At 35.5% G+C, this 126,559-nt stretch overlaps 11 protein-coding genes and 1 non-coding gene across 14 annotated transcripts; 8 read left to right on the top strand and 4 right to left on the bottom strand.

Moving 5' to 3' along the window:
- The first annotated feature begins 15,128 nt into the window (after positions 1-15,128).
- LOC133283880 (uncharacterized) lies at positions 15,129-18,367 on the top strand. Its single transcript, XM_061480805.1, has 3 exons — positions 15,129-15,366; positions 15,471-17,042; positions 17,352-18,367. The coding sequence occupies exons 1-3, from the start codon at positions 15,129-15,131 to the stop codon at positions 18,365-18,367; spliced, it is 2,826 nt and encodes a 941-aa protein (XP_061336789.1).
- An 8,149-nt stretch (positions 18,368-26,516) lies between these two features.
- Positions 26,517-35,438, top strand: LOC133283901 (diacylglycerol kinase 5-like). The gene is made up of 12 exons (XM_061480827.1): positions 26,517-26,714; positions 26,838-26,960; positions 27,384-27,512; positions 27,892-27,977; positions 29,258-29,381; positions 31,176-31,224; positions 31,648-31,730; positions 31,949-32,016; positions 33,926-34,000; positions 34,378-34,465; positions 34,634-34,750; positions 34,963-35,438. The coding sequence occupies exons 1-12, from the start codon at positions 26,517-26,519 to the stop codon at positions 35,281-35,283; spliced, it is 1,461 nt and encodes a 486-aa protein (XP_061336811.1). The 3' UTR covers positions 35,284-35,438.
- Positions 35,439-36,214: 776 nt separating this feature from the next.
- LOC133283895 (protein THYLAKOID FORMATION1, chloroplastic-like) lies at positions 36,215-40,366 on the bottom strand. Its single transcript, XM_061480820.1, has 5 exons — positions 40,001-40,366; positions 38,836-39,103; positions 37,922-38,138; positions 37,214-37,329; positions 36,215-36,619 (listed from the first exon to the last, which is right to left on the bottom strand). The coding sequence occupies exons 1-5, from the start codon at positions 40,188-40,190 to the stop codon at positions 36,535-36,537; spliced, it is 876 nt and encodes a 291-aa protein (XP_061336804.1). The 5' UTR covers positions 40,191-40,366; the 3' UTR covers positions 36,215-36,534.
- Positions 40,367-44,510: 4,144 nt separating this feature from the next.
- Positions 44,511-44,617, bottom strand: LOC133283908 (small nucleolar RNA R71). Its single transcript, XR_009747843.1, has one exon. It is a non-coding gene; the product is annotated as a small nucleolar RNA R71 (small nucleolar RNA).
- A 9,422-nt stretch (positions 44,618-54,039) lies between these two features.
- Positions 54,040-54,816, top strand: LOC133283879 (uncharacterized). The gene has a single exon (XM_061480804.1). The coding sequence runs from the start codon at positions 54,040-54,042 to the stop codon at positions 54,814-54,816; it is 777 nt and encodes a 258-aa protein (XP_061336788.1).
- Positions 54,817-61,945: 7,129 nt separating this feature from the next.
- LOC133283905 (uncharacterized) lies at positions 61,946-62,215 on the top strand. The gene has a single exon (XM_061480831.1). It carries the CDS (start codon positions 61,946-61,948, stop codon positions 62,213-62,215), a length of 270 nt encoding a protein of 89 aa, XP_061336815.1.
- Positions 62,216-63,799: 1,584 nt separating this feature from the next.
- LOC133283904 (uncharacterized) lies at positions 63,800-64,207 on the top strand. The gene has a single exon (XM_061480830.1). It carries the CDS (start codon positions 63,878-63,880, stop codon positions 64,142-64,144), a length of 267 nt encoding a protein of 88 aa, XP_061336814.1. The 5' UTR covers positions 63,800-63,877; the 3' UTR covers positions 64,145-64,207.
- A 10,819-nt stretch (positions 64,208-75,026) lies between these two features.
- On the top strand, positions 75,027-77,376 carry LOC133283894 (vesicle-associated protein 4-2-like). 2 transcript variants are annotated; one of them, XM_061480818.1, is made up of 7 exons: positions 75,027-75,558; positions 75,862-75,932; positions 76,501-76,582; positions 76,672-76,790; positions 76,901-76,978; positions 77,063-77,182; positions 77,291-77,376. In XM_061480818.1, the coding sequence occupies exons 1-7, from the start codon at positions 75,294-75,296 to the stop codon at positions 77,348-77,350; spliced, it is 795 nt and encodes a 264-aa protein (XP_061336802.1). In that variant the 5' UTR covers positions 75,027-75,293; the 3' UTR covers positions 77,351-77,376. The 2 variants fall into 2 exon arrangements, with proteins under 2 accessions (XP_061336802.1, XP_061336803.1); XM_061480819.1 differs by lacking the exon at positions 75,862-75,932.
- Positions 77,377-101,383: 24,007 nt separating this feature from the next.
- Positions 101,384-101,918, top strand: LOC133283897 (uncharacterized). The gene has a single exon (XM_061480822.1). It carries the CDS (start codon positions 101,435-101,437, stop codon positions 101,702-101,704), a length of 270 nt encoding a protein of 89 aa, XP_061336806.1. The 5' UTR covers positions 101,384-101,434; the 3' UTR covers positions 101,705-101,918.
- Positions 101,828-107,483, bottom strand: LOC133283896 (external alternative NAD(P)H-ubiquinone oxidoreductase B3, mitochondrial-like). The gene is made up of 10 exons (XM_061480821.1): positions 107,392-107,483; positions 106,978-107,239; positions 105,604-105,810; positions 105,055-105,305; positions 104,398-104,617; positions 104,194-104,298; positions 103,669-103,929; positions 103,441-103,562; positions 102,453-102,572; positions 101,828-102,359 (listed from the first exon to the last, which is right to left on the bottom strand). Exons 1-10 carry the CDS (start codon positions 107,481-107,483, stop codon positions 102,272-102,274), a joined length of 1,728 nt encoding a protein of 575 aa, XP_061336805.1. The 3' UTR covers positions 101,828-102,271.
- Positions 107,484-109,069: 1,586 nt separating this feature from the next.
- Positions 109,070-114,937, bottom strand: LOC133283898 (external alternative NAD(P)H-ubiquinone oxidoreductase B1, mitochondrial-like). 2 transcript variants are annotated; one of them, XM_061480823.1, is made up of 10 exons: positions 114,724-114,937; positions 113,454-113,724; positions 112,966-113,169; positions 112,524-112,774; positions 111,493-111,712; positions 111,166-111,270; positions 110,602-110,865; positions 110,378-110,499; positions 109,411-109,530; positions 109,070-109,305 (listed from the first exon to the last, which is right to left on the bottom strand). In XM_061480823.1, exons 1-10 carry the CDS (start codon positions 114,810-114,812, stop codon positions 109,218-109,220), a joined length of 1,734 nt encoding a protein of 577 aa, XP_061336807.1. In that variant the 5' UTR covers positions 114,813-114,937; the 3' UTR covers positions 109,070-109,217. The 2 variants fall into 2 exon arrangements, with proteins under 2 accessions (XP_061336807.1, XP_061336808.1); XM_061480824.1 differs by having other exon boundaries at positions 114,767-114,937.
- Positions 114,938-120,597: 5,660 nt separating this feature from the next.
- LOC133283878 (uncharacterized) lies at positions 120,598-121,511 on the top strand. Its single transcript, XM_061480802.1, has 2 exons — positions 120,598-121,008; positions 121,128-121,511. Exons 1-2 carry the CDS (start codon positions 120,598-120,600, stop codon positions 121,509-121,511), a joined length of 795 nt encoding a protein of 264 aa, XP_061336786.1.
- Positions 121,512-126,559: the final 5,048 nt, after the last annotated feature.

Raw genomic sequence — 126,559 nt, 5'->3', positions numbered from 1 at the left:
AGAAGGATGAAGACATGAAAGGGAGCTGACTTTTTTTCATTGGATGTACACACAATATACCATCTTCCTGTGGGACAATGGCATGTGTACCATGGCACGTGACATTAGAAGGACAGGGCATGGCAATTAAAATTTAAAACTGATAAAGACATGAAAGGGAGCTGACATTTTTCTTTTTCATTGTAAAATCGTTGAAGGGATCACATTGAGAAAATGAATATGATTGAACTTTTGAGATTTGACATTTGTTTTGATGTGTTGTGGCCTGTGGGGAATAATGGACGGTACGGTTGTTAAGTCTCCTCATCAACATTTGTAGAAAATATGCTCCACTGTTTCATTTTCATTATATTGCTTCATTTTGGGTTTTCATTTTTCTTCCTTTTGTTCTGATATATGCGTGACGGAATTATGGCGCATTTGTTTCACAAATACTGTATTTATCCTCTCTCTTAAAAAAACAAAGTTACGTACAAACCATTATATATTCCTCTTTGGCCACATCTTGTTGCTCTTAAAAAAAGATATATATATATATATATATATATATATATATATATATATATATATATAGGGGGATTTTTTTGACTCCTATTTAAAATTAAAGAGTCTTACTTCTCATTTCATCTGTTGATTTTTGTCAATGATTATAATTTATTGAGTTATATATATTAATTAATTATTGATTTTTAAAATAATTAAAAGATATGAGAATTGTAATTAAATTGTTATTTTATTCTCATTAATAAAAATTCTTATATTTTATAGTAATTTTCAGCTCAATAAAGAGATAAATTGGAGATGAATGCATTCTTGGGGAGGGGGCTGAACCTTTAGTCATCAATGTTCCCCCGCACTCCGGATTAGTCCCATAGCCGGCTCAAAGAGTCGAAGCTCGTGGGGATACCGGAGGGAGCCAACTCGTCTCAAAGAGATAATTAGGGTTGGGTAACTCCAAAAAAAAAAGAGATAAATTGGAGAGCTCAAGTGGATTTGCTTTGTATTTCTGAATCATATAATTAATTGAAGATGTTATTGAAGATTCTCTTGAATATTTTTAAGGAAAATTTTCCTTTAAAATATAAAAGGGGAGATTTTAAGGATTTGATTAAAGATATGATTGGAGATTCTAGTGAAGATTCCATTGAAGATATTATGGAAAATTAAAAGATATGATTTCATCACTATAAAAAGACAACTCTTGAAAACAGAAATGAGACTAGCACATTCAGAGTACAGAGAAGCTTTTGCTAGAGATTGGAGAAGCTTAGAGAGAGAGGAACTGGAAGAATTTGAGCACCATTGATTTCTTCGTCTTCTTCTTCTTCTTTCTTTTATTTCTTTATTGTGTTTAAACCAGCTATGTTTGGTTAAGTGTCTTTTGTAGTTAGGAATATGGATCCGATGTGAATTCTTATTTTGGTTTAATTCTTTTCATTAATAAATTGTCTCAAATTATTTGTATTTACCTTAATTTGCATGTTTAAATTCTTGTATGATCTGGCCAATTATATAGGGATAAAGAGGGTTAGGGTTCACAATAGACATATTGGAATCTTGATCTAGACAAGGGTAGAACACCAATTCTTGCATGGTCTAAACATAGGCTTGTAGGAATTGCAAACTTTTATAATTCATCGCGCTTAAGGCTTAATCAAAAAGGGGTTTCTAAGACATTAGGATTTCGATTGGGTTAAAGGGTTAAAGAACTAAGATATTAGGATTTAACTAATTAATTTTTAGATAATGAATTGTTTGAAATAATTGAGATAGAATATTATTGAATTGTAATTAAACCAATTAAGGGGGATAGGAGGTGAAGTAAACATAACTGCATTTTTATTCATAATTTCAATTTAATCTTTTTAATTAATTTCTTTTATTGTCATCTATATTTAAATTTTAATTAAATATTGGTTACATGTGAAATCACCTTTGGAATTGTCTAACTTAGATAAAAATGGCGAAACTATTGCTTGTAATTAGTCCTCATGGGAACGATACTCTACTCATTCACTTTATTAATTGTACGATCGTCATATTTGTTGTGTTCACAACAATATGAGATAGGATCCTTTGACACTAATGTCAAATTTAAAGTTTGACACCTCATCTGAGAGCTATTAGAACAAAAAATATCAACGATTCTGATTTGTAAGCATGTGACGCCATTGATCTTTTTTTATCTAACGGCTCTCAGATGAGGTGTCAAACTTTAAATTTTAAATTTGACACCAGTGTAAAAGATCCTACCCATATATATATACATATAGGGGTTATCAAGTCTCGTGTTGAATGAGAGAAAGAATCTTATGTCATAGACACATAGTGATAGGGCCCACCCCTTAAAAAATAAAAAATAAAAAGGTTGCATGGTTATCGAAGGATGTGTAGGAAGAATATATATATATAGGGTCAACTCATTTTACACCAGTGTAAGTTATACTTTTAACATTGACCGGAAGTACATTAGGTTACACTATGTACTTTCATGTAATTTGCAAAAATTTGTAAAAAAAAGTTTGTAAGAAGTACATAGTGTAAGTTAATGTACTTCCGGGAGTACATAGTTTAGTTTGTAAATATAACTCACCCCATATATATATATAACATATATATATATATATATAACATATATAACTACATAGTTATAACGTTAAAGTTGCATCTTTTTTTCTCCACCCAGTTACTTTTCAGAACTTGTCTGCTGCCGTGAAAAGAGAAAAAAAATAGATTTAACATTATAATTATATACTACATGTAGTACATAGTTTAAAGAGGTAACTTGAGATAAACTTATCTCAAGTGGCTGAAGAAATATTTTTTTACATTTATATATATATAGAAAAATATTTCTGCAGTTTCTACAGATAAGTTATCTGCATTTACTCCCAAAACGACGTCGTTTTGAGATTGAAAGATTTAAAAATTATAATTATAAAGACTATAATAACCCTGAAATAAATTAAAATTACAAAAATACCATGATTTTTGTTCCAAAATGACGTCGTATTGGGCTTATTGCAGATAACTTATCTGCATTAACTGCAGAGTAATAAACATATATATATATATATATATATATATATGTAAAATCATTTCTGCAGCCGCTTTACGTACAATAACGACAGGTGCATGGTTATGATTACCCACATTTAATGCTTTCATCCTTTGTATGATTATGATTCCCCGCATTTAATTTTTTCAAGTATATATATGGCAAATATTTGATTGTTGCACGTACAGCAGCTGCAGAAATATAAACCCCCCCCCCCACACACACACACACATATATATAGGGTCAGGATCATTTTACACCAGTGTAAGTTACACTCTCATTCTTATCCGTTAATTCCATTTATATCTAACGGCTCAAATTTTTTAGTAATGTGAGCCATTGGAGACAAGTGGATCAATGGTCAAGATTGAGTGTAAGACTTCTAACTCTTACACCGGTGTAAGAATATCCTGCCCCATATATATATATATAGGACATGTTCCATTTACAACTTTTTTTTTAACAACTCTTATAACTGGAGGTGGCAATATGGGTTGAACCGGACAGGTCAACCAGTCAAAATAGGGTGGGTTGGGTTACACATCTCAACCCACCAACCCACCCCGCTGGGTTGTGTGTCAAAATGGGTTAGCTGCGGGTCCCGATCTGATTTTTTTTTACTATTAGGTAGTATTTTTTTGTTATTAAGCTTTTGTGATATCCAATTTTTTTATCTTAGTACTCCCCTAAAAAAATAAAGAAGAAGTTTTTTATTTATAACAAAGATTATCCATATATAAAGGTAAAAATGAGTTCCTAAAGAATATCTGATTGAATACTAACATACATTTACAATTGAGATTGAAAAAAATTAAGGAGAGTGTGAAATGAAATTAAGTAATATTAAAAATATGTAAAATATAATTTATTTTTGAATTTTAATTATTTTTTATTTTTTAAATGGTGGGTTGACCCGCCAACCCACCATAAAACGGGGCGAATTAAATATTTGAACGCACATTCAAAGGCGGGCTAACCTGCCCAGCCCCATTTTTGGCAGGTTGGTGGCGGGTCGAGGTGGGCCAACCTATATTGCCACCTCTACTTACATCCTCAACTATATACTCCGCTACGCTCTCAAGTATTTATACTCCCCGAAATATATAGTTGAGGTTATAAACAAACAAAAAAATTGTAAACATAACCATTCCCTACACACACATATGTATATATATATATATATATATGAGCTTATCATTTCTCAAGCTGCTTGAGATAATGTTATCTCCGGCTACTAAATCATAACCATAAAAAGATGGATCAACGGTGATAAAGGAAGAGAGAGAAAAAGAGAATCATAATCATTCAAAGGTAAATCAATTAATACAAGAAAATAAATAAACAAAACGACATAGTTTTGGGGTGGCCGGAGATAAACTTATCTCAAGCAACTTAAGAAATGTTTTTCCCTATATATATATATATATATATATATATATATATATATATATATATATATATATATATATATATATATATATATGGCAAAATGATTGTAATGTGACTGTATATAAGCATTGGTGCAGTTACCTAAAAACTACGTCATTTTGGGTGGGATAAAGGAAGTTCGCGTTTAAAATTAATTGTAGAAAATAGAAATATTATATTTATTTCCACTTTTGTATGGTTATAATTTCTGATATTTAATGCTTTATATTTATTTTCACTTTTGTATGGTTATGATTCCCCATATTTAATGCTTTCACAGTATAAAACGACATAGTTTTATATAACTGCACCAATCTTTAGGTGCAGTCACTGTACATCCGATAAACCCTATATATATATATGGGCTTAACGTTTCTCAAGCTGCTTGAGATAATTTTATCTCCAGCTACCAAATCATAACCGTACAAAGATGTATCAATGGTGATAAAGCAAGAAAGAGAAAAAGGAAATCATAACCATTCAAAGGTGAATCAATTAATATAAGGAAATAAATAAATAAAATGACGTAATTTTGGGGTGGTCGGAGATAAACTTATCTGAAGTTGCCAGAGAAATATTTTTCTATATATATAGGGTCATGATCATTTTACACCAGTGCAACTTACACTCTCAATCTTGTCTGTTGATCCCATTTATATCTAGGGGCTCAAATTTTTTAGTAATGTAAGCCATTAGATACAAGTGGATCAATGATCAAGATTGAGTGTAAGACTTCTAACTCTTACACCGGTGTAAGAATATCCTGCCCCATATATATATATATATATATATATATATATATATATATATATATATATATATATATATATATATTAATGATTATATAATTTTTACTATTATCAGTAAATAAAATAAAATGTAGAATATTATGTGAAATTGTTTACATTTAAATGTAATTTAAATACATAAGTTTAATTCAATTCATATCAACATTTTTGTGTAAAGTAATATTTGTATTAGTTTAAGATTAAAATTTATGTCATGGTTGGAGCCATAGAAATCGAAAAAATAATTTTAGGAGAGTTGCTATCTAAATGGGTCTAAGGGAGTTTCAATTGCATTAGTACGGATAATCAATAAACCGATAAAATTGTTTTTAAAAAAAAATATAATGCAATACATATCTCATGTTTTGAATTGACTTTCAAAATGATGTGGTTACACTCTCGGGGTTTAATTATGAGGCAAAACAGATTAATCTATACATTAACAATGCCTTTATCATAAACTAGTTGGGCCGACCGTCAATTAACTCAAATGAAAAAAATGAGGGATAAGAAAGAAAGAAATAAATAAATATAATGAAATGAAAAGAAAATAGTTTTAAAATTTAAAAAAGAAAAATACAAAGAATAGAATAAAAATTAAAATTAAATAAGAGAGAAAAATAAATAAAATTATTAGAAGGGGAAATAAATTAGAGATAAATAACTAAATAAATAGATTAAGTAAAATATAGGAAAGGAATACATAGGAAAAAATGAGTAGATATGAATAGCATGGAGCATAATAAGAAAAATGAGTAAAATAAATCTCTTTTAAGAATTTATTTGACTTGACACATAAAACAATTATAAGGGTTTCTAGATGAAAATCCATTGCTATTTGACCTACATGGCACATTACTTAACTAGCTAGTATTTCTGTTAATTAATTCTCAGACTATTGGGTTTTTTGACCTTTATTTAAATGGATGATGTGTCACCTTCTTGAACACATGTCTACCAATAAGCGACCAATTATCCATGACAGGTGTCCTTCTCTCCCTTTTCATTTGTCCATTGCAGCAAGCAACTGCAGGTTGCTTCTTCTGCTTTCGCATCCATAGCCATGCGTTCCAAAGTCTTTGAAAATCAGGTGTCAAAATTCATCAACCTCTATCTAACACTGTTTAATTTATAAGTCAAATGCTATTTTACTTAATTCTTTTTTTTTTCTCTCTCTCTCTCTTTTATAAAATAAAAATAAAAATCTACTATATTCGCATTTAGAGATCGTAGACGATTGTTTGCTCCAGTTTTGTAAGTTATACACTCCAGGAGAAAAAACTAATGTGTCACTTTACATAATATTGCTTGGTGACTGGACACATGGTGGCCCTTTTTCTACGCCATTAATAGTCTATTAATTTGTAAAATGTACATACATACCGAAAGAATTTCCTAAGAGCTTACCAATAAATATTAAAGAAAATTGTATAACAATAACACAAATAACTTATTATGTTGTCTACTTGTTTGGCGTCTAGAGGACATGAATATCCAACTCTATCTGTATTCAATGGAATTGAAAAAGTTTAGAAAAGATTGCTATTGTGAGAGAGGCACCAGCATATATAAAATATGGATGTTGTTTTAAAAAGCTAATTAATTATATGGGACATGATCAATTTATACAAATGTAAAAATAATAAATATCAAGCTTAATTTTAGTCATTGATTTTCGTATATTTAACTATTGTAATTTATTAAAAATTAAAAATTAATTTATTAGTGTATTCTAATAAATTATAACCGGGTGATGTACAAAAATTAACGATTAAAATTGCATTCTAATAAAGTGTAAGTTGATCACGTTATTTATGCATGGTCTTGCATTGCGTTTCTTGGCTGATAGATATTATCAACAACTAGATCGATGCTATAAGTTCTCAATTTTAGTTGCATTTTTGGGAGCTGGATAACAACAGTGCGTCATCGTATCTACACAAATCTTTTTATTTAAAAAATATTTGGCCTAAAAATATTTGAATTAAAAATATTCGTATCTATACAAATGTTTTTAGTCATAGACATTGATGATGATCACATAACCTACTCTTGGTAATTACTTGGCGCAAAATGAAAAGCAAGATGGCGATTGACTTCCCTTAAAAAGTGATCTACAATCTCTCTGATGTTGACTAAATTATGTTTGTTATGTGAATGCGTTGTTCTATTATTGTTGTACGGCGTCCAAAACTCCAACAAACTTTGAATCTTTCATGGTTTCGTTTTGTTAATATGTTCCAAGCATTTCTTTTTGTTTACTATTATATCAAGCCTTCATATATGTGTGTGTTAATTTATTATAAGGTTTCAAGCTAATGCAAGAGACTGCAAGCATGTGTTTTTAATTAATACACAGTTAACGAGAGGTCCTAAATAACTATATTTGAAGACGAACGTCAAATTCTTCACTTGTGTTTATTTATTAATTTTTTTCACTATTGTTGGTGGTTGTTGAGATTTGCAACACGTGGCTGATTTGATCTTGTGTTGCAGGTGTATGTGTGGTGCATGGCAGAGCTACACGTAGAGGATCACGTTTGTTGTGAGTAGGTGTTTGTTTCGTCCACTGGATTTCCTGGTATATAGAGCTGCATGCATTGCATGGGAGCGCAATGATGTTTGCTAATTGAAAATTAACTATGGAACTTAATATAATCAAATTGTATAACATGAAATTAGATAACAACCTTTTTATAATAAATTTAATTTAATATGTTATGTTATATTAGTCTTTTTAAAATATATACTACACCAAATTGATTTCTTAATATTCCATTTTGTTTATTAAACTAATATTCCAATAACATTAATTATAATTAAAAATTACTTCACTTTCATTCATATACAAAAAGCTAATATAATGTTGTATGTATTTTAAAACAAGAAAGGTTATATTTACAATTTTTTTGTTTACAATACACTATGTCTGATCGGTAATACACTCTTAAGTAAAGTATTACCTAAAAAAAATTATCAATATGATAAGGGAGCATGTTGCTTCCAGTAAATGGACTGTACTGTGTTTTAACGCATGGCCTTTAGGTAATAGGTTAGTAGGATTATACCTCAAGGACTGGACTTAAAAGAAATGGATGTTGGGTTATGTGACAATTACAACCCAACCCACATAACCCATTTTATGTGGGTTTAGAATTTTATTTCTCATAAACTCGAACAAACTTTATGGGTTGGGTTGAACCAAATCGCATAATTTCTTCATTTCTTGACCCAACCTAACAATCACCCCTATTTATTTCTCTCTCTTGAAATACGTTTATCACACTCTGATACCCTTTTGACATTGTGTACGCTAGTAGGGGGAAGATAAATGTTTCTTCCAATAACTTAAGACAGTTTCTTCAATCCAAGGGACCCGCATATGGAAGATACGTTGAGGTTAAATGTAATGCAATTAACAAAATTGGGAAGGGGGGGGGGGGTTCACTTACTAAGAGTCGCAGTTTATGAGAAGGGTGAAAAGACTCAAATCCGAAATCGAATTATTCAGTCTTATTAGAATTTCAGACACTAGTTGATAGTTTTTACAATTTTAAAGTTCTTAATCGGATAATTTGCTGTGTAATTCCCCACTAATCCATTCACTTTCCTTGTCGCTCTCCACTGAGATCTCGAGTGGAGAGAAGATATTTTGCATACATTAACTAGAGTTTCTACACTTTTGAGTCTTTGCCCTCGTACATGGATGTAATTTACCAAATAAATTTTTAAAAAATAAGTTTTAAAAATTGTCTTCTATAATAACCATAACTTGTGAATTGTGAGTTTGTAAGTTGATTAAGAGTTAAATCATGATTTAGAGGGTTAATTTAGTGAAAAATACTATCAGGGATAAAATGATAATTTGACATAAACTGCCCAAATTTGGACCAACTTTGTGAAATGCACTTCACCTAAGCCTATAAAATTAGAGAATCATATTGGAAAGAGAAAAATTAGAGAAAATTTTAATTATGTGCATAAAGTCATTTTTCGGGATAAAAGTGCAGTTAGTGAAGATACCGGATAAAATGCAACTGTGCAAAAGTTATCTGAAACTTTATAATATTGTAGTAACATACCATTAAATAATTTTGATAAATATCAAAATAAATATTAAATGGTATAAATCATGAATTGGTAGAGGATTAGCAGGGTTAATTAAGAGTAAGTTGGTCATTTCTCTCGCAAAATCACTTAACTGACCATACCACTCACTAGGGGTGGCAATACGGGTCAACCCGACACGACACGTTTTCGACCCGTACACTATTTGACACGACCCTGACACGACCCGTTTTGTAAACGGGTCACAAAACACAAACCCTGACATGACCCGTTGCGGGTCACGGGTCGACACGACACGACCCGCAAAATTCAAAATTTAAAAAAAAAGTGGTATTTTTTGAAAAATAAATAAATTAAAAACAATAAAAAATAAAAAATAAAAAAAAAAGATTAGCTTCTATTTTTTGAGATTTTTAGTTCCTTCTATTCTTTTCTATACTAAACAATGACTATATATATCAATATATAAATGAATAAAAATAATAATATAATAAAATATTTAATTAAAAAATAAAAAATGACACTGTGCGGGTTGACACGCGAACCCGCGGGTTGACACGTGACCCGACACAAAAAAAAACGGGTCACATTTACACAACCCTGACACGACACGCCTTGACCCGCGGGTTGACACGACACGTGATTTGGCGGGTCGGGTCACAGGTCAACCCGCGGGTCAATACCTGTATTGCCACCCCTACCACTCACCCTCCCTCATTTTTCTCTTCTTCTTGTGCGCACAGTAGCACTCCATCCTCTGCAAACCGTGACAGCCCTTTCAGCCAAAATTAGATATTTTTTAAAAAAGTGACCTTCCTTATACGATAACAGCGTTCAAAAAATGACAGACAATGTCCTTGAAGAAGCTAGAAAAGCTAGAAAAAAAAGAGAGTCTATGAGATATCACCATAAAGTTTATCATAACAATGAAGAGTCAATGAAAGACTAAAGGGTTCGCGTGAAAGATCTCCGGAAGATTCTCCGGCACTGTTTTGGAGTTAGATGTGATGTTTCCTTTCAAGAAGGCAACTACATCCGCCAAGGAGAGGGAACGGGAAAAGCCAGAGACGGAAGAATCAGACCAACTGGAACACAGTGTCAAGAAACCTAAGGGGAACGAGGGACCTGATGATGCCAACATGGATGATGATATGGGAGAGAAAGACCCACTTACGGACGATATAGTCGCTGGAGGCAATAACAGTAGGGCGAACAAAGGGGTGTGCGCAGGAAAAAGTAGGAAGTTGGTTTCTTATTTGGATAAGGTCTTGTGCTTGAACGGAGGAAGCAATGAATATGACAGTGAAGAGGAGGACTGGATATCAAAACAGAGAAAGGAGGAGGAAGAAGAAGATTTGCCTGATGAGGTTGGGAGTGGGGGGAGGATGACCCATTGTGCCCAATATATGTTTTCTCCAGGAAGCAGCATCAGGACCGCAAGAAGTGGCGGAACGCTCTCATCATCAAACTCATGGGCAAGAAGGTAGCACCGAGGTTTTTGATAGCGAGACTACAGTAAGAACCCGCACCGTTAATTAAGGAATTTAATTAATAAATTATGAGAAAATAGGAAATGATTCCATAATTGACCCTAATAATTATTATGAGGCTTTAATAATTATAGTAAGTGAGTAATAATGCTGAAAGTCGTTTTTCGGAAGAAAAGTGCAGATATCGGTTCTGCTAGTCGGTATAAATGCGTACCAAAAAAGTATCCCGGAAAATTATAATAAGTATATGATAATTACTAGAATGATATGTAGGACTTGTAAAACGAGTTTCAAGTCCAGATAATGAGAACTGGTGCTGGAAATCGGCACTGGCTTGGAAAAGCGCGTACCGGAAAGGTGCTCAGAAAATTATAAGAAAAATATGATAAATCTTAGAAAATTGTGTAGTTTCAGATTTCAAAGTTTGGGATTAAAATGCTAAGCGTAGCAATTAAAGTTAATATTGTGTGTTTAAGTGCGTTTGGGCTATAAATACCCTTATTAAGGGCACATTGCCCTAGATACCAGATTTTGCTACGTGAGTTGTGTTGGTGGCTGACCAGAAACACAGCCTTTGGGTTTTCTCCTTCCTTTTCTTGAGGTTCAAGGGCTTTTCTTCCTTGATTCTTCACTTTTCTCTTGTAAACACATTGGGTGAGTGTGAACAATCCTGGTGAGTGAGAAAGAGACTTCATTTCTGAGTTTGGCTTCTGTCTTGAGAGGGTGAGCTTGCTGTTTTCACGTTTTGGGAAGGAGGGAGCTTTCCTTAGGTGTTTTGAAGCTTCAAGGAGCTTCCTTGTTGTGTAAAAGAACCACCTTTGTGCACCATTTTCGTGTGCAGAGAGAGACAGAACCTTGGAGTGACCTTTTGAGCTCCAAGAGCACCTCTTGTTGGCTGATTGAGCTTTGGTAAGCCTTGTCACCTTTGGTCTTGAGTCTTTGAACTTAAAAATGAAAGCTTGATGCATGTTAAGGCTTAAAGATGATAACTTGTTGTTGAGTAATGTTGAACACACCTAGAAATGCATGTTTAGGTGCTTTAAATCGTTAAAAACCCAACCTTGGATGGATATCTTCACGAAATGCATTTTCTGCATTCTGTCGTGAAATATCCGGATATGTGCCCGATGAATATCCGGATATATGATATCCGGATATGGGTTTTGAGTATCCGGATATTAGATATCCGGATATGAGATTCTGGATATCCGGATATGTCCAGTGAGATATCCGGATATTGCATATCCGGATATGGTCCCGAGGAATAACTGGATATTCTGGGATTTCGTAGAACAGTAGTTGTGTTGTGTGTACAGTAGGCTATTGGGGGTTTGGGGACCCTAGATTGATGAAGTTGAACTTCTGTTTTAATTAAACTAAGTCAGAATCAAGTGATTAAGGACTTATGGTTTGGTATGGAGCCTTAAGACGTTAAACGTATGGAAAGGCGTTGTCTTAATTTGTATGCTTGTGGTGCATGTTGTTGATGTATTGTTGGTCCATAACAGATTGTGAATCTGCTGTGTTTGGACTTTGAGCTGTGGACTCTTGGCTTTTGGAGTTAGCTTGCAAGGTAAGCTTTCGTGTCCTCGGTTTAGCCATGTTGTGGTTCCACCATGTCCCATGGGGGTATGGTTTATGCATGCTGTGTACATGCTTTTGGATATTTGATATGTTAATTGAACTTTACATGTAATGGCTTTTAATATGCATGTGTTGTTTCATCTTGACGGGAAGCCTGAGTATGTAGCGCCATACAAGACGGTGTACCGGGGTGAATGCAAGTGGTACTTGCACGGTGTGTAGGTGATAGACGTATACCTGCACTGTCTCTGGCCAGTAGATTAGTATTGACACACATGGCATGATTATCTGCTGCATTGCATTGTTTTAGAAATGATAAATGATAAACTGCTTTTGAACTTATATTGCACATGTAAGTGAGGTTGGGGTGGAAGATCCTTGAGGACTCACTGACTTACTGAGATTTCTAGATTAGAGATCTTACCCCACGTTTGGGGAATGCTTATTTCAGGATCAGGTAATATGGGTACTGATGCCTCAGGCGGCAGGAGGCCGGAGCTTAGCTGATTATGTTTTACTGCCTTATGTTAGCATGACTGGATTTGGATGCTGTTTATGTTTTCCGCTATTTATGATATGTTGTTGTTGAGACTGATGTTGGGCATGTTGCCTTATTTGAGTGAGCATGGGGATTGTCCATGACACTCTCTGTTAGTACTTTTTAGATTGGAGCTATATAAACTGTTAGATGGTCCGGTCTACATTGTTGTAGTTCCGTGACTAGAGCCACACTTATATTATCTATGTTATGAGGTTTTTCAGTTAGCTGTTTTATTGCAATTACATACAGGCGATGTTTTATTAATTGATTATTAAGCAAGTTGGTAATGTTAATGGCATCATAATTGAAAAGAAAAAGTAATTCCGCATTTTTAATTAAGCGCAGCTTAATACGATATTATGATAACATTGCCGGATATATACGGGGTGTTACAACTACAGAGATTATGGAACCTCAACGGGACGTACGAACTCACAGTCCTAGACAATGGCCACCTGCTACTGAAGTTTAAGGAAAACGCGATTATGTCTATGTTATACAGGAAGGCCCATGGATCGTTTTGGATCATTATGTTATTGTCCAAAGGTGGAGACCGTTTTTCGACCCTTATGATGAAAGGGTAAAGAGAATGGCGGTTTGGTTAAGGATCCCAGGTCTCCCAACGGAGTTCTATACTGCACAACACCTATGGAGGATATGGAACATGCTAGGAAGAACACTGAAGGTAGACAAGGCTTCACTTAGAAGAGCAGAGGGGATTGAGGGGGAGATTACAGATAAAGCCCGTTTTGCTAGAATATGTGTAGAGGTAGATTTACGTCGAAGTTTCGTTTCGAGATTTAGGTTATGGGATTTTATCCAACAAAAGTTTGTATACCTGAATGTGGGGTAAGAAGGGTTGCACTTAATATGTTTTTCCTGTGGACGTTATGGGCACAAAAAGGAAGCGTGCAACGGGGGACTGGATTATAGAAAGGAGGACGCTGCCGCTGAGAAAAAGAGGAGCCCCATACAGAATAAGGAGGCAGTGGGAGCTGAAGCGAACATAGGAGTGAATGGGAACATGGGGGATGTCGAGATGCAGACAGAAGGGAACTCTAATGACACTGATGCCTTTGGGGCATGGATGGTGGTGAAGAGAGGACCTAGGGGAAGGAGATATGTCACCGCGCCGGAGGGGAGTACCAGGGAGACGACGACGAAGGAGAAATGAAGAGGGAGAGATTTCCCACCAAAAATCTCGAGAAGAGTGTTCTGACCGCGTCTGACACTGCAAAGGGAGACCAGCCAACTGCTATCATCCCAGGTTTGGAGGTGGGAAAAGGGAAGACAAAGGAGGTCACAAACCTCATGAAACCTAAAGGGAGGCCAGAAACGTTACGACAAAGAGGAAATTCCTCGAACAATGTTAAGCAGGTAGGAGGAAAGTTGACAGGGAACAACCAGAAAGCAAGCGGTACCACGTCTAGTACGAGTGAGACAGGTACAAAGGTGGTTGTAAGTTCAGAGAATGGGAAACCGGGTAATGTAAAGCTGAAAGTGACGTGTCATTATGATAGCATGGCCAAAGTCAACGGACATAACACACAGGACGGTGAGAAGACAGTTGGGTAAGGACCACCGGACGCTTTGGAGCTAATGCGTAGATACCAACAGAATAATCCAGAGGCAGCTAGATTAGTTGACGAAGCCATACTGGATAACTGTTTCCTTTCCTAGTTAAAGACTCTTGTCCTTCGTTCTCGGTCCTTTTCTTTGTTTTTTGATGAGTATCTTTTGCTGGAATTGTCGTGGTGCCAAGAAGAAGGGTTTTGGTCTCCTGATGAGAGACATGGTGAAAAAATATGACGTTAAGGTCTTGGTCCTCCTGGAAGTCCGCATTAGTGGGCTTGCTGCTAACAGGAAGATTAAGTCGCTAGGTTTCAACAGTTTCCTTAAGAGTGATGCCATTGGCTTTTCAGGTGGGATATGGGTCCTATGGGATAGGAGTTGTGTAGAGGTTGAGCTACTAGCTTCTCATTTCCAATTTATTCACGCTAACTTAAAGTGGGTTAGTACTGGCAAAGAGGAAGTTGCCACGTTCGTGTACGGGAGCCATAGAAGGACTGCGCAAGATGTTGTGGGAGGAACTTAGAAATCGGAGTACAAGTATCACAAAGTCGTGGATTGTTTTGGGAGACTTCAACGCGATCTTGCAAAATCAGGAAAAGATGGAAGGAAGGGACGCATGCTGTGGGAGTATGCAGGAATTCGCCTCCTGTCTCCACGATTGCGAACTAGGAAATATTGGGTTCAAGGGTCCGTCCTTCACCTGGAAACGAGGTCAGGTTTTTGAGCGTTTGGATAAAGCAGCTGCCAATTCGACTTGGGTTTCAGCTTTCCCAGATAGATACATTATGCATCTTTCTTACTTTAGCTCTGACCATAGACCTCTCTTGCTTTGGGGAGGTGCCAGACGGAGGGTTGCTGGGGGGAACAAGCCTTTTCGCTTCCTCGTGTCATGGCTTTCTTGTGAGGCTTTGAGACTATAGTCAGCAATTGTTGGAACGAAGGAGTCAGGTGGGTGGAAGCTTCTGCGCGTTTTCGAGTTGAGGCATCCTTCTGGCATGAGCACTCTTTCAAGGAGATTATTCGCAAGAAGTTTAGACTCCATGCTAGGCTGTTGGGTATTGATGTTGAACTTCAAAGGCAGCCTAGTAGTACCCTTGAATTCCTATATAGACAATTGTGGGATGAGTTGAATGGGATCTATATTAAGGAGGAGTTAGTGTGGTTTCAAAGATCGAGGCAGAAGTGGTTGGTGGATGGGGATAGGAACACTAGGTTCTATCATTCAACAACCCTAACCTGTAAAAGACGCAACAAGATACTGTCTCTAAAGAATGAGATGGGGGAATGGATTACTAAGCCTGGGGAGTTGAAGAATATGGTGCTGGACTTCTATAGGAAACTGTACACTGAGGATAACTATAACGTGACCCATTTTCCTCTGTTGGGAGGTTTTCCCAAGGTCACCAGCTCCTCGTTTAGTCATGTCCAGAGGGTTCCTGGTCCCGCGGAGATTAGAGAGGTGTGTATGAGCATGGATGGGTTCAAGGCTCCTGGGCCCGATGGAATGCAAGTGTGTTTCCTGCAAGCTCAATGGAATGTAATTAAAGAATCCCTGGTCAATATAATAAGAGACATTTTTATAGACCCTAGAAGAATGGGGAATATTAACCGATCTTCAAATTGCCTGATACCCAAAGAAGACAACCCTGATTCCCTAAATAAATTGCGACCAATTAGCCTTTGTAACGTGGTGTTCAAGGTGGTCACAAAGATCCTTGCTAATAGGTTAAAATTGTATCTGAATGTATTGATCCTACCTAATCAATGCAGCTTCATTAAGGGGCGGCATAGCAGCGATAATATTATCATTGCGCAAGAAATCTTCCATTCCACGAGACTCAAGAAGGGTGGGGTGGGGTGGATGGCTATTAAGGTTGACCTGGAAAAAGCTTACGATAAGGTTAACTGGGATTACCTTCGCCAAACTCTTCAGGCTGTAGGGCTTAATGATGAGACGGTTAATCTGATTATGGAAGGGGTAACTTCCACGGTCATGAATATTTTGTGGGAGAGAGAAACCATTGACGACTTCATGCCCACCAGAGGAATCAGGCAAGGAGACCCTTTGTCTCCATATCTATTCGTGCTATGTATCGATAGACTGGCTCATCTGATTCTGGAGGCTACCTCGCATAAGCTATGGAAACCTGTAGTGCTGAAAAAGAATGACCCTCCTATTTCGCATTTGTTCTTTACAGACGATTTGCTGCTCTTCGCAGAAGCATCTGTCCAGCAAGCAACGATCATCAGTAAAATCCTGAAGTGTTTTTGCGATTCATCAGGTCAAAGAGTTAGCAAAGAGAAGACCAGAGTGATTTTCTCTAGGAACGTGAACCATAATAGAGTCATGCAGATTGCCCGGGAGATGGATTTTCCTATCGCGGCAGATCTTGGTAAATACTTGGGCATACCTATTCTGAGTGAGAGAGTCAGGGCCTCAACCTTTGCTTTTATCTTAGACAGAATGGATAAAAGATTAAACAAATGGAACAGGTCCTCACTATCTCTTGCAGGTAGATCCACTCTTGTCCAGTCGGTTCTGTCCACGATTCCATCATACTCCATGCAGACGTGTTTTCTTCCCTGATCAATATGCAATAAAGTCGAACAAAGATCCAGGGCATTCCTATGGGGCTCCACGCTAGATAGGAGGAAGGTTCACTCTGTGGCTTGGGAGAAGGATTGCCAACCGAAGAGATGCAGAGGGATGAGGAATAGGAGGATGAGGGAAAATAACCAATCCTTTCTCATGAAAGTGGGGCATGGTATTCTCACTCAACGTTCGAGCCTATAGACCTGTGTGCTAAAATACGGATTGAGAGATGATCTTATACCGGAGCTGAAGGCGAGCTGTCAGGTCTCAAATCTTTGGAGGGGAGTTATGCGCATATGGTCAAAAGTGGTGGCAGGTTCCAGGATCCTCATCGGGAACGGGTGTGAAACTAATTTCTTGAGGGACAGGTGGCTGCCTCTGAATGAGAGGGTGATCATTAAGGATGCTATTCATATACCGGAGGAGGTGCACGACTGGACGGTAGACAGGTTGGTTAGCACACATGGTAACTGGAATTGGGATTTATTATACAGTTTATTGTCTCCTGCATCGTGTGCGAGTATTGCTAGTGTTATGCCCCCTAGCCATGACAGAAGGGAGGATTATGTCATCTGGGGCTTGTCAGGGGATGGGATGTTTTCTGTTAAATCTGCATATCACATGTTAACAGATAGGGATGAGAACGATGGAAGGGATATTAGAGAGAAAGCTTGGCTTTGGAAGGAGCCAAAAAGGGTGCAATCTTTCCTTTGGCTAGCGCTAGGAAACAACCTGTTGACAAATGAGAGGAGAGTTCATAGACATCTCACAGAGGATAATGTGTGCCCTAAATGTAATGAGGGAGTTGAAGATTTAACACACGTGCTACGAGAGTGCAAATGGAGCAAGGCACTGTGGGGGTATTTTGACATGGAGAGACGATGGCCTGATTTCTTCTCCTCATCGGGCCAACAATGGATTATCAGGAATCTGGAAAGTAAATCCAGGGTTCTCAATTATGAATGGAGAGAGTTATTTGGAGTGCTCTGCTGGCTTATGTGGAGAGATAGGAACAGCCTGGTTTTTGAGAAGAAAACCGCTCTGCAGGATGCCATTATTAGGAAAGCCAAAGTCTTCGTCTCGCAGACGGAAATAGCCTACAAAGAGTTACGCAAGCATGCTTTGAACGTTCGGGTGGTTGAGGAGAGGCTTATTTTTTGGAAGTTCCCACAGGAAGGGTGGTGTAAACTCAATTTTGATGGCTCTTGTTTAGAAAGGGGGAGGAAGTCTAGCTGTGGGGAGTAATTAGGGATGCGGCTGGAGGTTGGATGAAAGGTGTTTGCAGGAATATCGGGTCGGGTAACTCGACCAGAGCGGAGCTGTGGGGTATGCTTCACGGATTAGAGATTGCTTGGGAGATGGGCATTCCGAGACTGTGGGTTGAAGGGGACTCCCAAGTGGTGATTCAGATGGTGTCTAACCAGTGCCATATACATCATTCTTTAGCCCCACTGCTAAATAAGATTAGAGAGATGATAGGCAGAGTGTGGGTCCTTAAGATCAGTCACGCTTACAGGGAGTGCAATACGCTCGCTGATGGGGTGGCTAGGTTTGGGTACACTTTCCATGATTAGGACATACATATCCTTGAGCATCCACCAGTGGATTGTTTTGACTTGTTTGAGAGTGATTTGAGGGGCATCTCTCATAAGAGAGTGTGTCCTGTTGTGTAGTTCTTTTATTTTCCCTTATATTAAAAAAAGGACAGACAAGAATCATAGAAAGATGGGTTATGTTTATCTCATTTTACATAAGATAAACAACTTTCCTACACACACAAAAAGGGATTGGGTCCTACCACTCTTTTTTCTCTCTCCTATTACCTGTGGGTCTCATTATACTTTTATTTCTACAACATGAGATAATTTTTTCTTACAACATAAGAAAAATATATTCCTATAAAGATATATAATTGCTCAAATGCTATAGAACTGTGCAAAAGCATATGATCAAATTTCGAAATTGCTTCTCCCACTAAAATTTATCATGTTTACAATTATCATCAGATTTCATTAATTTCAAAATAAATTAATAAAAAATGTTAATTCAAAATAAACGGAAACGAACTTTAATTCCAAAACTATATTTTATCCTGTAATATATAATTGGGTTCGAAATCATATAATCAAGGTTTTGATACCAATGTAAGAAATCACAAAATAGTATTATATGAAATTAGAACACAAAAGGGGTTCAGGCTTACCCGTTGATAACATAATTTCTGATATCTCAATTGTAGTATTTGCTTCGGTATTCTTGCAAAGGTTGAAAGACTAGGATTTTCTTTCTGCAAGTCACACCACTCCATGTTCACAACCTTTGATGGGGCACGTTGTGGAGTGATTGTTTTTCAACATATTGTGAATACATTGGTCAAACTTATTAACCATAATCCCCTTACCATCATAAGCTTATGAATTAGGCCTATATTATTACCTATACTAATCAATGATATAGATATCGAAGTCCAAACCAAATGTCACTTAATTAATAGGCTTTATACTGCATCCCGTAGCCCATTTTTATTAAAACAAGAAAAAAATTGCAATTGAATGAAGCCCAAAATAATAATTAAAATTTCTAACAATATATTTAAAGTTTGAATTCTGTATATCAGAATCCTCCTCAACCGCTTCAGCAGCTTCTCTATTTTGATAACAGTGGCATAGGCCATTGTGCTACTTTGCATGTGTAACTTTTGTTTTTTTGGGCTTTAGGCCCACTTTATGTAAAAAAAAAAAAGTTTGAATTCTGTAAAAATAATTATCATGAAGGCCTTTTAATAAGTGTTTATTAAATTTATATGAGATTGCTATTTACAAATATCATGTGAGGACGTATTATTGGTATCATAATTATATTTTTCGTACCATAAACCCTTAAACTCTAAAGTTTCAAATCATTTTTGGAGAATTATATCTCATTCGACTTCTAGAAATAGGCAATTTATTTTAGGTAAAAGAGTTAAATTATTTAAATGACGACACGATAAAAGTTTAACATGAACATGATATGAATTTAAAAAAAGGTTAAAATCTTTGAACCAAGCATGATCCACTTAGTTTGTCGGTTGTTACGACACAACAATAATAACTTGCCAACTTAATAGTGTGTCATTTATTATACGGGTTAACACAATATAATAAGACACGAATAATTTATACACGACACATGACATGAATAACTTATTTATTGAAAGACACGAATAACCTATATGCGAGTAAATTTTGTGTGAGTCGACTGATACGGCATGAATTTTTTTGTGCCAATTTTTCCAGCATTAACATGTCACAAATTTGAAGACGGATTTATCTAAATACAAATTTTTCCTGTCGTGTCAATGAGTTGTGTTAAAAATTGTCACTCATAAATATTAGTTTTAGTAATTTTTTAAAAGATAAAAATAATAATCTTACTTTTGTCTTCTAATTAAATTAAATGTAATTTAAAATATCTAAAGTTAAAAATAGAGAGTTGATTTAGTCACATATTAAAAGTTAAGTCAGACTGAGAAATTAGAATCTTTCAAATCACAGTACAACATTCAACCGGAGAAAAAGTATTTTAAAAAAATAACAGTTAAATGATTATAGATATTTATATGGGTTTTATAATTCTCATTTAACATGAGAATTACAATTTTCTTACACACCCTTCGATTTCCGTGCTGACATGGGTCCTACATATAATTTTTTCTAACACATGGGTCCCACATGCTTTTTATCTCTACAACGTGAGATCTCAATTCTCCTTCAACATGAGAATTATAAAACCCTATTTATATTTTAAATATGAAAGAATTATGTTTACTATTATTTTGGAGTTATCATTTTTATTACCTGTTATATCAATTTAAAATTAAAGGTTGAAAAAAAAAATAACTATTATTAATTTAAAATTTATTTAATAATAACTAAACAACTAATAAGAGTGATAAATCTATTATAATAATAATAATAACTATAACCTCTCCTTTAAATATAATCTTACATAAGTTGTTGAAATAAAATTATGATATATTGTAATACATTCTTACGTAAGTTATGAAATAAATCGTGACTCACTATAATTTTTTTTAAACGGTTAATATTCTTTCGACCAATGTTATTAAAATTAGCCCGACCCGACCGATTGAATCAGTTGAACCAGGAATCAAAAACATAATTGGTCCGATTCAATTAATTAACCTGTTATGTATGCGGAACAGTGACCATTTTGTCACTGTTGGCAAAAAAAATTACCAGACTGCCACGCAAACAGTAAATTTTGCCAAAATGCCACGTGGCATTGATGCTCACCGGCAAGTATACCGATCGCACAAGTAATATAATGAGTAAGTAGAGTATCGTCTCTACAGGGATTGTAAACCAAGTACCACAATAACCAGTCCCCTTAAGTTGGAAAACTCAGTTGTTTTTGGAAAATAGTGAATTGATGGTAAAATAAAGACAGAAATTTAAAATACAAAATTTCAATTTAAATAGCAATGGTCAACTTTGGATTTTTGAGAGAATAATAAAAAACATTGCAGCTAAGGTACACGCACCATGTGATTCCCACTTTAAACTTTTGATTGATGGACAACGTTCATTCAATTTAATAACTCAATCCCTTGGCAATCTAACCCTTTAATTCAATTGGAATCCTAATCCCTTAGCAACCCTGCATGAAATTAAGCATTAATCACGATAAATCAAACGACTGCAACTCACACAAGTCTATCCCTAGAGCATGCATAAATTGTTACCTTACCCCCTTTCAGAATAAAAAACCCCAATATTCCTATTGCGAGCCCTAATTCCCGAATTATTATCTCCTAATATAATGAGTAAGTAGAGTATCGTCTTCACAGGGATTGTAAACCAAGTACCACAATAACCAGTCCCCTTAAGTTGGAAAACTCAGTTGTTTTTGGAAAATAGTGAATTGATGGTAAAATAAAGACAGAAATTTAAAATACAAAATTTCAATTTAAATAACAATGGTCAACTTTGGATTTTTGAGAGAATAATAAAAAACATTGCAGCTAAGGTACACGCACCATGTGATTCCCACTTTAAACTTTGGATTGATGGACAACGTTCATTCAATTTAATAACTCAATCCCTTGGCAATCTAACCCTTTAATTCAATTGGAATCCTAATCCCTTAGCAACCCTGCATGAAATTAAGCATTAATCACGATAAATCAAACGACTGCAACTCACACAAGTCTATCCCTAGAGCATGCATAAATTGTTACCTTACCCCCTTTCAGAATCAAAAACCCCAATATTCCTATTGCGAGCCCTAATTCCCGAATTATTATCTCCTAATATAATGAGTAAGTAGAGTATCATCTTCACAGGGATTGTAAACCAAGTACCACAATAACCAGTCCCCTTAAGTTGGAAAACTCATTTGTTTTTGGAAAATAGTGAATTGATGGTAAAATAAAGACAGAAATTTAAAATACAAAATTTCAATTTAAATAGAAATGGTCAACTTTGGATTTTTGAGAGAATAATAAAAAACATTGCAGCTAAGGTACACGCACCATGTGATTCCCACTTTAAACTTTGGATTGATGGACAACGTTCATTCAATTTAATAACTCAATCCCTTGGCAATCTAACCCTTTAATTCAATTAGAATCCTAATCCCTTAGCAACCCTGCATGAAATTAAGCATTAATCACGATAAATCAAACGACTGCAACTCACACAAGTCTATCCCTAGAGCATGCATAAATTGTTACCTTACCCCCTTTCAGAATCAAAAACCCCAATATTCCTATTTCGAGCCCTAATTCCCGAATTATTATCTCCTAATATAATGAGTAAGTAGAGTATCGTCTTCACAGGGATTGTAAACCAAGTACCACAATAACCAGTCCCCTTAAGTTGGAAAACTCAGTTGTTTTTGGAAAATAGTGAATTGATGGTAAAATAAAGACAGAAATTTAAAATACAAAATTTCAATTTAAATAGCAATGGTCAACTTTGGATTTTTGAGAGAATAATAAAAAACATTGCAGCTAAGGTACACGCACCATGTGATTCCCACTTTAAACTTTGGATTGATTGACAACGTTCATTCAATTTAATAACTCAGACAAATTATCATCTCAAATAATTAGTTAAATCTCAATCCCTTGGCAATCTAACCCTTTAATTCAATTGGAATCCTAATCCCTTAGCAACCCTGCATGAAATTAAGCATTAATCACGATAAATCAAACGACTGCAACTCACACAAGTCTATCCCTAGAGCATGCATAAATTGTTACCTTACCCCTTTCAGAATCAAAAACCCCAATATTCCTATTGCGAGCCCTAATTCCCGAATTATTATCTCCTATTAGGTTGATCAAGTCTAACAGAAATAATATCAATACGCACAGGGTAAAAATAAAATATATTAAAATAAATGAGCGAAAATAATCAATCCAGCGTAAAAAGGGTTCACATAGGATTTGTGACCCTAACTACAATAAAAGAAATTAGCCAGCCATAAACATAGCTGACATAAAATTATAAAATAGAATTCAAAATAAAATTACTAGGAGGAACGGAGAATGATCCTCTACTTTTCTCTTCCTCACGAATCCTTGTTCTGCTCCGTCGTCAAAAAGTCTTCCAAAACAGCCCTCACAGCGTCCTTTTAAGTTCGAAATTGCCTCCACGCTGAAGTCCGCGCGGGTAGCGCCATTCTGGCGCGGGTCTAGCGCCACTTTTTGCACTGGTTCAGATTCCCGCGCGGGTAGCGTCATTCTGGTGCGGGTCTAGCGCCACTTTTTGCACTGGTTCGCACTGGTAGCGCCATTCTAGCGCGGGTCTCGCGCCAAATCTCTGTTTTCTTTTTCTTTTTCGGCGCTGCAACAGCGCCAAAGTGGCGCGGGTAGCACCATATTCCTTTTTCAGTTTTTCTCAATTTCCTATTCTTCTTGCTTTAACCTGTAAAAATGATATAAAAGATGAAAAATAAACTGAAATAGGAAAACTAACTAATAAAAGTAATTAATATACAGAAAATGCTCTTTTATGATTAAATTCTTATTATTTTTGACTTGGAAAATATAACTTGCCAGAGGCACATCAGGCATATTTCGCTACACTGTGTAGCGAAATATGTGTGCAACTAATTCGCTACACAATGTAGCGAAATATGCCACGTCAGAACCAAAAATGCCATGTGTCAAAATTGGAGAAATTTGCTACATAGTGTAGCGAAATATGCCACGTGGCATTTGGCAAAATTTACTGTTTGCGTGGCAGTCTGATAATTTTTTTGCCAATAGTGATGTCACTGTTCCCATGTATACAACCTGGTCAAGAAGTGGTGGACAAGTCAAAAATCGAGTTCAATCGATACTAATTAGTACTGATTTTTTCGGTGGAATCAATTTTTAAAAATTGTAGCAAAATATTACACTTGAACTTGCCATCTAAAGGAAGGGGAGTGACATGCTAATAAATAAGGCAAACTACTTTCATAGTCATATTACTTCTATTTATGTATTTATTATATTTTTTTATGGGAAAAATGTTTCTGCAGTTAATGCAGATAACTTATCTGTATTTATTCCCAAAACGACGTCGTTTTGGTATTGAAATCTTAAAAAATTATAAATATAAAGACTATTATAACTTTGAAATAAATTAAAATTACAAAAATACCATGATTTCCGCTCCAAAACGACATCGTACTGGGCTTACTGTAGATAGCTTATCTGCAGTAACTGCAGAAAAAGCGAACCTTTTTTTATATAAGTTCAATTTAAATAATTCAACTAATGAGCTATTGGAATTTGGAACCACTAATTCATTGATCAAGCACCCCAATCGAGTCCATAATTAGTTCGAGCTTAATAATATGGGATAGGATATTGTGACACCCAAGTTATGTTACACCCATGTGACACCCATGTGACACCCAGTCAATCTCACCGTTAGATCGCTTATGTTGATCCAACGGTTATATTTATTTCCATCTTTGTATGGTCATGATTTTCCAAATTTAATATTTAATATTTATTTCTACCTTTGTATGGTTATGATTTCCCATATTTAATGCTTTCACTTTAAATTTGGAAAATCATGACCATACAAAGATGAAAATAAATATAACCGTTGGATCAACATAAGCGATCTAACGGTGAGATTGACTGGGTGTCACATGAGTAAAACATAACTTGGGTGTCACAATATCCTATCCCTAATAATATTGCTTCCAACATTTGATAAGTGTAAAAGTAATTCTATGTATTAATTTTTGTTTATATTTTTCTAATTATTTAATCATAAAATTAAATAAAGTAATTTAATATCATTCAATGTCTTAAAAGCTTATCATTCAATATTTTATTCTTGAATTAATTAAAAAAATGTGACCATGTGCTGTGCAATTGCAGAGAAAATACAATGGTCAATTTGCAAGTTTTTTTTTTAATGAAGATGTAAGATCATTTAATGTGTTAAAAGCTACTCATTCAATACTTTCTTCTTGAATTAATTAAAAAAGAATGTCATGCCATGTGTAATGAAGAGAACAAAAAATGGCGTTTTTTATTTTTTGTGTGAAAGCTCCGTTTTGCATGCACGTGAGGTGTACCTATGCCTTTTGGATTCTTTTTCACAGCATTGTTTTTTCCATCGTTTTTTCCTTTTTTTTTTAATCAGGGATACCAACCTCTTTTTTGTCCCACTCCATTTTGTATTTGTCTACCATTCTTCATCATCTAACAACTCTTTTTTATTATTTTTAAATAATATAGACAAAAATTAAATATTGACTATTTTCTTCTTGAATTAATTAAAAAAACAATGAATTTAACTTTTTATTTTTATTGTAAAAAACTTATTTGACCCTAATTACACAAAATTGAATGAGTCCGTTATAATAAAAAGGAAAAAAATTAGTGAAACCCATTTATTTTTTATATGAGTGAGTTAAAAAAATTGTTTGAAGTAAAAGAAAAAAAATATTATTTTTCAAAAATTATTAAATGGTAATAATATTTACATTTTAAAATATATTTTCAAAGATCATCGAATGTGTTAAAATCTCATCATTTAATATTTTCTTGTTTTTATATATTAATAAAAAATCAACTAAAAAATGTATAATAAACATACAAATTCACACTGAAATTAAAAAAAAAGATGCAAAGCAACGTTGAGAATTGACGTTTCGGAAATTCGGATCCCAAAGGGACCCGCCGGTCGCAGCTAAGAGAAGATCCCTCCTAACTCTCAACGCCGGTCGCTTTCCGTTTCATTCGCGTGATCTAATCTCTGCATTTTCCGATTCATTTTGCACTTTTTTTTGTCTTCTTCTGTTATCCTCTTCCATTGTTGAATTATTCGTGAACGTGGTACATTACTATTTGCATCTCGCTGCGCATTTTCACCAAATGGCTTCATCTGATTCTTCTCACTTCTTGAACAACTTTAAGATTCCCGATTACATTCTTGTATCTGAGTCCAAGGTTGATGATGCTGGTGATCGTGATCCTCAGTGTCCGGTGTTGGTTTTTGTTAACTCCAAGAGTGGTGGTCAGCTTGGAGGGGACCTCTTGAAAACGTACCGTGCTGTTCTTAATGAAAAACAGGTATATATATATTTATATATTTATATATAATTGTTAATCTTATCAATGTGGAGCGTGTTTTTCATTTTTGTGATATCTTATATGAAGTTGTTGTGATTATGACACTCGCAATGTGATTTTCAGGTCTTTGATTTGGGGGAACAGTCTCCTGATAAGGCGCTGATATCAATCTATGCTAATTTGGAAAGCCTCAAGCTTCGGGGTGATCAATTTGCTGCAAAGATTATGAAGAGGTTGAAGTTGATTGTGAGTTCTCATCATAATATTTCATGGCTTGATGTTTCCATGTTTTTTTATTTTTTATTTTATTTTAATATATTTGGTAAAAGGGAGCGAGCCAGAGCAGTGGTAAAACTGTTCTTTCATGACCGAAAGATATGGACTCATGGGTTCGAATCCAGGAAACAGCTTCTTTGCAATTATGCAAAGGTAAGGCTGCGTACAAGGATTACCTCCATCCCACACTCGCTAGTCGAGTTTAACGGGAGTGGTTTTTTTTATTTTAATATATTTGGTAAGCAATTTTATATGGTTATGTTCTTATATTGAATCCAATCATGTTCAATTCATGTAATCAGGCTCTTGCAAATGCAATTAGCCGAGCTTTATAGCATCACACTGTCTTTTATGTTTTTTATATTGAGCTTCTGATTTGTACCTTGCCTTTAGGTTGCAGGGGGTGATGGAACAGCAGGGTGGCTGCTTGGAGTTGTTTGTGATCTCAGATTATCTCATCCTCCACCGATAGCCACGGTTCCCTTGGGCACAGGGAATAATCTACCTTTTGCGTTTGGCTGGGTAGGAAATTCAACTTATATTTTGGTGCTTTTAGTGAAACTTTATGTGTAAAACATTATACTTACTCTGCCAACTGTCTTGATAGTATCAGATCTATGGTTTTCACATGAAAAGCTTTAATTGTTAAATGTTTGACTGGATTCACTTTATGAGGAAGCATTGTACTATGCTAGTTTATTTGCATGTTTACCATTTACTAGGTATCAAATAGCTATCTTTTTTTCTTTCTTTTTTCTAACGTGTGTATATGAAGATTTTCTGCTAAAAGTTGAGAAAGTTTACTTTTCAGTAGTAGCTATATGAGTGTGATGATAAAGAATTTATCAGAAAAGTAAAAAAGAAAATATTGATGAAGCATATAATTTTTGCTGCTTTACAGGGGAAGAGGAACCCGGGGACAGATCAACGCTCAGTTGAGGCATTTTTAGACCAAGTCATGAAAGCTAAGGAAATGAAAATAGACAAGTAATTAGTTTTAAGCCTATCTTTAATTTTATAATTACGATTATTTTCTTTTTCTTCTACCTAGATGGGTTACATTTAGTCTATGATGTCGTTTCCTTGCTACATTTAGTCTTCTTCCTAGATGGCTTACAAAGTACTTCTGGACCTCTGGTGTCCTATAGTTGAATGAAATAAATCTATAAGTGAGGAGGTTATGATTGCAGTCCTGATTTGTTTTTCGGAGGTGGGGGGCTAAATGAGATTGCACTTGGGAATGGGATAGCCGCATTACCAGTTACTGTAAACGTGTTGATATTTTGTTAACACCACTTTAATCTGGTTTTCTTTTATGGTGTGTTCAGGTACATTTTTTGTTATTTTGTGTGTGGAGCATTTTTGGTGGGTTCACTAGTTTACTGGTTGTACCTTTTTCTTGGGGTTACAAAGGTGGTCTAAAGACCTGGTGTGGGGAAAGGGATGGTAGCCTAAAGGGTGTGTTTGGTACAGGAGAAATTTTTTGGTGACCGGGAATCATGATTAATGGGAATTCAGTAGAAATTGAGTTTACTTGGAATCTTACGAAAGATGTGTTTGGTTCCCAAAATATTACCGGGAATACTGGGTAAAAATTACTGATTCCATATTTGGTTTAGAACGAAATATGACTTGGAATATGAGGTTATTTTACAAAAATAACCCCAAACTATTTTTACTTTTGTAATTGATAGATTGGGTCTAGATTTTTATGTGTATTGGGGTATTTTTGTCTCAAAATTTATTGTTGTGCTTTCCCTTTACTTGGTATTCTGATTGGTATTCCGAATTACCATATTATTTTTGGTAATCTGAATAGTGACTTTTCTTTATAAATCAAATTACCGGTAATCCTTGGATATCCGGGAATCGTAATTTATTCCTTCTACCAAACGTGGTAATTACATTTACCAAAGAAGGATTACCGGTAATCCTCTCCAAAAACTTGAACCAAACACCCCCAAAGTGTGAGCAAAGCAGCTTGCGCAGGGTTTGATCCCAGTATATAGCAGCCCTCAAAGGGACTTGGCGCCACTTGAGCTACAGCTCTTGTGCCACTGCTAGTACTTTGTTTATTGTTTGAACTTTGTTGTTTTGATTTTACCCCTTATATACTTCCCCGGTCCAGTCCTTAATGCCCCTTGATCCAAAGCAAATATATTAAAGTATAAAAGCTGCTTGTTCACATCTGTATTCAGTTTCTGCATATATTTCTTCTATAAAATGCTGTTTGCTGATAATTATTGTTTGTTTTTCTAACCCTTCAGCTGGCACATTCTCATGAGGATGCGAGCTCCAAAAGACGGTCCCTGTGATCCAATTCCACCACTTGAGCTACCTCATTCTTTGCATGCCTTCCATCGTGTATCTGAAGGAGATGAACTTAATATGGTAAGAGATTATATCATTTGCTATTTTGCAATCTTATATTACATCCAGTTCACGAAAATATCTTCAATACTCTCTTAGTATTGAAGATTCAGTACATCATTTACTAAATTTGGAAAAAAGTTATACAATTGATTTTACCCATTTTACCCACCATTTTATGGTTAGTGTCACATATATCCAACTTTTTTCTTTTTTAGTAAAGAAGTACTTGCTCCTGTAGCACCAACTATTTGAATCTGGCTCACGGAGTAACTTTAGGAACTTAAAGGAAAAAAGACCTCTTCTTTTTCGTTTTTTGTTTTGTTACAAACTTTAATTTGATAATGCCATGTGAATCGCTAGAAACATGTGAAGTGTATGGCTAACCCAATAACGAAGCCAAAATAAATGATCTTTTAGCCCCTCTAAGTTAAAAAAACGAGAACTTGTTCAGAAATACTGTAATGAAAGGAACATAGGAGTTTGTCGCTAGGTATTTGACCAAATAGGATCGTCCAACTCTTTTTTGATTACAAACTCTTACAAACTATACTATGTACTAGGGGTAGTACATTCCAGCACATAGTGTACTACCCCTAGTACATAGTGTAGTTTGTAAAATAAAAGTTTATAATGTCTTAGAACGGAATGGAGAAAAGCTATAAGTATGGTGGAGGGTTAGACCCGCTGTTATTCCTATGTTCCAGATGGTCCCTTTTTAGTCATTTTTTCCTTCATTTCCCCCACTTCTTCTTGTCCCTTTCTTTTTTACTTTTATTTATTTATATATACATATATTGTTATTTTATTTTATCTTATTTTATATTTTTATTTTATTTGTTTATTTTTATTTATTTATTTATTTTTTGCTTTTTTACTTTTTTACTTTTTTTTTATTTTTTTATTTTTTTTAACTTTTTTTTCAACCGTTTTGTATCTTTCATGTGGGTTCATCTACCACCGACCCCAATTAATTTGGGATAAAGGTGTTGTTGATGTTGATGATAAATATAATCCTCCCCTATTTTAAATATGAAATAGATTGCAGTATAGTTTGTCTTAAAGACAAGTGGGGGAAAGCTATGCCTATTGTGGAGGGGTAGATTCGTTGTTTCCTATCTTCCAAATGACTTTTTTAATCCCTTTTCTCGATATTTTATATATTTATTTCTTGTCTATTATTTATTTTACTTTTACCTTAATCTTTTCATGTTTTTTTGTTGGCATTTCTTTTCTTGCTTTTTACTTGGGTTCATTGACCGCCAACTCCAACTAATTTGGAATAAAGATAATATTGATATTGATTTTGATATCTTTAGTTTTCTATTATATTTTCAAATTTGACATAGGCACATAGGCCATAGCTATCAATCGGTTGTAAATATTTGTTTGAACCATCAAGGAATTGAGACTAATTGCTAGTGGGACACTGCAAACGAGGAGAACAAAATCTTCGGCATATTTTATCCACTTTTTTCACTTGATTTTAAATATTTTTGAGTTTATAATAATTAGAACTATAGGGCAAGTTGGAGCACTGATAAGGTTCCTCCTTGTAATGGATTCGAGTTTGGGAATCAGTCTCTTTGCAAAAATGCAAGAGTAAGGCTGCATCGACTCTCACCCCTACCCTCGCAAGTCGGAAGCCTTATGCACCGGAGTTTGTCACTTTTTTTTACAATAATTAGAACTGAGGGACGACGGCAGTTCTTTTCTATGATCTGTTTTATCTTAATTTTGAATTTTTAGAAGGTTGTCTTCGTTTCCACTCACCATACTTCCTCTTGTGGTTGTTTCTTTCTAACTGCTTACCAGGTAGGTTGCCACACTTTTCGTGGGGGATTTTGGAATTACTTCAGCATGGGTGAGTAAGAATTTATTCCTGGGTTCTTCTGTACCTGAACTTTATGTTGTGGAGTATATAAATCCATTTTCCACTTATGGAAGAATTAATTGATTTATTTGGCACTTTGTGACGTTTTTAAGTTTGGTCTGTTTCCAATCCTTTGATCTCCAATAAGTTAGGTAATATCAAATGATGACAATAGAAATAAATTTTAGCAATAAAAACTGCACATTTTATATGAAATGATGTAAACAATTTATGTTACAGAAGTCTTCCTATTGAATAAAATTCAATGATTACCAACATCATTACTTTTCTCTTTTTAACTTGATAACTTTTATCTTCTAAAATGTTTTAGATCTTAGATTATATCGGCTGAATTTTGTTTTACAGTTCACCCTATTTCAATCCTTGTTAAATATCTGTGACTGCTGACTGTAGGAATGGATGCTCAAGTGTCTTATGCATTTCATTCTGAACGAAAGTTGAATCCTGAAAAATTCAAAAACCAGTTGGTTAATCAGGTATGCAGTTGTTTCTTCAGAGTAATGCCTAAATAATGTGTAGTCGGTTGACAAGAGTGCTTGTTTGACTTTCTCACTTTTGATTGGAAAGCCGAGATAATTTTGGACAAGAGAGATGTATTCTCATCATCATCTTCTTCTTCTTCTTCTCATTCTCTTTTTTTTTTTTTTAATTTAAAAAGCTGATATTGTGGTCCTGATTTCGATCTACATATTAGAGTACTTATGCTAAGCTTGGATGCACACAAGGATGGTTTATGGCTTCTCTATTCCATCCTGCTTCTAGGTAAGTTCGTTAAGATCTGTCATTGATTGGACAAAGGACTTGCATGCTTTTCCTTTATAAGTTTGGGGTTACTTTTTACCCACCGCAAATTTCATTAATAGGTCTATATAAATTCATAAAAATCGACACATGTAACATGTTCTAGTGGAGTTGAATATTTTAAATCTACTTACTAATAGTTGACCTGGCTCCATATAACTGGTGCTCTGACTAAATATTAGGCTATCTTGATTTGATTTTAGTTTTTATGATTTTGGCTCATAGATCTTCAGTATGCTGATTTTTTCTCTATTGCTGGGTTTCTTTCTATCCAAGTATGGATTTGATAATTTATTAGTGGATTTCTTTAAGGCAATCAAATGAAATATGATTTATTGAAGTTATTTTCATAAATACCACATAATTCATCCATATGTCCAGTAGTGTTAATTGGGATTTATATTTGTATTAAAAAATGCTTTTATTCTTCTGTTTCTTTTCCTAGACTTATCCTCATATAGGTACCTTATAACTTCGATTTTAATCAGGTATAATGATTTTGTGCACAATCCTATGAGCCCACAAACAAGAATTGAAGAATAGTACGAGAGATAGAAAGAAAAAGAATGAATCTATTGCTGGTGAATGAAATCCGAACAGAAAAAGGAGGAATTCTCCTTCCAAGGGTTTCCCCTTTCTACAATTGAGCTACTGCTCAATTCCCTAAAGTTAATAATTATGAATGAATTACCCTTGTAAATACCTACTATAACCACCTATCACCCATCCAGCACATTATTATCTCTTCTAGAAACCTTTAAAGCTCAAGCACTACTAAGTGCAGCTTCGCCACCAAGAACCTACAATTGTTAATGAGTTATGCGGAAAAGATTATCAACATTTGGAAATTTCAAAAGCTGGAAAGATAGCAGTATTTATTTCTATCTCAAAAGCACTTAACATCGTTGTAGGTTCCTGAATTTCGTCCCCATATCAACTTCCCATGGATATAACATCATGCTGGAAGCAACACCAAATGATCTCCCAGGGTCAAATTGAGCTTACTTTTTTGATATTACTGAACTTTTTTCCAGACAGCCTCCTGACCTGTTCAAAGTTGGTACTTGGTTCGGGTTTTGGTAATGCTGGTCATAGTGGCCAGTGATCGGAATTAGGAAGCATTAGAAGTAGTCATTGTCACTACATCAGGCTAAGAGCATTCTCTGTATTCTTCAAAACGACTAACTTTATTCGGTTGTAGCCATTGAGATCATAAAAAAACCAAAAAACGAAACTTGATGATTTTTTTGTATAACGTTATCTGAGTCATGTTTAACTTGGTCCATAGACCAGAAAGGAGCATGGACAATGATGATGCATGTGGAAACATATTTTCTTTTAAATTCATAATAAGAGAGTTCTTTTAGATTTTTTTCCTTATTCTGTTTAATTGTGAAATTCAAATATATGATGGGTTGTAAACAGTGTTTGGTATAGGAGACTGAAAGTTCTAGCAATTTGACTGTTATGTTTTGTATGCTAGTTTAGATAGGCATGCATTTGTACTTACTTCATGTAAAATGCCAATTTATAATTCAACCTTAAAGTTTAAATTATTAGGTAAAGGCAACATTAATAGTTTTATATTATATTTTTCAAACACGTCCCCTTGCGCTAGAGTCTATTGGGCTTGAACAGTCCATGCATAGAGTCACCTACATATGCTAAGAAACTTCATAATATTTAATTATCATTTCTTGATCAGAGAGGCTCTAGTATCTTATAAAGAACCATTTCAACCAAAAAACTCTTGAGTTTTTAGGTAAAGACTGCATTAATAGTTTTACATTATATTTCTCTAGCACTACACAAAAGTTATTATGCTGTCATTTGTCTACTTAAGTAAATATAATTTGATTTTTTAATGCAGGAACATAGCACAACTTGCAAAAGTAAAAATCATGAAGAGACATGGTCAATGGCAAGACCTATACATACCTCCCAGGTAAACCATTTTATCTACTATCTATATCTTTAGCAAAACATACAAAAGCGAAGATAATAAAAAATTCAGGTTAATTGAAAAATCCCTGCTCTACTTCAACTTGCCAAAGATCAAAGTTTTTAAGTGACAATTATTTATTTCTTATAACCATTTCTCAGAACTACTTTGATTTTATCATTGTTGCTCTTGTTGATTATTGAATGATTGATGTCTCTCACATTGGCACCTTTGTGTATGGATGTTTTTTAAAAGGGCAATATAAGATATAAATCAACTTACTTTTTATTTCTTTGCTCTGCTGTCTGCTGTCGGTTGCCTTCTGCCTCTGTTTACTGCTTGAATAACGCCTACTATGACTCTTTCCATTTTATGTACAGCATCCGGTCAATTGTATGCCTTAACTTGCCCAGCTTTTCTGGTGGATTGAATCCATGGGGTACGCCGAACACGAAGAAGCAGCGTGATGTAAATTTCATTACTAATTCCGAAACTTTTTATTTTGCGAATTATTTTTTCCTGTAAGTTTTGGGGTTAAGTACTAGACCACAAGTAAATATCTAATACTTTATGAAAAATATTTTTCTTTTATTTTTAACCCTAGAAAACTAAGTAAGATTTCTTGATGGAATACAGAGAGATTTGACACCACCATATGTAGATGATGGCCTTCTGGAGGTTGTTGGTTTTAGAGATGCGTGGCATGGGCTTGTTTTGCTTGCTCCAAAGGGACATGGAACTCGTCTTGCTCAGGTATGCATGATATGATAAAATATTGAGTACACGTTTGCTTTTGTAGTTTTTTTATTCTTAGCCTGCAGCATTTTCCTTTATCTAAATCAAATTTTCCTTTCGAAATATTTCCCAAAAATTACTCGCATGAATTTATACAAAAGAAGTTAAATATACCATAGTAATTATTTGCCCTTTTCCATTGTTTTCTGCCCCTTTTATCTTGGCATTAGGCACACAGAATCCAGTTTGAGTTTCGCAAAGGTGCAGCTGATCATACATTCATGAGGATCGATGGGGAACCTTGGAAGCAACCTCTTCCAGTTGATGATGATACTGTTGTGGTAGAGATTTCTCACCTTGGCCAGGTTAACATGCTTGCCACTCTTAATTGCAAGTCAAAAAGTGTGTATGATCCGTCATCACCACACCGCCATGACGATGAGGAAGATGACAGTGATGAAGAAGACTCTATAGCAGAGGAATTTCGGAAGTTTGGTGCAGCAGATACATTTAGAATCCCAGATGAGGTCGATCTTTCTCATCTTAGTTAGGTCCTTCACTAGTAAGCCATTCTTTAATGTTATGCGGTTTACATTTCCTACACCAGTTAACCCCTTACAAATATTTGTTTTTGTTTCTACCAATATTACAACGGATTTGCTCAATTCTATCAGCGAACGGGATACTTGTATTGAGATACAATAATTGTTTCATCCTCAACAATTTTTTGCAGTTAAAATACATAAATTCCAAGTAACTCTTTCGACCTTTGCATTCTGCTTCATGTGTGCTAGAGTTGAAGCTTGAGTGTTAAGTTTGTTTGGGTAGATTGTAAAAGAATTGAGAGTAAAAGGTCAGCCATGCGTGAGGAGGATAGCAGCATATACATACACTTTCATGTAACCAAGTGATTAATCAGAGAAAATTTTAAAAATGGAATTTATATGTTAAAGGTATGAAGGTGTGTGAAAAATGATGTTGACTAGAATGAAATACAATCTCAGCACAGTCCTCATACTTCGCACAGGTTACCATCGTCATGTAATTGTACTGGAACAAATGTGAAAAAATTATATACACATCCAATGGCTACCTTGCAAGGTGTGAGGAGTCTGAGTGTTAATGATAGTTAAGTACCATTATAATTTACCAAATCGGTTACAGAAGTGCATCGTGAGCACTATCATGCGAATATTGGTGTTCAAAATTCAAATAAACCCTTTTGCATGTTCTAAAGTTGTAAAAACATGCTGATAGAGTCCATGCCAATGTGTTCGTATTTTTCAGTCAAGTTTTAATAGATAGAATCCAATAAAGTAGAAGGGAATAAGGCCTTATCAACGAATGAAAAAAGTATGCTTTGCATACCATAAAATGTATACTCTCTGTACACGATTATATCCTTTTCAAGGATGCACAATGCACACCTTTCCTCAGTCGTTACTCACTAAGCAAAAGGTAAACATCAACCGCAGAAAATGTCAGATGAACTGAAATATGAAGAATTTCAGTTACCATAATATATGCCTTCAGGCATGCATTTGAGAACTACAAAATACATCTTCAACTGTGTGAGGGAGGAAAAATACATGCAAGAAAATGTCACATAAGATTGTGCAGGACGGGTGAATTAATTGTGGTTGAACTGAAACAAGGATTTAGCTGGATCACCATGACAGAAGATATACTAAATACAGTATGAAAACCAAGATGATAAAAGTGCCCGACCCTGATTTTCAACAAAAAGCAAGTCAAGAATACAAAATCTTCACTGGGTGATCGTTTCAGAAGAACCCCCATAATTACAGGCCAGAAAATTGCAGTTGTTTCGTAATGGCCTCGTTAGCCTTTTGTGGTTCAGCCCTTTCTTCTCTTTTCTTCTTCTCTCTGAATCAAAATATTAATTCCAAGAATCAAAATCTTGCTGAGGAAAACAAGAAATTATAACTATAACTTCTACTAGACCAACAATTTAGGTTCAGGAATCCAAAGACTTTTGACTGCTGAAAAGATAAGGGTATCAAATGCAGGCTGCTGGAAACATTATTGAGCAGATGGGGTATCAGACTATTTAGTATAATATATTTTTACCGCAAAGATGAAATGTCAGCTTGATATTAATGTTCTCAGAAAATTACTAGAAAGTTTGTAATTTTATCTTTTCTGAAAAGGATATTTAGAATAGAATGCTGAATCTGTGTCTTAAAACTAAAGAACTTAGTAAATAGGCCATGCAAAACCACCTCAAATTTCAATCAGAAGTTAATACATTAATAAATTGCTTGGAAGTTTGTGATCTCATTTTTATAAGAAAGAACATTTAGAATAAAGCGTCAATCTTGAACTTAATGAGCTATTAGCAGATTTACAACTGCAGACTAAAGGTAGTGTATGGAAAAAAATATTCAATAAATTTTAGATTCATAGATTATACCATAGAAGGGAGAGAAACTTAATAGCATTGCAAGGTCTGATGTTTACCTGTCAACATATTCCTTTAGCAGCTCTTTAGCTTGAACCAACTTAGAGAGCAGATTACGATACACGTCCAGGTCACGATCCACACTTCTTTTGTTGACATTCAAAGCCGCACAAAGCTGTTGGATTCACAACAGAAGTTAATTGATTAATAATCCTACACACAGTTATTAAGCGGTAGAAAATAGATAGTTTTCTAATCTTGACATTCAAAGCTTCCTCCGCAATGCCATTGTCATATCATTTCCTATGCTCAACACTATTAGTTTTATCTGTGATTTTGGTGCCTATAATGTTAACACCATAAATTTTTATTCCAAAACAATGGAGTATTCTCCTTCAAAAGTCATAGAGTAATGCAATCATTTTAGTAAAAGCAAAATCGTGAAATCAATTTTCTATATAGATAAAGGAAAACAAAGGGAGTAATCCCGCCAATGAGGCCTGAACTTGGTGGAGGAGAGATCAGGATGCCAAGCCCATTTAATCACTTCAGCTAAACCAGGTTGTCGGCAAGAGGACATCTAAATAAGTTGGACTGTCTTGAATGTGTAGTTTTCTAGGACTGGTGTGAATGAGAACTAGACTAGGTAGTTTAAAGTTTAAACTTCAAAGTGTAAAAGCTATATATATATATATATATATAAAGAATTTGAATAGGTTCCAATCAATATATCATTATATCATGACGCCTTAAATGAATTGGGTAACCTTTTCCAATATTGTTGGTTCCATTGCATTTGCCAACTCAAGAAGACGAAAGAGGCCTATTGCAAAAAAACGACTATAACTGAAATCACCCTTTCCTCCTGCTCTTTCTGCAATATCCTTTAAAATCCCCTCAAGTTCTCCTTCTCTGGATGAAAACTCAACCAGGGAAGTTGGATTTTGAGCCCGAGCCCACTCTTCCAACTTCTGTGCATCTACTCTGCAGAGGGCAATATAAAAGATCAATTGATGTAAGATAAAGAATTCACAATTGCAATTTATTCAAATCTAGTGGATATAACAAAAAAGTCCACGGATAATCCTACTTGCATTTCTGCTAAAAGATTTCCTGAGATGCAACTAAGTATTCGACTTGTCTTTAGGAAAAATAATTTATTCTACGACAGATTAAAATTCATAATTTCTTTTTTTCATTTCAAAACAATCATCAAGGACATTAATGATGCGTGATAGTTAGTTAGCACTATACCTCCCAATTGCAATAAAATTCCAAATGTAAAAGAATCTATCACAATTAATTATTGAAGCAGGGAGTCATTTGATTGTACCATCTTCCTCTTCAAATAATATTTAAGAAACTAGTACAAGTATCAACTGGGTACTGGGTAGTAAAACAAACCAAATTTGTCACAAAATCATGTTGTAGGTAGAATCTACAATTTGCAGTTTATGCCTAAACGTGATTTTGGGTGCCAAAATCATGTTTAGAAATTCCGAAGTGTCCCTAAAGCACATGATTAGATTCTTGGTGAGCTGATTTAACACAGTCTCCAGGGCCTTACAGTCATTAGTTCTCAATCATTGAGTTGAAGTTTTGCAGTAGGAATTGCAAAGAAAAAGAACAAAATAAAAAAAGAAGGCAATAAAGAAAAAGTCAAATTACTCATTCTTCTAACCTGTATTTGTTTGGATCTTCATTCAATGCTTTAATATATGCTTGGAAGATGGCATCTCGGTCCTCATCACTAGGATAACCTTCCATGAGTTGCTCATATACAGTGACGAAGCCAAGAGCAAAAACTGGGTCATAACGGTATGAACTCTTGTACCTCATCAAATGTTGCTGAACAATCAGCTCCTGCAGCACCGTGTTATAGATACTAGGGATTGGTCGTTTATATGCCTTGAGAAAATTTAACTTTGTCTCAGAAACAGTTGGAGGGTCTGCAGATCAAGTATGTAGACAACCCATGACCAACTATTGATAACAAGGTTCATTTTCTGCTTTTATTTCTTTTGCCCTTTTGGCAGTGTGAATCTTGGAATGGTGAAGAAACCTAATGTGGAACTATTCACACCATTTGACACACAAGGTAACTTAAGCAAATTCCCAAGCACAAAGAAATAGATTCTCAAATAGTATGATCACGCCTCACGGATTCAGATGTCTAAAGGAGATGCTTCACTAACAGAATGAAGCCCTCAATATGTAGTTCTAAGAACATCTTCATTTTTAAAACCAAATCATATGCTGATTAGTGATTATATTAAAACCGCATTCAGTTTAGCAAGAAAGAGCTACAGAGAATTTCAGTACGATATTTACAATTTACACAAATTCCTCTGGAACACAAAAAGGTGGCATCAATCCAGAAAATTTTCCAGTCAAATAATATTTTGCCCATATTGTACATAAGGCCACAAGCAATTACATTCATTGAATACAGTGAAACTGTAAAAATAAGGTTAAAAATTTTGCAGTAGTTCATTTACTTAAATGTCTCAGTCACCAACAACACCAATGATATCAATTGCAATTATCCTCACAAAATAAATTCTCTTCAATAATCAAGTTGCAATACTAACTCTTACTAAAAGCCAACCCTTTGACACTAAATTCCAAAACCCATACACCAAATCTCAAAAAACGGAGACAAAAGTTCCATAATCATATACTTCCAATCAAAATATCAATTTTGAATTAAAAAAAAAAAAAAAAACTCAGTTCCAAAGCTATACAAAATATGAACGACTACCCAATTCATAGAAAACTGAAACGAGTTCAGAACTGCTAGAAAGTTGTTCCCTTTTTCCCCACATTTTCTCGAAAACCAAACAAACCTGTCACGGAAGAGGAGCACCGAACAACCATTTTGGAAGCTGAATTCGAAGCTCGAACTCCAACATAGTGGTACGAGAAACTCAGGGGGAAGCGAAAAGCATCTGAAGTGGAAGAGACGGTTAGTTTCCTCTGCGAAGATTGAGTGAGTGTCGATAAAGAGAAAAAGAAAGAAGAAGTAACAGTGGCCATTGGAAATTAGAGAGAGAGAGAGAGAGAGAGAGAGAGAGAGAGAGAGAGAGAGAGTAGTGGTGGCCGGAATCAGAAGTTTTCCGGCATAGCAGTGGGGATTGGGATTTTGGGAAGAGAAGAATATTCAGAGGCAGAAAAGTGTTTGCATCTGCAATAGTGTTTGTCTGTGTGGGAAAGTGAGGCTTTTGTGAATTACAGCAAAAACAAGCTTATCCATTGTGTTACATTGAAATTTTTGTGCATTTTTCCAAGGAGCCAATGGTATAATGACACATGGAAAATATGTTACTCGGACGTTAATTAACCGATAATAACGATGTTATGTTACAACGATTTCACGTGTTATAATTTATCATGAGCTTATTAGGTTAAAATTTTGTATTCATAAATTTTAATAACATCCACCTATTAATATAATATCTATGAAATTTATGTTAAGATTAGAGAATCCATTTCTCTTCATTGATAACGTCACAATTAGTTAACATAAAGATTTCAGTTATAGAAAATAAAGTGTTGATTTTGATTCAGCTGATAATGTTACACAGTAATCATTCACTAATTAGTAATTAAGAGTAGGGTTTGCTTTAAGCATGGTGCGATTTATCCATTTCTTTATTTATTTAGAAAATTAAAAAAAGAATCCTTAACATGTGCATTTAAGTAAAAAAATAATAGCTAAAATGAATCATATTAATATTGAGACTTATTTCAGAGATAAAATTTAAAAATTATGTGTACTTTCATTAAAGTTGAATTAAGAACGGACCATGAAAAAAACTCATAAATTTATTGAGCAGGGTTATATATATATATACATATATATATATATATATATATATATATATATATATATATATATATATATATTTCAAGCTATGTTGCACCAACACCAACTCAGAACACGAGACATGACACAATACGACACTTCGACACGTTAATTTTAAAAAATATTAAATTTTGACATAAGGACAAGTTTTGATATTAAATAATATTTTTAATTTATATAGTATATATAATATTTAATATTCAATAATTTAACAAACTTATAATACACATCAATTTTGCAAAGAAACAAAAGATATCACAAATATTTATATTAAACTCAATAAAATAGTAATTGTAATTCAGCAAATCTAATAGTTGGAATTAAAAACGTAACGCAACGCAACTTTTGAATCCTTTTTGAGTCTCTGCAACGCGTGTTGGAGTGTCAGACATGACAAGAATATTTATCATTAAATCATTTTAAATATTCTAAAAAATTTCAAATATGCAATATTTTAATTTTCATTTAATTTTTTATTTTAATTCGTGTTACCTAAAAACACATGCCTTTAACAAAACCTAAAAACAATATATAACTATTGGAACTCGTAACTTGTTAGAGTAAGTTTCTTGTGCTTCTCTTTAGGTGTGTAAATGAATCAGACAGCCAAACAGGAATTTACGGCCTAGCCTAAATCAAGTTAGATTTAGTCTATTACATACAGTCAAATAGATTAGGTACGAGGCTTTAAAAAAATCCATTTAGAAAACATGTCATATGATTTCTTTTATATGCTGGGCTTATAAGCCTATAGATCGCCTATATCATATTATTTATTTTAAATAAAATTATTATTTTAATAATTTTGAACAATAAAGTAATATTTTTTTAATTATTAAATGCCAAATAGGTTTAAACAGATTAAGAGGCCTAAGTCAAGGCTTTTGTTTTTTATATATAGATCATGTCAGACTTATAATTGGTGTCTACACAAGACTAAAAGACCACGCTAAGCCTAAAGTATTTTACACAAATTTGACCTATTCAAAACAAAGACTAGCTCAACCTAACCAATTTACACCCCCTTAATTCTCTTCTACGATATCCGATATATTTACTCTCTCTAAATTGTGGCTGGAAATGGATATTGATGGGACGAGAATTCGTTCCCATCTAAGCTCATTTTGATGGCAAAATATCATCCGTTCCTTCATCTGATGAGAAACTTTAGCATTAAAAACACGTGTTTATATCTCTGGGACAAAAACACAGTGGGGGAACGGATGATGATGTAATTATTTGAGAAAAGTAGAAAAAGGGGAACGGAATGGGAACATTAAATATACCTGCTCCACTAGCTCAATCTCTCCATACACTTTGCAGGTAACGTTGAAAAGAAGCTTCCATAAAGCATAAGAGGTACAACAATCAAGTAGGAAGAAACGTGCACGACAGAGAATAAAGAATTCCTATTGGTTAAGAGGAAAGCAAGGCATGAGGGACTGCAGAAGAAAAGGAAAATCTCAACAATAAGTGTCTCATCCAGCAACTTGCGTCCCTCTGAGCACTGTTCACACCGCCCCTTTCATGCAGTCAAGAAAATAACTCAATGAAAATTACCAGTTTTGCCACCCACTCTTCTGCCTATAAATAGGACGTTCCAGCACGAAGAAAATCATTGAATTCCTTAAGAAGAGATCACTTAGTTTCTTTTGTAATTTTTACATTTCAGTTGTATAGTTTTAGGAATAGTTAAGTGACAACAACTTCTTCTCTATTCTGTATTACCCACTTGAGACTCCTCACGAGCAACAACCATACTTCTCCATTTACATTTCATTGTAACCTAACTTGTTTCTGATTAATATAACGTGTTATTTCTCTTTGTTTCCATTCGTTATCTCTGAACTGAATCTCGGGTCTATGGAATTTCAGTTTGGAATAATTATGTTTAGAGTATTAGCCATGGGCTAAGTTATTTGTGGAACGGAAAAACTGTGAAGTTCTTAAAGAACTATTTTCAAAACTCTTGTACTGAAGCTTTTGTATTTCTCTGGTTAAGTGTGCTATATTCATTGCATATCAATGGAAATTGAACGCATACTAAGAAAGGAACTTCCATAAGGAAGGGATTTCAGACATCTTAATCAGAGGGGGAAGGCAGTGTTGTGGAAACAACACTGCTGGTTGCCTTAGGAATAAGGAACCACCTCGTTCACTAAAGGTCCTGTGCTTAGTAACTGTTGGAGTCAAGGGGAGCCATAGGAATATGGAAACTTGTGAGCCATTTAGTCCATGAGCTGAGGAATCAGAGTTGGCAGTGAAAAGACCTGATCAAAGCCAAAAGGGTTAAGTCCTAAGTGGGGAATATAACTATTTAAGAATGGAACCGTGGATCCGTTCCTTGTGTTAAAAACTGTTTTATAATTCCATATTGTTGTCTCTTAAATATTATTATTGCTATTGTTATTTTCTTTATTCAATCTTGTATCTACAAATCCCTAATGAATACTGTCATTCCTTCTCTCATCAAGAAGGATTTCATATATAACGACGCGAAGAGTTGTTTCCTGTCAAATTGAACCTACTGTTCTTGAGGAACATTGTCAAGACAGCAGGGAAAGTTTGACCAAACAGAAGTTACTAACTTTTCTTCTCATTTTCATTCTTTTTAAAATAGTTTAAGGCATTACTTAGAGTGTTATCCTCGTGGGAACAATAATCTGGGCACTAATAGTCCCATTTATTACTACTTGATGCGTGCACTTGCGCACTTGGATTGAAGTCAAGAGAACGAATGTGTTTTTTCTTGATGAACTGAAGTAAGGGAACGTCCTTTATAAGAATATTTTAAGCAACCAACAAGTTCACACCCAACAACTTTTTGGCGCCGTTGCTGGGGATAGTTTCACTAAATTCTATCCTTATTACTGTTTTAAGTACATACTCTGTATATATTTCATTTATTCATTTTTTGTTACATATTCAGCTGTTCATACTATTTATGTTTTTTGGTTTATGAGTAAAGAGTCTGAAATAGATTCTCACCACTCCACTGAAATACCTGAGTTCTTCTTTGATCCTGAACCAGAACGTACTCTTCACAGGAGAAGAAGAGATCTCAGAGAAAATATTTTTGAAACAAACATGGTTGATCACAATAATAACAATGAAGAGATGCCTCATGAACAAAACTTCAGAGCTCTAGCTGCTTCTTTAAGGAACAGACCAGAAAGAGGAGTAATCCTCCCCCTGTAGCTCCCAATTTTGAACTAAAACCCATCATGTTTAACATGATCAGGGAGGCTGGAGTCTTCAATGGACTCCCTGCAGAAGATCCTTACACACACCTCACTAATTTTCAAGATATTTGTGATAATTTCAGAACTGAGGGTGTGAGAGAAGAGAGTATGAGAATGAGGCTGTTCCCTCACTCTTTGGGCTCAAAAACCAAAATCTGGATGAAATCTCTCACCCCTGGATCTATACACTCATGGGAAGAACTCTCTAACAAGTTCATAGAGAGATTTCTCCCTATATCTCGTCAAGCTGATGTTAGATTTGAGCTCTCTAACTTCAGAATATTTTATGGAGAAAATCTCTATGAAGCATGGGAGAGATATAAGGACATCATCAGAAAATGTCCAAACCATGGGGTGGAGAAATGGGGAATTTTATAATCTTTCTATAAAGGGATTGATCATACTTCTCAATCACATTTAGATTTTGCTGCATGAGGATACTTTTTCACAGGAACTCTTGAGTCAAGATACGAAATAATAGAAGGTACTGCAGAAAGATATCTCCAATGGCCACTAGAAAGAATGAGCCCAGTAAGGAAGCTAGGCATGCTAGAATTAGACAAGCAAACTACCATGGAAGCCCAACTGGCTGCACTAATAAATGAGGTGAAGAATCTAAAAACTGATCAGGAACAACCAAGAATGAGAGTCTTACAACTTACAACCACTGAGAGTGAACCATGCTCATCATGTGGTGATCATCATGATTCAGCAGACTGCCCATCTACAGCCTTGGTATGTTATGCAGAAAATTTTGGGAACATAAACTTCACCCAGGCCAAGGACAATCAACATGCAGGACACAACACCAATCAGAATTCTAGAGGCACCATAGTGAAAGATCAAAACCATAACCCATAATAGAGACCTCCCACGAACCAGAGACCATACAACAATCAGCAACAATACCAACAAGGTAGCAGCATGGAAAATGGAGCATATGACCAACAGAGAAGACCCAACTATGCTCCGTTCCCCAGAGATGACCAACACATCAATACCTTGAAGAATTATGTCAAGGAATATGTTATCAGAAACGATGTTGTGGTCAGAAATATTGAATCCCACCTGGGACAGATAGCTGCTAGCCTCAACACCAGAGCACCAGAAAAATTACCAGGGGACACTGAAGTTTCCTCAACATCTTCACCAGAAGAATGAGAGGTAAGTAACATGTCTAGCTAAAAACAATAAACTAAGCGCTGATTGAGAGGCAACCCAGTGATAATCTTTGTTCTCTAACAAAAATAAAGTTTTGGGGTGGTTAAGTTTAACCACAGAGCTCCCAAAAAGAGAGGGAACATCTGATGTTCACCTCTAATCCAAATAATTGAAATATGTTTCGTAGCAGGAACGTAGTTTTGGGATGGTTCAATAACCACATACACCCATATTTACCCATATATATATATATAAAATCATTATATATTCACAACATTTATTTTTTGCTTTAATTAAATATTTCTGTATTTTATGTTTTGCAATTTTTTAGTCCATGATGGGTATTAGATATTCATATTGTTATTTTGATAGTAATTCATATAATTTCTTTTTGGGAAATAATAGATTTAGTAGAGACCAAGGGAGGGGAACGTTCCCTGAGCTTAGGAGATAGGGATGAAAGGGACATTTGTCCCTGCTGAGTCACTCCAGGGTACGCAGCCGTTATGAAATCTACACTCATTGCAAATTTTTGAAAATGTGCCCTGCAAAAAGTAACTGTCCAGTCAGCCATTAATGCAACTGCTCCCCTTCTCTTTCCCTCTCTCCCACGATCTTGACCTAAACTGTTCCACCTCATCAGACCATCATCAACAATTGAATACCACTAACCCTTGACCACTTATTTCGTAACGTTCCCCCTCCACGTCCTGAAAAACTCCTCACTTTTCCTCCTCTGTATGTTTATTTAAACTCTTATCTTCTCTTTCTCAAGCCTTACCATTCTCTTGCTAACTTAGAAAATTTTACTCTTCATCACCCTTCTCTGCATTTTTTCCCTAACCTTTCCTTCGTTTATATCCATGACCAGACTCTCAGTAACCATCACCCATGTGGCCAGCTATGATCAGGAACCCGAAATCACTGAAGAGAATGTGTCTCTCTACCCAGAGAGGAACATTTTCTTAAAAGACAAAGCCCCTCTGCCCTCCTTCATGCATAAAGCTTTGAGCAAACTGAAATGGACCTGGTTTGCCACAGACGCACGAGAATTCTACCCCTCCTTAGTGGCTGAATTCTTGTACCATGCGAAGAGACTACCTCAAGGTTACACAGTTGATGAGGTAGTTGTGAGAGGGAAGAAAGTCTCATTCTCCCCTAAAGCCATCAAGGAAGTACTCCACCTTCCAACCATAACTGAATGCCCTTACTCTGGGTATATAGAGCAGAGAGAAAACCCTGAGTTCGTACTGGAAATGAAGGACTTGATCACCATTGGTGAATCTGCCTATGCCAAAGGAGGGAGATCTTGTTACATTTTACATAGCTTTAATTCTTTAGATATTTTATTTTTGGATTTCACTTTATGTACTATTAAAAAAATTTATACTATCATTTAATTATATTGTTAAATTATTAAAAGAGTTTTACTGTCGTAAGCACTATTTGAAAAAAAAAAGTTTTTAAATAATATGCCAATACATATAATAATATAAATTTTCACTCTCGCAATATAACAAATTTAAACTCAATATTTTTAAGTAAAACAAAACCAATATATTAATATATATTCATCTGCTAAATTTCCGCAGATGTTAAATCTTTTTTCTAGCTAGTAAGAAGACAATACAGCAACCTAATATCAACATTTGATCAGTGATGTTGGTTTAGGTTACAAACTTACAGATGGGCTACCTTGAATTTGAATTCGTGAAAGATTAAAGAAAAAGTTATTACATAAATTTACAGAAATCAGTCATAAAAGCCTCTTTAGATTATTTTAATTTGAACATTATTAACTGAAGTTCGAAATCCTGAGCAGGTGGGGTGAGGGCATGTGTTTGATCCTCTCCGATATCGTAAGATTCCCTCGAATCGGACTAGTCACGAAGCAACGAACCGATTGGAATATCTTAAAAAAAAAACTAGCTAGTATGAAAATTAACCAGTTAATGGCCAATTAAAGTTTCACTTTTCTGAATTATAATTTGATCTGGTGTCATTATAAAGTTTTTTACAATAGAACTTAATAATGTATTAATTTATCGTTAAAAAATAAAAGTTAGCAAACAACCCTGAAGATAACAACACCCTTAAAAATGTTTTTACATAAATAGTTGTGATGCTCAAACTAACACATAATTACACGAAAATATTAACAAATACAATTAAATCATGTCATCTATTCAATTGCTGATTATGTATCATATAATATTGCTGAGGCCTAGTAATTTTATGCGGCGATTCTATCCTTTTAGCCACATAACATATAATATCAAAGTATCAATGGATACAACCGCGTGCGCCTTGTCTTGAAATAAAACATGACTTGTTGCAAACCAGGAAATTGACACTTTGGGTGACAAAGACATGTGGTTCTAATACTAACGACTGAACATGTATAAGTTTAACTTTATTCCAAAGCGAAACCAATTGGTTTACCTATCCAAAACCACTAGCTATCATGTTCAACCCTGCCATTGGTTTTAACCAATATTTGGCCGCTTCTTTGGCTTACTAGCTTGGTCATCTCATACATTTCTTACATCAATAGTAGAAGTGTCTGCTTCTATGGTTTACTTGTTTACTTGATTACATCCCTTACTCTTGTGAATCATACGAGGAGCCCAAAACTTTTTTCAAAGAATACCTTTACCATAAGGTTAAATGACAAACCACAATAAGTGGCCTAATATCATATTTCAACTTAGAACATTGAGAGTGTAGGTGACCTTACCCGTACTCTGCGCAAAGATCCTACATACATCAATAATAGAAGTTTCTGTAGGAAATCTTAGATTTATGCGGAAGCGGTTTAGGACCTAGTACATTGGTATGCTTACCGAATCATCATTGTTTCACAATTACCTCTCGGTGCGCAGGTCTCGTGTAGAATCTTCCTTTGTAGGATTCCTCTTCACGAACAGCTCACCTCAGCGCCGCAGCACGAACAACCTTCTTGAAGCTGGACTGTGGCAGATCTTCCAAACTATCTCTCGAGGAGGAAGGGGAAGTGTGTGGGCACTGATTAGATTCAGAGCTTGCCTCTTTCTCACAAAAAAGACCTTGGAGGCTGATGACTTAAGAGGTACTATTTATATGGGTTCCAAGAAACCCTAGCTCATTGGGCTCTAGGTTCCTTGGGCTCTTCTCATACTAATAACCCATTTGGGCTTTAGTAAAAGAGCAAACCCAACAGTTTCTGCCTGTATTGATTACACCCCTTACTCTTAGGAATGGTACTCATTATGTACTTAACCCAAAACCTTAAAGTTATATGTCTATATATATTTTGTACTTATATAGTTCTCACTTAATTCACTTCTAACTGACGTGGAATTTCACCATCATTCACGCTTAAATATTTCAAACTTAAGAGCTCAACTCATTTACTTTAGTTAACTACATCCCTTGCGGACTTAATTGTATGAGGCTTGTAATGTGTGGGCCAGCTCTAAGTGAGTATAGGATGTCTCCGACTATATAAGCCCTTAGGACCACTTTGTTTGTCAAAAACACATTAAAATCCAAGGTCACCCCTTTGGGAGATCATCCTTATTGAGAATCCCCCATGGGGTCATTCTCTTGCAGCAAATCCATTAAGGGGGCGTTTGGTTTGGTGGGTTTTTTGAGATAGATGGGTAAATTGTAAGTGGGAATGTTGGGCAACCATGTTTGGTTCGACAGCTTTTAAATTTGGCTATCTAAATCATTTCCCTACTTCACCAGTTTGCATAGCTATCTGAAACGAAAAACCCGGCGAAATAATCCCACTTCTTATGTGGGTTTGCGTCTTATCTAGCTATCTGAGAACAAAGTCTTGGCGTGCGATGACCAGCGTACCCCCGTAAGCGCGCGAAAGTGAGATTGTCGTACCAAATGGCAGAGTTGTTACTTGTCACTTTCCAAAGACCATAAACTTGCACAGACGAAGAGGGAAACTTGCAAGCGGAGTAGAGTGTGGTGTCTTCAAGCAACGGTGACGGCAGTGCCTACATCTTGCGTTCGTTGATTGCCTTCTACTCTTCGGTAACTTTATGTTTGTTAAGCAAGTTGAAGTTGAGTCTGATATTGAAAATAAAAAAGTGTTTACCTGTATGTGTCTCTCTGTTCAACTTTCTCAAAGACTTGGCTTCTGAGAAGGCAAACCTCAATGAAGGTGGGATCCTCTTTGTCCCTAACCTGTCTCTGCCTCCCTCCAATTATGACTTTGATATAAGTAAGGGTTACAGAGACCATACAAATATATTTAAAGAGGGTATATATCCTGTTTTCCTGTCGTATACTGGTAATTTTAAGGTCACATGAACCCTCCCATTACATACGGCCTACTGTCAACTTTCTTTCTTCAAAAGCTTGCAAGAATTGGTCACCCAATAACTTGGTACAGTACAACAATGTGACTTAGCTTCAGGTTGTGGAAGGTTGAGTGGTACTGATGGATTTTTGAAGGTGTTTTGTTTCCAAAAAAAGATAGTGATATTACAACAGTTATTAATAAAGATTGACATTGAAGAATATTAATTCTTTTGTTTAAATTGTAAACATATTAAATAGTAAATATTTTTTATTTACTTTAAACATTTATACTTACAGTTTAGCTAAATTACATTCTTCCCTTGTATCATAAACCTATTATTTTTTAAAACAAAAACGAAACAGATTCATTTTTATTATTTTTCTTATTTTTTTAATCCAAAAGTTTTAAGTGTAGGAGAAAGTGAACGATTTTAGATGTAGAATAAATGGAGTTTGCTGTAACTTGGTCAAAAGTCCCAATAAGGCAGTAACCGCAGTTTCAATTCCTTTTATGGCTTGAGGTTGGTCCATTTTGCTCCTTTTTTTTGCACTGACAGAGTGTATCAGATGATAGCCATTGATGAGGAAAGTATGGGAATGACCAAGTGTGGGACTTGGCACTATTTTTCAGTCCAAACATTTGAAGCTAGATAATTATCCCAACAACTTGTGGTATATATTCTGTCTTAGCGCTGACCAGTTAATCATCACTGCTCTTTAATGCTTCTTGTCTTAGATAGCATACTATGTACCTCTCTGTCTATGGATCCATTACTAAAATTAGAAAAGGCTAATTTTAAACCATAGCTTGATAAATGTAGGTTGTGGAAGTGAAACAGCTTACAGAGGCTGAAGTGAAACAGCTTATGGAAGTTGTAAGTTGTTCTTAACTCTTGTTCTCTTCTTTTTCTTTTGTTTATAATTTTAAAGTTTTCCTAACTTAAATTCCTTGGCCTAAATTGCAGGCTGATGTAGATGGAAATGGCTCAATTGACTACATAGAATTCATCACTGCTACAATGCATAGGCACAAGTTGGAAAAAGATGACCAGCTTTTCAAGGCCTTCCAATAACTTGATGCACAGTGTTAATATACTATGCTTGGTTCCTTTTATTTAAGATGATGTTTGTAGTAACATAGGTATCAGGATAAATTATTAAAAAATAAGTCAGTGTCTATCTGTTTTTTGATTTGGTAATGTATTGTTACTCAATGTGAAAGACAGTCACAACACCAGATGCTATACTCTATACCATTTATTTTAATTCACCTTTTCAAAGTATAACTAACTGGAAAATAAATGTGTCAATGTCATAACGTATAACTGGAAAGTATAACTAACTAGGAGCAGAACACCAAATTGAAGTTATAAATGTGTCAATGTCATAATGTAATTGAGAGAAAATTTGCAAGCCAAGCATCAAGAACTAATCCAAGCAAAGAACTCGTCTCCCTGTCCGCTCCTTTCCAAGAATCATGTTGATTACCAAATATGCTTTTTTAAGTTATGTTTTACAGACAAAGGAAAATGCTTAAACCAAAGTTGTTTCCTGTACCAACCATTCCCAACTTACCAGATAAGAGAGTATTTTAAATAAGAACGAAATAAGGTATAGAGAATGAGAAAGTGAAAGCAAAAGTATGAGACCTCATGCCATAAGACGGTAAAAAATCAACTTATTTCTAAATTGAGCAGTGGCAATAATCACTAATATGAAGTCATGAAGAAGAAGAAACATGTATATTCAAAGTATAACTAACTGGAAAATAATAAATCCTCCAAAACAGAAAAGACAAAAAGATACTAAAATGTATAGAGCAAGACGCTTCCAAATCTCTATGCAAATACAAGATAGCAACGCTTGAAGCAGCAATGAACAGCACTGTTTTAAAATCAGGGTTATTTTGGTAATACCAACTTGTTTTTCCATCTATATTTTACCTTCAACCAAACATAGATTTCATAAAAGTTACCTAATTTCCCCAGTAAAGTTTTTCCCCACCAAACAATTTTTTTTTACATTTTCCTACCTATCTCACTTTATCTCACTTTCCAACCATTTCCCCATCAATTACATTTTCCTAGTATTCAAAAAATTTCTCCTAAACCAAACGCCCCCTAAGAGCGTAACTATTTCATAGGCATCCAGCTACGTGTATCATTTGTGCATAGGTTGTTGGCTACCGGTAGGGAATTCCACTTATAATTATAGGCAGCCAGGGATATAACAACTGGATAAATAATAAAGGTCTCTTTGCAAGGTGCATCACAAAACTATTTATCCCGTAATGAGAATATGACCCTTCGAAGTGAATCCTTCCCTTACTCCTTAGGCTTTGTTTGGGAGTTTGTAGGGGAAAGGAAGGAAGGGGATTCAAGGGAGAGGGACGGGAAGGAAAGGAAGGAAATTGAAGGATATTTCCTTCCCTTGTTTGGGAGTTAAAAAATGGTAAGGGAGAAAAATACAGCATTAATGAGATATTTTTTCCAATTTATCCTTTTTTTTTAAATTATTATAATTATAGTATTTTACAAATTAAATTAAATTTTAAATTTTATAACAAAATTTCTACGTTGCAAACAACGAAAATTACGTCACAAAATTATTTTTTCGTCGGAATACTTTCGTCGAAAAGCGACGAAATTTTTTCTCCGATGAATAAATTTTCTATCAAAATTTTTGACGAAATTCCGTCAAAAGTTTTAAAGAAAATGATTTCCTCCATCAAATGTTTTAAACGCAAAAAGAATGCCATCAAAAATTTTGACGGAATATTTTTCGTTCAAAATTTCAATGGAAATGTATTCTGTCGAAAATTTCAACGGAAATTTTGTTGTCAAAAATTTTGAGGAAAATGTTTCATTCGAAACATTCGACGAAATTTAGATTCTGTAAAGAATTTTGACAGAATATTTTTTCCGTCAAAAATTTTTATCAAAATATTTTTCGTCAAAATTTTTTATGAAAAATATCTTTTTGTCGAAATTTTTTGACAAAAATGAGTTCCGTTGAAAATTTTGATGGAAATGTTTTTTATAAAAAAACTTGACGGAAATATTTTTCGTCGCAAATTTTCGATAAAAATTTCGACGGAAATTTTTTTTGTCAAAAAGTTTAACGAAAATGAGTTTCGACGGAATTTTAATTTTGTAAAGAATTTTGAAGAAATTTTTTTCCGTCAAAAATTTTCGATGGAAATGTGTTTCGCTGAAAATTTTGATGGAAATATTTTTCGTCAAAAATTTCGATGAATTTGTTTTTTTGTGAAATATTTTGAGGGAAATGTTTTGACAAAATTTAGATTCCGTAAAAAAAATTGACAAAAAATTTTCTGTCAAAATTTTTACAGAAATATTTTTAGTCACAAATTTTGATGGAAATATTTTTCATCAAAAAATTTTGCGAAAAAGTTTGATGAAAATGTTTTTTGTAAAAAAATTTGACGTAATTGTTTTACATCGAAACTTTTCGATGGAAATGTGTTTCGTCAAAATTTTGGACGGAAATATTTTCGTTGAAAGTTTTGACGGAATTATAGAATAATTTTGACTGAATTTTTTTTCCGTATAAAATTTATGTCAGTGATTATGGAAAAATCTTGTTTCGTCTTTAGTTTTGACGGGAATTTTTTGACATATATGATTTTCATCAAAAAATTTATTGCTGTTTTTGACGAAATATTTTTCGTCTATAAATTATGTCGGTATTTGAGACCTTTATAATAACAAAGCCTTGAATACTGAACTCTCCTAATTACAAAAATTAGGCCATGTTCCTTTAATATATATCTTACCAAAACCAAGTAATTCTTTGTTTAGTCTTTTTAGTAGTTTAGTATCATGTTTAAAGAATGTATCATCATACATAATTTTTTTTACCACTTCTTCTTGTAAGATGGAAGGTTGATAAGTAGGAGTTAAAATATTATTTCACCACCGACTCATGATATGATAACAATGGAGATCTCGGCTATTGGTGAACCATCCGCTGAGGAGGTTGATCTCTTGAAGTGTAGTACTGTCAAAGCTAAAGAAGTGTTAGGGAAGAAACCGATATCTTATAAGGATACACTCTTACAGTTGAATGGGCTGAAAGTTACGGATGATGTCGAGGAAAAGGATTGGTTTGAGGAGTTGGATGTTCATGGTATGGAGGAGGATGTTCAATCAAATGACCAAGATGATCCTTTCTGTCCTACATACAGATTTTCAAAAGAGCTATATAATGAGAGTTGCAGGCCTTGGAAGCAAGCTGTGATTATCAAGCTCTTGGGAAAAAGGTTGGTGTAAAGTTTCTGCTGAACAGACTCTTGAAGATGTGGAATCTGTCGGGGACACATGAGTTCATTGATATGGAGAACGATTACTTTTTGTTTCGTTTTGCGGATTTAAATGACTACAACTTTATTTTGGAGGAAGGGCCTTGGATTGTGGCAGACCATTATGTTTCTGTTCAACGGTGGCGGCCATTATTTGATCCTTACGAGGACAACCTTAAAAAATTAGATGTTCGGATCCGTATTTCGGGGTTACCTATGGAGTTCTATACCTCCCAACATTTGCGGAACATAGGTGATCTATTTGGGAAAACACTGAAGATTGATAGGAACTCTATACGTAAAAGTGATGCTGGTGATGGGGTTGTTACGGAAAGGGCCAAGTTTGCGCGTATTTGCGTAGAAGTAGATCTCAGTAAAGGCTTCTTGTCTAAATTCAATCTCATCAATAAGGTTTATACGGTAGGGTACGAAGGCCTTCACATGATCTGCTTTGCATGTGGTAAGTATGGGCATAGGCGTGACACTTGTTCTTGGGTTTCGGTGTCAACCGATAGTCATTCTCACCAAAAGGATGTCCGTGCAGAGGTTGTTAACAATGGTGTCAGGCGTGAGATGGCAGAAGGTGAAGCTTTTGGTTCTTGGATGATTGTCCAAAGGAGTCAACGGGGAAGGAAGGCAAAAGCTACCATGGAGACAGCCGCAATCAATGCTACCGCAATCAATGCAGCCGGGAATCAGGGGTCATCTGTTACAACTGGCCAAAGGAGAATTAATGCTCAAGGAATAAATCATTATGTTTCACGTCCAGCTTAAATCAAGCAGCAGAAACCCGATAATCATGTGGGAATTAAATCGGCTACAATGATTAATGCAAAAAATAACGGTTCTGGAGCTTCAAAGTTGGCGTCTTCAACGGCTGGATCAAGATTTTCAGTTATTTCTAACGAAGTTAATGCTAATCATGATGTTAATTACGAGAATATTCAAATCATTAATGATAAGCATGGCCCCTCTAAGGTAACCGCTAGTGCTGATTTGAAAAAGGGTTTAAATAATAAGATTTCAAATTTTCCTCGTGATAAACGTCATCTTTCAGCAGCTATTCTCCCTAGTTCAAATACAGTTACAAATTTGGTGGGACCCTCTATGCCAAATCAAAATCTAAGTGGCCCTGAGCTTATGCCAGTTGTTCAAAAAGGTACTGTTATTCCTCAGGTAGAAGAAAGGATTTTGTCTCGGCCACAAGAGGCTACCGTTTCCAAGTCTTCTACTTTGTCGCAAAATGGAAAAAAAAGAAAGAGTTACGTGATGAAATTAACAGGAATAAAAAGGCAGTTGCCTTATCTATTGTCCCAAAGAGTTTTAAGCAAAGGGATAAGCCGTTCATTGCTTCAAGTTCGGCGAAAAAAATTTCAGCAATGGACATTAATGGCAGAAAGTCTCTTTGTTCTCTCTTCTACATCATCTCCTCCACATGTGGTAACTCCCTCGGATTCCGGTAAAGAGGAGGATGGGGTTGATATTTCCATAATAACGCATGACAACAAGAGTCCGGTTACTCTTTCCAGCTCGAAGGATGTTGAGGCTTTGAATGCTAGTTTGAGACCTGCTGATGTACCCTCGGTGATGGGGGATAGTTTTGATCTCCCCAAAGTCTAATGACAGGGTATTTTCATCCTTTCTCATTATTTTTGTGGTTTTTTGATGAGTGTGTGTGTTTGGAATTGCAGGGGGCTGGAAAAAAAAGGTTTTTCTCCCCTTATTAGGGACTTGTCTCGTCATTTTAATATTCAAGTTATGGCTTTGCTTGAAACTCGTATCGGAGCTGACCGTGCTCAGAAGGTGGTGAAAGGCTTTGGCTTTCAAAAGCATGTTATGGCTCATCCTCAAGGTTTTTCTGGTGGTCTGTGGGTGTTATGGAATGATGATGAAGCTCAAATTCAGATTTTAGAGTCTCATCGTCAGTTTATCCATTTAAAAATTTGTTGGCGTAATAGGAGGAAGGAGGAAGTTGTTACTTTTGTTTATGCCAGTCCACGGCGTCTTGAGAGAGTGTCTTTGTGGGATGCTCTAGGAAGGTTACAACAACAAACCTCGGAGGCTTGGTGCATTTTGGGAGATTTCAATTCTTATTTGCATGCAGCAGAAAAGGAGGGAGGTGGCCCGCCAGATTGGAGGAGTATTTATGATTTCCAAAATTGTATTATGAACTGCAATCTGGAAGACTTGGGTCATTAGGGGCCTGCTTTCACTTGGCATAGAGGCAGATTGAAGGAACGTCTTGATAGAGTTTGTGCGAATGAGCAGTGGCAATTGTCCTTTCCTGACAGGGTTGTGACTCATCTTTCCTGACAGGGTTGTGACTCATCTTCTCTGCTACTGCTCGGATCATAGACCTCTTCTTCTCTGGGAGGGTCCTTCTCCTCACCATCCTGGAGGGAGCCGTCCATTTAGATTTCTGGCAGCCTGGCTCACTCATGAGGATTTCCCTGGCCTAGTGCAGGAGTGTTGGAATGGGAGTACAGGTTGGGGCCCAGCTAGTGAAACTTTTCGATCGAATGCTTCTCACTGGCATAGGGAGTGCTTTAGGGAAGATGCCAAGCTTAAGAATAATCTTCAGGCTAGACTAAGGGGTATTGACCGTAGTCTTAGTCACCATCCTTGCCATGCTCTAGAAATTCTGCAGAAAGATCTTTGGCGTCAGTTGAATCTCATTTATATTCGGGAGGATCTTACTTGGTTTCAGCGGTCTAGGGCTAGCTGGTTGAAATATGGTGACCGGAATACGAAATTCTTCCATTCTACTACAGTTGCTAGGAGGAGGAGAAATCGTATTGATGCTCTGAAAAATGATGCGGGTGATTGGATTGGTGATCCCTCTATTCTGATGAATATGGCGGTTGAGTATTATCGTAATTTGTTTAAAGAGGATAATACTGCTAGACCTGGGCTTCCAATTAGAGGCTATTTTCCTCACCTTGTGCAAGAGTACAACATTCATATTGGTAGCATTCCTTCGAATGAGGAGATTAGGAGTACAGTTTTTTCCATGGGACCTCACAAAGCTCCAGGGGTGGACGGTCTTCATAGTCTATTTTTCCAATCTCAATGGGATACTGTAGGAAGCTCTGTTTGTGATCTGGTGAAAGATGTGTTTACTAATCCCCAAAAAATTCGGGATATTAATCAAACTCTTATTTTCCTGATCCCGAAGATAACTTCACCTCAATCCCTTAAAGATTTCCGGCCCATTAGCCTTTGTAATGTTATTTATAAGACTATTACTAAGCTTATTGCTAACTGTTTGAAATTGCAGATGGATAAAATTGTTATGCCTAACCAGTGTAGTTTCATCAAAGGAAGGCAAGGGACAGATAATGTAATTATTGCTCAGGAAATTATTCACTCTATGAGGTCAAAGAAAGGCGCCAAAGGTTGGATGATGATTAAGGTGGATTTGGAGAAAGCTTATGACAGAATTAGCTGGGACTTTCTCCGAGATACTCTTTAGGATGTGGGACTCCCCCCAAATCTCATTAATCTTGTTATGTGGTGTGTTTCTTCTTGTTCGATGAATGTTCTTTGGAATGGTACTACAACTCAGGAGTTTTTCCCATCCAGGGGGCTTAGACAGGGTGACCCTTTGTCCCCATATTTATTTATTCTTTGTATGGAGTGACTTGGTCATCTTATTTCCCATGCAGTTAGGCAAAAGTGCTGGAAGCTGATCATGTTGAGGAGGAATGCTCCTCCCATTTCTCACCTCTTTTTTGCGGATGATCTTATTCTTTGTGCGGATCCATCCTTTGTTCAGGCCCAAACCATTTCCAAGGTGCTAGATGATTTTTGTCTTTCTTCTGGTCAAAAGGTAAACCATGAAAAAACAAAAATTCTCTTCTCCCATAATGTGAATCATGTTTTGGCAGAGGAACTTAGTGGTGAGTTGGGCTTCTCAAGGACGGTGGATCTTGGAAAGTATTTGGGTATTCCTCTTCATCATCGCAGAGTTGGGAGGGCGACTTTCAGTCATATCCTCGATCGAGTTCAATCTAGGATTAATGCCTGGAACCACACCAGTCTTTCTCTAGCAGGAAGAATTACACTTTCGAAAGCTGTTCTCTCAGCTATTCCAGCCTACACAATGCAAGTTTCTGTTGTTTCTCTCGGAATCTGCAATGATATTGAGAAACATATTAGGAGGTTTTTGTGGGGTTCTAATAGAGCATCTACTCGTCCTCATCTGGTTGCGTGGGATCAGTTGTGCATGGATAAAGATCATGGAGGGCTGGGTCTGAGGAAAATGAAGGAAGTTAACAGGGCTTTTATTATGAAAATTGGTTATGGGATCCTTTCTAATCCAGACGCGCTTTAGGCTAGAGTTTTAAAGAGCAAGTATAAAGTTCAGTCTGATTTGGTTTCTAATATTTCTGCTACTCGGAATAGCTCTTCTCTTTGGAAAGCAATTGTCTCGTCTTGGCCTGTGATATTACAGCATTCCAGAATTTTGCTAGGTAATGGAAATTCTACTCATTTTTGGGATGACCCGTGGGTTCCGGGTTGTGGTGCGCTCTCATCCTATGCTGCTATTTCTGATCCCTCTCAGATAAATCATCAGCTAATGGTCTCTGATCTTGTCTCATCCTCCGGAAGTTGGATGTGGGGGGCTTTCCAGTAGAGTCTGCCCGATCACGTCAATGCTCGTATTAATAACATCCTTCCTCCTTCAGATGTTAATGGTCATGACCGGATTTTGTGGACAAGGACATCTTATGGGAGTTTTTCGCTGAAGTCCGCTTATATGGCCATATCCAGGGGTGACGAGGAATCTACCAATTTACCTTGGAATCGCGTTTGGCAGTGGCATGGACCTGAACGGATTCGTACGTTCCTTTGGCTGTTGTTAGGAGATAAAATTTTGACAAATGAAAGGCGTTGCAGACGACACATGGCGGGTTTAGATATATGTCATCTGTGCAATTGTTTTACGGAAACTTCCTTACATGCGGTTAGAGATTGTATTGCAGCAAAAAAAGTGTGGGAGATTGCAGTTAAGCGAGAGGCTTGGGAGGATTTTTTCTCTCTTAATCTTCAGCAATGGGTGTTGTCCAATATCTCTGAGGATCGTAATTGGTCCAATTTGCCATCATGGCCTCTTCTGTTTTGGTATCATTTCCTGTTTCATTTGGCAAGCTATGAATAAGAAAATTTTTCAGGGATCTTCTGTTCCTGCTTATGGCACTTTTTGAGCTGCTATGGTCTATGGTGAAGATTTTTCTTGGTCAGAAAACACGCTTCGGGTTGCTGGTCTTGAGACTAACTCGAATAAAGAGAAATTAGTTTCTTGGGTTTTTCCTTCGGACCCTTGGGTTAAGCTCAATGTGGATGGGTCAAGTATGAATAATGGAGAAGCTTCTGCTTGTGGGGGTGTATTCAGAAATGCTAGTGGAAGGTGGCTTGTTGGCTTTTGTAAAAATCTTGGCTGTGGTAATGTTTTGTTAGCAGAACTTTGGAGTTGTCTCCTTGGGCTTGAGATAGCTTGGAGGAAAGGTTTCCGTTTTGTCTGGCTTGAAGGTGATTCCTTAGTAGCCCAGTATTTCATAAGAGAAGGGTGCAGCTCTCATCATCCAGCCTCTAACTTGGTCTTGCGCATAAGGAATATGCTGGATTGGAATTAGAGGGTTAGAATTTCCCATATTCATAGGGAAGGGAATGGGGTTGCCGATTGGATGGCCTCTTTTGCCTACTCCTTTGATTGGTCTTTACAAGAGTTTGACTCGCCTCCTTCTGGTTGTCGTGACAAACTTGAAAGGGACTATGTAGGAGTAGTTTGGTCTAGGAGGTGTTCCTAATTTCTGTTTTTTTTGTTTTTCTGTTTCCTGTTTGCTTTTCAAAAAAAGAATGCATCATCATTGATTTCCCAAAGATAATTTCGGTTTTTACACCTGCACAACAGTTTTTCATATCCTCATAACAACAATGCAAGAAAAATGCCATTTCATGTTCCTAATACTTGACAAACACTGAGAATTTGCTTTTAGTTAAAATTCTTCTATACTACAATGGTCCTCAAGTAAGACATTCCCCCCCCCCCCCCCCCCCCCCCCCCCCCCCCCCTCAATCTATCTGTGTGTGTACATATATATCTTTGGATTATTTCAGACTATAACAGCAGCAACCTTCTCAACTGTTTCTTTTATCAATTTATCTAATCAAAGGTTCATACTAAATTGGAGGAAGATCAATTTAGTCACGGTTGAAAGGTATGATTATGTAGAATATATTATGAGGATATTGCTGAAAAGCGAAGTGTAATTAAGGTGTCTTCATCCACTTCAATATAATGGTCCTCTGCAAAATAATGGGGGAAGAGAAGGCAAACCAATTAGCAATCAATTGAGTCTTTTAACTAAAAGATACATATGAAGTAGTGCATGTCAGTTAGAAGTGAATTAAGTGAGAACTATATAAGTACAAAAGATATATAGACCTACATGGTTTAATTTTTATGATTAATTTGATAATATTGTATCAAATTATATAATTTTTAATTTGAGGTTAAATTTATTTTTATTGAATAAAAATATAAAATTAAACAATGTTATAATAATATCTTTAAATTTAATTAATTATAACAAAAATTAAATTTTCTCATATAAAATATAATTAAAAAATATTTTAATATAAAACAAATTAATTTAAATATGAACTAAATCAACAAGAAGACATGCACTACTTTTTTTTTGTTTGGTAGCAAGACATGCGCTACTTTTTTTTTTTTGGTAAACCAAGAAATGCACTATTTTTTTTGTTTGGTAGCAAGACATGACCTTTTTTTTGTAATTTCAGGGACTAATTTGGTCCTTTTTTATTGTTAGGGACTAAAAAGGACTTCGTAGATATTGACAGGGACTAAAAAGGGTGTTTACTCTTTTTTTTTTGGTACATTGCCAGGAGGTATCCCCATTCAACCTTCTCCGGACACCATGCCCTCGGGGTACGGCCCGTTTGGGCTAGCCCCTCATTGTAACAGTCGGTGCACTAAGCTTCGCAATCGGAGAAAAGACGAGACTACCCCAAAATTTTTCCAAGAAACTAGCAATCCCTTAGAAGCTCAGCTGCCAACTGAGCTAACCTTGGGGCACTACTTAACTAGTTGCTAAGTTACACATTATTGGTTTATCGTCGAGTTATTTTAATGGCTTAAAAAAAGTAAAGGATAAAACAGGCCATTTGAATTATCTTCACAGTTGCTAAGTTACACATTATTGGTTTATCGTCGAGTTATTTTAATGGCTTAAAAAAAGTAAAGGACAGGCCATTTGAATTATCTTCCCAGACGCCAGAGTCTATAGTTGAGTGATTTTAGGATAAAATGCATTTTACTTTCATGGTCCTTCATAAATTCCGTGACATTACTGTTTTAAAATCATTTTTTTTTCTTTCACTTAACTATGTGATGTTTGATTTCTTCTTCTATCACCTAACTCTTCAAAGTTTGGTTTTAAATATTCAAAGATTAATTTTTAATTAAAACAATCTTTTCATTCAAAACAAAATAATAAATAGACACTTCAAAAGAGTAAGCTTCGTTATCCTAGATTTTATAATCCATGATGCAGATACAGATATGTGGTCCTACAAGGGAAGATCCATCATGAGCCCGCAATATAATAGTTTGCTATTGCTTACCCCCCACAAAAACAAAAACCACTGGCATCACTTGCCCCTGGTTTTTCAAAAATTTTGGCATTTAGTTACCTCTACCAACTATAGAATATTGAGCTTACCTTTATATAAGTAACCCCTTCTCTTCATTTTGCTTCATCAAACCTCCAAAATCTGCCAATTTTCTTTAACAATTACGTTACAATACAATCAACTCCAGTTATTTTCTATCATCAAGAAAAGCAAAGAGAGTATTGATCAGAGAAGCATTTAAGAGATGAATTCAGCACGAAAAGCTTGGATTGTGGCAGCTAGTGTTGGAGTTGTAGAGGCCTTGAAGGACCAGGGTGTCTGCAGGTGGAATAATGCTTTGAAGTCAGCTCAACAACATGTGAAAAGCCATGTTGGATCGTTGTCATTGTCAAATAAGCTTTCCTCTTCTGCTATGGTTTCTACTACTTGTAGCAGACTAAAGGGTGAGAAGGTCAAGCAGTCAGAGGAGTCCTTAAGGACTGTTATGTACTTAAGCTGCTGGGGTCCCAATTAGAGAACAAGGGAAATAGGGATAGAATTTTTGTTCTTTGAAGCTTGGCCAACAAAAACTGAGGGCTGAGATTTCTATTGCCTTATTGGATTGTGTGACAAACTAATGTAATAATTAAAAATGATAGTTGAAACTTGCAACTTGCAAAATCAGTTTTTCTCAAGTTGGAAAAACTTTCATACATATTTGGTTTGTACTAGTTCATCAACATTCACACTTTCATATGTGGATCGTTCCAACATATATGCTTTCCCACTCCCATGCTTACAATGCAAAATTAAGAAGCAAACTGAAGAATGCAAAATTACAAACTGCTTATATTTATAGAGAAGTAGATGAAGAGAGGTTAAGAAAATACTTCACGTTCTCAATAAGCTGAGTTTGGTCAAAATAGGATTTTGAATCAATTTCAAATTTGTTTATCCAGTGAAAAAATATCAAGAATGATGATCATTGATCAAAGTTACAAGAAAGCAATACGACCAAGTAAAAGCAATTCAAACCTTACAAATTTGATTTATCAAGAATTTCACTACCATGTAAAATTAAAAGAGGATAAAAATTTGGTTTGTGGATGCAAGATATATGGATGATGCATGTGATTGTAAAATATCAAAATGTGCCTTGTTGGGCCATCACAAACGAGGAAACTTAATGTTAAGGTCTTTCTCCCTATTACCTATTGTGTGCTCTTGATAGCCTTTGTAATGGAAGCGTAGACAACACATAAAGTCAAAAACCCCATACTGAATACGCTAGAAAGGAGACTTAGCCAGAAATCCTTAACTAAAAGAGTATATATCCGCTAGGTTCATCCATCGTGGAAACTAAAGTGACATCAAAACCTATATTATTGTCCAACTAGATCTAATTTAATTAGATGCCATAAGCCCAAAACACAATATCATCACAATGGACTTAATCAAATAATTAACAGAATATGTTAGAAAAATTGTAAGAGTGGAATCATTGATTTGGTTTGACAACAATAATTTGGATCCTTATATTTTTCCTTGAGTTCATTGGTTTAGGTTAAAAACAGAGGCTTAAAGCATCGTACGAAAGCATTGAATTTGTTCACACTATTACCACAACATAGCTTTTACCCATTCATGATTTTGACATTAGTGACTATTGATCCATAAAAATTAGAAACACAAAATCAGAATTGCAGCGCTTGCAGTTAATTTTCCAATTACATAGGGTCCAGTTCGAGATTTCAATAGTTGATTGATTTTATGTAATAAGATGCAAACCATGTGCGTGCGTTGTTGTCCTCAGACGAAGCCAGAGCAAATTTGCTCTTAGCAATAGCTACGAAACTAGGTGGCACTGGCACATACGTGAAGTGACACAGACACGTGGTCCTACAAAGGAGGATTCATCATTAGCCCACAATATCAATAATCAACTAGTTTCCTTAACCCCACCAAAAACCACTGGTTTTCCCTGCCACTGGTTTTTCCAAAAATTTGGTATCTACTTACCTTGGAATCTTAAGCTTCCCTGTATATAAGCAACGCCTTCTCTCCATTTGCTTCATCAAACATCTAAATCAACTAGTGTTCTTCCGGCTATCACGTTACATTACTATCAACTTTCAGTTATTTTCTGTCATCCAAAAGAAAATCTAACAATAGTTTTGATCTTAAGAAACACTGCAAGATGAGTTCAGCACACAGAGCTTGGATTGTGGCAGCTAGTGTTGGAATTGTTGAGGCCTTGAAGGACCAGGGCGTATGCAGGTGGAACTACGCTTTAAGGTCTGCACAAAAACATGTGAAAAACCATGTTGGATCGTTGTCACAGACAAAGAAGCTTTCCTCTTCTGCTATGGTTTCTAGTTGTAGCAGACTAAAGGGTGAGAAGGTGAAGCAGTCAGAGGAGTCCTTAAGAACTGTTATGTATTTAAGTTGCTGGGGTCCTAACTAGAACATTAAGGGTCGTAAGTAGAGAGAAACATTTTGATTTTTTTTTTTTTTAAGCTAGGCTACGAAACATAAACAGGGCCTCAGATTTATGCCATTTTGGCTTTGTATTTTTGTATAGTAAACGAAGTATTGTTATGTTTGTCTTTTGTAACCGATTTGAATATCTTAAAAAAAAACAAAACTAGCTAGTATGAAAATTAACCAGTTAATGGCCAATTAAAGTTTCATTTTTCTGAATTAGAATTTGACCTGGTGTCGTTATAAAGTTTTTTACGATAGAACTTAATAATGTATTAATTTATCGTTAAAAAATAAAAGTTAGCAAACACCCCTGAAGATAACAACACCCTTAAAAATGTTTTTACATAAATAGTTGTGATGCTCAAACTAACACATAATTACACGAAAATATTAACAAATCCTGTCATCTATTCAATTGCTGATTATGTATCATATAATATTGCTGAGGCCTAGTAATTTTATGCGGCGATTCTATCCTTTTAGCCTCATAACATATAATATCAAATTATCAATGGATACAACCGCGTGCGCCTTGTCTTGAAATAAAACATGACTTGTAGCAAACCAGGAAAATGACGCTTGGGTGACAAAGACACGTGGTTCTAATACTAATGACTGAACATGTATTAGGTTAACTTTATTCAATAGCGAAACCCATTGGTTTACCTATCCGGCTATCCAAAACCACTAGCTATCATATTCAACCCTGCCATTGGTTTTAACCAATATTTGGCCGCTTCTTTGGCTTACTAGTTTGGTCATCTCATACATTTCTTACATCAATAGTAGAAGTGTCTGTTTCTATGGTTTACTTGATTACATCCCTTACTCTTAGGAATGATACGAGGAGCCCAAAACTTTTTTCAAAGAATACCTCCACCACAAGGTCAAATGACACAAACCACAATAAGTGGCCTAATATCATATTTCAACTTAAAACATTGAGGTTGTAGGTGGCCTTACCGTTCTCCGCCCAAAGATCCTATTTCATACATCAATAATAGAAGTTTCTGCTTGTATAGTTTACTTGATTACATCCCTTACTCTTAAGAATGGTACTCATATTTTACTTAACTCAAAACCTTAAGGTTATAGGTCTATATATTTTTTGTATTTATATAGTTCTCACTTGATTCACTTCTAACTGACGTAGAATTTCACCATCATTCACGCTTAAATATTTCAAACTTAAGTGCTCAATTGATTTACTTTACTTAACTATACCCCTTGCGTGTAAGAAATCAAAAGAAAGTAACGATGGCAATAAAAACAGAGATGAAACTGTACTTTGCCACATTTAATTGAATCACAAATAAAGCCTTTAAATAGGCATTTTACATAACTGAAAAAAAAAACCAACTCCCACTAATTAAGAGTGGAACTAACGTGCAGATATTGGAAGAGAAAAATTAGGAATGCATAAAATATCTTAACTAATTCACTGGTGGCAGTTTTCCGAAATTATAGCTGTATTTTGGATCATTTCTCAACACTCCCCTTTGATCCAAAATCACATACACCAAGTAAATTCCTCAATTGCTCATGTCTGCCTCTCGCAAGTGGTTTTGTGAGGATATCAGCAATTTGTTCTTCAGTGCTGCAATATTGAAGACTTATCTTTCCTTCAACAACCAAGTCTCTGATAAAATATGCCCTTATGTCAATGTGCTTGGTCCTACCGTGAAACACATGATTTTGTGTCATGGCTATTGTGGATTTGTTATCACAATATACTTTTGTTACTTCCTTTTGTTCCTGTCCAAGATCCTCCAATATTCTTTTTAGCCAAATTGCTTGGCATGCTGTTGCAGTTGCTGCCATAAACTCAGCTTCTGAAGATGATAGTGCAACAGTGGCCTATTTTTTTGAAGTCCATGAAACTGCACCAGATCCAAGGTTGAATACATACCCTGTAGTGCTTCTACGATCTTCCATGCATCTTGCCCAATCACTATCAGTGTATCCAATAAGGCTACATTGCTTCACCTGCTCATACCATATTCCGAAATCCAGAGTTCCTGCTACATATCGAAGAATTCGTTTTGCAGCTCCATAATGATGCTTTGAGGGAGTGTGCATGAACCTGGATATTACTCCAACCGAATAAGAGATGTCAGGCCTAGTATGAGTTAAATAAATGAGACCACCTACCAAACTTCTGTATTGCTGTATGTTGGCTTCTTCAGTACCATCATCCAAGAGCAATTTTTCATTCGTATTCATTGGTGTGGCAGCTGTTTTGCAACCAGTCAATGAAATCTTTTTAATAGATCAGTTGCATACTTCTTTTGTGAGACAAAGATGCCATTCTTCACTTGCTTCACTTCTATTCCAAGAAAGTAATGCAGTAAACCCAAATCTGACATTTCAAACCTCTTCTTCATATTTTCTTGGAATTGTCCAACAATGAGAGTTGATGAGCCCGTGTAAATCATATCATCTACATAAAGACTAACAAACAGGATCTCTTTACCTTCCCTTTTAATATAAAGTGTGGGCTCACTTTTGCTTCTATTAAAGCCATTCTCAAAGAAGTAAGAATTAATTTTTTCATACCATGCTCTTGGGGCCTGTTTCAACCCATAAAGAGCTTTCTTTAGCCTGTACACTTTATCTTCTTCATTTTGAACAACAAATCCTATAGGTTGCATTATATAGACTTCTTCTCCTAGCTCACCATTAAGAAAGGCTGATTTGACATCAAACTGATACACACTCCAATTTAATTATGCAGCAAGTGCCAAGAGAGTTCTTACCGTTTCAAAGCGTGCAACGGGAGAGAAAGTATCTTCATAATCAACTCTATGTTGTTGAGCATAACTCTTTGCCACCAACCTTGCTTTGTGTTTCTGTATACTTCCATCTGCATTGTACTTTGTTCTAAACACCCACTTGACTCCAATTGCCTTCTCGCCCTTAGGTAAATCAACCAGCTCCCAAGTTTCATTCCTTTCTATTGCTTCTAATTCTTCTTCCATGGCCTTCTTCCATTCTGTTTTTGTGATTGCTTCCTCAAAGCAATATGGATCAGCTACAAACAAAGCTTGTGATGCTTCATAAATATCTCTCAAAGATCTATAACCTTGTGGCCCTACTTCTTCAAACGAATCTGTAGTCATTCCATTACTTGATGAAGACATTGTTGGTGTAGAGATGTTGGAGCTCCCTGGGGTGTTGGGTGGAGTTTGAAGTAAATTATCACCACTGTCTTGCTCTTCTTCAGCATTGGATTGCTCTTCTTCTATGGCCAATTCTTCAAGATGAATGCCTCCCTTATTATCTTCTCTCCATGTCCATCCTCCTTCCTCATTGAATATCACATTTCTACTAATAATGATCTTTCCATTCAAGGGATTATAAAGTTGGTAAGCTTTAGAGCTAGTTGAATAACCAACAAAGACACATTTTATGGCTTTTGCATCAAGTTTGCTGCGGATTTGTGAGTCAATTAAAGTATAAGCAATGCATACAAAGACTTTTAAGTGGCTTACCCCTGGTTTTCTACCAGTCCACACTTCATAAGGAGTTTGATTTGGAACGGCTTTTGTTGGTGAAATTTTCTGGAGATATACAGCCGTGGCAATAGCTTCTCCCCAAAAAATTTTGGGCAGCCCCTTCTCTTGAATCATACTTCGTGCCATCTCCACCACAGTTCGATTTTTTCGCTCGGCCACACCATTTTGTTCTGGAGTGTAAGGAGCTGTGAGCTCTCGGTGAATACCATGATCTTCACAAAAGGAGTTAAATGCTTTTGAATTGAACTCTCCGCCTCGATCAGTTCTTAATACCTTGATATGCTGGCCACTTTGCTTCTCAACTTGAAGTTTAAATTTCTTGAAAGCTTCGAATGCCTCAGCTTTGCTTTGCAGAAAATAGACCCAACTCATTCGACTGTGATCATCAGTTAAAAGCATGAAAAAATGACTTCCTCCAAGTGTCTCCGTCTTCATTGGTCCACACAAGTCTGCATGGATTAATTCTAGATTGGTTGATGCCCTCCACGCCTTCTCTGTAGGAAAGGGCTTCTTACTTTGTTTTCCATAAATGCATGCTTCACGTACCTCCAAATTTCAAGCTTGGGAATTCCTCTTACCATTTCTTTTTGCTGCAGCAGCTTTAAACTTTTGAAGTTAAGATGCCCATATCTCCTATGCCAAAGCTTTGTCTATGCATCTTCTTTTGCTATCATCACACAACTTTCCAAGTTAGAAAAGTCCACCGGAAATAGTTTGTTCTTTGTCATGCTTGTTTTCATCACTTCTTGACCTGTCTCCTTGCTTTTAATTAGACATGAAGAATCATCAAATACCACAGTATATCCACTAGTGATCAACTGTCCAACACTTAACAGGCTTTGAGACAAACTGGAACGAAGAATACATTGCACAAGTAATTAATTTTACCATTGTTGTTTCGTAATGCAACTATTCCCTGTCCTTCAATTTGAATACATTTGCTGTCACCAAGTCTGACTTCTTTCTTATAGCTTTCATCCAGCTCTTCAAATAAGGTTTTGATGCATGTCATGTGATTCGAGCATCCACTGTCTACGAACCAAATATTCTGCTTGTCTGAGTCATCTTCCATCATTGCCATGAACAACCTGTAATCTTCTTCTTCTTCTCCATTTTCAACTTCCTCTGCATAATTTGCTTGATTTGGTTTTGACCAACACTTTGCTTGAATATGCCCATAACGCTTACAGTTAAAACATTGAATACCTTGGCTTCCACCTCTTCCACGTCCTCGGCCTGCAGTCCTTCCTCCTCTCCAAGATGTTTCACCATCACGCTTGAACTTTTCTACTGTTGAAGGCTCCCCCTTTATGTGAAATGTCTTCTCCTCTTCTTGTTCATTTGGTCGTTTGATTCTTGCTACATGGGCTTGTAGAGAACCCATCAACTCATCAAAGGTGAAAGTTGTCAGGTCCTTTGATTCTTCAATAGCTGCTACAACATGATCATATTGAGGTGTTAAACTCCTTAACACCTTAGCCACAACAGTTTGATCATTACATTGTTCACCATAAATTCGCATTTGACTCACTAACGCTGAGACTCTAGAAAGAAACTCCTGGACTGATTCATTTCTCCTCATCATTGCAGTTTCAAACTCCCGTCGAAGTGTCTGCAATTTGATTGCCATAACCTTACTATCACCTTGAAACTCCTTCTGCAGGATTTGCCATGCCTCCCTGGATGAAGTTGCACCCATAATCCTTGGAAATATATCCTTATGGACAACCTGTTGAAGGAAGAAAAGTGCTTTTGCATCCTTCTTCTTATTCTCCCTCAATCTAGTGGCTTCGTCATGTTCAGGAACACCTCCCTCAACAAGCTCCCACAAATCTTGTGATTTGAACAATGTCTTCATTTTGATGCTCCAGAATTGGTACTTGTCCCCATTAAACACAGGGATTAAGGGCTGTGAAGCAGAAGCCCCGTTTGTTGCCATTTAAAAGAGCCAAATCACTATCTTAGACGCCCAGTTGAAGAAAGAACCGAGCTCTTGATACCAATTGTAAGAAATCAAAAGAAAGTAACGATGGCAATAAAAACAGAGATGACACTGTACTCTGCCACATTTAATTGAATCACAAATAAAGCCTTTAAATAAGCATTTTACATAACTGAAAAAAAAAAACCAACTCCCACTAATTAAGAGTGGAACTAACATGCAGATATTGGAAGAGAAAAATTAGGAACACATAAAATATCCTAACTAATTCACTGGTGGCAGTTTTCCTAAATTATAGCTGAAGCAGTTACCATATTTTGGATCATTTCTCAACATTGCGGACTTAATTGTATGGGGCTAGTAATGTGTGGGCCAGCTCTAACTGAGTATAGCATGTCTCCCACTATATAAGCCCTTAGGACCACTTAGTGTGTCAAAAACACGAGCTTGTTTGCTATGGTCCCGGAGCAACAACTCCTTTTCTAAATATAGGAGGAAAAAAGGACGGAGGGAGAATTTGGGAAAAAGAAAAGGATATAAATGAGATGAAATTTTACCCCTTTTGAAAAAGTACCACAAAACAGTAACATAGTCCTGGATCACAATAAAAAAATCCCAAAAACACATTAAAATCCAAGGTCACCCCTTTGGGGGATCATCCTTATTGAGAATCCCCCATGGGGTCATTCTCTTGCAGCAAATCCATTAAGAGCGTAACTATTTCATAGGCATCTAGCTAGGTGTTTTCATTTGTGCATAGGTTGTTGGCTACCGGTAGGGAATTCCACTTATAATTATAGGCAACCAGGGATATAACAACTGGATCTAAATAACAAGGTCTAATTGCAAGGTGCATCACAAAACTATTTATCCCGTTATGAGAATATGACCCTTCTAAGTGAATCCTTCCTTTACTCCTTAAATACTGAACTCTCCTAATTACAAAAATTAGGCCACGTTCCTTTAATGGAAAAACATTTTCTCCTTTAAAAGGAGAAAATTTCTCTCATGTTAGTGACTCAAAGCATAAGTGGGTCCCACCTTAAATTTTTTTCTCTTTCCACTATTTTGTGGGACCCACTTATACAATGTGTCACTGACATGAGAAATATTTTCTCCTTTAAAAGGAGAAAATGTTTTCCCTCCTTTAATATGTATCTTACCAAAACCAAGTAATTCTTTGTTTAGTTTTTTTAGTAGTTTAAGATCATGTTTAAAGAATGTATCATCATTGATTTCCCAAAGATAATTTCGGTTTTTACACCTGCACAGCAGTTTTTCATTCCTCATAACAACAATGCAAGAAAAATGCCATTTCATGTCGGTAATACTTGTCAACAACATCATGTTGATGTTGTTGACAAGTATTAGGAACATGAAATGACATGTTCCTAATACTTGTCAAACATACAGAATTTGCTTTTAGTTAAAAATTCTTCTATATTACAATGGTCCTCAAGTAAGACATTTTTCTTTTTCTTTGTTTCCCCTATAATCTATCTGTGTGTGTACATATATATCTTTGGATTATTTCAGACTATAACAGCAGCAACCTTCTCAACTGTTTCCTTCTTTTTTTTTCTTTTATTAATTTGTCTAATCAAAGGTTCATACTAAATTGGAGGAAGATCAATTTAGTCACAGTTGAAAGGTATGATTATCTAGAATCTATTATGAGGATATTGCTGAAAAGCGAAGTGAAATTAAGGTGTCTTCATCCACTTCAATATAATGGTCCTCTGCAAAATAATGGGGGAAGAGAAGGCAAACCAATTAGCAATCAGTTGAGTCTTTTAGAAAACTAATGAGCTGTTGGGGTTCCTATAGATATTGTTAAAGAAGGTGATCATCATGTTATCGATCCACTAAAGCAAACATGAATAACTCAATATATAGAACAGAATTAGTAGGAGTCATTGTGCTCAATTGGTATAGGAATGGTTCTGCAATTTTTCTAGTTCCAAGCGAATTATTTATCACCTCAATATTTAAGTAAAGGAAGAAGTTTTATAAGGTTTTGTGCCTTTTATATTTCAAGTTGAGATTTATACTTTTTCTTCTTCGTGATTTTTTTTGTTCTTATATGTTTTGTGCAATTTTAGCACTAAATAGTAAGAAATTAATGCAAAAAATATTAGGAAAATCATTCTTTTTGTGCTGCTGGAAAAGAAAATCTCTCATGCAAAAAAACACACATTATATACTAAGAGTAGTATATAATTATAATATTAAAACTGCTTTTTTTCTCTCTTTCCTCAAATATTGTCGGCTGACGTGGCGAAGAGAAAAAAAATAATTTTACTATTATAACTATGTGCTACTCTTAGGACATAGTTATTTTTTTTTTGCAGGAAATAATTCTGTAATGCAACATAACATAAGAAAAATGCAACCCAAAATATTAATAAACAGTTAATTTTCCCATAGGTTTTTTTATAGTTCAGTTTCTAAACTATTCTTATATAGTTTATGTATATATTCCTACTTTCATCATATTTTCCTAATCTATTTTCAAGCTTATAGATGCAAAATCATCATTTGCAAACAAGATTCATTTGATTACTCCACCAATTTGGTTGAGCCTAGTAGGAACGCTGGTTAAATTGGAATAATTTCGTGCCAGTTGATTCAGGTACATGGTAATAGCAAACAAACATGTTGCAGGCCAAAACTCAAAACTCAACTTGGTTACAGAAAGTGTGATAGTTCACCCCTGAAAGAGTCGTATGTATACATTCAAACTTGTACAATTTACTATACGAGTTAAACTAAAGTAAAAACAAGTTCTGGTTTTTATTATGCAAGCTAAAAGTCTTCGCATGAGTTTAGTTTATTTAGATGTCAAGATAGTCAAATTCTAAATAACTCGTAAAGAGTTTGGCTCTTTCTCGTTCCTAATAATAATCTTATATAGTACATTATAATTTATATGGTAAAGATTCAAAGTAACAGACAAACTAAATGTCAAAATTAACAAAAAGTGATTACAGACATACAATGTAACATCCCGAGCGCTGACGAGGGCGGAGAGTGATCGTCAGTGCGAAGAGGTACGAACAAGAAGCGGCTCGTGACAGGCTTCCAGCAGGGGTTACATGCATGAATGAATCGAATCGACACCCGAAAGAGAGGGATTCCAAAGGCTGTGCAGGTATGAGACTGCACAATTTGGGATAGCTTATAAGAATTAATTTGTACTATCTATACTAACAAGATGCATCTGCTTTTCGGTAGCCCTGATCGGAAGAACTCCACAGTTAAGCGTGCTTGACTTAGAACAATTCTGGGATGGGTGACCTATTGAGAAGTTTTCCCGGGAAGTGTGCGAGTGAAGAAAAAGTACACTGAAAAGTCTCGTGTTAGTATGTGGGGATAGTCATTAATTCTTGAAGCGGTCAGGCCTTACATACAAGGATACAAATGTTGGAAAAAAATTGTATTTTTTAAAATATATTTACTTTTTCACTGATTATCCGACTAATTTGGTTCAACCAATGCCGGATTTATTATAGAGGATGGCTCTTCCAAAAATTGCCATGAGCCCTCAATCAGATCTGATTCCCTGCAAATACATTTCTTTCCCTGACCCGGTTGATTATCATAATATTAACAAGGAAATGGTAGTGGTCCAATTTGTGAAGGAACTGATTCATTATGTCAGATAGTGTCCAATATTCGGAAGAGAAAAGTATCTTTTATGCAAAGGCTGTTTGATTATTCCCTAGTAGATTATTGATTGAGCTTGAAATAATTACCAATTCATAATGATTTTTTATTTTATTTTATATTTTTTATTCCTATGGGTATCCTGATCGATTTGGACGAGACTAATCCCCTACGTGATTTAGAGGGTGAAGATTTTTATCATTGACCCAAAGTGCTTTCTCTACTAATAGAACCAGATTTTTCTATATACACAGAAGAGATAAAGATACCCTTCAGCAAGAGGGTCACGTGGGAGGACCAGTTTGTTTTCCTGTGTTGTGATTCTTAATGACACCACCAACTTGTAATGTTCTAACATCATAGCTTATGATGGCATTTTGGAATAGCCTCTAAGCTAAAAGAAGCCTTTATCTATTCTTTTCAAGCACAATGAGAATCGATCAAATAGATGGATGAGAAAAAGAAGAATGAGATGTCAATTTGGTAAAAGCATAAATTCAAGCCTTTTTCCTCCCCCTTTATTTCTTCTCCTTTTGTGGTTTTGATTTGAAGCCAAGTCCATTAGTGATTTTGTTTCTGCTCTTATCTAATTTGCTTTTTGCTTGAAAGGGTCAAACTCAAAACCATAAAACAAGCTACCTTTTCTGTGTTACTGTTTACTTATTGAGTGTGCGATTAACCAAATAGAGAAAAGAAAATAAAAACTAATCAAATTGAATAACACAGATTCTAAAATATATTTATCAAATAAAAAAATGGAAAACAAAGACTCTCATATAATACTTCTTTTTTAAAAATATATAAGTTAATCCCAAATTGTCAAATAACTAATCAAGTTTCATTAAGTCATAACATAATTTTGGATACAGATTAAGTTATTACTAAGGAAATAAAAAGGTGGGGAAGCCAAATCTTATGTGAAATCTTAAAAAGAAATTGCAAATGATTGCAAAGAGGATAAGCCAACTCGTAAAGCATGTGGACCTCAAACACAAATCAAATACATAAAATTCCCATCACTCAGATCCGAGTTCTTTGAGGAGTGATTTGGAATGAAATTGGAGGGAGACACGAAAAAATTATCATCTTATTATTTCTAAAAAGTTCAAAGAAAAAAAGGAAGAGGAAACTGAAATGTTACACTCAAAATTCAGAAATTGATAAATAAAAGATGGATTTATTATCAATTCCAAAAACTACACAATTCTAGGGGTTAGTAGAATTAACCAACGCTGTTTTTGGTAAAATTCATATAATAAAAAATAGGGTTCGTTTTTTCTACAGCTCAAAACGACGTCGTTTTGAGACGAAAATCAAGACATTTTTATAATTATAATTTATTTTAATGTTATAATAGTCTATTTCATTATAATTATTTTATTTTTTAACCCAAAACGACGTTGTTTTGAGAACGAATGTAAATAACTTATCTACATTCACTGTAGAAATATTAAAGCCTAAAAACTAAATAAAATTCCTCAAATATCTTTTATTAATTTCCAAAATTTTCAAAATGATATAATTTTAGAATTGATGAAAATAATATTTTCTTATATTGATAATAAACCCATCAAAATTAGTGGGCATGGACTAAAGTCCATATATCAATCCTTATGCTTTTGCATACCAATTATTATCATATTTATTTTTAGTGAAAATACCAATTATTATATTGAAAGCTATCAAAACAACCTCATTTCTTTTCCTATGTTACCAAATTACCTCAATCACAAAGGTAATAAGAACCGCCATTTTGGACAAAACAAGAACAAGTTGTAAATCACATACAACGAAAGGTCGCATTCAATCTTCGTTTTGCTGAGGATTACTAAGTTGAAGAGCTTTCACAGACACAGACAACCCAAGAATCGTGTCTGATACAATACAAGTGCAAAATCTAACTTCAACCACCAAACAAACTAAAGTCTAAAACTTTGCCACCGATTCAGAGACCCAGTTGCCGGAAGTCCCATTTGCCGGTGAGTTCGGTGAGATTCCGGCTAAGAATGGAGGTGGAAAGTGAAAAATCGGGTCCTAATGGGAAAGTTTGGAGCTTTTGTAGTATGCCATTTTGGCAAACAACTCATGCTTCTTCATCATCTTCTTCAATATCTTCTTCAGTGCATAGTGTTCATCAGCAAAGCCAGATTCTTCAGTCTCTTGATAGATCAACTCATCAGCCTTCAAGCACCGTTTCTTCCGTGGCCAAGTCTCTGCTTCCTACAAGGAGAAGGCTCCGTCTTGATCCTCCCAACAAGCTTTACTTTCCATGTATGCCTCTCATCAATCTTGTTTGTTTATTTTTATTTTTATTTTATTTTTTTGCCATCTTTTTAACCAAACCAAGGTGTGGTTTTTGTGTCTTGTTTCATTTAATTGTTTTGTGAATGCATTGTTCATGGTTAGGATGACTAATGTACCCATTTGTGAGTTCTGTTTTATTCTCCTGATTTAATATAATGTCCATTTTGGGTTAGTTATCTTGTAAAGGGTAGAATCGTGAATATGTTTTGGAGTTTCCATTATATGTTAGCTTTGTCTCCTCTCTGATTTATGTGACTTTGTGTTTTGAAGATGAACCTGGTAAGCAAGTTAGGAGCGCCATCGCAATTAAAAACACTTGCAAATCTCATGTAGCTTTCAAGGTTCGGTGTATATATCTACTATTGTTTGTGTTCATATGTTCTTGGATCCAGAAAATGGTATTTGACACATAATTTGCTATGTTACATACACGAAAAATTGGATACTCATTCTGCATAGTTAGCTGGTCGTGTTGGAATCTTGCCAACACCCTTTGTCAATATGTGTTGACATTGTTGGGAAATATTTATCTGTGTCAACTTTCAACCTGCAACATGGAAATATCGGGTCAGAAAAGCTTCTTGGCAGGACTTCTTCAACAACTGTGACAAGACTGGAGAAAAATTTCTTGAGAAATTTGAAATATTTCTGCAACACTAGGAATTTTCATTAAAACAGATTCAAAATCTTAAGAAATTTTGCTATAATTAGATGATGGCTGGAAGTGTAATATGTTGAACTAGACCATCTTCATGTTTGGGTTTCACTGGATATATTTTTAGGATTATGAACTCCTATATTAATGTTGTGTATTGACTATAGTCAAAAATACTTGTATCAATTTTGTTTCATGCTATATTTATTGTCTGTCATGGTTACTACTAATAGTTACATTTTCTTTTGTCTTAGTTTCAAACAACTGTACCCAAGAGTTGTTATATGCGCCCTCCAGGCGGTATTATTGCACCTGGTGAAAGTATAATTGCAACTGGTAATTTATCCTTGTAAACTAGTGTTAAGCAGAAGTAGTATGCTTGCAAGTTGGTGAATTCTCATACAGTTGTGTCATGTATTTGGCAGTATTTAAGTTTGTGGAGCCACCAGAGAACAATGAGAAACCAATTGATCAAAAAAGCAGGGTCAAGTTTAAAATCATGAGCTTAAAAGTGAAAGGAGAAATGGACTATGTACCGGAACTGGTAATGTATTGTTGGCCCTTTCCATGGTGTCTGGCATCAGCCTTCCTTCATACTTATCCATAATGCTTTCAAATACCAATCACAGTTGTGTCCTGCAATCCTTCATGCAGTTTGAAGAACAAAGGGATCAAGTAGCAGTGGAGCAAATTTTGCATGTTGTTTTTCTGGACCCTGAACTCCCTAGCCCTGTAAGACTAATATATCTCAAATATTTCACATGATCTCTACCATTTTGTGTGGAAAGTTATAATTTTAAATATGGTTTCTCAAAGGCCCTGGATAAGCTTAAACGGCAACTGGCTGAGGCTGAGGCTGCACTGGAAGCAAGAAAGAAGCCCCCAGAAGAGACAGGTCCTCGTATAGCCGGGGAAGGACTTGTTATAGATGAATGGGTTAGACACATTTTTCATATTTTTTTCTTCCCGTTTGGTCTAGCTTGTGTTGGAATTGGATGATCTCATTTCATTTTATCTAATTCACATTCCTTGTTTTGTGTGTAGAAGGAAAGAAGAGAAAGATACCTGGCCAGGCAGCAGGTTGAAGGGGTTGATTCAATGTAAAGTATTATATATATATATATATATATATATATATATATATATATATATATATATATATGTCGTGTCCACGAAACAGTCTTTTTGCATATATGCAATGGTAAGGTTGTGTACAAGAATTACCCTCACCTCACCAACTCTAGTTGTGGTCTAATGGGGAGTGATTTTTTTCTTTTTTGGTCATGTCCTTATTGTCCTAAAAAAAAAAGGGGGAGTCTGGAGTAACGGTAACGTTATTCCTTTGTGACTAAAAGGTCATATGTTTGAATCCGGAAAACAGCTTTCTTGCAAATATGCAAGGGTAAGGCTGTATACAAAGATTGTCTTACCCTTGCTAGTTGGGATTTAAAGGGAAGTGGTTTAGTTTTGGTCCTTATTGTCCTACAATTTTATGTTCAGAAATGAATTCCTTGGCCACTGATCTGTCAAATGTAGCGAATGAATTAATACTATGATTGGTGGTACTTAATTGTACTTTTGCATCAACTCATAACTTTTAGATATCTAAGCTTGTCTGTTTGAAATGAAATTGATCTTCGCAGAACTGATGTTTTATTTTCATGCAACTATTGTTTTGGTTGTATTTGCCTTATATTATATGCTGGTGTAGCCTCTTCTGTTATGCTCTTACATTTCTCTTCATCTTACAGTTATGCAGATGTAAAGAACACATCTAATTACTTTTAATTATGTTTCCATAAGCAAGAAGTAAAATTCCATTTTCGATTTTATTCTGTGTTAGTGCTTTGCCTTCTTTGTCCATGCTCTAATGACGCATGTAGTTTTGTGTGTTTTATACAGGCTGTTGAAGGAACAAAACATAGAAATCATTTTCCTTTCTTATTAGTTTTCACAATAAACAATTGCCTGATTGAGAATCCACTGAATATAACCAGCAACTAAAAATAGTAGTCAACTCATCATAACATTAGTTCACAAAAAAAATAGTAATAAATAAAGGAAATATTATTTCTGCAGTTGTGGTTGAAATAAAGATACAAAAAAACATTCTCTCTCGTTCCACCAAACCATTATCTCTTATCTCTTGTTGTGTTTGTGGTGTGGAGTATTATTTTTGCCACAGCTGCAGAAATAATACTCCCATAAATAAAACAAACGATACCAAAATAATTTCTTTAAAAATTATCTTTACATCGGTTTTTGTGGAGTGGGAGGAAGAATTATTGATTAGGTGAGTGAGAAAACAAGTATGTAGCTTCCAAGGAGATATGGCAACATGATTATAATCTCCTTTCACTTTCTTTGTTTTTAGCAACAATGGGAATGGGATGCATGTTATGTATGATTCAGAAAACAAGATAAGCTTCCCATAATATGGTTACAAGATGGAAGCCACTCAATTTCCCATAATATAGGTATGTTAGTATGTGTTGCCTTCTGGTTTTGCGTTGCAATATGACATAAGTCAGAGATTTTATCATTTTGTCTAATTAAATGCCAAGAGCTTTGTTGTTAGAATTTGTTAGACATGATATTACAATTTGGATTTGGATTTGGTGTTTCTCATCAGAAGAAGTTATCTATTGGAATTTCAAAATAATGTCATTTTGAGTTTTAAGAAAATGGAAAAATTTATATTGTAAAAGAGAAACAAAATTTCCAAAATATTATGTATTTTTTTCCCCAAAACCCTAAAATGACGTTATGCTTAGGAAAATATCTTCAATAGTCACTACATCTTTTACTAAAATTATAAAGAAAGAAAAAAAGTAATACAACATATTTTACTTATTTTATTCATCCTTATGTCACCTAAGTCTTATTTTTTCCTATTTTTAATAAAGGACTATTTACTTCTATAGCATTGAAAATATGCTCCATTTTTGGGTTGCATGATATAATTTCATCTCCAAAATCATTTTTCCTTTACAATTTATATGGTCTTCATTTTTTTAACATTTATTTTTTACATAAAAATAAAAAATTTACGATAAGAAAAAAAGCTTGAATATTATTTACCTTTAAATTTTAAAAAAATCTTGTATGGAAAGACTGTTGGAATTTTTTAATTCCTCTAAACCTTTTGGTGATAACTATCACCTACAAGCCAAGATCTATCATACCAAATCATAAAGAAATAAGAACAACATAAAGGTGGAGGCATACCCGTCTCCATTGCAGCGGAATAACTTTGATCTTGTCTTTTGGGGTTTGTAGTCTTCCTCAGTCAAATCACCCTAAAACCGAATTCCTTAGTGTGCCGTCTCTCTCTTGATGGGGAAGAGAAACTAGGGTTGTTTATTTGACGTATTGGGGACCATAACCCTTATATAGTGTTTTTATCTTTATTGTTGGGCCAATAAGCTCCCATTATACCTAGTTGGCCCAACACCGGTATCCACTCATTCAGCCCATACTCACTTAGGAATCTATTTAGGAATATTTAACTGATCACTTTAATTTACCCAATATATATAAATAGCACAATATAATTATTAATATAATATGTGACCCACAATAATTATTAGAAAATTAGAAATATAATTTTCTAACAATCTCCCACTTGGGCCACATATTAACTTGAGATAATTATATCATATATCTTTAGTGCGCAACTGTATGCTATTTTTCTTTAGATTCCTCCTTAGATACAATCTGGTCCACCTCCTATATCAATATGAGATCATGGCGGCTTTTGTCACTTTCAAGCGTAACTAAACCTTCCATGGTCATCGCACCAATATATTCAATGACATAGATCAAGTATGGATGAGTGGCATGGAAATTACATGCAATGTGATCTTACCATGCCTATTTCCAACTGGTCCTACTTTAATCTTTATGAGATCAATCCTAAATTTTCTGCATACACAAAGCAGAAATACAAGCACAAAATTTAATACATTCAGAGGGAAAATAACATTGAATTCTTTATTCTGCAGAAAATTTAATCTTCATAGAACACTAACATAAAGAACTCCCACTAAACCGTAGTGTCATCGAACAAAACAACACCCATATGAGCAGTATGCTCGTGAAAGACCTTAGGCACTAAGCCTTTAGTAAGCGGATCCGCAAGCATGAAGTTCGTCCTTATGTGTTCTATGGAAATCTGACCACTCTGAACTCTTTCTTTAACAACCAGAAACTTTATATCGATGTGCTTCGATTTTGAAGAGCTTCTGTTGTTGTTGGAGTACAACATTGCTGACCTGTTGTCACAATAAATCTTCAGTGGCCTTTCAACACCACTCACTATATGCAGCCCTGTGACAAAGTTTCGCAGTCATACCCCAAGGTTGGATGCCTCAAAACAAGCTACAAATTCAGCGGCCATAGTAGAGGAAGCTACGAGTGTATGTTTAATACTCTTCCAAGAAATAGCTCCTCCAGCCAACATGTAAACAAAACCTGACATGGATCTTTTACTATTTTGGCATCCAGCAAAATCAGAGTCAGTACATCCGACGATCTCTAATTGATCTGACCTCCGATATGTAAGCATATAATCTTTTGTTCTCTTTAAATACCGCATAACCCTCTTGGCTGCTTTCCAATGATCCATTCCTGGATTGCTCAAGTATCTTCCTAACACTCCCACTATAAATGCTATATCATGGCAAGTACAAACCTGGGCATACACAAGGCTTCCTACTGCCGAAGCATAAGGTACCTTTGTCATTTCTATCATCTCAAGCTTACCTTTAGGGCATTGGGCGAGACTAAACTTGTCTCCCCTAGATATGGGCGTATCTCCTGACGTACAATCTTTCATGCCAAATCTATCCAAAATCTTTTCAATGTAGGCCTTTTGTGATAACCGTAGGATACCTTGAGCGCGATCTCGAAGTATCTGTATTCCTAAGACAAAAGATGCATCACCAAGGTCCTTCATCTCAAAATCTTTAGTGAGAAGTTTATTGGTTTCATGCAATAAGCCTATATCGCTACTGGCAAGTAAGATATCATCAACATATAGTATCAGGAATATGAATTTACTCCCACTGAACTTGTGATACACACAATCTTCCACTAAGTTCACCTCAAAACCATAGGAGATAATAACCTGATGGAATTTGTGGTACCATTGACGAGAAGCTTGCTTAAAGCCATAGATGGACTTTTTCAATTTGCAAACCATAGACTTTGAATTTCCCAATACAAAGTTTTCTGGTTGCACCATATAAATTGTCTCATCACTGTTGCCATTGAGAAACGCTGTCTTTACGTCCATCTGATGTAGCTCCAAATCCAAATGAGCCACAAGCGCCATTATTGTCCAAAGGAGTCCTTCGTAGAAACCGGAGAGAAAGTCTCTTTATAGTCTATGCCTTCTTTCTGAGTGAAACCTCTAGCAACTAGACGTGCCTTATATCTTTGGATGTTGCCATTTGAATCCCTTTTGGTTTTAAATATCCATTTACAACCAATGGGTTTCGCACCTTTAGGCAACTCAATAAGATCCCAAACGTCGTTGTCTTTCATAGATTGCATCTCATCTTTCATGGCATCAATCCATTTATGAGCATTAGAGCTTTCTAAGACTTGTTGGAAGTTGATTGGATCATCTTCCTTCAAGCTTAAAATATTTTCATGCTCTTGAAGAAACACAATATAATCATCCGGAATTGCATTTCTCCTTTCCCTAGTGGATCTCCTTAATGGCACTTCTTGAGTTTGTTGAGTTTGTTCTATAGGTGGCATAGGGGGTGATTCATTATTGTCTTGACCCAAAACAATGTCAGGGACCAAAGCTTGTTCCATAACAATGTCATGAACAGGGACCTGATCATTAATTGCTTGTTCCGTAATTGCATCTTGAATGATGATAATATTAGGAAGAGAAATATTATTTTCTTCCTCATCAAAGACAACATTCCTTATTTTATCTCCCCCCCCCCCAAACTCAACATTCTCGAGGAATCTGGCATTTCCCGTCTCCAAAAAGGATCTTGTAGTGGGATTATAAAACTTAAAGCCCCGAGAGCGTTCAGCATATCCAACAAAATAGCAGCTGATTGTTCTTGAGTCCAACTTTCTTTCATTTGGCCTATAAGGCCTTGCTTTTGCTGGACAACCCCAAATGTGTAAATGCCTTATGCTAGGTTTCTTTCCATTCCATAGCTCATAAGGGGTTTTTGTCACTGCTTTGCTGGGAACCCTATTAAGGATATAAACTGCAGTCTTTAGTGCTTTTCCCCAAAGTGATTCTGGCAATGAAGAATGACTAAGCATACTCCTCACCATGTCTTTAAGAGTCCGGTTTCGCCTTTCTGCAACACCATTCATGCTAGGTTCACCTGGCATTGTGTATTGCGGGACGATTCCACACTCCTTTAGGAAGATCGCAAAGGGCCCTGGACGTTGTTCACCTGATCCATCAGATCTACCATAGTATTCACCACCACGATCAGATCTAATGGCCTTAATTTTCTTGCCTAACTGAAGTTCAACTTCAGCTTTAAATTCTTTGAACACATTCAATGATTGTGACTTCTCTCTAATCAAATATAGGTATCCAAATCTTGAATAGTCGTCTATGAATGTGATAAAGTATTGTTGACCATTCCAAGAGGCTATAGGAAATGGTCCACAAATATCCGTATGAATAATAAAGCAAAACTTTTCATGATTAATCATATATAAAAATCACAAAACTTAATTCCCTCATAATTCAATATGATGATGGCTCTGATACCAATTGTTGGAATTTTTTAATTCCTCTAAACCTTTTGGTGATAACTATCACCTACAAGCCAAGATCCATCATACCAAATCATAAAGAAATAAGAACAACATAAAGGTGGAGGCATACCTGTCTCCATTGCAGCAGAATAACTTTGATCTTGTCTTTTGGGGTTTGTAGTCTTCCTCAGTCAAATCACCCTAAAACCGAATTCCTTAGTGTGCTGTCTCTCTCTTGATGTGGAAGAGAAACTAGGGTTGTTTATTTGACGTATTGGGGACCATAACCCTTATATAGTATTTTTATCTTTATTGTTGGGCCAATAAGTTCCTATTATACCTAGTTGGCCCAACACCGGTATCCACTCATTCAGCCCATACTCACTTAGGAATCTATTTGGGAATATTTAACTGATCACTTTATTTTACCCAATATATATAAATAGCACAATATAATTATTAATATAATATGTGACCCACAATAATTATTAGAAAATTAGAAATATAATTTTCTAACAAAGACATGTTAAACATAAAATGATTTGTATACTTTTATTAAATAACTTAAAATTTTTAAAATAATTTATTCATGACAATTAGATTAAAAAAATTATAAATGAAATATTTTGTTATCAGTTACTTTCACATATAATTCGGAGTATAATAAAAAAAATTCTGAAAAAAAAACTACATTGAAAGTAAATAAATAAAATATTTTTGGTTAGCAAATTTTATTATGGTTAGAAAAAAATATTTTTATTCTTATATTTCAATATAATAAAATTATAATATTTTAAATTTAATTAAAATTAAATATACTAATATTAGTCACGTTAGAAATAAATGTATTTTAAAATAATTTTATTTATGAAAAAAATCATTTGTCTAAGTCGACAACTCGACTTTTGTGCATTTATTAAACACAAAATATTTATATTTAAGCTCCTGGTATGGATAACTTATCCTGATAATGATCGCCTGTGTAGAGATTAGAACGAAAGAAAAAGAGATATAATGATATCGATGGGTCCGCCACTGATGATACCTATATACTACGATACCTTTCATGCCTTGCAAAGCACCGAAAAAGATCACCAGAAAAAAAAAATTTAGAGATTAATTGCTTTCTTTTTGGCTAGCAGGTCAAAATAATATAAGGTTTATATAAATAAATAAATATATATGTATATGTATATGTATATATGGTTAATCTTTTTTCATGTTATATGAGAAAAAATTAATCTTATACACACAAAATAAAAAAGAGAGGAGAGAGATAATAGAGAAGAAAAAAAAATATAAAATGGACTCGACTTTTGATTTATACGAAGATAAAAATATTTTGTTATGTAATATATATATATATATATATATATATATATATATATATATATATGAAAATATTTTCTTCTACTAGTGATTTAATAATATAAGTAGGGTCTACAAAAAAGTGAAGAGCGAAAAAAATTCAAGGAGAGACTCATTTATGCTATGAGTCACTAGTAGGAGGAAAAAAATCTCTTTTAAAAGGAGAAAATATTTTATATATATATATATATATATATGAGTTTCTTTTTTCTCATGTCACATGAGATAATATCTCTCATATTATAAATACAATAAGAGATAGATCACACCACTTGTTAAAAAAATAAAAAGAAGATAACATGAATTTCGATGCATCACAATCAAGGGCGGAGGGAGGGGATGCTAGGGTGCCCCCCCCCTAAATTTGAAGAAAAAATCTTAATGGTGGGTGCCCAATGATGTAAGGAAGGGAATAGGGGATAAGGTAAGGTAATCCAAATGGAGAAATGATGGGGATAGTTAGACACGAGACAAAGGAAGGGAACAGGCAGAGCATGGATGGAGCTATCAACGGAATATAGTCAAAAAATTGAGATTGAGAGGAGAAATTTGTTCTGGCTTCACTCATGCATCGTCTGGCTCTGTCCTTCTCCATTTCTCCTTAAATTGTTTATTTATTGAGTATGATCTATATCCAAATGTGCTACTTGCACACTATTTGATTCACATCTTCATTCCGCTTCTTGTCACCATTCATTCAGACAAATGTATGATATTAGTGATAGTAAATAAGTAAATAACAAATATTACATGTGAGAAGGTATGAAAGAAGTAGTGTGCAAATTGCATGACTTGGACTTGTTTCCCCTTGCTTACAAAATCCTCTCTTAAAATTTAACAAACATGTCCTGATTTACATCTTATGTAGTTTTTGATTCCTCAAAACAACTACAACGAAAGAAGTCTTACTATCGTAGTTTGTATCATCTAGCAAAGAAGTCCCTATAAGAACTTGCTAGCTATCAAACAAATCCATAGTTGTCCAATTGGTTTTATTTAACTAATTGCTTTCGTTATGTGAAACTCACTCTACTAATTGCTTTCGTTTCGTGCGGACATAATTTTTTTTTCCTGGGTCCGCCACTGTACCCACGTAAGTTTCTCATTAATTTTTGCTCTGAAATGTGTACTGTATAGAATAGTTTTGTAATAACGAACCTTAATCAAACGATGTGAATAAGGACATTCAATTGACTCGCGACTCAAATCATAATGGAATTTGAAATTAGCTATACATGCATAATCTGCCTTCATCCTCTTTAAAATGAAGTAAACAATGTGATCAAATCAGAAATGTAAGAGAGTTATTGTTGACATTGCAATCTCTCAAGGAAAGGATCAAATGACAAAACAAAAATTCTCCTTTGCATATGTTGTGTCTCGTACTTGCAGCTGGTCTTCTATGTAACATCTCGTAGTACTCCGGTTGTTAACATACATGGTATTTAGCATACACAGCGGAAGACTTTATTTCAAAAGAATAATAAAGCAACATCTTATAAAAATACGAGTAAACTTTTTCCAAAATATTTCTAAAACATTTTCAAAGCGTTCATCTGATATATTGTATTCGCGTAAAATTAACATCTAAGCCTACTAATTAAAACCATTGGCCATCACTAGTGGCCATTGACCATCCGGGTATGACATCAAGTGTCATTTCTGACGGAGTCTCACGGACAACATTACGGCTGTATTTCGGATAACTGGGAACATGGGTCCCACACATACCATAACCTAATCGATCCAATAATTAAACAGACAGCTCGCAAGTCCCACACGGACTGCAATCCCCTCTCGGGTCAATACAAATAATAAGGCTCTATGTCCAAATAACTGAATACATACATCAAGTCTATATTAATTTCCAAAACGTCTAAGCCTCAGTAAATAATCCATGGCTCCAATAATACAGTCATGAGCCTAAATAAATACATAATATCATCTCAACATAAGATAATTAAGCATGTTAACAATTATACATGCCATCATAAAGTCTACTCATAATAAAAATAAATCAGCATCGTCGTCCACTACTCCAAGGCGGGGGCTTTGCCCCTAGAAGCATCACCACTACTCTGGGTACCTGAAATGATGTCCCCAAACGGGGTGAGATAACACTTCTCAGTAAGCTCAAGGTTCATAGATGATCCTCTAATCCCCCGAGCCCACTTCCTGCATGACAAGTTAGATAAAAAAACATATAATACAGGCATACAACATAAACATAGCATCATCATATCATCCTTGTGTAACCCCAGGGTCAAAGTCAAAGACGGTTACACATATGTGACTCCAGGGTCAAGCCATAGATAGTCAACACAACCTCAGTATGAAATAGCTCCCAGAGTCAAGTCATACGTAGCCTACATACCATGATCACTGGCCAGGATTCTCATAACATATATCATCAGTGCATCATCATAACATCAAGGATCATATAACATCTATATGAATGTGAATGAATGCAAATACACATTACACCACATACTTTCATACAATACAACCATAATACCCACATCATGGTGGGCCACAAGAGAAAGGAACAACCAGAACTAGGAGCTTACCTCACTGAGCTTATCACAAGCCCAACTCCAACAGTAAAACACGTATGCTCCAATAAACCTTCAAGTGTCAAGTCCTCTAGGCAAACCTAGAGCAGGAATCATTTACATCATTAATACTCAATCACTTAATGATTCCACATTTCATTCTTACATGCCAATAATATGCTCATTACAAGTCTAGACCATTTATTACTTAATTACATGTTTTTAGTATATTATGAAGTGTTCACTTAGTACACAATCAACCACGTAGTTTAAACACCTTACATAATCTTAGAATCACACTCTAGGATAACTAATGTAACTTAGATTATTTTCAACTCATCCAAGCCATATATATAATTATTATAAGATACTAAGGAATTCCCATAAGTCCACTTAGCCTAAATCTCACTTTAACGGTTTTCCTATAACTGTACATTCTTCTGTATTCTAGTCATTGTGCGCAACTCACTTGTTATAATATTATCATATTTTAGTATGTTAATCTAGACTCAATTAAATTTCCAACAAGGTACACATGCCTCATTTGGAGTTTTATAGCTCCGGTTATCACCGTTTGAAGTTAGACAAGCAAAGCTGTCTGCCAACTCCAAACAGAGCCTTAAACATTCCTCACCATTTATGCGATTCTGGAAAATCTAATAAACCAATTGCTCTAAAAATTTTATACAGAAAATTAGACACCTTTAGCTTTAATTTAATATATCATGAGCCTAATTTGAGAAAGAACTGAGGGACAAACAATTCGTGAAAGATGCAGCCACGTACAGCCCCTGCACATGGCCTCCCAGGATAGTCTCCACTAAATCAGACCTACAGAATGCTAAACATCTTCAAATGGTACCAAATTTTGACACCACAAAGCTGATATCTCAAGCTTCAAAATGATGTATAGATCATCCCTATTGGACCTCTGTGGAAGGAGATATGTTCTCTCAAATTTAGCCTAAAAACTGGTCATTTAACCCCAAGTGTGTTTAATTAGCAAATTCTAATTATCTTTGATTAGGAACTCTAAGTCACTTTAATTTTAGGATTTTTCTATTATTAGGTCACTTATACATAGGGGCAGACCTGCACTTGTGCAATCGTGTGCAAGTGCAGACACAAATTTTTAGGGGAAAAAAGTAAAGTACTTTTGGGTCCTCAACAAAAAATCATGGGACTCAATTTAATCCCTTAAAAAAAAGTCGATATGTGGTCTTTTTGAATTCCAAAATAAACACAATTAGTCGAAATTGTAGACCCTCTGAAATTCAAATAAGATTCACTTTAGACCCTCAAAAGGACTAACATGAATCTTATAGGGATTATGAGTCGACTTTTTTTTTCTTAAGGAATTAAATTAGGCCCCGTAATATTTATTGAGTATCCAAAAAATACTTTACTCTAAAAATATCTCCAATGACGATGACAATACACATTATACGCTCTCAATTTTAACTTCATACTCAAATAATTTAACAGCTTAATTGACTCTTGATTAATATTTTTTTTATGTTAGGTTGAAGTTTTCTTTTCTTTTCTTGTTTATTTTCTTTTATTTTTTTAATACATTTAAAACTTTTTTTAATTTTTTTTTGAGTTCATCCCTAATTATGCACACATAAATAAAATTTCTTGGGTCCGCCACTGCTTATACATTCCCACATAGTCACATTAGGTCTTAGTTCATTAAATTCACTAATTACATAATTAGTGCTTCTAAACCCTAATTAAGTCCAATTTTAGAGTTTAATAATTAATTAGTGTATTATGCATAGTCCACCTCACTTAACCACTAGATTAGTGTCCTAATTAGGTCTTACTATTAATTTTAACATAACGATCCTAATTTAATCACATATGGCCGAATTGCTTAGGTGTGTAGATTAGGGGTTTTAAGCTTATTTATTAGTCATTTCTTTAGTTAATTAGTCCCTACACTTAATCACTCCACTAATCTATGATTTTCTTATTTTTAACACAACTAATCCCTCTTATACTCAAGGGGGCAGATTTGATTAGTAATGTTTATTAGAATTTTTAGCCATCCTTAATCAAGATTAATAGGTTTCACTTATAGATAACCCACTTAATTAATCTTTCTTAGTTCCTCTTAGGATTATTCCACACTTAACAACCTCTTAACATTTTTTTAGTCATCAAACCCTAGTCCTCCATGGAAAGGCCGAATTGTTCATGGTTCCTTTAGGGTTCATGTTCATCTTTTTACATGAAATCCACACAATGATCCAAAGGTTGCACCTTTACACATCAAACCAACCATTTCTTGGTTCAAAACTCACACACCCTCAAGAACAATCATCAAAACTCTTACTTTAATTTTTTTCAACAATATTCTCCCCACCCACCGACAAAATCGAGTCATTAAAAGGGAGGAGAGAAGGCTTTTTGGGTCATCTTTTCCCAAAGTGAAGCTTACATCTTCAAGTTCACACCTTTAGCTCCAAGCTTCACCTTTTACCAACAAGAATTCTCCCTTAAACAAGAACACACCTTCAAAAACATGCTCAAGAGTTAGAGCTCAAGAACACAAGAGATAAAGATGAGATTTTTCAAGAAAGGTTTAGGAAACTTACACTAAAACTCAAGAGAACCAAGCACACAAGTGTTATTCTTCAAGAGAACTCAAGAACATGACTTCATGACTCCATGAAGCTCAAGACCGCGGCTGTACATGAGGGAAATGACCACAAAAATTTGATTCGCATAATGAAAATTGTATGGTTGTGAAGAGGAGAGTGAGGGGAACAATCTTTGTGAAGAGAGTTTGGTGATTTAGTGAGATTTTAGAGAAGAAATTCTAGAGAGAAGTGAGAGCAAATTCAAATTTTGGATTTTAGAGAGAGGAAGGAGAAGGGGGCGCGGAAGTCTGAATGGGAAGGGAAGGGATGGTGCCCTAACTAGGGTTGCCATGTCACCATGTCACTTTAGTGGCACTTTATCCTTTAATGAGACCCAGTGTAATTTTTATTTGAGCCGTTATAAAATATTTACCCGGAAATACCCAAGACTCTAAATTTAAGTAATTAACATCAATTTTGTCAAATTATCATGTTTATAAGTTAAAAATTTGATTAGTAGATCACATATCCACTAACAATTGTTTAATTGCACTGTAGTCTTTACCGGTGTTCTTAACTGTGCCCGGATTTCATAATCTTCTTAACTTTAACATTATTGGTCTAATTATGACTTGTTAGGCATATATTGGTCTTTCTTTTCATTTCCTCATCTTTTTCCCGTTCTGGGATTCTACCGGCTGCTTCTACAGCAGTACAAAATACCCGGCAGAAGTGACTTTTCCTAAATACCACAACATGGGTATCAAACTTCATCAAATCATATACTAACCTCATTCATGATGTTTATATCATTAGATTAGCTCTCTAACTATAATTTGCTAACTTGGAGCCATTCTACTGACTGTTACTGCGTCAGCAGTCAAAAAATAATAGATGAAAATTACCTGTGTAAAATACCCTCAATATGGATATCAATATTCTTAAATCTTCATCCTCATTCCATTCAGGACCATAAGGTACTCATCATAACCCTCTAATTTAAAAGTCATATAATTAGGGTTATTATACTCTATGCCAAATAGCTCGACTTTCTTCATGTCGGCTTGCGAAAGTGTTGATGAACAAACAATAAAAATGAAAATAAACAGAGATAAGGAAAACAAAGAACACCAAAACTTTTAACGTGGGAAATGTCTCTGATGTGAAGAGTAAAAACCACGGGATCAAATTCAGAAAATTTTCACTATGAAAAATGGGAATACACAAAAGATTCACTCTGACTCAATAACTAGAGGACTTTCCCCTCTAGAAGGATGGATTAGGCAACTGTCTTAAACAAAAATTTCTCTCTATAAAGTGGGTAGAGAATTCTACTCTATAGGGTATTCTTGTTCAGCAATGGCACTAGATTTTTTCCTCATAGGATCTTTGTCTCTGGCTTGCGCGTTTCTCTTTCTTTCCGTCTGCCTTTATTTTCTCTCTTAGCTCTAACGACTTAGCATATAAGCATCTCTTATAAACAAAAGATTATGGCACTTATTAGTTAGGCCAGGTCCATCATGGGCCACGGATCCAACAAATCTCCCTCTTCGTGCCCATGAGAAAGGATATATGAGCTCCCCTTCATCTGGGTTATAGGGCCAAGGTAGCCAACCCGAAACCTCCAAAGAAATCTTCAAACTTCCAGGTTGGAATCATCTTCGTCATCATGTCCGACCAATTCAGGTCGGTATGCACCTTGTCGAGCTGCAGAAACTTCTCTTATATCACATCTCGGATCCAATGGTAGTGCATGTCTATGTGTTTGGGTCATGCATGTAAAGTTGAGTTCTTCGCTAAGTGTATAGCCCTCTGGTTATCACACTTCAGTGCATACTTTTCCTAATTGTGGCCGAGCTCTTGTAGGAAACTATTCATCTATACTTACTCCTTTCAGGCTTCAATTGCAACAATATACTTGACATCAGTAGTAGACAGGGCAACACACTTCTAGAGTTTGGACTGCCAAGAAATAGATCTCCTTATAAAGGAAGTCAGGTAACTCGTGGTCGACTTCCTCGAGTCATCATCTCCACCCAAGTCAGCATCCGAGTAGCCTTCTAACTCGGGTTTTCCTTTCCCAATACACACACACACACACACACATGTTTACTATGCCTTTGATATATATGAGTATCCATCTGACGGTGTCCCGATATTCCTTATCTGGGTTCAACAGAAATTGGCTTACAACCCTGACTGCATGAGAAGGGTTGGGCCTTGTGCATATCATATCATACATAAGGTTGCCTACAGCTGACTGATATAGGACCTTTGACTTCTCGTCTCTTTCTTCTTCACTGGTTGGATCTTGCTTCTGACTCGACTTGAAATGTCCAGCCAGAGAAATACTAATCATCTTGGATTGGTCCATGTTGAACCTATTCAAAATTTTCTCTATGTACTTCTCCTGAGATAGCCACAATAGCTTCTTTGAGCAATCTCGGATAATCTTTATCCCGAGTATCTGTCTTGCTAGGTCGAGATCTTTCATAGCGAATGACTTGCTTAAGGATTTCTTGATGGCATTAATATTCCTCATGTATTTTCTCACTATTAGCATGTCATCTACATAGAGAAAGAAGATGATGAAGTCAACATTACCATACCTCTTGATAAACACACAATGGTCTGCTTGAGTCTTTTTGAAGTCGTGCTATGTAATACCCCATATTTTTATTAATAAAATAGTAATAATAATAATATAATAATAATAATATAATAAACTATAAATTAGTAGTAATAATATATATGTATATATACATATATTTTATGGTGATAGATAACAAACTATAATATTAATTTTACCTTTAATAAAATTATTTTGTACGATATGAGTGCTATTGAAAAATAATTTTGATACTTTGTAATACTCTAGATTATTTATAATAAAATAATATTAATATGTGTGTGTATATATATATATAAGATGATAAATTATGATTAATTTATTATTAATTGATTGATGATTTATGCATTAATGTTTGATTGGTAATGTTTGATTAGTAATTTGATTAGATATAATGAGTCAATCATGAGTCAGCCTTGAGTTAGCAAATAAGTTAGTTATATTCTAAGAAATTAAGAATAAAAAGAAAATAGTGTATGAAGCCAATATCTGAGCCAGATACATTAGTGAGGAATAAGAAAATAATTGCACGAGACCTATATCCGAGCCCAAAACTTTAACTATAAATAGATGTCTAACCTAACCAAACCAATTCACTCTGAATCCTCAATAATTCTCCACTACTCTTTTTCTCATTTACACACTCTCTCTCTTCTCACTTCAAATTTTTATTTTTATTATTATCTTTCTTTGGTTACTAACCGCTTCTCTTCCCCAAATTGTAGAAGTCACCAAACAAGGAGACCAGGTAATCCTAATCCCTAGAGAGTCATAGGTTATATTGATATGAATTTTGATATATGTAATCCGAATCTCTAGGTGTTCTTAGGTTAGTTTTATATGAAATTATTTATATCACGATTCTTAAATTCGAATTATTACATGTGATATTTAGGAAATTTTTATTGGAAAAATAATAGAATTTTTATTTTGAGAATAAATGGATATGATTGAATTGTCATATTTTTATGATTGAATATTATGATAATTGATGTGATGTGATTGTATGAATGACGATGATTAGATTTGAGTTTTACTATGATAAATGTTGAAGATTTGAATTGTTATATCCTTGAATAAATATGGAAGTTATGATGACCTTGAGTAATGGATATATTGAAAGAAGAAATTTTCAAATGTGATATGATGATTGAGTGTGATTGTAAATAATTAAATAGTGGGAGGATAGCTTTGGGATGGTACCTCCCAAGGTGATGAACACAACTTTTGGGCTTTATGCCTCCGATGTGAAACTGATGTGAAAAAGATTATATCCGTTCTTCCCAAAGTGGTGTCTGGCAGGGTTCCCCAGGTGATGAAGGAGGGATAAGGAGGGATCAAGGAGAAAGAGTTCTCATTTGCTAGAAGGAGATGATCTCGGGAAACCAAAAATAATCAAGGATAAGGAGGAAAAGGAGGGATCAAAAGTAATCCAAACACTTGGTAGCCTCTTCCTTGCATGCGCCTAGCCAGCCACCGAGGATAAGGAGGGATCAAGGAGAAAGAGTTCTCGTTTGCTAGAAGGAGATAATCCCGGGAAACCCTGCCAGACACCACTTTCGGAATAACAGATACAATCTTTTTCACATCAGTTTCACATCGGAGACATAAAGCCCAAAATTTGTATTCATCACCTTGGGAGGTACCATCCCAAAGCTATCCTCCCACTATTTAATTATTTATAATTACACTCAATCATCATATCACATTTGAAAATTTCTTCTTTCAATATATCCATTACTCAAGGTCATCATAACTTCCATATTTATTCAAGGATATAACAATTCAAATCTTCAACATTTATCATAGTAAAACTCAAATCTAATCATCGTCATTCATACAATCACATCACATCAATTATCATAATTATTCAATCATAAAAATATGAAAATTCAATCATATCCATTTATTCTCAAAATAAAAATTCTATTATTTTTCCAATAAAAGTTTCCTAAATATCACATGTAATAATTCGAATTTAAGAATCGTGATATAAATAATTTCATATAAAACTAACCTAAGAACACCTAGAGATTAGGATTACATATATCAAAATTCATATCAATATAACCTATGACTCTCTAGGGATTAGGATTACCTGGTCTCCTTGTTTGGTGACTTCTACAATTTGGGGAAGAGAAGCGGTTAGTAACCAAAGAAAGATAATAATAAAAATAAAAATTTGAAGTGAGGAGAGAGAGTGTGTAAATGAGAAAAAGAGTAGTGGAGAATTATTGAGGATTCAGAGTGAATTGGTTTGGTTAGGTTAGACATCTATTTATAGTTAAAGTTTTGGGCTCGGATATAGGTCTCGTGCAATTATTTCCTTATTCCTCACTAATGTATCTGGCTCAGATATTGGCTTCATACACTATTTTCTTTTTATTCTTAATTTCTTAGAATATAACTAACTTATTTGCTAACTCAAGGCTGACTCATGATTGACTCATTATATCTAATCAAATTACTAATCAAACATTACCAATCAAACATTAATGCATAAATCATCAATCAATTAATAATCAATTAATCATAATTTATCATCTTATATATATATATACACACACATATTAATATTATTTTATTATAAATAATCTAGAGTATTACAAAGTATCAAAATTATTTTTCAATAGCACTCACATCGCACAAAATAATTTTATTAAAGGTAAAATTAATATTATAGTTTGTTATCTATCACCATAAAATATATATATACATATATTATTACTACTAATTTATAGTTTATTATATTATTATTATTATATTATTATTATTACTATTTTATTAATAAAAATATGGGATATTACATTCTACCCTCTTTAAAAGAAGTTTCGTCCTCGAAACTTAAAAGTTTGAGCTCCTCAAATTAATTAAAAGGCATAAGGTTAAAGTTAATAAAAATATGGGGTATTACATGCTAAGTCATAAAGGACTTGAACTTTCTATACCACTATCGGAGCGCTTGCTTCAGGCCATATAAGCTCTTCTTAAGTCAGCATGCCAGATGTTCTTTACCTAGAACTTCAAAACCTTTAAGCTATTCTATGTATATTACTTCTTCTAGGTCTCCATAAAGAAATGTCATCTTCACATCAAGTTGTTCGACCTCCAAGCCTTGAGTGGTCACTATGCTTAAAACTGTTTGGATTGATATCATCTTCACCACTGGTGAGAATATCTCCTCAAAGTCCATGCATTTCTTCTGATTGCACCCTTTCATCATAATTCGGGATTTATACCTCAGCTTTGGGTTGTTCTCTTTCACCTTGATTATATAAACCCATTTGTTCTTCTGAGACCATTTTCCCTCTCGTAATTCGACCAGATCAAAAGTATGATTCTCATATAAGGATTTTATCTCATTTTACATGGCTTTCTCCCACTTTTCCTTTTCAATGCTGGTCACTACCTCTTCATAACTGTGAGGCTCTCCTTCTTCTGCAATCATTGTGTTCTCGTCTGCAGGATATCTGATGGAAGAGCGTCTAACTCAGACAGATTGTTGAGTTTGTGGTTGCACCTCAGGACCCGACTCTATTTCACCTCGGACTTCCATATGTTCTAGTTCTGTCTCACCTTTAGTTGGTGGTTCTTCTTGTTGTCTACCCTCCTCAGTTTTCTTCTAATTGGATTCTCCCTCTGCTTAAGCTCGTATAAGGGGACAAGGTCTTTATGACGAACAACAACTCGGACCTTAGGCCTCTGGATATTCTCAATAGTCTGGTTCTCGAAGAATAATACATCTTGACTTCTCATAATCTTCTTGTTGACAGGGTCCCAAAGATGATAACTGAACTCGTCCTTTGGTGAGCCGAGATAAACACACTCCTTGGCTTTTGCACCCAACTTTGCTCGTTCAACCTTGGGAATATATACAAATGACAGACATCTAAATACCTTCAGATGCTCGTACTTTGCCTTTCAACCCATCCAAATTGTTTTTGGGATCTCTCTTTCCAGAGAACTTGAGGGTGACAGATTTAAAATGTTAACTGCAGTCTTGACGGCTTCTCCCCATAATGCCTTGGGAAGCTTGGCATGTAACAACATACTTCAGACTCGTTCTTCAATGGTCTGGTTCATCCTTTAGGGTACATCGTTCGACTGAGTTGTCTTCTCTAGCTTTATACTCGCTGACTTATAGTACATCTCAAATGAACCTCGGTACTCTCCGTCATTCTCAGCTCAAACGACCTTCAACTTCTTGCCGGTCTCCCTTTCAACCCTTGTATGGATCTCCTTTAGTGCTTGAAGTACTTGATCTTTCATATTTAGCAAGGACACCCACACTCTTCTCATGTGATCTTCAATGAATGTGACGAAGTAATATGCACCACCTAGAGATTTTTCTGACATAGAACACACGTCAGTGTGAATAAGATCAAGAGCATACCTCCTTCTTCTAGGTTATTCCATCCTCCTTAATAAAACTCGACATTGTTTGCTGGCTAAATAGTGTGTGCATGTATCTAAGAGTCGACCTTTCAAGTTTGGAAACAGTTCCTTCTTGGTGAGAATTTGCAGACATTTCTCATTCATGTATCTGAGTCTCCTGTGTCAGAGCTCCAGACTTAACTCATCCTGGATAACATTGATCTATGCATTGCCGAACTTTCCTTGCATAACATAGAGAGATAATTCTTTCTTACCTCGGGCTACCACTATGTTACCTTTGACGAGTTTCCATCTTCCTACACCGAAGTAATTTAGCAACCTGACTTTATCAAGCATACATGTCGAGATGAGGTTGAGCCACATATCAAGAACACATTTGACCTCCTTCAAAACCAGTCTATAGCCCACGGCAGTCATCATCGTGACTTCACTAAGTCCCATTATCTTGCTTGTAACCTGGTTATCCATCTTCACAATACCAAAGTCGTCGCCTTGATATGATGAGAAAAACTCGTTGTGAGGGGTGACATGGAAGGATGCTCCTGAGTCCACTACCCATGAATAGTCATCATAAGCTGCATTCAGATAGTTATCTTTACCAATCAGGAAGACATCAATCTCGACATTGGTTGTTACGATCGTGGTGTTATGCTCTTCTTTCTTCCTCGGATCTATCGCATTCGACTTGACATTGTTTGTCCTCTAGTCCTTCAAAGTCTGGCATTCAAACTTCCAATGACCCGGTCTTCCACAATTGAAGCATGTGAAATCCGATCTTGGCTTTGATTGACCTCCAGACTTGTCTCAACATCAGCTTTTACTTCTTCCTTGGTGTGCTGTTCTTCCACGATTTTTGACAACATTCGCTTTATGTTGATTGGTTATACCTGTTCTTTCCTCCTAGCTTCTTCATTCAGCAAACTGTCTGCAACTGGTCTAATTTCATCTTTCCTTCTGGGGCCGTGTTGCTAAGTGTCACCACCAAAGTATCCCAGCTCTCAAGCAACGAGCTGAGTAGCAAAAGTGCTTGCAACTCGTCATCAATCTTCATATCAATCTTCAATTGATTAACAATTTTCTTGTATGTATTCAGATGCTCAATCATGCTTTGCCCATCCATGTAGTCCACTTTACAAGTCGACTTACCAAGTGTGCTTCCTTTCTTGGCGTCTTCTTCTAACTTAAGGATTCCAGATTAGTTCACAATTCGTGAGCATTTATGTTGGTCGACACGTGCTCGAACAAGCTCTTGTCATATACTTGTAGATCATTGCGACCGCCTTCCGATTCAGGAAATCCCACCCTTTATCGCTCTTCCCTTCTGCCTTATCTATGCTCATAATAGGTTCATATAAATCCTTGCAACAAAGATGATCCTCCGTCATAGGTTTCCAATATGAGTAGTTCTCTGTGGTGAGTTTGAACATGTCACCATTATGCGCTACAGCACCCTCCATCTGTGACCTCACAAAGTCTTTGATCTAAGAGCTTTGATACTGCTATTGTGTCTCAAAGTCCGATAGTTTGTAGCCCATCCTCTATGTAAAATAGGCCAACCCTCTTCAGGTCGGCAAGAAGGTCGGCTTGCAGACACTGATGAACAAAAACAAAAATAAACAGAGATAAGGAAATCATATAACACCAAAAAATTTAACATGAAAAACTTCTTCGATGTCAAGAGTAAACACCGCGGGACCAAGTTCAAAAACTTTTACTATAAAAAATGAGATTACACAAAAGATTTACTCTGACTTAATAACCAAAGGTCTTCACCCTATAAAAGGATGGATTAGACAAGTGTCTCAAACAAGTGCCTCAAACAAGTGTTTCTCTTTGTAAAAGGGATATAGATTCCTACTCTACAGGTATTCTTCTTCTTCAGCAATGACGTTGGATTTCTTCCTTAAAGGATCTTCATCTCTGACTTGCGCTTTCTCTTATGCGTTTCTCTTTCTTCGCGTCTGTCTTTATTTTCTCTCTCTTGGCTCTGACGGCTCAACATCTAAGTATCTCTTATAAACAAGAGATTAAGACACTCATTAATTGGGTCAGACCCAACATAAAAAAATGATATAGAATACAATTTTTTATTTTTGAGTCCAACAAATATTAAAATAAACAATATACATCCAAGTGATGCAATTTTCTTCTTGAATTATAAAGATGGTCTAATATTTATTTATACAACTTCTAAACTAACTAATATTTGTTACCAACGAATAATATGTGTGTATGCATATGTATATATCATTTTAAAAACTGAATTGAGCTGACCAATCCCACCGAATCAGGATCTAGTTCACTGACAAATTGAGCTTAGACACTTTACTTATGAAAGCAATAAATTAAGGGTTAAAGACTTCTCTTCTCCTACACATACAACAAATACGTGAGTTCCATTGAAAAAAATTTATTTTTCCTCTTCTCAATGAGACCCACATGTTCATTGTTTATATAAGAGAAGATATTCTTCTTATGTGACATGAGAAGTCTTTAACCCATAAATTAAACACTAAACCATCTTAGTTAGTTGGCTAATAGCTTCATATTTATCATGAACCAGCCTCTAAAGTTTAATTTTCTTATTAAAAGAAAGTATTTGATAAGAGTATTATGATAACTATTTGTCTTTATAAAAATAAAAATAAAATATAAATAACATGATATTATCATATATATACTCTAAAATTATTTGTGCTCTTAATAATTTAATTAATTTATTAGATAATATTTAAATCTTTATGATCAAACAATTACTTAATATTTTTTCCTTATTCATACTATCATCTTTATTATTATGGGATCAAATTCAGATTGAACAACTGCAACCTTTTTGGCTAAACCACAGATATTTTCCATGAGAAACAATTTTGTTCGGGAAAGTTTAGAATTAAGATTTTAAACCCCTTCTAAATATGGCACTGGGGAGGATCAAATTCAGATTTAACTTTTTCCCTTGTTGATATATATGATGGAAACAAAAATAGTAGTACGATGTTAGTAAGTGTTAACTGATTGTAAATATAACCAATCTCATGTTTTATATATAATTACATGTTTAGTTTTTAATCATTTTAATTTTGATATATTTACAAGTATTGTGGGAATTAATGATGGGTGTTTTGATAATTTTAATCTTTTTTATAATATAAATTTTATCAAAACACCCCTTATTGATTCTCCTAATCCTCAAAATTATGTGATTTTAAAATTGTAGAAAATAACTTTATTTTCTGTTACAGGAAAAATGATAAACTCATATGTATTATTTGTTATTTGTTTAATTAGTATATATAACTATAAAATTATTATGTTTTTACTTATATTTTTTATATTCAAATCGGTTTAATTTGATTTTAACACCGTCCAATTCATATTTAATGCGGCTTTTTCAATTTAATTTTCTTCGTTTAATTTAATTATAATTTAATTATTGAATATTAAATTAGGGGTTATATGTTTTTCTTGTAATAGAAGAGATAAAAAAAAATTCTGCATATCCATCGAAAAACATGCCAGACCTTTTTTTTTCTTTTTCCAAGAGTGGGCTCAGCATAAATTTTGATTATCATGCTACAGAAGAGATATATTATTTTTAAATTAATCCTTCAACCAATTTATTTATTTATTTTTTTGAAAAATAGCCAACGTCCTTGAACCACTTTAAGTCTTTAATGATTAGATCAATTTCAGAATCTTGGCCTGAATTAAAAAATAGATAACGAAGTAATTTCTCGTGGATCTAAACAATGATACTAAAGGTGTGAATCATGGTGTGATTGGTGTCCCACATAAACAAAATAAGCAGTGAGCGGCACTTTTATGTGTTCTTTAACACCATTATGTTATGTAGTAAATTTTTAATAATTTAAGAGTAAATTAATTGTTATGATTTTATAATTATTAATATTTTTTTCTCTTTTTTATTTATATTAATTCATTTTTGTATGATTAAATTTTTTTCATATAACATGATCATATTAAATAATAGGAAAAAGTTCACCAATGCCCCTATAGTTTACTCCAGAATCACTTATGTCCCTGTGGTTTTTTTCAATCACATATGCTTTGTGCTTTGTAAAAACTAAGAAACCACAAGGGCATATGTGATAAAAAAACATCTTTTTACAAATTACAGGGACATATGTGATAAGAGAAAAATCACAGGGACATAAGTGATTCTGGAGTTTTAGTGAACTTTTCCCTAAATAATATAAAAAAAAATCTATTCCCATATACAAAGAAAAATAAGTATAGAAGATAATGTTTTTAAAACCGATTCGATCCATTAAACCTGAATCCAAATCTCTAATTGATCCAGTTTAATCAATTAACCAATCATACATTTAACCCAGTTAAGAATTGATGATACTAATCAATTGGGGAGTTTTGAAAATTATGACAAAATATTTCACTACTCCTGAGATTTGAAGTAAGGAAAGTGACATACTAAACACAAAATTAAATTAATTTCATTGTTATATATATATATATATATATATATATATATATATATATATATATATATCCTTATGTAAACTTAATTTAAACAGTTCAATTAATAATTCACTGATTAAATTAGTAAGACACGTTACCCCGAGTCGATGGAGGGTTTAATAACATTGATAGAAGGACATCATTATCCATAGGAGGAGAGAGAATAGAAAATGAAAATGAATGAAACCCAAAGAAAAGAAAAGAGACAAAACATGATCATTGTAAATGTATGAGTCATCCATGTCTCTTCAGATAAGCCCGCCACCTGTTTCTGTTTCCTCCAATCCCCCTCTGGGCCCCACCAGTTGCAAAACCACCATTGCCCTTAGCCTCCGGTTTTGTCTATAAAACCACACACGCACACAACCCCCCTTTCCTCGTCCAGAACAACGTCGGAGGATCCGAATACCAAGAGATGAGTTACTTGATCCGTGTTTGGATGACGGCCACAGGTGACGCGGCGGCGCAGGGCCACACCGACCCTGCCGGCAACCCCAAGTGTAAGACCGGCCTCAAGTTCGTTCCCCAGAACCGGAGAAGGTTTTTCTCCGCCGCCGGAGATTCGTCGGAGCTAGGACCGTTGTCCGGTGGAGTCAACCGGAACGGTGACGTGGAGGATAGACTTGGCCAAGTTGACGATTCTCTCCGGAAAGTTATGTACTTGAATTGCTGGGGTCAAGGGTAGCTGACTCGGCTCTGCGTCTTCTCTTGACTCGGTGGTTGACTCAGCGGTTGACCGAGTTGGATCGGTCCAAGCTGGGTTTCGGAGTTGAATTTGTAATTATGTTGTTCGAAGAGAATGATGATGTTTTAAAGCTTTGATCTTGTAAAGTGTAAGTTGTACAGAACAAAATGAAATTTCCCCGAGAAATTTGTGCCTTTTTTTTTTTATAAGGGAATTCAGACATATCCTGAGTTAAAAAATTATTTGCTGGAACAACCCATCAAACCTTTAGGAAACATTAACAACTTTCTTATATAAATTGCACATTTGATTCTTATTCCATGAACAACACCTTGGAGATTTGTTGCAATTTTGCAACAAGATGAAGTCGAGCTTGTAAATGTGACCTTTCTTTTGTTTAGCAACCAAAACCAAATTAAAACATAGGGTTACTGATCAGTACTATTAAATTTCTGCAAGATTGGGACAAAAAGAAAATATTTTTTGAATGAGAAAAGCAAACACCCAGTTCTTTTTTGCTGTGCCAAGAAATCTATATGAAGTGTAATGCAAGCTTTCAATTGTATCTCAGATTCGACTTGAGTCCCTGCCAAATATGAATCTCCTTCCCCAATCAGATACCACCAATGTCCTTGTTCTCCAGCTGACTAGTTTGCTGTTATGTTTTGGGAGTTGTTAGAGGATGAATGAATGCATAGTAACACTAAGCTTTTAAAATCAATTTTGTGTTAGAGTAGATTAAGATTACCTAGCATATATTGAATACCACAGCCACTGGGAGCTACGACCAATTGAAATCCAATCTCCTGGAAGCTGAGCTGCAGTTTGTTCTCCTCCTAGAGGAGCAAATTGTCCAAAATGCTTGTACCTTTCATCAAGTGAGTAAGAAATTAGGCAATGAAGAACTTGGATGTTATAGGTACAAATATTATGGTTAATTACATACACACAAATTAACCAAATATCAAACTGAATTAACCACTTGTTTATATATATGGTCCACTACAAACTCATTAACTGTTTGTTTAACTGATTTTGTTGGGCCTAGGTCCGTCTAATGAGTGCAGAGTATGACAACTCGAAACTTGGAACTCAGATAATGCGAATTCAGAAAGTATGAGAGATGAAGAAAGAGTGCACACACAATCATGGTACGTAGTCCAGAAAACGTGCATTATTTAGAATAGGATTACAAGTAGTTCTTCCCTACTATACAACTAGAGGATTACACACAATTTTCTCACCCATTCTTTAGGATGAAATATAAAGATTTTTCTCTCACAATAGAGGAATACTCTCTGCTCTTAGGAAGAGGAAATCTACACACTTACATGTGTTCTTCTAACTTTTCTATCTCTTTCTTTTTAGGTTCTGATTTCTTCCTATTTTATAGATGGGGAAGACACATTCTTCTATGTTCTAGATCACTCTGCAATCATTAGGGATTGTTTTCGAGACATTGAACCTTGCACAATTGATGATTAGCCGCCAAAGTATCAAGGAGAAACAAGTCCCATCAGATTTAACCACTTAAAACTATTTATGTAACTAAATTAACCATACTTTATGTCACATCAAATAGGTTATTTGAAAATTGCCTTAGTCCTTATATTCTCTATTAATACTAGCTAGTTGCTAGTTGGTAGTTGGTTATGCTGACATTACCTTCATAGAGTATTTGGCTATATTGGAAGATTGAAAAGGACACCACAGGACATGGCAAAACTTCTCCATACCTGAAGGGATGAAACCGATGGCGTCCTGTCCCCCTGAACCTAAGAGGGCCTTCAGGATACTTCTCACACAACTCCATGCGATTGAAACAGTCTGCAAGATATTCACCTTGTTGAGCAGCTACCTAGAATGATTGGAAGCCACCACCAAAGCATAAGTAACATGACCCTTAATTGTTTAGTAGGAAATATACAAAGTATAGAAAAGTAGTAATGTAACATAACATGTACCTGAGCTGTTGCAGGAAGATTTTTCATCTGAGAATCTACTTTGGAAAGAGCTTCTTTAAAGAATTCAATGTTCACTGAAACAGAGCTTTCTTGAGATTGCTTTAGCAGTGTGGCGATATCTTTCATTTGGTTCTTCTTTAAATAAATCTCCACTTGTGGGTACCTCTCTATAATGTCACCAACAACGTCTTGAAACTCTTTAAGATCTAACGTTCCAGAATTGTTCTTGTCTGTCTTGCTAAATATCACAGCTATATCTTCCTGGTAAAACCATGACAGACAAAGGAAGGACACTGATAAGTGCTCTTATAAAGTGTCAATGATTTCTAGCAAAAATAGCATGTTAATGATCAACAAGAATTATAACGGGGTAGCTACAAACTGTTTTCATTCCATAATCATATCATAATACTATAAGCTAAATGAAAAAACATAGTTTAAACTTTAAAAAAAAAAAAAGGGGGAATTGAAAGATCTATACAGATAGACTGATAGACATATAATCAATGCATAGACTGAACGTACCATAACTCTACGCTGATTTATAGTGGCACAATCACCTAGAGCATAGATGTTGTCATATCCTTCCATCCTTAGCCATTCATCAGTGACTAATGCACGTCTGTTAATCTGTCACACAAAGAATTCAAGGCAAGAAAAATTTGAACAGTGATTGTGACTGACTTCTAAGCTTAACCTTTGGATTAAGAGGAACACAGTGAAACAAACCTGGCCAATCTGCTTCATGAAATCAAGTAATTCAGGGCGAGCACCGATACCAGTTGACCAAACTACCATTCCATGAGGTAGAGAAACAACTTGACCAGTTCCTCTTTCTTTGGCAGAGATTTCCTTTTCACTAACTTTGACCACCATAGATCCCAACTTCACATCAATGCCATCTCTCTGGAACTTCCCTTCAGCAAATTCCGTAATTCTCTTGTCAAACCTGCAATGAACCAAGAAATTAAGTCATAGATGCACACATAAAAATTAGATCAAAATAAAACAAAAGAGAAGTCAAATTGCAAATGGATAAAGAGAATGCTTAATTAGAGCGAAAATGTAATAGGCAAATCCCGGTGCACAAGGCTTCCGACTTGTGAGAGTAGAGGTACGCATCCTTACCTTTGCATTTTTTTTTCAAAAGAAACTGTATCCAGACTAAAACCTGTGACCTTCTAATCAAAAGAAGCAACATTACCATTGCTCCATGGTTCACTCTCTAATTATAGTGAAAATGTTCAGGTAGAAAAATAATGAGGTGAAAATTGACACCATATTTAAACCTTATATCATTCAAATATGTTGTCAATTTTTACATGCTCATTTTCACTCCAATCAGGCAATAACATTTATATCCTAATAGAGCTAAAAAAAAATTACATGTTCAAGATATGATCGCCTGCCTCCAGGAGAGTAATCTTCACATATTCTTTAAGAGAAGGATATAATTTAGATATATCCTCATGTACGAAGTCATGAAGCTCTGCAGCAAACTCTACTCCAGTTGGACCACCACCAACAATTACAAAACTGAGTAGTTTTTTCTTCTCTTCCACTGGTAAAGTAGGGAGGCTCGCTCTTTCGAAAAGGTCAATCACTTTTCGACGAATTCTTAGAGCATCTTCCACTTCCTATAGAGAGATTCAATAACAGTTTAGTTTATCATGCAATTAAATGGATTTATGTATATATACACGTACAGAGGGGAGATCAACTTACACCAGTATAAAAATAAGGTTCATCCCCAATATTAGTCGTTGATTTCACTTGCATCTTACGACTCACATGACTAATAAATTAGAGTCATTAGATATGCAAGTGGGTTCAATGGCTAATAATGGGGTAAGACATACACCGGTGTAAGTTGATATATGAATATGTAGTCCAGAGATTCTTTCTTCAGCAAGTGACATGAAATTACATATATACCTTAAGGAAGTGAGCATGCTCCTCAACACCGGGTGTGTTAAAGGTATTAGAACGGGCTCCCATAGCTATTACCAAGTAATCATAATCAATGGAAAATTCTTCTAGACCACCCAGCTTTTTGTCTTGACCAGCACGGCAGTAAACTTTGTTGTTCTTGGGATCGATCTTATAGCATTCAGCTTCACTGAATTGTATATTTACACCACTCTGTTGCAGGGCGTGAAACAGATTTGTCTTATATAAATTATGTATACTATAACTATGGTTTGACTAAATATATTTTCGAAGCTATAACATCAGGCATAATTTATCAAACATAATGTTTCATACTTAGAGGCTTGTGTAAATGCATAGACATAGAAAAATATTCAAAATGACAAACTTAAATTTGATTGCATGATGAGATGTGTTCCCGTTGCTTCTAGAAGCAATAAACTAAGATAAGTGATAAACCTAAGAAATAAGAGATAAGATGCTTTATCCTATCCTCCTAAGAGTTTAACTCCTACTAGACTCTTCACTTATATGTAATCTCTCCTGTAAATAAAAGGTTAAGCCTCTCAAGTACACATTCTTTAATTCCTACTCTCTTAGCGGTCACTCTGCATGCACTTCTCTATTATTGTATACAGTGATCTGTCACCTCTTATGTGTTGGGTATGGCTCATACTTCGCATGCTGATGCGGGCCTTAGTTATTGGGATCCGCAGAAAGACAACTGGGGTCCCGCTCCCAGGTGAGCGGGCGGAGTTCCGGGGAAGCCGCCCCGGCGGGGGTCCGGGGGGCAGCGCCCCCAAGCCCGTAGAGGCTAGGTACTGATGTGGGCCTCTGTTTTATTGTAATTTTCTTAGCAATTTGGGCTTGGGCCCATGAATAGCTGCTGTTAGGGTTTTCTAATCCTATTTATATTTTCCTTGTAAACCAAGTGACTTGTAACGAGTGGCGGTGAGGAGAATGTAGACATAGCCTTAATTGGGTGAACCAGGGTAAATCATCGTATCAATCTTTCTACTCTTGTCTCTTTTTCTGTTTTCTCGATTTTGTGTGATTGTCGATTTCTAACGTTATGACATCTCTCCTGTAGACCCCACAAGCGTACAGGTCCAATATACAATTACTGATCAACTGTTAGACATTCCAGATCCTCCCAAATCACATACTCAAATTCTTCAAATTTCACAAATAAAGATTAATAGAGAAGGTTATATTTACAAACTTTTTGTTTACAAACTCTTACAAACTACACTATGTCTGACCGGTCATACACTAGTGTATGACTGATCATACTTAGTGTAATTTGTAAAAAAAGTTTGTAAAAGATCCTTCCCCAAATATATGAAAATAGCTATGATTTATTTATGGGAAAGAGAATACCTTCCGGGCGACACTGCGAATAGGTTCAACAATGCTCCGTGCCTCCACTGTGCCAATTGTGACACTTGGTAACAAAGGAGTGAATGCAAAATAGTTACGTGGTGAAACCACGTGAATATCATAGGAGGAGCTTTTCATGTTTTTCAAAAAACTGGTTCCAGCCCAACCAGTTCCAAGCACCACCACCTTCTTTTTCTGGCTTTGATTAGCATATTCACTTTGTACTGGTCCTGCATCACCATATGACACTAAACCTCCACCACTGCAACCCCAAAAGGAAATAGATAAAAATAACAACAACAAAAAATCAAATTCCAACAACAAAGTGTATATATAATATTTTAAGTGAATAATAAATCAAATAGTTTAAAAAAAGAAAAGGCAAGAATATAAGGCTTGAGAATATGTTAAGACCTGATGACAGTGCATACAACAACACACTTGGACCAGGATGGATACTCATGAAAAACCCTCGAGGCTGTGTGGTAGAAGGAAGACCAACGCATTGTGAAACCTCTAGCTAGCTAATCTATCTTCTTTAGTCCTTAATTTTGAATGTTACCCTTTTCCTTTTCACTTTTTGATTCCTTCTGCTTTCTTTGCAAACAAGAAAAAAAGACAATGAATGCTAGCAAAAACGAAAGAGTAACATATTCTTCAGGTAGAGTTTTAAACACTGAGACACCAGGCACTACCACGTAATATGTGATGCATTTTCTTTGTTTAACGTAATTTTCTTATGTTGACTTGTTAAATCAAGAGCAGTAATACACTTAAACGTTTTGTAAAAGGAATAATATATAGATCTCCAGTGTATACGGAGTTTGAACACGTTGAAGAATGGATGGCCGAAAACAAAAGGTGTTGCAAAAATGACCGAAGAAAAATAGCAATAACAATAATGCAGGATAACCTGCGAATGGAGTGGGAACTGTCCGTTAAATCGGAGACTTCAAGGTTCAAGCTACATTGCGCTTTGACGGCTTAATTATCGGATCATTATGTAACGAAGCATGCAACATCATGCAAAAAAACAATTGTAATCTTTTCTATGTCATGCTTGAATAGCATTTGCCTATTATATTTCAGGGTTTGTTTTTTATTTTGTAAATGCATATAAATTATTTATATTAAGCTCAAAATAATGTCATTTTATGACGGAAATCAAGATATTTTTATGATTATAATTTATTCTAAAGTTATAATAGTATTTATTATTATAATTTTTTAATCTTTCAACCCAAAAAAATATCGTTTTAGAAGTAAATATAAATAACTTATCTGCATTCACAGTAAAAACATTAAAACCTATATTTTATTATTTCAATTTTTGGAAAGTCTCCCCAATAATCCCATAAGTTTTCTATGGACTAATCCGTAATTTGAAACGAGTTCAGAATTAACGCTTTAAATCCCTCCCAAATATAGTATTGAATATTTCAGTATTCCTTTATGCTAAGTTTTTGGTCATTCTTTTTAGAAGATGGTTACGTTTACAACTTTTTTTTGTTTACAACTCTTACAACCTCAACTATATTCTCCCGGAAGTACACTACTGGAGTGTACTACCGGAAGAACATAGTTGAGATTGTAAGAGTCGTAAACAAAAAAAGTTGTAAACGTAACCTGTCCCTTCCTTTTATAGACAAAGAATGATTTGATTTTAATTTTTCCTGCTATTTTGCTATAAAGTACTAAAAAGCGAGGAGTATGGCAATAGTATCAAAAAGTTTATGTATCAACGAATCGCACGTAGAGATATTGATAACACACATAGAGTTAATGATATTTCATAACTAATTGAATCTTCTTTGTGAAATAAAAAGAGATTAATTATCTCTATATATTCTTATAATTTCTATGTCTGACTGCATTTTCCAACTGAAATGAAATATTACTACCGAAATAGCATTGTACATCCAGAATAGCCCATTGACGTGCACCCAGTAGGAATTGAACCTACGAATTCGCCAATTATGACACATACAATCATACTCAATTCGATGGAATTGTTTGCTAAAATTTGGTGGCAATTAAGTAAAAGTTGATTTCAATATTAATCAAATCAAATCAATTGATTTTTTTGAACCGAAATATTAAGTTTTACATACAAAAAAAAAAACGATTGAGTGACATTTCCCATGTTTCATCAGAATATCACTATAAATTAGGTACAAGAATTAACAGAGAGAAACAACGTGCCACAAAATAATTCAGACTTGGTTTGCTTGTTAATCAAATTAAACTCGACTTGAATCCCTCCCAAATATGAATCTTCTTGTCCAATCAGACAGGACCAAGTACCTTGTGCGCCAGCTCACTTGCTTGCTGGATGTAGAACATAGTTATTAAATAAAACAGGTTATGCACATAAATTAGTTTCCATATGTCAAACAAGTACTGTGCTTTGCATCATAGATCATTATTCATTACCTTGCATATACAGAATACCAAAGCCATTGAGTGCTGTGACCAATGGAAACCCAGTCTCCAGGAAGTTCTGCTGCTGCCTGTTCCCCACCCAGTGGAGCAAATTGCCCAAAATGCTTATACCTTTTTTACAATAAGCAACCAGCCTCTCACTAATTAGTTAGGGATAAAAGAAACAAAGGGCATAAAAAAAGAAGCAAAGGGTATAAAAAAAATAAAATTACCTATTATGTCTTTGATAAGAGGAAAAGCTAATCCAAAACGGTTCTCAAAACATAATTTCACTGAATTAGTGTTTAATTTTGAATCATAGCCGTTATGTGTTATGCCCTATCCTTTGGTTAGATGCCCTCTTCAATCTTCATACCTCGTCATAAAATATATTTTTAACCAAGGTGCATTTCAGTTTTTGCCTAACGAAAGAGAGATTAATCTCTGAATCGGTCAAATTTTTTATCTTTTCACAAATGTTTAACATAAAAAACACATTTGCTATATCCTAGAACAATAGGTCTGATATGTCACAGACCATAAAGTCAAACTCATCATAGGAACATGGTTTCAAGTAAAAACAAAATGCTTCATGTCAAGAAGCAGAAAAAGATCCTGCCTAGGGATGTTAATGCACAAGACTTCAACTCAAAACAATTATTTGTTATCAGTTGCCATACAAGCCATTAGCAATTTACATTTTCTGAAGAATCTTACATTGTGGCATAGACCGTAGAGTGCACGCTTCACATAAATGGACATCTAATCCTTCACTTATGTGTGTGTTACTGCAGTGTTTCTTATCAACTTCTGCTTTCAAATTTGAAGCAATCACTACTGGGATGAGAGACCAATTTAACAGTTATATTGGACTTCCCGGGTATCTTGTTCAGATAAAGCAGACAATTTTGCAATTTCCACTCCAAAGACAGGAAAAACAGAAAACACAATTATAAGCATCATTAAGTATATGGTTTACCGGAAGGGAAGAAACTTATGACGTCCAGATCCTCTAAATCGTCGAGGACCTTCAGGATGCTCTTCACAATGATCCATGCGGTTAAAGCATCTTGCTAGATATTCACCCTCTTGGGCAGCAACCTAGATATATCGATACATCAAAAACTTGATGCATACAAAATATTTGAAAGCAAAAAGAGCCTGCGTAAGCAAGAATTCAGAAACAGGTGAAATGATGCATACCTGTGCAGTTGCTGGCAGATTCTTCATCTGAGAATCTACATGAGAAAGGGCCAGCTTAAGCCCTTCTATGTCTATTTCCTTTTTTTCATTCCCCTGTGAATCTTTCCACAGAGTGTGGAAATCAAGCAGATTTTTCCTCTTTAGATATAGTTGGACTTGTGGATATCTTAAGAGGATGTCATCCATCACATCCTGGAATTCTTCAACAGTTAAGGTACCAGAGTGATCTTTGTCTGCAGCCTCAAATACGGCTAGGATATCATCCTAGAAACAAAGGTAATGAGTTAATTATGACATAGATAAATTCAATCGTGATTTAAATAACTGACTAAACGTCTCGTAGTTTCGTCCATTCTCATCACAAGATGAAAATCATAGCAATTAGTAAGTACATGTAATGTCTTTGTTGAACATATCAGAAAACAATAAAAAAATGAGCTTTTAATTTCATCAAATCCATGTAAAGTGGGTCAAATCTATTAATTTGGATAAGGATGCAGCACAATGACGTATTAATTAAGCTTAGAAGTCTAAAAATAGCCTGACAAAAGGCTTAAGAAATACCATGATTTTACGTTGATTTATTGTAGAACAATCACCAATAGCATACACATCTTTGCATCCCTTCACTCGCAACCATTCATCAGTTGCTAGTACATGCCTTTTAGCCTGCACATAGAGCAATCCTAACGTATACAATTATCCATATAATAGTTAATTGAGATTTTAAGCCAAGAGAAAACCATTAATTACATATTGGATCAGATAAAATATAATAAAAATCCTGCGCTATCTTCCCCACCCCACACAAACGCACACACACACACACAAGAAGTGAAGAAGAAAGGGTGGGGGAACTGTGCTTCAGAAATGCATGGAATTAAGCAGCACCTGACCAATTTCTTCCATAAAGTCCCTTATAACTGGAATAGTTGAAATGCCTGTGGACCACACAATCAATCCATGGGGCACAGAGCAATCCTCTCCTGTTGATTTCACCTTCACTGTAATTTCCTTGTCCCCAACATTGACAACCCGGCATCCAGTCTGAACTTTTATACCATCTCTCAAAAACTTCTGCTCAGCAAATGAACTTATTCTTTCGTCAAACCTACAAGATTGAAGATGACATTTTATCCATATTGTGACATCTTATATAGGCTCGGTTGAGAATATGAAAGATTTAGACAGCTAGTTGGACTATGATTGGTCTTATTTTATGAGCTTAACAATATCAGAAACTCCAGGAAAATGCTAATGGTGGTAGAATGCATAAACAATAGAAGGTTTAAATTGTGGGGAAGAAAAAAGTAATGACCTACAGTTATAAGTTTCCTACAAATACCAAATACAATCTTCAATAAAGCTAAATAGAATCAAATACATAGCTGGTAGTCACAGCTGGGTGTAGGCATGTAACCATTCACATATCAATTACCAAGATGTAAAAAGGTCACAGGGAATCTATCACCACGTCAGTCTTTTCTGAATCAAAAGCACTTATTTCATAGATTGAAGAATTGGTTTAAAACCTAGGTGATTTATGAAGCCAGACCAATGACAAAGAAGCAGATCCTAAACACCAACCATAAAACAGTAAGCATCATGCAAATTAATTTATGAATGGATTTAGTCAGCAATCTAATTTTTCTTTTCTGGTAACATTACAAAATCATAATGCTTCTGGTCCTCTAATACATAGCTAATTTCAGGTGGATAAAGTAACATGTATGGTGATAGATTATTACAGTTGAATGAGCGCTAGCACCAAGCCTAATGTGGTTAGTTGTATCAAAGAGGTAGCTCTATAACCGACTCAAGTAACACAACAAATAAATAAACAATTGGGGAAAGATACCAGAGTTTCAATGTTAGTTTTTAAAGCATTAGAAAATAATTGAAACAGTTAATGCCTTCCTTACATGTTCAAGATGTGATCTCCTGATTGAATCAATGTTATCTTCACTAAATCTTTAACAGTTGGATATAATTTAATTAAATCTTCTTGGACATAATCATGCAGCTCTGCAGCAAATTCCACACCAGTTGGGCCTCCTCCAACAACTACAAAATGAAGATTTGACCTTCGCTCTTCTTCAGATAAACTAGGAAGAACAGCCTTTTCAAAACAATCTATCACAGACAGACGGATCTTCTGAGCATCCTCAACATCCTATGAGTGATGATATAGTAGATTTTGGATTATTAGCAGACTGATTAACAAACATGTGTGCTGATAATAATTTATCCTCACCAGCAAGTTCAAAGATCTAATGAAACTCCTGATAAACCAACAATCATAAAAAAGCAAAAAAAAAAAAAATTGAACCGTTAAATGACTATACACAAAACAAATAAATTTACCTTCAGAAAATGACAATTCTCCTTGACACCAGGGGTGTTAAAAGTATTCACTTGTGCTCCTACTGCTACAACCAAGAAGTCATAGTCCAAAGAAAATTCACCACTTCCCACTAAGTTTTCAATATTGGATTGACAAAAAACCTTTTTGTTTGCAGCATCAATCTTGACACATTCTGCCTCCCAAAATTTTATTTCTCCTTTTCTCTGCAATGGGAAACAAACAAAAGGAACTCCCTTATTAATTCACCAATCAAAACACCCTTGAAATACAATAAAACTAAAAGAGAAAAAAATCTAAGACACGACCACAAGGTGATAACAGGCTCAAGACATACAAAAAGTCATGCCTCAAACAGTCCTGTTTTATATGTTAAGCCTCAAAGAAACTTGATTTCTTTTTACATTAATTGTACTTGTGATCAATACAATTAAAAAAAAAAAACATACATCAATAGTTATTCTTAGAGCTCTAGTTTAGTTTCCTCCACCTTTTTAATGATGTTTCGGACTGGCTCTACAATGCTTCGTGCTTCAACTGTTCCACAAGTGACACTGGGTAATAAGGGAGTAAATGCAAAGTAGTTTCGAGGCGAAACAACCTGAACATCATATAATGAAGCATCCAGACCCTTAAGGAGACTGGTAGCAGCCCATCCTGTGCCAAGAACCACCACTTTCTTTTTTTGAGGCTCATTAGCATCAATACGAGGATGTTCAGCTTCTGATTGTAATTCTGAGTATGCCATCACACCTCCACCACTGCAATTTCCAAGGGCAGGTAGACTCAATGAAATAGAAATTTATGTTAACAAAGAACTATTAAATACAGCATAAGTGCAGGCAAGAAGCAAGAAACACGTTAATACACAACAATTGGACAAGTAACTATGTTGAGCAAAATATGGGGCAACTCAGTTCAGGCTGACTGTACTTTTGGGAGATCGTAAGCAAGAAAAAAATATCAGAAATTGCACACTGACCATTTCTAACCACTGTTATTTAAAAAGAAGGTATTAGAGCAGAAAACACACGGACAGAAAAAATGATATCTGATGGGACTCAGAAGAATGAAAAGGAAAAAAACATGGATTGGACGTAGTGTACATTCGGAATAAGAAAAGGAAAGGAAAATGAGGCCAAGAATTGGTAAGGCTGTTGAAGTTGTTAAGAAAAGGGTGTTAGCTTAAATAGTGGAAGAGGGACTCATTCAGATTGTAAGATGTGAACAAGGGGCACTGTGGTTGCTGATTTATACAATAAGACCTTAAAATGATTGGGTGACCTTGTGATTTTTATTCAATTATCAAATACTTAGTAATTCACAAAAAATCTATTTGGAATTTTTGTTGGGAGAATTATAATATCAATCAATTATTAAGGCTTGGATTCATCAATGGAAGAATTTGAATTGGTGTCTTATTATTTCTCAGCTTTCACCTTATTCGGCAACCAAGTTAATATCCAAATATCTCATCAAGCAATCTTACGCACATCACACATGACTACACTCTCATATCCTATATCTGTAAATGCAAGTCGGAACATCCTAGATTTCATCAAGTGTCATGAACCAACTCATCCCTACAAGGTTAAGCTGTTAATTGAAGTCAAATGAATGATTTTCTAGCATATCCCTTAACATACCCCTCACGCATAGAGGCTTGTAAGATTGATTACAAGATTGAAGTGAACAATACACAAACTCACCACACCAAAAAAAAAAAGAAAAAGTGGAATGTCAAAAACAAAAACAAAAACCTGAGAGTGCAGAGAAGTAGAAGGTGGGAGGAGGAAGGGTAACTGTTAAGAGCCTTGGAGACCCTCATGAAGAAGGATGCAATCGTCATTTGGAGCCAAATTGATGAGATTCCAGAGACTCGAGAGATCAATAATTTGGAAGATTCAACTTCTGAACACTGAAGTCTTCATGTTTCATGTTTCAGAACCAGTTGTGCTGTCCTAACACCTAATCTTAATCGATCACATGAGATAAGTTGTCGTGGCCTGTGCTTCAAATTAGAAAAATCCACCGATTTTCTTTATTTTTAATAACACCTGACACAAAAGTATACTATATTTCTGATCTTACTATAAAATATACATAGAATAGAGTACTGGAAATTTTCTAGATTACGTGGCGTTGACATGTGTATATTACTATTTTAATAGTTGAACACATACGTGGCATAATGTTGCTTCAAAAGACAGCAACCTCTCCTTATCATTTACGGCATACTAATTATTTTATTTTACTTTTCCAAAGTTTTATTTCTGTATCAAAACTGATTTGACTTCCACTTTCTTTTTTGTTAAGATTGCGAAAGAATAATTTATGTTTTTGTTTTGTGTCATGGACCGTCTACGAGTCCTATTAAAATTCATGTTTCGCTAAAACATTATATTTATAATTTATTTTAATTTATAATCCCTTACAATTATATTTTAATCGTTAATTTTTGTCAATTAATAATTAATTATTAAATTTAATTTAAGAAAATCTTAACTGTTAATTAACAGAAATTAATGAATGAAATATGATTGTAAGATATTATAAACAAAAATATATTGTAAATATAATCTTTCCCAATTAATATAAGATGAAAAGGGAATATAGTAGTATGAAATTGAAATTTATTCAAATATATTTGTATAAAAACATGTTACAAAAAGAATTTTTTATAATAAATAAAAAACTAAAAAACTTTCGTATAAACATTTTTTAAGGTATATATCAATTTGTTTGAAGTGTTTTTTTATTTTTCAATATTGTTCTTATTCTAAATTTATATTTATAAATTTTATTATTTTATCCTATTAATAAATCATTGTATCCTTCATCTTCAAAATTCTCATAACAATCTTATATAATTAATAAGGGCAAATTATTTGTCCTTTTAAAAGACATAAATTTAATATGATTTTAAATGAGAGAAAGATACAAACTAATATTTTTTATTTAAAATTTAAATTATAAAAAATACTTACTTTTTCTCATAATTTTTATTATTTATATCTTTTTCTCACTTAAAATAACACAATCTAATATGTTTTAAAAAGACAAACATCAAATCCAATAAATAAATAGCTTTTAGTTTTATTTTTTAAATTTTAACTTTAAATAATTTTTAATTTTAAAAAAACGCTAAATAGACTCATGCAATTTCCAAATCAATTATGGCACGGTATTACCGATCACGATATGATGTACCTTATCACACACATCACCTGTATAAAAACAACCTTTCGTATGCAAGGATTGAATTTTATTAAACAAAGTTCAAACACGAAAAATATATCACTAATCAATCATCATGGTTGTCATAATGGTTTTCCAAAAGGTCACCTTGCTATCTGTTACACACTTGATTAGAACATTTTGATAAAGGAAAGAAATTGATCCTTTTTTTGCTTCTTTGTTTTTCCTCCCAACCCCAAGGTGGGGTATAATAGAGGCAAGCATCACTGGAATGGGAACAAATAGAAGAGATCCTAATAAGAAAGAGAGAATGAATGAAAAGGTTAAAAAGGACCTACGCCAATATTTTCATATTTTTTTCATGTGCGTTTTTTTGTTTGGATGTCGTGATCGAACGAGAATTGATACTGGATAAGAAGCTCGTGGGATTGAACCCGGGGGGTGGGGGCTATATTTCTGGGAGCGAACTCTAGGCGAATATGAAGCGCATGGATATAAGTTATTCCTTTGAATGAAAGAGAATTCTGAATCAGCTTTGTCTATGAACAAGAAAGCTATAACTAATGCAACTAGGAATCTCATGGAGAGTTCGATGCTATCTCAGGATGAACGCTGGCGGCATGCTTTACACATGCAAGTCGAACGGGAAGTGGTGTGTTTAATATAATCATGTTATATGAGAGAATTATCATTATTAGCAGTGGATTAATGATAATAAGATAAGAGAAAAAAAATTTGGGATAAATAGTTATAAAATTATTACTTTTGATTCATTTTTGTATGGTTAGAATTTTTTCATATGACATAATCATGTTAAATAAAATATGAAATGATCCATTTCCTTTGTAGATACAAAAGTGTGTGTGTAATGCCCGGCCGCTTCAAAAATCAACGACTATCCCCACATACTAACACGAGACTTTTCAGTGTGTTTTTCCTCACTCGCACACTTCCCGGGAAAACTTCCCAGGAGATCACCCATCCCAGAATTGCTCCAAGTCAAGCACGTTTAACTATGGAGTTCTTCCGTTCCGGGCTACCGAAAAGCAAATGCATCTTGTTAGTATAGGTAGTACCAATTCATTCTTATAAGTCATTCTCAACTATACTGTCCCATACCAGCACAGTCTCTAGAATCCCTCTCTTTCGGGTGTTGATTCGATTCATTCATGTACCCCTGTCGCTGGAAGCCTGCCAGGAGCCGCTCCTTGTTTGTGCCCTTTCGCACCATGCCCTTTCGCACCAGCAATCACTCCCTGCCCTCGTCAGCGCCTGGGATGTTAGAGTGTGAGTGTATATTTTCTTTTTCTTTTTTTCTTCTCTTCACATAGATTGCCCTACACATATTTTTATATATGTGTAAAATAAAAAATTATAGGAAAAATATCTTGTTGAAGTATCGTCATTTTAGTTAAAATTATTATTATTTATTTTATTTAAAATAAAATAAAAACCTTTCATTCTCTCCTACTACAATTTTTATTGTATAATTTTTTTTATTATAAAAGACAGTAATTTTGACTAAAATAACACAATTTTATATTTATGTCGCTAAAAAAAATTATTTCATACAAAAAAATTGAATATGTATTACGGGTAATATATAGTTATAATATTAAAGCTTCTTTATTTTTCTCTCTCCTCAGACATTATTAGCTGACGTGGTGGAGGGAGAAAAAATAATTTTACCCTGATTATATATTATCCTTAGTACATAATTATTATTTTTGTATAAGATAATTTTTTTCATAAACATGGGAAAAATTGAACCCTTTAAAAAAATTAAAAATAATATGTCATTTTAAAAAAGAGAAACAAAATATTTCATTTTAGATAAAATGACGCCGTTTTTGTGCATAATTGGTTATTTTTTATATTTTCTCTCCTTTTCTTTCTCTCTATTCCTAATTTTATGAAGGGTATACTTACAATCATTTTTTTTACAACCTCTTACAACCATATCTTAATTTTGTTGATTTCCGTCAATCAACGGTTATCATTTATTGTGAATTAATAATTAATTCATGAGTTTAATTTGCGAAAATAATAACCGTTGATTGACGAAAATCAACATTGTTAAAATATGGTTGTAAGAGGTTGTAAAAAAAAAGTTGTAGGTATAACATTCCTCTAATAATAATAACAATTTATGCAATTAAATATAAAACAATAATAATAAAATTAATAGCAAATTATAAAAACTAAATATACTAACCTAAGATTTTTAGCCAAAAATATGGGACCTTTAAAGAACATAAAAATATAATTATGCATGAAATATAACTCCACTAACCTAAAATATTAATAATATTTTATAGCATATTCCTAAACTCAAATAATTTCTCAACTTAAATTCAAGAGATAAAAGTATTGGAGTCCCACAACAAATTTCAGAAAACTATTGATCTCAATTTTTTTTATATGATAATGACTATGGTAGTTATTTTTTTTTTTTTGGAGTTACCCAACCTTAATTATCTCTTTGAGAGGAGTTTGCTCCCTCCGGTATCCCCACGAGCTTCGACTCTTTGAGCCGGCTATGAGACTAATCCGGAGTGCGGGGGAACAGTGATGGCTAAAGGTTCAGCCCCCTCCCCAAGAATGCATTCAACGGGAATCGAACACATATTATTTAGTTTAAGTCATGCAAAAAAAATAAAATTTCTATAGAACTCTTAAGTGTGCGTACCCAATTTTTTTTATAGAACTCTTAAGTGTATCTAGTTAATTATATTCTATTACATTATCGCCTTCTTTTGGATTATTATTCCTTATTGATTGTATGAGATAACCATTGATAGCATACCTGATTTAAATTCTTTACTAAATATTGTTTTTTTAAATAAATATTATTTCTAATGGGAAAAATAAAATCGAGACACAGTTTGTAAATATTAAATGTAAGTATCTTTGATATTTAATAATAATAGTAGAAATATGTTTGATGTAATTTATTATGTTTCTAAGTAAAATATAGTTTCACCGCTGAGTTAGTGGGGTTGGATATGTGTTCGATTCCCGCTGAATGCATTCTTGGGGAGGGGGCTGAACCTTTAGCCATCACTGTTTTCCCGCACTCCGGATTAGTCTCATAGCCGGCTCAAAGACTCGAAACTCGTGGGGATACCAGAGGGAGCCAACTCGTCTCAAAGAGATAATTAGGGTTGGGTAACTCCAAAAAAAAATATAGTTTCTAGAATTATTTAATTTCTGAGAATATATTAGGTTAATGTGGAGTGTCAAGGGTGCGTTTCGAAAATTTCTCTTACAAGATTTTCTAGTTAATTTTTTTTTCTCAGTTAATTGTTATCATTGTTAATCGCCTTGACCATAGGAAATTTAGTGTAGTGCATTCAATAATTTTATCCGTAATCCTAACGAACTGAAGTTAATTTAGGTAACTATTAATCAAAAGTCAAAAAAATAATATATTACTTGGATAAAATCTTATAAATTATTATTAAAATCAAAATTCTCATCAAAAATATTAAAATCAGGAATTTAAATCAAGTAATTATTATCTACCAAAAAAAATAAAAAATCTGGCAAGTATTAATAAAACGTTAAAAAGATAATCAATTATATTGAATCAAATCCGGAAAAATATTATGAAAATAAAAATTCTTATCAAAATAATAAAATCAAAAATTTAAATTAAGCAAGTATTAATAAAGCTGTCAAAAGATAACACATCAAATCAAATCAAATATGATCAGAAATAATTATTAAATCTAACATTAACGTTGAGCCTATATTTCCCGTATTATCCCTCACGTTATTGAAAGAGGATTTCCCCATTCATTCAGATTCAGGGGCATATATGTCGTCATCTCTAATTTCAAAGCTTCCTTCCGAATCTTTCATCAATGCTTCCGAATCTTTCAAAGCTTCCAAGTGTAATTTTGGTGCAATTCCTAAATCTTAGTGAATCGAACACATCATCATCTGCACACAAATTTCATATCTTTCAATTGAGATCGCTTTCGATTGGAATGGGAAGTTACTACATCTACATGGTCATCGATGTTCTTAAGGAGAGCATATCACAATCACAGGTTCCTTCTCTATCTTCTTATTTTCACACTTTCCGTTTGCATTTTGTTGTTGTCTGAAAAACTACAGTTTCCGAAAGATTAGATTTATTCAAGTCATATCTTCTTCTTTTTTTATTACAAAATCATATCTTTTCAAGAACGGAAATCAAGAATTACAAGAATGAAATCAAGAATTATTAACGTTGAGCCTATACATATATAAGCACAGTTCGATACTGGTTACTTCACATTCATAACACAACTCACCTAAATCACACTGCAATTGCAACGGCTTCTTTCTCCTTTTCCTTTCCCTATGCCATCCTTCCTCTCCAAGAATCCAACATCGACAACCATGACGACAACCACAACACAAGCACGGATAGCATCATCATGCTCAGCATGTCAGATAACAGAAGCTGTGAGAGGAAGAACATGTTCGATGAAGATGCATGGTGTGTTGGTTCTTCCAACAATTGGCTCATGCTATTTGGCAGGGATGGTTACCCTTTTCTTCTTCATCCCTCCTCTGATTCTTTCATTCTGTTGCCACAATTTCCCCATTCATTCTTGGCCTTCAACATCACACATTCCTATTTTGCCGAAGCCTTGAGGAAAACCTTTGTAAGCAAGTTTGTGTTCATGGGTTCTGCCTCTCCCTCTCACTACTTTCTTGCCATATTGTATGGACACCAATGCAAGCTTGCCTTGTTTGCTGCTGACTCGTGGGTGGAACTCTCTGATGCACAGGGCTGTTATCGTGACATTGTGTTCGTCAACAATTATCTCTATGCTTTGGCAAAAGACGATTCTGTTGAAGGATGGGATCTTTGTCACAAAACTCCAAGAAAGAGGTCTTGGATGTAAAGCCGACCATTTAGAAAGATGAGGAAGAATGCAAAGAATTTCCAAGAGATAAGTTTTCCACACAGATATACTTGGTGATATCAAAGGGAGAGTTTCTGTTGGTGAAGAAGTATATTGGGAATTTCGTGGACGCTGATGGGGTGGTAGTAGATGAAGCATACATTTTGTCATCACTTGGTGTCACACCTTGCCCTTACAGAACAAAGCATTTTACTGTGTATGCACTTGACTTTGGAAAGATCAAGTGGGAAAAGAAGAGGATCTTACTCGATCAAGCTCTATTTGTCGGCACCGAGTCTAAATCAGTGCCTGCGGCTTTATCAGGATGTCAAGCAAACTCCATTTATTTCACAGGTGATAGGTTGGAAGAGATGGATTTAGATTGGTCTTATGGTGGTAACTGTTATGGATATGAATATCATATCACAACTACCTATCAGAATATCTGATGAGATACAGAGTCATCAACATCTCAACAACTCCAAACAGCCAAAGAGCACAATATAAGGATCACATTCCAACAGAAGGGGAGTTGAATCCTACTACAATTGGGGAATCTCAAAAGGCCCAAGCCTAGGAAGGTAATCCTATAAATAAGAGCCTAAAGACCCCAGGTAAACACTCAGAACTCATTTACTACTTCTGCCCACGCTGTGCACACACCCACCTCCTGGCTATAAGCCTATTGCTTATGCGCAGTGATTGGGACCTCGGCTATAAGCCTAGTATACAGTTGATATACACTATCTCTGAGCGCATACCGTACGGTATAGCAATGCGGTCTATCCAGGACCTAACATTGGCGCCGTCTGTGGGAACCGATAAAGTTCGACCCCCCATTCCACGATGACGAACACCCGTTCGACATCTAGCACCGCCCAAATGCCGCCGCATCAATCTCAGCCTCAGCCTTATGGCATGCCTCAACACCAATCTGCATTGGAACAACTCCAATTGGACGCGAACCCGGTGCTGGTAGAGGTGCAGGTCGGCGAGATCGGCACTCAGGGACCAACCCCCAGAACCCAGCTTAATACGACAGTGGCCTCAGTTCACCCACCTCCACACAGTGAGCCACCGCGGGACGTGACCACGATGGCCATGAATGCAATCCTTCAAAGACTGCAAGAGATGGAGAATAGATTCCTGACCCAACAGCGACTAGATGCCCAAAGAATGGCGACATTCGAGGCCGAACTGAGAAATCGTAACGTGGAAGGCCAACCCAGAGGAACCGGTCAGGTCGCAAACGACGGACCTCAGCATGAGAATGCTGGAGGCGTCCAACATCAGAATGCTGAAGACCTCCGACATCAGAATGCTGAAGGCCAACCTGGAAGAGATGGTCGTGCTGTTGATGGTGGCCCGCGACATCAGAACGCGGCCACAGCGGAAGGACACGCACAAAATGTGCAGATCCCAAACTTCGGAAACGACCGGAATGGTGGAGGCCCGAACGACAACCATGACGAGAACTACCTAGATGATGAGGAGGCTAATGATAGCTCATTCACTGAGAGGCTCATAAACCTGGCTATACCTCCGAGATTCAAGAGCACCAGGATACCTCCGTATGACGAAAGTCAGGACCCAGAAGCCCATTTAGCGGCTTTCAAGACAGAAATGTTGTTCAACGGGATCACTGGACCTATTAAGGCCAGAATCTTTGCGACAACATTGACTGGTCAGGCGATGACCTGGATAACCAGGCTCCCCAGGAACTCAATCGACTCGTTTGAGGACCTAGCCCGGACTTTCCGACTGAACTTTGCAACAAGCAAGGTGCATCCAATGCCAACCTACGCTCTGGGAAGAATTCGGCAGAAAGAGAATGAATCGCTGAGGAAGTACCTCGACCGGTTCAAGGATGTCGCCCTCAAGGTCCGAGGTTTAACTGAAGCGGTGCACCTTCACTTAATCATCTCGGGATTAGATGGTGACCCTCCACTTGCGAGATCAATACTCTCCACTTGCGAGATCAATCTATAAGAACCCGGTGAATGATCTGGAGGAGTTCCGACGAAGGTCGGATAAATACATTGATGTGGAAGATATGCAAAAGGTCTACGTCGAGTCTAGAGGGCGAAGTCCGACAGGTCGGAGCCCGAGTAAGAAAAATAACAAAGAACGGGACCAGAAAGGATCCAAAAAAGGGAAGGATTCTCACGATAAGAGGTCGGACGATCGATCTCCAAGAAGGAAGTATGACGACTACACATCCCTGAACATGTCCAGATCCAGGATATGGAAAGAGGTGGCCCAGACTGAGATGCGCAACGTCGAGAGACCTTGACCACTCAAAGCCAAGAGCGGGCTGGACAGAAACAAATACTACGGTCACATCACGGATGACTGTTGGGACCTTCGAGATGCTATTGAAAAGCACGTCAGAGAGGGGAAGTTGAAGCAATATATCATCCGAACACAGGGAAAGAAAAATAATAAGCGAAGGCTAAGAAGCCGAAGCAGAAATCGAAGTCCGAAGAGAGAAGACAGAAAGGATCAAAGACAAGACCGACCTGCCAAAGGCAAAGAGGTCGATGATAAGGACGAGGCCTTTCCTGAAGCCGAATTCGAATGCAACGTGATAAGTGGAGCTCTAGGCGGGGGAGGAGACTCGGCTAACGCCAGAAGAAAGTACCTAAAGGAGGTCATGTCTGTAAGAGACAGGCCGACCTTTAAAGGGAAAGCCAGCAATCCTGCCCCCCCAATACTGTTCTTCACTCAGGAGGAACTAGCAATGGTCGTACCTGGACACACTGACAGATTGGTGATCACTGGAGTGCGAGTCAACTGCCGGGTTAAGAGAATCTTCATTGACCACGGAAGCTCGGCAGACATAATTCTTTGGGATGCTTTCCAGAGGATGAACCTAGATGAGAAGGACTTAAAACCATGTGTCACCGAGCTGGTCGGGTTCAACGGAGCGGCGTCCCCTCCAAAAGGCTACATCGACCTAAAGTTGACCTTGGGCACGAAGGACTCGTTCCGAGCTGGAAGGGTTCGTTTCGTCGTGGTGGACACCTCGTCTTCATACAACGTGATCATTGGCCGGCCTACAATCCATGAATGGGATATGCTGATCTCCACTAAACATCAAGCATTGAAAATGCCTGGGATGAACCACGAGATCGTCACCATAAGAGGTGATCAAGAAGAATCAAGAAAGTGCTACTATGAGACTCTACGAGTCCATCATGGAGGTCCATCATCTCCACCTCGGCTTAAAGAGGGAGGAGTTAAGGACCAATCACTGAAGGCATGTGGAAGCGAGGTCAACTTGGTGGAACTCGACGTGAGAGAGGAGCTCCTAGCACCTCGTCCAGAACCCCAAGGAGAGCTGGAGGATGTCGATATTGCGGAGAACGGTAAAGGGCATACCAAGCTGGGAAAAGGCCTAGATGCTGACTTCAAAGAGGAACTGGTTTCCTTCTTAAAGGAAAACCGCGACGTATTTGCGTGGAAAGCCTCGGAGATCCCAGGAATAGACCCAACTTTCTGCTGCGCAAGCTCTCCATGTACCCCGGATCACAGCCAGTGTCCCAAAAGAAGAGGAAGATAGGATCCGACCGATGTCAAGCCTTGAATGAGCACGTCGACAAGCTGCTAGAAGCCAGATTCATCAGGGAAATACAGTATACCACTTTGCTGTCTAACGTGGTGATGGTAAAGAAACCAAGTGGGAAATGGAGGATATGCGTGGACTACACCGACCTCAATAAGGTCTGCCCAAAGGACTCATACTCCATGCCGAGCATCGACCAGCTAGTTGACAATTCGTCAGGATTTCAGCTACTGTCATTTATGGATGCGTACTCTGGGTACAACCAAATCCCACTACACCCTGACGACCACGAAAAAACTGCCTTCATCTCTGAGAAGGGAAATTTCTGCTACAACGTCATGCCTTTCGGTCTCAAAAATGCAGGAGCGACATATCAGCGGATGATGAACCTCGTTTTCCAAGGGCAAATTGGGAGAAACCTAGAGGTATACATCGACGACATGATTGTCAAGTCGTTGCACATATCGGCACACATAGCCGACCTCAGAGAAACTTTTGAGCAACTGAGAGCTCGCAGGATCAGGCTGAACCTGGCAAAATGTGCTTTTGGGGTACCAGCTGAAAAATTTCTGGGCTTCATGCTTACCAACCGAGGAATATAAGTGAACCCCGACAAATGCAGGGCCGTCCTTGAAATGAAGCAGCCCGAAAGCAAGAGAGAAATCCAACAGCTCACAGGACGTCTGGCGGCCCTGACCAGATTTTTGCCTAAATCGGCAGAGAAGGCTTTGCCTTTCTTCAAGCTCCTCAAAAAGGAAGCTGAGTTCGGATAGGGAGAAGAATGCAAAAAGACATTCGAAAATATTAAGAGTGGCCTTGCCACCCCTCCTGTACTGTCGAAACCAGAGCCCGGAGAAACATTGATTTTGTACTTATCAGTGGGGGAAGAGGCCATCAGTGCCGCCTTGGTACGAGAGACAAACAAAGCACAACAGCCGATATACTTTGTAAGTCGAACCTTGCAAGGATCTGAGCTTCGTTATCAGAAGCTCGAAAAAGTCGCATTTGCCCTGTTTACCACAGCAAGGAGGCTCCGACCTTACTTCCAGAGTCACCGAGTCATTGTGCGAACAAATTAGCCCATGAGGCAAGTACTTCACAAGCCGGACCTACTGGAAGAATGATCAACTGGGTTGATGAGCTCGGCAGGCGATTAAGTCTCAAGCATTGGCCGACTTCATCTTGGAGCTAACCCCATCCAATGAAAAGGGAAAAGGGAATGAAGATCTCTGGACAATACATGTTGATGGATCCTCGAACTCTAATGGGAGTGGAGCTGGGGTGATCGTTGAAACCCCGGAAGGAGTGTCCGTTGAGCATTCACTTCACCTGGCATTTCCGACCTCCAACAACCAAGCTGAGTACGAGGCGTTCATTGCCGGGATCGTACAAGCGAAAGAACACGGGGCTAGAAAGATAAAAATCATGAGTGACTCGCAGCTGGTTACCTCACAAGTTGAGGGAAAATATCAAGCCAAGGGTCCCCTCATGATGAAGTACCTCCACAAAGTTAAGGAGCTGCTAGCCGAGTTTGACGAGGTAGTAATCCAATATATACATCAGAATGAAAATAATAGGGCCGACATCCTATCCAAACTCGCCAGCTCAAAGGGCTCAGGAAATCATCGCACTGTGGTACAACAAAGCATCCTGGAGCCGACGTGTGTCATGGTGATAACCGAGACTGAGGATTGGAGAAGGCCAATAGTGGCCTACCTAGAGAAAAGGATCCTGCCACGAAACACAAGAGGCCAGAAAACTCGTGAGGAACTCGGTCTGTTTCACCATAGTGGAGGGACAACTCTACAAGAAGGGTTTCTACACACCCATGCTGAAGTGTCTATGCAAGAACGAGGTCGAGTACGTGTTGGCCGAGATTCATGAGGGCGTAAATGGGCATCACATGGGAGGAAAAGCCTTGGCCAGAAAGGC

The sequence above is a fragment of the Gastrolobium bilobum genome, unplaced genomic scaffold (genome assembly GCF_033153095.1).
Source record: "Gastrolobium bilobum isolate Gb01-03AN ecotype WA unplaced genomic scaffold, APGP_CSIRO_Gbil_v1 utg28738, whole genome shotgun sequence".
In the NCBI taxonomy this organism is placed as follows: domain Eukaryota; kingdom Viridiplantae; phylum Streptophyta; class Magnoliopsida; order Fabales; family Fabaceae; genus Gastrolobium; species Gastrolobium bilobum.
Note: the sequence above shows the minus strand (reverse complement) of the source record. Positions and strands in the feature narration are given on the sequence as shown.

Coding starts and splice junctions, on each gene's coding strand:
- LOC133283894 (XM_061480818.1), top strand. CDS start 75,294: ATGGAGGTGGAAAGTGAAAAATCGGGTCCTAATGGGAAAGTTTGGAGC. Junction 75,559..75,861: donor CAACAAGCTTTACTTTCCAT/GTATGCCTCTCA, acceptor TGTGTTTTGAAG/ATGAACCTGGTAAGCAAGTT. Junction 77,183..77,290: donor GACTTGTTATAGATGAATGG/GTTAGACACATT, acceptor TTTTGTGTGTAG/AAGGAAAGAAGAGAAAGATA.
- LOC133283901 (XM_061480827.1), top strand. CDS start 26,517: ATGGCTTCATCTGATTCTTCTCACTTCTTGAACAACTTTAAGATTCCC. Junction 26,715..26,837: donor CTGTTCTTAATGAAAAACAG/GTATATATATAT, acceptor TGTGATTTTCAG/GTCTTTGATTTGGGGGAACA. Junction 34,466..34,633: donor ACACGAAGAAGCAGCGTGAT/GTAAATTTCATT, acceptor GATGGAATACAG/AGAGATTTGACACCACCATA.
- LOC133283897 (XM_061480822.1), top strand. CDS start 101,435: ATGAGTTACTTGATCCGTGTTTGGATGACGGCCACAGGTGACGCGGCG.
- LOC133283880 (XM_061480805.1), top strand. CDS start 15,129: ATGGAAGGAAGGGACGCATGCTGTGGGAGTATGCAGGAATTCGCCTCC. Junction 15,367..15,470: donor ACCTCTCTTGCTTTGGGGAG/GTGCCAGACGGA, acceptor GTTGGAACGAAG/GAGTCAGGTGGGTGGAAGCT. Junction 17,043..17,351: donor GTCCTCACTATCTCTTGCAG/GTAGATCCACTC, acceptor ACGGATTGAGAG/ATGATCTTATACCGGAGCTG.
- LOC133283896 (XM_061480821.1), bottom strand. CDS start 107,483: ATGCGTTGGTCTTCCTTCTACCACACAGCCTCGAGGGTTTTTCATGAG. Junction 104,618..105,054: donor GGCGATCATATCTTGAACAT/GTAATTTTTTTT, acceptor GGTTCATTGCAG/GTTTGACAAGAGAATTACGG. Junction 103,930..104,193: donor TAAATCAGCGTAGAGTTATG/GTACGTTCAGTC, acceptor TGGTTTTACCAG/GAAGATATAGCTGTGATATT.
- LOC133283878 (XM_061480802.1), top strand. CDS start 120,598: ATGTCAGATAACAGAAGCTGTGAGAGGAAGAACATGTTCGATGAAGAT. Junction 121,009..121,127: donor CTTTGGCAAAAGACGATTCT/GTTGAAGGATGG, acceptor TTTTCCACACAG/ATATACTTGGTGATATCAAA.
- LOC133283905 (XM_061480831.1), top strand. CDS start 61,946: ATGAATTCAGCACGAAAAGCTTGGATTGTGGCAGCTAGTGTTGGAGTT.
- LOC133283898 (XM_061480823.1), bottom strand. CDS start 114,812: ATGACGATTGCATCCTTCTTCATGAGGGTCTCCAAGGCTCTTAACAGT. Junction 111,271..111,492: donor TTATGGAAGAAATTGGTCAG/GTGCTGCTTAAT, acceptor CTCTATGTGCAG/GCTAAAAGGCATGTACTAGC. Junction 109,306..109,410: donor TGGTATTCTGTATATGCAAG/GTAATGAATAAT, acceptor TTCTACATCCAG/CAAGCAAGTGAGCTGGCGCA.
- LOC133283904 (XM_061480830.1), top strand. CDS start 63,878: ATGAGTTCAGCACACAGAGCTTGGATTGTGGCAGCTAGTGTTGGAATT.
- LOC133283895 (XM_061480820.1), bottom strand. CDS start 40,190: ATGGCCACTGTTACTTCTTCTTTCTTTTTCTCTTTATCGACACTCACT. Junction 39,104..40,000: donor GTGCTCCTCTTCCGTGACAG/GTTTGTTTGGTT, acceptor CTTGATCTGCAG/ACCCTCCAACTGTTTCTGAG. Junction 37,330..37,921: donor AACCAACAATATTGGAAAAG/GTTACCCAATTC, acceptor TGAATCCAACAG/CTTTGTGCGGCTTTGAATGT.
- LOC133283879 (XM_061480804.1), top strand. CDS start 54,040: ATGTGGAATCTGTCGGGGACACATGAGTTCATTGATATGGAGAACGAT.